The following is a 144,179-nucleotide window of genomic DNA, read 5'->3' on the forward strand; positions in this document are numbered from 1 at the left end:
GGTATGCAGGCAGGGGGCGGTATGCAGGCAGGGGGTGGTATGCAGGCAGGAGGTTGTATGAAGGCAGGGGGCGGTATGCAGGCCGGGGGTGGTATGCAGGCAGGGGGCGGTATGCAGGCAGGGGGCGGTATGCAGGCAGGGGGTGGTATGCAGGCAGGAGGTGGTATTCAGACAGGGTGCTTTGCAGGCAGGTGGTGGTATGCAGGCAGGGGGTGGTATGCAGGCAGGTGGTGGTATGCAGGCAGGAGGTGGTATGCAGGTAGGGAGTGGTATGCAGGCTGAGGGCGGTATGCAGGCAGGGGGCAGTATGAAGTCAGGTGGTGGTATACAGACAGGGTGTATGCAGGTAGGGGTGGTATATAGGCCAGGTGGTATGCAGGCAGGAGGTGGTATGCAGATGGGGTGGTAGGCAGACAGGGGGTGGCATGCAGGCAGTGGGTAGTGTGCAGACAGGGGGTGGTATGCAGGCAAGAGGTGGTATTTTGATGGGGTGTGCTGCCACACAGTGAATAAGAAACCCCTGGCTACAAGCATGTAATACCTGGCAGTGAGCATGTAACTCCTGACAATCAACATTAAACCACTGGCAACAGGCATAGCAGTTTTAGCAAATGCAGGCATGAGGTGGTATGCAGGCAGGGGGTGGTATGCAGGCAGGGGGTTGTATGAAGGCAGGGGGCGGTATGCAGAAAGGGGTGGTATGCAGGCAGGGGGTGGTATGCAGGCAGGGGGTGGTATGCAGGCAGGGGGCGGTATGCAGGCAGGAGGTGGTATGCAGGCAGGGGGTGGTGTGCAGGCAGGGGGTGGTGTGCAGGCAGGGGGTTGTATGAAGGCAGGGGGCGGTATGCAGGCCGGGGGTGGTATGCAGGCAGGGGGCGGTATGCAGGCAGGAGGTGGTATGCAGGCAGGGGGCGGTATGCAGGCAGGGGGTGGTATGCAGGCAGGGGGTGGTATGCAGGCCGGGGGTGGTATGCAGGCAGGGGGCGGTATGCAGAAAGGGGTGGTATGCAGGCAGGGGGTGGTATGCAGGCAGGGGGTGGTATGCAGGCAGGGGGCGGTATGCAGGCAGGAGGTGGTATGCAGGCAGGGGGTGGTGTGCAGGCAGGGGGTGGTATGCAGGCAGGGGGTTGTATGAAGGCAGGGGGCGGTATGCAGGCCGGGGGTGGTATGCAGGCAGGGGGCGGTATGCAGGCAGGAGGTGGTATGCAGGCAGGGGGCGGTATGCAGGCAGGGGGTGGTATGCAGGCAGAGGGTGGTATGCAGGCCGGGGGTGGTATGCAGGCAGGGGGCGGTATGCAGGCCGGGGGTGGTATGCAGGCAGGGGGCGGTATGCAGGCAGGAGGTGGTATGCAGGCAGGGGGCGGTATGCAGGCAGGGGGCGGTATGCAGGCAGGAGGTGGTATGCAGGCAGGGGGCGGTGTGCAGGCAGGGGGCGGTATGCAGGCAGGGGGTGGTATGCAAGCAGGGGGTTGTATGAAGGCAGGGGGCGGTATGCAGGCCGGGGGTGGTATGCAGGCAGGGGGCGTTATGCAGGCCGGGGGCGGTATGCAGGCAGGGGGCGGTATGCAGGCAGGAGGTGGTATGCAGGCAGGGGGTGGTGTGCAGGCAGGGGGTGGTATGCAGGCAGGGGGCGGTATGCAGGCAGGGGGTGGTATGCAGGCAGGAGGTTGTATGAAGGCAGGGGGCGGTATGCAGGCCGGGGGTGGTATGCAGGCAGGGGGCGGTATGCAGGCAGGGGGCGGTATGCAGGCAGGGGGTGGTATGCAGGCAGGAGGTGGTATTCAGACAGGGTGCTTTGCAGGCAGGTGGTGGTATGTAGGCAGGGGGTGGTATGCAGGCAGGTGGTGGTATGCAGGCAGGTGGTGGTATGCAGGCAGGGAGTGGTATGCAGGCTGAGGGCGGTATGCAGGCAGGGGGCAGTATGAAGTCAGGTGGTGGTATACAGACAGGGTGTATGCAGGTAGGGGTGGTATATAGGCCAGGTGGTATGCAGGCAGGAGGTGGTATGCAGATGGGGTGGTAGGCAGACAGGGGGTGGCATGCAGGCAGTGGGTAGTGTGCAGACAGGGGGTGGTATGCAGGCAAGAGGTGGTATTTAGATGGGGTGTGCTGCCACACAGTGAATAAGAAACCCCTGGCTACAAGCATGTAATACCTGGCAGTGAGCATGTAACTCCTGACAATCAACATTAAACCACTGGCAACAGGCATAGCAGTTTTAGCAAATGCAGGCATGAGGTGGTATGCAGGCAGGGGGTGGTATGCAGACAGGAGGTGGTTTGAAGGCAGAGGGTGGTATGCAGGCAGGAAGTGGTATGCAGGCAGGGGGTTGTATGAAGGCAGGGGGCGGTATGCAGAAAGGGGTGGTATGCAGGCAGGGGGTGGTATGCAGGCAGGAAGTGGTATGCAGGCAGGGGGTTGTATGAAGGCAAGGAGCGGTATGCAGGCAGGGGGTGGTATGCAGGCAAGGGGTGGTATGCAGGCAGGAGGTGGTATTCAGATGGGGTGCTTTGCAGGCAGGGGGTGGTATGCAGGCAGGGGGTTGTATGAAGGCAGGGGGCGGTATGCAGAAAGGGGTGGTATGTAGGCAGGGGGCGGTATGCAGGCAGGGGGTGGTATGCAGGCAGGAGGTGGTATTCAGACAGGGTGCTTTGCAGGCAGGAGGTGGTATGCAGGTAGGGAGTGGTATGCAGGCAGAGGGCGGTATGCAGGCAGGGGCAGTATGAAGTCAGGTGGTGGTATACAGACAGGGTGTATGCAGGTAGGGGTGGTATATAGGCCAGGTGGTATACAGGCAGGAGGTGGTATGCAGATGGGGTGGTAGGCAGACAGGGGGTGGCATGCAGGCAGTGGGTAGTGTGCAGACAGGGGGTGGTATGCAGGCAAGAGGTGGTATTTAGATGGGGTGGTATGCGGGCAGGGGTGGTACACTGGCAGGAGGTAGTACACAGGCAGGGGGTGGTGTGCAGGCAGGAGGTGATATGCAGGCAGGGGGTGGTATGCAGGCATGGGGTGGTATGCAAGCAGGGGGTGGTGTGCAGGCAGGAGGTGGAGTACAGGCAAGGGGTGGTGCAGACAGGGGGTGGTACACAGGCAGGGGGTGGTGTGCAGGCAGGGGGTGGTGTGCAGGCAGGAGGGGGTATGCAGGCAGGAGGGGGTATGCAGGAAGGGGGGGTATGCAGGCAGGGGGTGGTGTGCAGGCAGGGGGTGGTAGGCAGGCAGGGGATGGTGTGCAGGCAGGGGATGGTGTGCAGTCAGGAGGTGGTAGGCAGGCAGGGGGTGGTAGGCAGACAGGGGGTGGTGTGCAGGCAGGAGGTGGTGTGCAGGCAGGGGGTGGTGTGCAGACAGGAGGTGGTGTGCAGGCAGGGGGTGGTAGGCAGGCAGGGGGTAGTGTGCAGGCAGGGGGTGGTGGGCAGGCAGGGGATGTTGTGTAGGCAGGAGGTGGTAAGCAAGCAGGGGGTGGTATGTAGCCAGGGGGGTGATATGCAGTCAGTATTTGGGAGCTCGGGTTCTCGGAAGCGTTTGCATACCTCCCAACATGACCCTCTCCAGGAGGGACAGGATGCTCTGTTTCTGGACTTTCCTCTTAATTAATGACTGCCATCACCTGTTTTAAACAGGTTAATGAACAAGAAAGGCATTTCACCACAGGTGATACTAATCATAAATTAAGAGGAAAGTCCAGAAACAGAGCATTGTGTCCCTCCTGGAGAGGGTCATGTTGGGAGTCATGCGTTTGCGTGAGTTCGGGCACGCTCGGGTGTTCGGACGCTTGGGTATTCAATTGCGTTCAAGCGCATTCGAATGCTCGGGTATTTGAGCAATTGGTTGTGTTCAAAAGGGAAATTTCCAGGCATACCACAGAAGGGGTTCAGACCATGGTTGCCTACCTGACCCTCTACATGAGGGAGAAAATGCTCTGCTCCTGGACTGGTGATGGCAATCCTACATTACCAGGGAAGTCCAGGAGCAGAGCATTTTCTCCCTCATGGAGAGGGTCAGGTAGGCAACCCTGTGAAAAGTAAAGAGAGATAAACTACCAACCAATCAGGTCCTAAATCATTTTTCAAGCCTTGGGGAGTGATGAAGTGGAGAGAGATAAAGGGTTGCCGGCAAATCTTTCTAAAGGTGCCCACACACTGGAAACATCAGAAGATTTTGACAAAGATTTAATTTTAGATTTCAGAATATTTTTCACTCTCCAGAGATGAGTACATCTGCTCCTAGATTAGGTTTCCCAGGGTGCACAGGGAAGGGAAGGAAGCTGTAGAGACTTGTGTCAGTATAATACAATGTATCACCCTGAAAGTGAAAGGGCTGCTATATAAAGTGTATCTGTGTCTCCTAAAATGACCTGGATAATATCAGCTGAGTTATCCTGCTCTAGAGCATGCTGGGATATGTAGTTCCACCGCAGCTGGCCAGCCTCTGACAGACACATAAACCCACCCAGCAGGTAGAGCAGGTACACAGCATTCCTCCTGTCTCTGTGCTGCATTCCTGGCTGAACACCTCTGCAGGGCAGCATTACTGCAGCCAGCCAGGTATTTCTCTCTCTGGCAGCCTGGGGGTAACATAGGGGAAGGGCAGAGGGCTGAGGGTGCAGTAGGATTTATTAGTCACACACACAGGACTCCTACTGGTGGAGAGTTTATGCTCCTATACCCGCCCATTCCCTGTGCAGAGCAGGGGAGTGAGAGCTTCCACCCCTCAGTGCTCCAGCAATAGCAAATTAAGCAATTAGCCAGCTCCCAGCATCTGCATGGTCTTATTCCCAAACTGAGGAGGGGAACGGAGCCTGGGACATCACAGGACTGCAGTAAGTTCCCTCTCATTGCACACGTCTGTCTGTCTGTCTGTCTGTCCATGTAGAACTCCAGTGTGATACTGCTGTGGGTTGTAAACTCTGTGTTCTAGAATGGTGATAGTGGGGCCAGATGCACTAAGTTTTGAAAAGTCGAGAGAGAGAAAGTACCAGCCAGCCAGCTAGCACCTAACTGCCACTTTGCAAACATTCTGTGATGTGCCATTTAGAAGCTGATTTCTTCTACTTTATCTCTCTCCACTTTATCACTTTTCAAGGCTTCCTACATCTTGCCCAGTAAGAGGAATGGGCTTCAGACTTTGCATTGGTGTCTTGTTAATTATATGTTTTTATCTTGAAAATAGTTTTTCATTTTGCATTTGATTCTTACATTTGACCCTCAGTGAGATATTGTAAAATGCAATGGAACATGCTGGTGATTTATTATTATTCGGAGACCCCCCTCCCGAAACTGTTCACCCATATATTGCATTGCTCACAAACTGGACAGGCTCCGGGTCCCCACTTGGGAATGTTCCCTGTATAGAAGGGATTGGGGTATAGCCGGTTCTGTGTGTTCCCCTGTGTGGAAGGGATTGGGGGATAGCCGGTACTGTGTTCCCCTGTGTGGAAGGGATTGGGGGGGATAGCCGGTTCTGTGTGGAAGGGATTGGGGGGGATAGCCGGTTCTGTGTGGAAGGGATTGGGGGGGATAGCCGGTTCCGTGTGGAAGGGATTGGGGGGGGATAGCCGGTTCCGTGTGGAAGGGATTGGGGGGGGATAGCCGGTTCCGTGTGGAAGGGATTGGGGGGGGATAGCCGGTTCCGTGTGGAAGGGATTGGGGGGGGGGGATAGCCGGTTCCGTGTGGAAGGGATTGGGGGGGGGGGATAGCCGGTTCCGTGTGGAAGGGATTGGGGGGGGGGATAGCCGGTTCCGTGTGGAAGGGATTGGGGGGGGGGATAGCCGGTTCCGTGTGGAAGGGATTGGGGGGGGGGGATAGCCGGTTCCGTGTGGAAGGGATTGGGGGGGAGGATAGCCGGTTCCGTGTGGAAGGGATTGGGGGGGGGAGGATAGCCGGTTCCGTGTGGAAGGGATTGGGGGGGGGGGGATAGCCGGTTCCGTGTGGAAGGGATTGGGGGGGGGGGGGATAGCCGGTTCCGTGTGGAAGGGATTGGGGGGGGGGGGATAGCCGGTTCCGTGTGGAAGGGATTGGGGGGGGGATAGCCGGTTCCGTGTGGAAGGGATTGGGGGGGGGGGGATAGCCGGTTCCGTGTGGAAGGGATTGGGGGGGGGGGGATAGCCGGTTCCGTGTGGAAGGGATTGGGGGGGGGGATAGCCGGTTCCGTGTGGAAGGGATTGGGGGGGGGGGGATAGCCGGTTCCGTGTGGAAGGGATTGGGGGGGGGGGGGATAGCCGGTTCCGTGTGGAAGGGATTGGGGGGGGGGGGATAGCCGGTTCCGTGTGGAAGGGATTGGGGGGGGGGATAGCCGGTTCCGTGTGGAAGGGATTGGGGGGGGGGGATAGCCGGTTCCGTGTGGAAGGGATTGGGGGGGGGGGATAGCCGGTTCCGTGTGGAAGGGATTGGGGGGGGGGGGGGATAGCCGGTTCCGTGTGGAAGGGATTGGGGGGGGGGGGATAGCCGGTTCCGTGTGGAAGGGATTGGGGGGGGGGGATAGCCGGTTCCGTGTGGAAGGGATTGGGGGGGATAGCCGGTTCCGTGTGGAAGGGATTGGGGGGGGATAGCCGGTTCCGTGTGGAAGGGATTGGGGGGGGATAGCCGGTTCCGTGTAATCAGTAGGGGATCGGGTGATAGCCATGGGTGTGGGTTGTTAGGTCTACACCAACTAGGTTGACAGGTCATTAGGTCGACGGTCAAAAGGTCTTTTTTACCCGAATATCGACATGTGCACCGCATCCCCTCACTTCGCTCGCTATGCTTCAGGCACACTATTTATTCTCCCACCACACCCTAGTGGATGGTAGGGCATGAAATATCACCTGTCAGCAACATGTCGGTTAAAAAAAAAAAAAAAAAAAAAAAAAACAGTGAAAATCCCCTTGTCGACCTAATGCTTACGTTGACCTAATGCCGGTATCCCATAGCCAGACCGGTCGCAGTGGTTTCCTCCGGCCACCTGTGCCGCTGTGGATCTCACTATCTGTGTCCCTGCTCACACAGCGAGACAGATGGATAATGGATCGTTAGGTCGATATAAGCAAACGGTTTGTTGGAACAGGTCGACATGAGGTTTTTTTTGTTTATGTCGACATGGACACTGTATAAGTGTACCCGGTCCCCTGAGCTCACTGCACTTGGCACGCTATTACGTTCTCTCTCTATGCCCAATGTGATGGTAAAGTATCAACACGTCGGTTTTATTTAAAAAAAAAAAAATTGTAATGAAGAACTCATAACGACCTTTTGCTTGTGTCGACCTTTTCCATGTTGGCCTTTTAACCATGTCTCCCTAATGCATGTCGACCTTATTCATGTGTCAGCCTTCTGCCTGTTGACGTAGACACTGCAGACATATTGACCACATACCAGGGAGATGTTCATCCCCCTCCTGACCGACACCTGCTGCACTAGTGCAAAGGTAATTGGAGCAGCGTTGCTGGAATGTTCTGTACCCCGGAATGCCGGACCAGCACCCTACAGCGACTTTTGTTCTGGTGATGGCTGCAGGTGTCTGGTCTGGCGTCTGTGATGGCTGCAGGTGGCCGGTCTGCTCTGGCGTCCGTGATGGCTGCAGGTGGCCGGTCTGCTCTGGCGTCCGTGATGGCTGCAGGTGGCCGGTCTGCTCTGGCGTCTGTGATGGCTGCAGGTGGCCGGTCTGCTCTGGCGTCCGTGATGGCTGCAGGTGGCCGGTCTGCTCTGGCGTCTGTGATGGCTGCAGGTGGTCGGTCTGCTCTGCGTCTGTGATGGCTGCAGGTGGCCGGTCTGCTCTGGCGTCTGTGATGGCTGCAGGTGGCCGGTCTGCTCTGGCGTCCGTGATGGCTGCAGCTGTCTGGTCTGGCGTCCGTGATGGCTGCAGGTGGCCGGTCTGCTCTGGCGCCCCTGATGGCTGCTGGTCTGGTCTGGCATTCCTGGGGTGCATGCGGGAGACTTGCCCACCTACCTGGGGTGCCGGGAGGGGGATCCGATTTTCTGCTTAAGTCAGTGTGTTCTTGTGTACGAATGCTACCTGGGTGCTGCAGTTCCCTTGTGGCGCCACAGTATATAGATAAATGATTATAATAATCCTGTGCTCCAATATTCACATTACTGTTATTGCAGTAATGACACAGATCTTGCATTTCATATTAGATGTATTCTCAGTGAGAAAAAAATGGAATATAGCAGCGCTTTAAACTTGATTAGAATATTTGTAAAAAATACAATGATATAAATAAAGGATTGGACTGATTGTACAATTTAAAAGCAATACATTTTATTAATAAAGTGACCAATGGTGCTGGTACGATAAAAAATGGGGGAAAGGGGAAATGATAAAATCACAATGCAGGACTGTCCATTCCTATTATGCCGGAGACCATATATTGTGCAAGTGCAAAAATAATTGGATGGGGGTTACCGTCCACCTGTAGACACACCGGGGTGTAGCTTGTGCTCCCTGGGACTCGAGGCCCGAGTTGGTAGTAGGGCCGAGTCACCGTTCAGAGTAGGGGGAGACTCCCGGAAGTGGCACTCCCAGGGGTGGTTCTGGGGTCCTTGGTAATGTATAGTGTCCACGGTTAGGTAGGTCCAACAGGGTCCAAAGGCTGGTCTGGAACAGTCCAAAGATGAAAGATAAAAGTGGGGCGACACCTGACGCGTTTCGCCGGCTCAGCGGCTTTATCAAAGGCTGGTCTGTTCCAGACCAGCCTTTGCACTTGCACAATATATGGTCTCCGGCATAATAGGAATGGACAGTCCTGCATTGTGATTTTATCATTTCCCCTTTCCCCCATTTTTTATCGTACCAGCACCATTGGTCACTTTATTAATAAAATGTATTGCTTTTAAATTGTACAATCAGTCCAATCCTTTATTTATATCATTGTATTTTTTACAAATATTCTAATCAAGTTTAAAGCGCTGCTATATTCCATTTTTTTTCTCATTGTCCAGTTCGGGCCTAACTAACCCGACTAATCAGCAGCTGCTAAGTGATACAACTCAGGTCATAGCGCCACCATACTACACACCCCCACTCTGTGGAGGAACTCTTTCTTTCTAGATGTATTCTCAGTCTATGCTGGGCACACTATAGAGGTGTGCAGGATCTGAATGTTCTATTCATGAATTGTTTATGCAATACGGGCTTACTGTAGTCTGTACACCGCTCTGGTATCTGTTCCCTGAATATTTGATATTGGGAATGTAAAGAGAAGTCTGTCACATTTGCCCAGGGTTGCCAACTTTTTTGTAATCTCCTCTCCAGGAGAAGCCCGGGGAGGAAGACTATCTGGTTATTTAACCCCTTCCCGACATTTGACGTACATGTACGTCATGACTTCTAACTGTCACTGCGTCTAGAGACGCAGTGACAGTTAGGTGATGTCTGCTGTCCCTGACAGCAGACATCCCCCCTCGCCGCCCAGGGGGGGCAGGGGTGCCCCCCCCGGTCGGCGATCGCTGTGATTGGCTGTTCAAATCTGAACAGCCATTCACAGCGTTTCCTGTGTTACCGGCGGCTAAGCCGCTCGGTAACACAGGGATCGGTGGTGATCGGTGCTGTCAAGTACAGCACCGATCACCACCGATGTGCAGCTCACCCGGCAGCAGCTCCCCCGGCTCCCCCGGAGCGTCTGGAGCGCACGCAGCGCTGCCCTCCTCCCCCCTCCCCCCCGCAGCAGCATCAAGCTGCAGAAAAAGTAAAAAACGAAATATATGCACTGAAAAATATATTTTTATATACATACACACACACACACACACACACACACACACACACACACACACACACACACACACACACACGTATATGTGTGTGTATATACCGCACCGATTACCACCGATCGCCAGCCCCCCTCCCTCCCACCCACCCGGCTGCCGCAGCGCCAGCACCCCTCCCACCCCCCCGCCAGCCGCAGCGCCAGCCCCCCTCCCAAAGCTGGTGACTAAAATGGGGTCACTTGTGGGGGGGTTCCACTGTATTGGTGCTTCGGGGGTCTTGCTAATGCGACATAGCACCCACCATTCATTCCACCACCAAAAATCACTCCTTCCCTTCTGAGTCCTGCCATGCACCCAACTGGTATTTTTTGGTCACACGTGAGGCATTGCCGTACTCAGGAGAAATTGGGGCACAGATTTTGGGGTGCTTTGTGTCCTTCATTCCTTGTGAAAATAAAAAATTTTGAGCCAGAACTGCATTTTTCTGTAAAAAATTACATTTTTTTACACAAAAATGCAGATCTGGCTCAAAATTTTTCATTTTCACAAGGAATGAAGGAGACAAAGCACCCCAAAATCTGTGCCCCAATTTCTCCCGAGTACGGCAATGCCTCATGTGTGACCAAAAAATACCAGTTGGGTGCATGGCAGGACTCAGAAGGGAAGGAGTGATTTTTGGATTTTGCAGCACAGATTCTGGTTGAATGACCCCCGAAACACCCATACAGTGGAACCCCCCCACAAGTGACCCCATTTTGCAAACTACACCCTTCAGGGAATTCATCAAGGGGTATAGTGTACATTTCAAACCCCCCGGGGTTTCACCAATTTTGATACAACTGAGCTGTGAAAATGAAAAATTAATTTTTTTCATTTTCACTGCCCAGTTGTACCACAATTGGTGAAACCCCTGGGGGTTTGAAATGTACACTATACCCCTAGATGAATTCCCTGAAGGGTGTAGTTTGCAAAATGGGGTCACTTGTGGGGGGGTACCTAACTTTTAGCATCTTATGGTGCCTAGAAACCTACATTGTGCCTAAAAAATAATCTCATAAAAAGGAGGCTCCAAAATCAAGTAGGTGCTCCTTCTATTATGAAGCCTGTGGTTTGGTCACCGTGCACACTAGGGCCACATATAGGATATTTATGAAAACCAAAGAATTGGGGGAATCAATTTTTAGTCACATTTCTCTAGTAAAATCTACTGTGTTCCTTAGAAAAATGTATTAAAATTGCAAATCTGCAAAAAAAATGAAATTTTGAAATTTCACCTACACTTTCTTTTAATTCCTGTGAAACACCTAAAGGGTTAACAAACTTCCATGCTGTTTTGAATACTGTGAGGGGTGCAGTTTTTGAAATGGCATCATTTATGGGGTGTCTCACATACAAGTCACTCAAAGTCACATCATAACTGACCTGGTCCCTAAAAAAATCAGAGTTTGAAATTTCTTGAAAATTTGAGAATTTGCTATTCATATTTGAAGCCTCCTAGTGTCCAAAAAATGAAAAGGAGGTTGAAATAATGATTGCAACATAAAGTAGACATATGGTCTTTGTTAGTTATTAACTATTTTGAGTGGTATGTTTATTTGTCTCACAAGCAGAAAATGTGACATTTTGCAAATTGCAAAATTTTCCATTTTTTCACGACATTTTGGTATTTTTCACAAAAAAACACAGACTGTATCGACCAAAAATTTACCACTAACTTGAAGTACAATGTGTCACGAGAAAACAAATCAAAATCACTGGGATAAGTAAAAGCAAAAAAAAGTTATCCCCACTTAAGTGAAACATGTCAGATTTGAAAAAAATGGCTCTGTCAGGAACGCAAAAACTGGCTCTGTCAGGAAGGGGTTAAACGGCAAGGTGAGGGGGAGGGAGGAAGCCTCGATCAGGGGGAGAGCGGGGGTCCACCAGAAACCGGAAGGGTTGCCCACCTTAACGGGGGGGCTGGGAGGGGTGACCCGATTTTCGGGACCCTCCCGGCCATTCCGGGAGGGTAGGCAACCCTGCATTTGCCCTTGCCTCTGATGCCTGTCCATGCATGAAGCAAGCCCTGAGGGTATTCTTGGATGCACCGATGTGACCATTTGTATGCAGCCCCTCCCCCACCATTGCACACTTCCTGCTGCTGCTCGCGATATACACTCGATTTGCCCACCACGCCGTAGTGGATGGTAGGGTATGAAATACCGCCTGTCGGCACAATTTGGCTAAAAAACCATGAAAAACTGATGTCATCCTATTGATCTTCCCATTGAAGTGGTTGGGCGTCCAATCAGTTGACTTTGCACACATTTCTTTGTACGATAAGAACGTTACCCCCACAGGCCACTTAACAGAGCAACAATTGGATTGCTCCATTTTGCCCCCTCCCCTAGTGGTCCACATGGGGGGGGGAAACAATTGAATCATTCCCCCTATGTCTGTAAATCCAGTTGTCGTTCCTCTTATTTAACTACTTTTCTAATATATAAAATTGAAAACTATTACTGTCCTGACATTGTTATTAAATCTGATTTAATAATCTGTTTCTTTATTGGTTGTGAACAATCAGGTTTGAAAAATGGATTCATGGAGTTTCACGCTAAGGCACAGAGCTCTATATTGTGGACCCCAATCTCCTTTTTTTCTTACAGATTGGGCCTTATTCTGGTGTATACGCTCGGACGCGTGCACGCACCCTTGCAAATGACCCAAACCCCACCTTGCGAATGGTCAGCCGGCACCACCCATTCACGAATTAGTTTGCAATGCTTTCGAATGGGTGTTTTACACTAACATCCATTCGCATGCCAGTGGGAACCTCCCCCATTTTTTCGATGGTCGCAGACCATTGAATGATGGTGAAGGTGCCCACATATGTAATGAAGAAATGCAGGGAATTTGGCGGGCAGCTCACATCTGGTTATGTCAGCTCTCCGCCCCCCTGCACGTGCGTCACAGAAACATTAGCATGTGTACACCCAGCGTTTTCGTGGGAACGCCCATGAAACGCAAGGCGTACACATATGCTAATGCCCCAATCCAGCACTCCACGCCTTCCACCCCCTGCTTGCCAGCCTGGGTGCGTGCACTTGGCGACCAGACTTCTCGCCAAGTTCGCACGCACCCACCGTATACACATGCGCAGAATGCTGCTGCGCATACGCAAAACATCGGTCCCTGTGTGAATTCGCACCCACGTGAATGAACCAGAATAAGGCCCTTGAACGGCCAATATATCGATAGACCATCGCCCAATGTGTACCAGCGATATGTGTATCGTTCACAAACATGTCGACTGTACAAAACAGCCGATGCCAGATCTATCTAAAAGATAATTTAGCGCGTCAATGTGACTAATTAAAATACCAATAGTGTGGATATGGGCTGCTGCTTCTTTTCCCAAGGTGGGATGGGACCCGGATTCACCCCTAGACCGCACAAGGGGATTTGGGGAACTTTCTGGTATGCAGCCAGGTGAGATATGGGGAATATGGAACATGTTTTCCATAGGACAGCTGTATCAGGAGGGAGTCTTACTGAGTTCTACATTCCCAATACATAGTTTTCAGATACTTCCAGTTGAGGCACGCCGGCTCAGCTCAGTTCCACAATGCCCATCCGTGCCTACAGGACTCACTAAGCTTATGTTATCCCTCTGCCCCAGACATTTAATATTTAGCATTTTCACAAATTAATTTGGCAAAGGGTTAAGAGTTGGAGCTGATCTATGCTCTAGAACTGGGGTGGGCAATTATTTTGGCTGGGGGACCACGTAACACTTCCAGTAAATATTCGAGAGCCGCACTCAGGATAAGGGGGTGTGGCCACTTAAATGGGGGGTGTCCTTGAGTGTAGTGTACCACACCATATACCCCTTATACACAATAGTAGACCCCCTCATACTTGCCCCTTACAAATTATGCTACATGGAATAAGCCAAAATCACATTATGCCACACCCAATAAACTAAAATTCACATGGATTGGTCCAAAGTTCACATTCTGCATTATGCCACCCGGATTAAGCCCAAATTCACATTATGCCACACAGACTAAGTCAAAAGTCACATGGTATAATCCAGTAATAAAAAAAAAAAAAAGCAGTGCTGAAAACAAACAGCATCCAGTATCCTACTGTTATCGATCATATTTACAGCTCCTCTCGTTCTCCCCTGGGCACAGATGCCTGTCCCCCCCCCCCCCCCCCCCCCCCGACACCTTTCATGGGGGTTCCCATGGTAATGACCCAGTGATGCTGGGGGTGCATGTGGCTAAATTTGGGCTGCAAATGGGTGGGATGGCAGATGTGAACGGCGGGCAGGCTGAAAATGACACGCAGTGTGTCAACCAGAATCGGCATCCTGACCGTCTGTGGTTACCGCCAACGACGTCATGAAAGCAAAATTTGAAAACAAATTTTAAATTTTTTTTTTTTTTAACCTCAAAGGGGGAAAATTTACTAAAGGAAATTTGTAAAAAAAAATAGGTGTATTTGTATCCAGAAATACACTTATTTTTGACATTTACTATCCCTAAAATATGGCAATTCGTAGTCGTATTGATGTGCTATCAATACGAATACGATTTGCCGTATTTTCGGGATAGAAAATGTCAAAAATAAGTGTGTTTCTGGATACAAATACACCTATTTTTTACAAATTTCCTTTAGTAAATTTCCCCCAAAGTGTATAAGACTGTATATAGGGCTATCTGGTTATAATCCTCTCTTTATAGGCTTCTGAGCAAATACGTGCCGTAAAAATAAATCCGTATCTCAGTTCTTGGAGATGTTGTGGTAAATTTTTATTTTTTAACCTGGCAAATTCTGAACCCAGAACACAAAGCTGACTATACTGTACTGTGGCACTGGCATCCATTGTTCTCCTGTGGTGAATTTTTATTGGCCGCAGCGAGCAATTACCAGCATGTCATGTTTACATTTGTAGAACAGCGTGTACAGGATTAGCGCACTCAAGTCTTTTACCTTCTATGTAACATTTTACAAACAGCTGATGGTAACTTAAAGGGACAGGCACAGCACCATCATGGCCGCCCTCAAAGCCGCGCACACTTGTGATAATGGGGTTCTAATGGGCCTCTTTGTGTGACCCCCATATTACACAGTAGCACTACACGGCACATTCTCCACTGGGCTGTTACTAGGAATTTTGGAGCCCGGGACTGATTTCAAGTCTGCCTCCCCCCCCCCCCCCCCTTCCACTTCCCACTGAGCTGTCAGTGCGCTCCCTCCCCCTACTGCACCCCTGAGCTGTCAGTGTGGTCCCATCTCCTCCCGGGAGCTGTCAGTTCACTCCCATCTCTTCCCCCCCCCCCCCCCCCCCCCCCTTAATTTATCACCAGGCTCGGTCCTCACTCAGCAGGTCCCGAAACACATGCTTTTTTAATGCAGGATGCCGGCGGCCAATTAAAAAGCAGCACTGGCTGGTGAGCCAATCGGAGCTCGTGTACCGGCAGCCGCTCTGATTGGCTAATGGTACACAAGCTCTGATTGGCTCTAGAGTCGGTGCAGCATTTGAATTGGCCGCCGGGTCCTCCTTTGAAGAGGCCTGTGCAGCATACAGCGGAGGGTTGCTGTGAGCAACCTGAGCTGCCCGGACCTTCCAGAGGCCAGGGCCCGGGACAGTACCCACAGCACCCCCCTGTCGGCGGCCCTGATTTTCCATGCTCGGCAGGGCGGGTCCCTCGTTATCTCAAGCCGGTAACTATTCTGTTCCACAACTCATTAGGAGATTATGTGATGGACGTGGAGGATTTATGTGTCACACGCAAGGAGCAGATTGTGGCAGGTAGAAGCCTAAAGACTGTAGGGGAGATAGCTAAGTTTGGAGAGAGAGATAAAGTATAAACCATCCCCATCTAACTGTCATGTAACAGACTGCGATTGAAAATGGATGAGCTGATTGGGCATATGGACATTAACTCGACAAGGCTTAGGTTGACACATGGCTAATGTCGACAGGATTGGAAGGTTCATGTCAATCCAATGTGCAGCAGGCTGCCCCCTGGAGGTGACTCGTATCATACTTTCAAATATCAAGTACAGTACGATCTCCAAGACCACATATTGTTACAGGGGATCTGGTCAATTGGTTGACAGAAATTCGGTCAACCACTATTGGCTGACGGGCATCATGTCGGCACATAGAAAATTTCAACAGGCTTAAGGTTGACATTTACGACCGGTCGACACAAGCAAAATATCGTCATGAAAAGGCTCAATACAGAAAAAGGTCCAGGTGAGTTTATGATTTTATTTTTTTTAAACAGACCTGTTCTTACTTCACGATCCAAGTGGATAATAACAGTGCCTGAAGCATAGCGAGCCAACGCTGTACACTTATACGGTATCCATGTCGGCAGATTTCGTTCGATACCTCCCCCCCAAAAAAGTTAAAACATGTGTCGACCTTTTCTTAGGCGTCGAGGGAGAATGTGTCAACCTAATACTTGTGTCGACCTGTTGACCTTTTATTGTGGTGAATTTTGAGCGTTTATTGATTTATGTGGTCTGCTCTGAAATCCGCTCGCCGTCTGACGACAGAACAACGTCAAGATGACAATTGTTAGGATTACAGGGATTTTCAGCCGTTAAATGATTGGATCCGATACGATTTGCCGGCGGTCGGGATCCCGGCAGTCGGAATCCCGACACTGGAATCCCGACCGCCGAAATCCCGACAAGGGGGGGACATGGATCGCCCCCCCCCTTGCGGGCTCGCTGCGCTCGCCACGCAGCGGGCCCGGTGCCTCGCTACGCTCGGCACGCTATTTTATTCTCCCTCTATGGGTGTCGTGGACACCCACGGAGGGAGAAAGTTTCGGGATTTCGGCGGTCGGGATTCCAATGTCGGGATTCCGACCGCCGGGATCCCGACCGCCGGCAAATTAACTGCATCCCAAATGATTTGCCGTAAACCCTCAACATGGGATTCAGTAACCTCAAGAGCAGTTCTGGGCCTGAACCAAGGGTGGCAGAAATATACAAATCTACTGGGTAATATGGAAACCTGCTGTTGAGGAACTACACATCCCAGCATGCCATGCCACAGTTTTACCACTAGGTAATGTTAAGGACATGTTGTGGTGTGTAGTTCCCCAATAGCTGGAGGGCTGTGTGTTGACCGCAACTTAATTACAGAGTCAGAATGAAGGGCAGATGCATTAAGCCTTGGAGTGAGGTAAAGTCACCCACCATCAAAGGATTTTCCCTCCCTTCCCAGATAAAGTCTATACTTTTATCCTGCACAGAGATGGCAGAAATGGGGGCGGGCGCTGAGGTCATGTGACATCTCTCATCCGCCCCGAGCAGGCAGGGGTACGCCTGCATTGTGATGGGCACGCCCAGCGTTTCCTCGGGCGTGACCCATGAAATGCTGGGCGGGCCCTTTGGAATGCCCCCGGGTCTGTCACTCAGACACCGAGCGCACGGCGAATGAATAATTTGCCGAAGGTACTCATTTGCACATGCGTACCATCAGAATTAAGATTCGCCCCCTTTATCTCTGTCTGCCGTATGTTAGTTTAGTTGTAATGTGTGGAAGATGTACTGACAGGATTACGCCTTGAGGAAATAATCGGGTTTCCGTGTTGTTTTAAGGATATGTTAGAGACCGTGTTCCTGTTGTCATGTGACCCTTTACTCCTCCTCTGTGATTGGTGCAGTGACATCATCCTGTGACAGAAATGTCATTAAAGCCATTGTCCTTCCTTCTTATAGCTTGTGGCAACCAATCGACTTCTACTTATCATACTTAATGAAAGCTAACTAGAAGCTGATTGGATGCCTCTTTCCCAGGCTTGATATGCATTTCCCCCCCCCCCCTCCCACTTTGGCCAGTATTCAATGAAATTTTTCACCATGTGCAGCGAATCCTGTTTAGGATTCGCTGCACATTCGCAGGGGTTCCGGAGGGCTGGAGCATTTACTAACAGCCCTCCCTCTCCCCCTTATTCAACGCGTCATGGGCTCACTGCCCCTGATGGCGAAAATTTTAACCCCCCTGGCGAATGCCACAGGGAGCCGGGGGGACGGCGGAAGGCAGGGCGATGGAAGCGTCCCTGTCTGCACCGGAATGTGTGGGGGAGAAGGAGGGCTGGCGGGGACACAGGCAGCAGAAGCTGCCGACCGGGAGAGCTGTCAGGGGAGGCGTTGGAGGGAGCGCTGCGCTGGTCCCGCTCGCGCATATGTAATGAGCGGGACCAGTGTGCATCATGTGAATCATGGTGAAAGCAGTTCTCCATCCTAGCATTGATCCCAGTGAAAACCCCATTGAAATACACCAGTGAATTGCAGCGAGCAATAAGCGGAGAACTGGCCGGCATTCACTGGTCGCTTTCGGTGAACAGTGAACATTGAATTGGGCGAATCAGATTTTCAGTTAAAAAGATTCGCCGCAGGGAGTGAAAACAGCCCGATTCACCCCAAAAAAAACAACCACAAAAAAACCCCGTTGAATACTCCCCTTTCTCTTACTGGTCTCCCCCACAACAACAACAAACACTGACACGGGAGATAATTATCAGGCTACCTAAGCAGGACAAGCAATAAAGTTACTTGTAGCAACCATCCAGATACTAACGGTAATGTTGTAGAACATACTAGAAACTGGTTGCCATAGGATACACGCCTTTTGTTCATTTTTATGTGGTTCTAAAGGTACTTGTGTATTTGCTTAGTGGGCTATTTAGCGTAGTGAAATCGCATGGCACGTTTTCGTGCCGTGCGATGTGATCTCACTAGTTAATTTATTTACTGCCCCCTGACCGCCGATCGCATCACACACAAAATCGTATGCAATCGCATACGATTTTGCGTGCGATGCGATTTAGCAAAACACCCCCAGTGTACATGTCAATGTGATGCAATGGGATTTAGCACACCCCCACTATCCACGTCATCCCGAAGGGTGGCGAGCAGACGCGGATACGCGTCCTCCCGACCTTTTCATACTCCCACTATCCACGTCGGAGTTGATTTTAGAAAGTGTGGCGAGGGGACGCGGATAACTTTACATGTATTCCGCGTCCCCTTGCTGTGCTCGCCACGCTTCGGGGTGACGTGGATAGTGGGGGTGTGCATGGGTGCTTTTAAAATGAAGTACCATCACATCTCATCGCATGGGTGCTTCTACAATGATCCGCGGGCAGGGGTGCACTAAAAATTGCATGCAATGCGATTTTCGTACGGTGCCTTGCGTATGTAAATTGGGCGTCCTGCAAATGCACAAGTACCGTTCTATAAATCTCCCTCATCATCCTTTCCAGAGATCTCACTCGGTTTCTCGGCACGATATGGCCACCTTCACTTCCTGTACTACTTCTTCTTTTGACCCTGTTCCGGGTAAGTTAAATGTGAGACCATCCCCATAGGCAACAATGTAGTTTGTAAATTGTATTTGCATCAAAAGTTGTCATTGTAGCCTTGTCGGTAAATATTAAACCGTTGACAAATAGAGGTTGCCCATAGAAACCAATTCGGTTCTGTCTAACATTTCTCTTGCTTTTATACAAAATAGAATTTGGCTGCCATAGGCAACGTCACCTCTACCAGCTTCATTGCCCATTATGAAGAAGCCCTTGCTACGCCAGTCACACGCAGACCTAGATAATGGCGGATCTTCGCTACTGTACGGTATCAGTTGTGTCATCTTAAGCAGGCGCTTCTGTGGGCAGACTCCCATAACAGTGTTTTCAATCACTTGTTATCTTTATGCTGCATAACAGGTTTTAAAAGACAATCGGTCAATCAGTAACTCTGCCACCGTCTGCAAGGCCCGATGTGTGTGTGCGGTTCCTGCGGGGCTCGCGGGAGGGGGGGGGGGTGCAGACAATCTAGAAATGGGTCGAAGTCTCATAAGGAGGTTCCCCTTGCTTCGGACACAGGCGACCTATCGTCCTCTTGTCACCCATCTGTCCTGGCACCGAGTGGTTGGGCTTCAGCTATCTGAAGTGAGTCACACATGATTAAATAGGGTGTTAACCCTAATGTAAATAAAACCACCCAGCCATGTCCATAGAGCTAACAGGAATCCTGGGGCCGCTGAGTGATTGTCTATCGAACACCTTACCACAGATAACATCCAAGTAAATGCTGCAGCGGCTCCTGTGCCAATGTACGGGAATTTTCCCATGAAATAGCAGGCCTAGAGGAACTATAGTACTACAAATACCACAATGTCGGAGACCTACAATATTTTTACTATGTGGATGCACACTATAGGGCAGATGTAGAACCAGCCCCTAACTGCCATTTTCCAACCCAGTCTATAGCATGACAGTTGGGAGCTGGTTGGATGCCCCGTCCCCAATAACGATGCCTTTTCGAGTTCACACATGCTCTCCTATGCCCAGCCCTGCCTGCATCCTAGTGGGATCACTAAGATTGGTTGGGCAAAGTCTTCACTTTATATCCCTAATAGTGTGTACACACGGTCGACATGCCTTGCGATGCGAGTCCCGATGCGATCTGATTGCATCGGGACTCGCATCGCACGGCATGAAGGAGAGAAGAGAGGACAGTACCGATACCTGTCACCGCTGCAGGGGCACAGATGGCAGGGTGCCGCGGCACAGCAACAGCTTCCCCCTGCTGCCCACCCATGCATACATCAGAGGCCACACCCCCTGCCCTCCTCTATATGGCGGACTTCCGAGTCACTGCGCATCAGCCCTGCAGCCCCAGGAGAAGCCCCTCTGGCCTCCGGAGCTATGTGAGTATTAGGCACAAAGACTATATAGTGCAGATCTGCACTATGTCTTGCCTGCCCTCACTATGTCGCTGCCGATTTGCACTCACTCGGGAGCGCGCATCGGGCTCGCAAGCCCTAAAAAGTACACAATCGGCATGCGATATTGCTTCCGATGTTCACTATATCGGCAACCTCAGAAGCCATATCGCACCGTGTGTACACAAGCTTTATGGGCTTCTTAACGTGACCCCCCCCCCCCCCTCACCACCGTGCTGTGCTGCCCAGACCAGATTCCATCTAATTGGTTGGATCATCATCCTACTACCCACCAGGTCCGCTCAGTCCTCGACCAACCACCACCCTAGCCATACAAGCAAATATTACTGGATGGATGGTTCCATCCACCAGGGAAAATTTTAAACAAAAAGTGTGCGAGTGAAAGCCCCTGATTGGATAAATCAGGTTTACCTGTCCAATCAGGTTCCTCTTTCACTTGCACACTTCCTGTGTCCGGGAACGGAACCTCCCTGGTGGCAGGAGACCGTCACAATCTTGGCACGTAACCATCCAGTTGTGTATGGGGGCGAATTGACTTGTTAATGTTTTTGTTTGCGCTTTTTATTACATTCTCCCTTCAGCCATAACTAAGTAGTTGTGTTACACAGGACCAAACACATTCCACTTCTAATCCTATGATTGTCTTTACGTCTTCTTTCCAAAACTTTCTAGCAGTCAGGGTGTTGGCCATACCAGCGGGACCTACACGTTGTAGCGCACTTACTTGGCAGATTGAATGCCGTATGTTGTATTGCCCAGTTGTGAGTCACTTTGTATACAGCATGCGGCGATGCGGATGTTATTGTGTAGTGCGAATATGAAGTAAGAAAGTGACTTAACCCTAAGGCGTCTTTGAGTGTATCGGTGATGGTCCATGTGATAAAATGTACAAAGTTGGTAGTTATGTTTAACACTATAGATTGTCTATAGTATAGTCTGTCTTAAACATATTTCAATGATATAAATAAGTGGTCAGGAGAAAGGCTAAACCTACCCAGGGGCCATTTGGCAGTAGTAATCTATGGGTAGATTCCCGGTGGGCCAATGTGCCTACAGGGCCGCCTGTGGCAGGGAGATGGTAACAGACTGATGTGGGTGTGGAAGGGGGTAAAAGTACGGCTGCAAGCCTGCAACTGTGTCCAATTCATAATTGGGTCCTATGAGGAGGGATCCTGCCCCTTCAATAGACTCCGCCTTCATATGGGCTGCTTCCAGAAATTGCCCGGGCTGGTTTTCGGTTACCCGCCCCTATTCCTTTATTGCACCCGTGGGCACCAGATGGAGGTCAGATTCTCCCCTGTCCCGGTTACGGGATACAGTCTTTAGGTCTACAGCATGATTAGGTAGACATGGGTCTAGGTCGACAGTCAAAAGGTCGACATGGCTTTTTTTCACTGTTTTTTGAGCCGACGTGTGCAGACAGTCGGTATTTCATGCCCTACCATCCACTAGGGTGTGGTGGGAGAATAAAATAGTGTGCCGTTCGTAGCAGGGCACCATGCCCGAAGCATGGCGAGCGCAGCAGTGCACTTTAACCTGTGTCCATGTCCAATGTGTCAGCATTCGGGTCAAAAAACAGTGAAAAACCCCATGTCAACCTTGTCGACCTAGACTCGTGTAGACCTTTCCCCATGTCGACCCAATGCTTGTCGACCTACTTGCTGTAGAATTAATGATCCATACCCCCAGTTACAACCCACCAGTGATTGCTGTTGGACAATGATCTTGGTTTAGACCATTCCGGTGCAGCCAGCGACGTGATATGAAATGTAATATAAAGGCTGTAATATCTCTCCCTCCGGCTATCACCTTTATCTGCACCTAACAGTCCTGGCTGAGTAGTCATACATGTTCCGCCTGATCCTCCCTCCCCAGGACCGCAGTCAGAGGTTCTGGCTGTGTGATGGATAATGGGTGTCTGCCGTCACGCGGCTGTGTCGGTGTGTAACACAGGGTGCCGGACGGCTCCCCGACAGTCATTACTCAGACGTCGGAATCCCGGCTGCTCCCTCGTGGGGGTCCACAACCCCCATAGAGGGAGAATAAAAACCGTGCCCGCAGCGACCCCGCAAGGGGCTTCATTGCGCTCCCCACGCTCTGCAGTCGGGATTCTGACGTCTGACTAATGACTGTCGGAATCCCGACCATCGGGTATTTATACCACACCCGTAACACACTGCTCTTGCAGAAATAACTGAACTTTGGAACCATAGTTCAGAATCAGCAGCTGCCCTGTGTATTGGAATCTTTATGGAGATATTGATGTGTACTGTGTGTATGCATTATGTGCAGTGTATTTATATAGAGTGGCAAGCCAGGGTTCTGCCAGGGGAGTGGGTGAGGGGGGAATGCAAATTCCTGCTTTGCCTATGATCAGAATATTTATGTACTCTTACGGTGTCCTGTCCTGCGTTGTAAAAGTTCCTCAATATCCCACAGGCCTGCACAGAACTCTTACGCTGGAACTGGGTTTGGATTTAAAGGGGACCTCAACCTAAAACTAACAGAATTCTGATGCCAGTGTGGGGAAAATAGGGAAAAATGCATCCCTTCCGCCCCCCATTCATTACGCCGAGGTATCGCATGGCGCCTCGCATGTGATACCTCAGCTGGGAGCCTCACGACTATGATCACAGACCTTATGCTAGGACTGTCCAGTATGCAGTCCCTTTGGATATGATGTATCCTATGCTATCCAATGCGCACGGTGCCGCATATCGGATTCTGAGGTTAAACACTTACGTTATGGCACTTTTTACACAATTTATTGGCCTGATCGGTGGTGTTATCAGACCTGGTCTATCCTATGCTGCCTTTTGAATATTTCTAATGTAAAGCCTGCAACCAGACAGTGAAGGCCATCAGCCTGCAGGCTGGAGCTATCCATCAAGAGTGCTGACAGCCATGCACTGTATGGAAGCATGTGTAGACCTGGTAAGGGTCCTGCTGGAGGGCACTCTAATTATTTTCTGCATATAACCTGGGGAGCATATCGGGGGCACAGTGGGGTTGTGTGTCCTAGTGGGCCAGACCAGGCCTCAAGTTCACAATTATTAACCCCCAGAGAGCCTACTTATGGGGCCTACACACATGCCGATTTTGTGTCATTTTCTAAGCGATTTAGCAAGGTCGCTTAGAAACTAAGCATACATCGGTGTGTGTGTGGGGGCTAAACCGATATAGATGCGCGGCCCCGCTCGTCTAAATCGCATTAAGATGAAGAATGAGCATGTCCCATCAATCTAGCAAAATCGTTTAGCAAGACCCTGCATATCGGGCGCCTTTTGTGTGGTGTCAATCTGGCATGCTTAAATCGCTAAGCAGAATCGCTGAGGCATATCGTTGACACATTTTGCACGTTCTAAGCAATATAGATGATTTTGTGCTCAAAGGAAATCTGCTATGCTAAATCTGGCATGCTATATCTCTGGCCAAAATCGGGATGTGTGTAGGCCCTATTACACTTCTGAATTGTTAGGCCCCTCTCTGCTACTACAAAATCACTATTTTTGCACACAGTGGAGGTTCCGTTCTTTCTTGGCATGGGAACCCACAAAGCAAGGAGAAATCTGGGGTATATATATCAGATACATTCCTGTAGCACAGGGCTGGGCAACACCGGCTCTCCAGATGTTAGTGAACTACACATCCCAGCATGCCTTGCATCAGTTTCAGCATGGCCACATAGCAAAACTAATGCAAAGCATCCTGGGATGTGTAGTTCACTAACATCTGGAGGGGCGGTGTTGCCCAGCCCTGCTGTAGCAGTTACAATAGGTGTGGGTTGTTGGGTCTACAGCAACTACAGTAGGTCAACAAGCATTGGGTCGACATGGGCAAGGTCGACCGGCAAAAGGTCGCGATGGGGTTTTTCACTGTTTTTTTACCCGAATGTCGACACAGTCGACATGGAAACAGTTTGAAGTGCACCGCCGGATCCCCTCGCTTCGCTCGCTATGCTTCGGGCACACTGTTATATTCTCCCACCAAGCCCTAGTGGATGGTAGGGCATGAAATACCACCTGTCGGCTTAAAAAACTGTGAAAACCCAATGTCTACCTTTTTAACGGTCGGCCTAATGCTTGTGTCGACCTTGACCCATGTCGACCCAATGCTTGTCGACCTAGTTGGTGTAGACCTAATGACCGTATCCCGTTACAATTCCCCCCAGATGTGTGAGGTCAACAGGAAGAACAATTCTGTACAGTTCCACTGATCTCCTGGCTGTGCCCGGATACAACATCCCATCTTCAAAAGAACTTGCGGTGCAATGTATTGTTCTATTCAATCCTGATTCGATCCCGATTAAATTGCATAACGGGGCGTACACATTCGGTCTAGACTATGTACATACTTGCCTGCCCTCCTGGAATGGCCCGCATTTTCCACTGACCCCTCCAGACCTCCCACCCACTACCCCGCATTGCCCTCCATTTGCGGCAGTTTGTGGGAAGGGGTGGGGTAAAAATTATGCAAATTGCATCACTTTAGCCCCACCCCCACTCCATTGAGCTGCGAATCACAGCATTTGGCTGCAATGGGGGAGGGGGTTAATGATGTCATTGCCCGCTCTGCTGCCCCCCCCCCCCCGATCTGCAGTCCAGTGTCCCGTCCCCTCTCCTCTCCTTAGATCTGTACTATAGCATAACTCCCAACTGTCCCACTTTCTGCTTTTCTTGGGGATGTTCCCACATCTCACCCTTGGGAGGGCAGTTAGGAGTGCATATGCACAGCGTCTATTCATTCCCCGAGAGTGGCGTGGCCTTGCGGGAGCATCGCAAGTATAGACCACGCCCCCAAAATCTTGGGCCGCGCACCGGTGTTGCTCCTCCTCCCTCCTTAAAGTTGGGCGGTATGACTATAGTCTCCCTGCAGTCTATTTTTCTATTAGATTTCGAACGTGGGGCCGCGCATCAGAATTACATTGAAATCGAACGCTTTCGACCTCAATTTTGCTTCTAAAAGCAAAATTAACTACAAAAATAGACAATATATCGAACCGCGTGTACGCGCTATTACCCCTATGTGTCTTATTTCCAGTTAGTCATAGTGTACAGTAAGTAAATCTCTCATACACATGCCAAACCCATTACCCACACAGGTCCTACTCCGCTATTCTCACACACAAACCTCTGGTAATAATTGGGGACTGCAGAGAGTAACGCGTGAGTGTGTGACTTAGTAGGTAAGAATGCCGGAGCCTTACAAGCCCTAAAGCTGACTTTCCCATTATACAAACATAGATACTTATTGAATAAATACGCAGCGATCTCCCTCCGATGACCACGGCTGATACCGCTTCGGGACGGCTTAGTAATACAAGAGGTGGCTTCAGAGTTGATCTGAGGAACATTATTTGTTGACTACTCCCTGATTTGTGGTGACCCTGGCGGTCTATTGTTCGGTGTATGGAGGAGCCGCCCAAGTCATGGAGGACGTCTTCTACAACAGCGGGGGGGTTTAATGGAAATCCACTAAAGTCTAACCTGTCTTGTCTATACCAAACACCGATATACATCCCGCCTGTTCTCTTCTTGTATTTATATCCATCACTGTGCTCGCTATTACATGAAGGCCCTTATTCTGGTTGACTTCCCTGTGTGGACTCGCAGGGGAGCGATTTTTGGCGACTACGCATAGTTATGCGCACGTGCAGCCAATGTGTTCAAGCGGCCATGGCGAATAGATTATTTGCCGGGTGCTCGCCCCCAACAGTGCGGGCGGGAGGCCGGGGGATTCGCCCATGGGAAGGCCCAGGTTTGCGAGTCAACCAGAATACCCTCCAAAGTCCCCCAGATAAAATACGCCACTGTCTCTGCCTAAAGTGAAGCCGATGCCATCTGTGAGACCGCACTGGCTTCAATGTGACTGGCAGGGACTTCCTATTGGAAGTCTGACCTGCCAGTCACCCAAAGCAGACCCAATGGGAGGTGTTCCCTCCGGGATGCCTCTCTGTGCACAAATGCATATGGGGGCTGCTGCAAAGGCAGCCCATGGAGGTTTGGGCCAGCGCATACCCTCCAACATTCCATTAGGTACAAAATGCTCTGTTTCTGGACTTCCTTACCAGTGGCAGTTGCAGAGTTGCAGGGCTGCTGCACAGTCCAATATTCAAATAGGGGAGCCACATATACTGCCACCCCATACATCACTGTCCTGGACTCACTGGCAGTTGAATATTGGACTGTGCTGGAGTCCAGCCTCTGTAACTGCCACTAGCAGGGAAGTCCAGGAACAGAGCATTTTGTACCTAATGGAATGGGTCATGTTGGAGGGTATGCCAGCGCATGCGCAGTATGTATGAAGTTAAAGCGCATGCGCTGGCCCTGTGCAGGGGACCGGCGGCCAGGACCAGAAGGTTCGGGTAGCACGGCAGAGGAGGAGGAGGAGGAGGAGGGGGGGAGGAGGGGGGGACCCGCATTGCGGCAACCCCTCTCATCCAAATGGGTAAGAGTTGCCACTGGTTACAGTGCATTTACAAGCGGCGAGAGCTAGGTCGACCACTAGAGGTAGACAGAGCTTAGGTCGACCTATGAAATAGGTCGACGCAAGTATTAGGTTGACATGAGTTTTTATGTTTTTGTTTAAAAAAAACAGGTGGTATTTCATACCCTACCATCCACTAGGGTGTGGAGAGAGAACAGATGAATGTGCCCGAAGCATGGCGAGTGCGGCGGTACACTGCTATGGTGCCCATGTTGACTTTTGTCGACATTCGGTACAAAAAAATTGAAAACTCGCAATGACCTTTTGACTGTCGAACTAATGCTTCTGTTGACCTTCCGACCCTGTCGATCTTAGTGGTCAGCCGAATCTATGACTACCTTTATAGCATCCACCCTATGACCCATACCCATGATAGCAGGTATTCTCACTGGGGCTCTGTGTTCCACTGTGGCACTCTAGCACATTAGTCATGCTCAGAAGACCAAAGGGCGGCCATCTTGGTTAGGGGTTTGACGCCTCCTTGAAGGAGACTGTGCTCAACCATATGTCACCACTTCATTGTAATGATTGAAGTCTGTAGGGAAATCTCTGCCTGTCTGGATCTAATATAGCGTACATACTATGGAAACTGTGAAGAGAGATAAAGTACCAACCAAGTCAGCTACTGATGTTTTCACACGGTATTTAAAAGATGATTAGCTGGTACTTTGGCTCTCTCCACTTTTTACAAAATTTGATCCCCCCCCCCCCAACTATTCTGTAATGGTTAAACAATATAAATATCTGTCCTTGTAATATGCACGTGATTCCTAGAAATGTTTATCACCGTGCGTCTGAGGAATGTGCTGGGCGCCGCGCACGATACAGCCTCGGGCCGTCGGAGCGGCTTGGCTCGCCCAACTGGCGCTGTGACCTGGATAGCTGTGCGTTTGGCCGGCTGCAGTGGGGAGAATGCCTTCGGAGGGACTATATTTTTTTGATTTGATCTAAAAGATTCTAGACACAAAAATATTTTTGGCTTGTTGAAAAGTAAAGTGTGTTTCGCTTTAATTAGAAATGGATCATCGCACAAGTGGGATCTCAAAGTTTTTTAAAAGGCTGCTTAAATCTCCCATAGCAAAGCATGCATGTTATTACCCTTTCACCCTGGGGTATCCGGTCACGCTCCACCTAGCCGTCATCCATTACTAAGGATCCTGCAAGTGCACAGGCTACAGGTACATCCGCTTGTGCGGATCATTTTCATTAGCACAGGTGCTTTAACTGTTATGGCTGTGACACCGGTATCCAGTCAGTAAGTGCTTAGTTAAACCACTATCAATCGACGTGACAATGGTCGACACCTGAAAAAAGTCGACATGAATTTTTAACTTTTTTTTTTTCACTTGGATATCTTGTTCATACTTCACTCTCCAATTGGGAACAGTCCAGGCCCTGTTTTTGAGTCGACTGTTTTTGCATGTCAACCTTTTGCTTAATGTTGACCTTTTCGCAATCGACCAATAGCGGTCGATTTTAATGACTGTTGACCCAATAATCCACACTCGTGACTCCCAAGCTGTTCAAAGCTAAGAAACTTAACGGAACCTAAAATAATAATAAAAAAAGCCCATCTAAAGTAAAAACAGGTGTCTACTCTTACAAAAGGCCTGAGATGGGGGCCACGTAAGAAACCTCAAATGACATCATAGGCCTGCACATCCTGGGGCCACGGAAGAGTATACTGACAATATAGAGTAGGCTGCGATGTCTGAGTTTCCATATTCCGCTGAGTGTGTCTTCCACCAGAAGTGAGTCCAGAGGCTGCGTTCCCACCACAAACCATAGCCTCTGTCGTTTGTCTGTTGCCTAACACTAGGGTGCAATCCCAGACTTTATGCTGCTCCCAGCATTTTATGCCATGTAACTGTGGTTGCCATGGTAATTGAAGCTTGCATCAAAACTCTAAGGAGAAATGGTACATGCATCATTTCCCAGGTAACCAAAGTGACTGATGACCCTATACAAATTTTTGTGGTTGGTTTGCACTTTTTAAATGGCAACATTCTCCTAAATATTTATTCCGTTTACAAATCCACTCAGGAAACGGGTTATTCTCTAGATCTGCTTAACTTGGGGGCTATATCGTCTGCTCAGAATTGGCTCAAGTCCCCCTGATATATAAATGTGACTGCAAGTCTTCTAGTTTCAGTCGCGCATTGTAATATAGGACCTGGTCACTGGGTTGCAAATCTTTGGAGCCCAGCGACCAGGAGAACACCACCGCCCCGCCAGATTCTCCCCTCGCCCCTGTGCACAGCGGCGAATGCGTTTGTAGCCGCGCCCACAGTCGTAGCCCAGCCATACTGCCTGAATCAAGTCCTTAGTTCTTTCCTGAATTCATCTATTCAATTTTGTTTTAAGTCATTCACTGCCATTTATCTTGCCCAGGATTGCTGGCAATGCCGGCTGGTTACTTCCCTGGTAATTCCATATTTGGAAACCGTATTCCACCGGCTGCTTAGCGTTGTCTATTTTAAGAGGCGGCCTTTGGAATTCAGATCTCTCCATCTTGTCACTTTGCAGCATTAAACTGTTCAGTAAAAACTTAGTTGTGCTGCGGCTGAAGATGTTAATCTCCCGTTTCCTGCTTCTCCGATGTGGCTTTAACTGTCTAGTAACCTCACCCCGGGAGTGTTGGACAGGGCCGTGCTCCGAGCTGCCGTCAGACGTTCTCATGGACCCCAGACTTTTCCCACGGATAGAACCTTTCTTTCCTAGAACTCTTTTGTTGGTCCTGTGGGATTTTGTTTGGAACCATCTTTACTTGTAGGCGTAGCTGAGGCATTTTTCTTACTGAAAGATTTCTAAAGCCTGGTACTGACTGGCATTTGATACGTTCACTAAAAGCTTCTAAAAAGGAAAAGAGGTGCTGTTGCCCGTAGCAACCAGATTCTGTCCATCATATTCTAGGATGGAACAGAGATATGGCAGACAGAATTTGTTATAGGAAATGTCACCTCTTTACAGTTTTTACAGGATTTTTATGCGTTTTCATTATTCGTTATTAACTTTTATTCTTGGCTTTTTTTTATTTGTTGTCGTCGCCTTTTTTGGATGTATTAATTTTTTTTATTATATATTTTTATTAATAATACACAAGCCAATAATAAACGATAACGAATAAAAGATGACGATAATAATAATATATAACATTTATTTTTAAAACCATTTTTTGTTAATCTTGATATGTTTTATAGTAAGGCACCATATAAATTCCTCATTCCCGTAAAGGGCAAATATAAGTAACGGAGAAGTGATGTGTCCTTGGTGTAGTAACTGTAATGGGGCCTACACATGGGGAGATTTTGCTTTGCGTTCTGAGCGATGCGTCAGTGCTGTGTGCTGAGCAATCTGTCAGGGCCGGTCTCCTCAGGTGATGTAATACCAGGGATAATCCCGGAGAGGAGACTGTCGGCAGTACTTCTGGGGGCGGGGCCTGATGTAGATGTCCTCAAACCCCACCCCCCAGTACTGCAAATCCCGCAATTTGTGGGTCTTCGAGGAGAGGGCTAAATGATTTGCATCTATAGCCCCCCCCCCCCCCCCCAAAAGCCGCAGTCCGGAAGATTGGGGGGCAGGGGGTTCCAGCGGTATCTGGGAGGGTTGCCCACCTTTCCGGGGGGCCGGGATAGAGGCCCAATTTTTGGGAGCCTCCTGGCTATTCTGGGAGGGTAGGCAACCCTGGGGTAAAGTCAACAGGGTTGGAAGGTAAGTCGACATGAGTTTTTCACGTTTTTGTGCCGACAGGTGGTATTTCATGCCCTATCATCCATTACGGCGTGGTGCGAGAATAAAATAGCGTGCCCAAAGCATGGTGAGCACAGCGGTACACTTAGACATTGTCCGTGTCGACAGTGTCGACAGTCAGTAAAAAAAAAAAACAGTGAAAATTTAAGTCGACCGTACTCTTTTATTGACCTAAACCCATGTTGACCTATTTCAGGTGTCAACCTAAGGCCTGTCAACCTTCAGTGGTCGACGCAATTCATGTTGACACAAATTTGGTCGACCCATACCCAAATAATTGTACTATCTATGAACAGTGGACATCTGACCATGTTAGATGATGGTAGCCACCTGCGCATACATGGCCATTGATGACCCAACCACTGGGATGTCCTCCTGACGGACATCCCTAATCATCCCTCCAGTGTTCCTGCGATTTCTGTTTCTTGCATCTAAAAATGTGTATGTTTCCTTATTTTGTGCCTATATACAGCTGTGCGGTTACGGCCCTTCCCATGTCGCCATGCCGGAGTTCTATGCTGGTGTTCACCTAGTATAAACCTGGTGTTCACAAAGCATTGTGGGTAGTATAGCGAACATGGCATTGTGCTATTGATCTAGCGTTCCTTTTATGTCCTTTCCATCACTATTATTTGGCAGTTTTCTCATTACAAAGCTTTGCATTCTATCCAATCTTTTCTGCGGGTTCTGTAACGCAGCTGAAGGGGTCCTATCTTACTGTATAAGTAATATGTTTTACATACATTTGTCATCATCAGCAGTAGCGCACGCAGGGGGGGTTTCCGAGTACCCAGAAACCCCCCCAGGAGTCTAAGGGCCCTAGTCTGAAAGCTGAGGGTCCCCTCTTTCCATGAGTACAAGAATTTTTAAAATCGGACCTTGAGAACCGAAGATATCTGACTTCAAAGCAGTGGTCCCCATCCAAGCCTGTTAATTGCTCTTCCCAGTCAGATATTTCAGGTTCTGTCTGACATAGAGTTTTTCTGAGGGTATATTCCAAAAGCTGGGACTCTCCCCCTTTGATGGACACTAGTAGCTTGTCTCTCCTGTTCCCCGAACCAGAGATATCAGCCTTCCAGCAGCTGGTTACTGCTCCAGCTCCACACACCTGGTATGTAATTTTATATACTCATTGGCAGATTGCTCTGCCTCCTGAACTCTGATCCCCTAGTGCCCAATACCACTTGGTAGGTGGGATTCTCTAGTTTCTAATTCCATTAAAATCTAAGAAATCTATTTCCGGAAACTGGAGATATCTGCAGTCAAGCAAGTTGTCCTCCCACCAGAAAATTATGAATAATAAGCCCACTCCACTATACACCCCTCCTCTGCGTATTAAACATCCTCTACCACCCAGGAAGTTACAGTATGTATCAGGGCCCCTTCATTCAGCCCAATGCCCCCTTCTCCCACCTCATCTCCCACCATCTGTGCAGTAAAGGGGTAATTAGTGGAAATTACTGATCCAGGCCCTACATGCTGAGCGGTTGATATAATACCCCCTACCATCCGCGGGACATCAAAGCATATACTGGGTCACCTAAGTGTCCATCTCTGTGCTTTGCTCCGCCCCTCTGGAAACCCCCTTCTGAAAATCCTGCGTTTGCCCCTGATCAACTGCTAAATAGGGGGCCCTTTATAAACTTTTTCTATGGGGCCTATGAATATCTAGTTACACCCCTGGTATACCCTGCACCCATAATCCACCACAGCACCATTCTTGCAAAGCCTGTTTTTTTCTTTATTTTATAGTTTTGGTACTTGTTTCCTAGCACGGCGCCCATCGCATAAGATTGTATGCCTTAATATAGTGTGGCGAGCCACCGAGCCCGAAGCCTGGCGAGCGCACGCGGACTACTTCACATGTATTCCGCGTCCCTTCGCGGGGCTCGCCACACTATATAAAATCAACTCCACGCCGACGTAGATAGTGGGGGTATGAAAAGGTCAGAGGACGCGTACCGCCGCCCCTCGCGGGCTTGCTGCGCTTGCCACGCTTCAGGTTGGCGTCAATAGTGGGGTGGCGTCGACAATGGGGGGGGGGGATTTCACCCATGAGGGGGGTTAGCAATTAAAATTGGGGTTTTGGGGGCTTTTTACATTGGAATCAATGTAAAATTGGGTCTCGGGGACCATTTCACATTGATTCCAATGTAAAAATCTCGTCCATCGCATGCATCTTATGCCGCACAAACACATAAGATGCATGCAATACTTGCGATATCGGCCCGACACATACAATCTAGATCGTGGGCGCCGTGCTAGGAAACAAGTACCATAGTTTTTGTTTTCACATACATACATACATACATACATACATACATACATACATACATACATACATACATACATACATACATACATACATACATACATACATACATACATACATACATACATACATTTAAACTAACGTCAGCTTTTGACATGTTCATGGACCCAAATCCTTTAGGAAACTGTTAATCTAAAAAAAAAATCAAAAACATTTATGAAGTTAAACAGTGTCACTCTCCAACAGTGTCACTTTCCAACCAACCAATCTGTGACCTGTTACGGCCTATCATACTCTGCTCTATATTATGGCACTGCAGGATGGCAATAATCCACACGCAGGGCCTAAATTCCACGTGATCGGATGGGGCCAAATTCGACTCTGTTTACGACGATGGGGGTCTACGCATGTGCAACCACCCCTGTGCTAACGCCTTGGGCGAGTATCACACTCCCTGAGACGTTCACACTGGCACGGGAGGAAAGAGGGCGGCAGCAAGGCATATCATTGCCTGCCAGGAACGGGCGGCTGATGTCAGCACCTTTTCGGCCATCTCCGTCCATACTAAAAGTAAGTATATACTTTTATCCACCAACAGGGGAAAAATCATTTGATGGTCAGCCGCCATGCTAGAGAACCGGTCTGAATCGGGCCTATAGTGACTGACAATTCTACTAGTTGTCCATGGTAAAGGTCTTTATATAAACTTGAGTTTTGGTTTACAGGCTGTAAATTGAACGCTGCAAATGACAATTGCAAGTCCCTAATACTAGTACTGATAAAGCATCAGAACTGTTCTCAGCTGTTCCTCCTGCAATCTGGGCAGGCCAAGTGTAACCTCTACCCCAGGGCTCATTCCAGCCATGGGAAAGGGTAATAAGCCAAGCCTCATTATACGCCAGCAATGTCCCGTGCTGGGAGAATGCAGGCGTCCGAATAACAACCCTGGGCAGGGAGCAACATCTGACTCTGTGCAAGCGGTGCACGTTCTTCACCACTCACCCGATTGGCGCATCTAGTAATCCTCTGTAAAGTGATCTATAAAAGGAATTTCTGTGTGTGCTTTCTGCTCACATTCCAAATCAGCAAAGCAAGACCTGTTCTACCGCGCAGCCGCCGCTGTCCAAATAAGGGCCTCGCCGGACCGCATTCTTTCTGGGTGTTTTTGCTTGTTTACCTATGATAAATGTTTTTTTGTTAACTAATTAAAAATATCAAATAAAAACCTTGTTACATTGTAACCACTGGAGGCCAGCAAGGCACGTTACAGTATGTTGTCAGCTGTCCCTAATAGGCACACTGCCAGTTTTTACAAGTGCCTCTCTGGTTTGGAACACAAGTCTTCCCTTTGTGTTCCAGACAATGTATACAGTGAGCCGTACTCACTGTTGTATGCACACAGATGTTTCCTCATACACCGACCTAGCCTCGGTGCGCCATACAGCGCGAGACACCTGGCAAGACGGAGCCATTTCGAGAGGTACAGTGTTCTGTCTTTCTCTTTACTATTTACATTGCAGATGCAGCAAAACACTGCTTACAGTCCAGGACAGTAAAAAGCGTCAATGGGCCCAGGTATCTTTCAGGGGGTATGGCCAAATTGCAGGAGGCGTGGCCATGCACCCTCAGAATAAAATACAGAAAAAAAACTGTAGCTCTTTAAGCACCTCTCTCTCCCTGCAAGGAGTGGGAGTGTGGGGGGGGGGGGGGGGGGGGCTGCTGTCATAGCCCCACTGGGACATTCCATCAGACCTGAGCCCGGGTAATTAGTAACACCCCCCACCCCTTGGTGCCAATGCTTACAGTGTACTAGAAGCGCTTTCTATACACTCATCTTATTTGTTTGAACTGAGCTGTATGCAGGTGTTATGTAGGCAGACACCAGCACATGACCAACTATGAACGGCCCAGTTACTTAAGCAGCGCTGATGGTTTATTAAAGTATAACAGGCACAGCTGTACTCACTGTTGTATGCACACTGGTAATGGTGGAGCTTGAGCGAAGGGGGGTTCTATACAGCTCACCAGCCTTTCAGTTCTTCTTGCAGGGGAACACAGTCAATTCAACGCCTGCCAAAATACCGACCACTATTGACCGACAGTCAGAATACTGACGCGTTTTTGCAGGGCGGCGTCTACGCAGCCTTGCGAATCAGCCAGAATAATCCCCAAAGTAGGGAGAAAGAAAATGTCAACAATCGGCTCCTGTCCGTTTTCACGCAGTGTTTAATGGCAGACAGGAGCTGGTACTTTATCTCTCTCCACTCTATCTCCAAGCTTTGATTAGGTTTCCCCTAAAGAGTGGTAAGGTATGCTTTAGGCTGTATAAACATGGGGCCATCTCATCTCCAACCCTTCGTATCTTACAGAACAGCCGACTTGCCTACTTATATAACCTTAACGCTTGGCTGCTCAATATCGCAGCCCTGACAGACACCTTCTTGGCTTTGATGTCAGCCACTACAGCAAGTGTATGGGCGGTTGGCGACCCAGCCGTACATGCAGCGAGATGCGCCAATATATCTTCCCATATTTAGGCCATCTGCTGCGCTTCACAGTGTCGATGCGATAGGTCTGCAAAATACGTCATACACACTAGAAGACAATGTAATTGACATAGATCAGAAGGGCCCTTCTGCCCATCGTTGATGACCCACTCCTTTTTGTGGACACCCTGCTCCCCTCCCCACCGTGTGCGCACCCTTGCAATCGGCATGGATTGGCTAGTGCGCATGGGCATTTTAACAGGGGTTCCTACCTTTTTTTTTAAGATGACTTTTAAGGCATTGGCTTGTAAACACCCTCTTTCAACTTTTACTAGAGAATCTGTTTCGTATTTTAAGATTTTTCATTAGCGGGGCAGCACGGACGGTGTAATGGTTAGCATTGCCTCCTCACTGCGCTGAGATCTCAGGTTTGATTCCCACCATGGCCCTAACTGTGCAGAGTTTGTATATTCTCCCCGTGCTTGCGTGGGTTTACTCTGGGTACTCCGGTTTCCTCCCACAATCCAAAAATATACCGGTAGGGTATTTGGCTCCAAACAAAATTAACCCTAGAATGTCTGTGTGCGTGTACATGTGGTAGGGACTATAGATTGTAAGCTCAACTGGGGCAGGGACTGATGTGAATGTTCAAATATTCTCTGTACAGCGCTGCGGAATATGTGTGCGCTATATAAGAAACTGTTAATAAAATAAATTTGTGTTTTTCACCAATGATTTATACTGTACATAGTCATTTAAGCAGAGTTGTTGTCCTTCGTTGCCCTTGGATATAACGCCAAACTGCTGTGGTTTCAAATGGATTCAAATTCCTCCTTGCCCGGCCCATACATTGTACAGAGTAATTAGGGGAAGCTAAGTGTACAGTAAGCGAATAGCCTGCAGCCATGCCAGAACCGCCGCCATATTATAATGAAGGGTGCTGTGAATGCAGGGTATAAATGGTATGTTCCTGAGCGTGGGCATTTGTCTGGTAACATTGGCATTACTGTGGTGTAAGGCAGCGTGGCATTATTCGTGGCTATTCCATAGCGTGTTTTCCACGCTCCATCTGTCCGCCAGCTGTGATTACCCGTCTCTCCTCCTGGCTGTGGATAAAGGTGCTTCCAGTTGCTTGGAGAATTGTGGACAACAAATGCCGACACATCTCTGTAATTGGATATTTCATGCACTGTAACCCGCAGCAGAAGACCGCGTGTTTCCTATTAACTCAAATGTATTTTCTGTGCATCTATAGTCAGGTGGGGGCTGGTAATTCTCCCAAGCATCTGCCACTAACTGCTTACATACATGTACGATTGTCTGTCCTTGTGTTTCCCTCCTATATCCCTATAGATTGTAAGCTTGCAGCAGGGCCCTCCTACCCCCAAGTCTGTCTGTTACCCAGTTTGTTTTATCACTGTCTACTATTGTAAAGCGCAACGGAATCTGCTGCGCTATATAAGACGCTGTAACGGAATCTGCTGCGCTATATAAGACGCTGTAACGGAATCTGCTGCGCTATATAAGACGCTGTAACGAAATCTGCTGCGCTATATAAGACGCTGTAACGAAATCTGCTGCGCTATATAAGACGCTGTAACGGAATCTGCTGCGCTATATAAGCCGCTGTAACGGAATCTGCTGCGCTATATAAGACGCTGTAACGGAATCTGCTGCGCTATATAAGACGCTGTAACGGAATCTGCTGCGCTATATAAGACACTGTAACGGAATCTGCTGCGCTATATAAGACACTGTAACGGAATCTGCTGCGCTATATAAGACACTGTAACGGAATCTGCTGCGCTATATAAGACACTGTAACGGAATCTGCTGCGCTGTATAAGACACTAACGGAATCTGCTGCTCTATATAAGACACTGTAACGGAATCTGCTGCGCTATATAAGACACTGTAACGGAATCTGCTGCGCTATATATAAAGACACTGTAACGGAATCTGCTGCGCTATATAAGACGCTGTAAATAAATAATGTATGATTGTGATGACGGCTACAAAGGAAAGCTCTTCCAGATAATGTAGGGGAGATTGCTAGGTAGGGGCGCTCAGGGGGTTTAGGACCCGGGAGTCCTTACTGCACATGGACAGCCATTGATCTGCACCTGTATGAGCCTAAAGCTGCCCATACATTGGAAAGACCAGATTTCCCTTCAAATCCCTAGCAGAATTGGTGGCTTTTGGACACACAATGTGCACACAACCTGTTGTACAATCCAGCTGCTGCATACAACCTAGGGGTCAGTGCTCATTGCCAAGGGTTAATGCTCATTGCCAGGGGTTAAAAGCAACAAATTAGATACCCGCTTATGGAATTAACTAGACTGATGCTAACTCTGAGTCACCCCTGTCTGTCTACCCCTCCTATTTAGAATGTCTGTTCTGCCGAGCAGGGCCCTCTGCCCTTATGTGCTGGTTCTTTTGGCATTATAACCTCTGATGCAGCAATGATGCTAAACCACGTGCTTGTCCTGCATTGTGTTCTGCAGGTTACTCCTTTTTTGTTTTTTTGTGCTCCTTAAGTCAGGCACGTCCAATCTGTGGCCCTCCATCTGTTGTGAAACTACAAATCCCATCATGCCTTGCCACAGTTTTGTTATTAGGAAATGCTAAAACTATTGCAAGGCATGCTGGGATGCGTAGTTTCACAACAGCTGGAGGGACATGGTTTGGACATGCTTGCCTTAAGTACTTTGTCAGGCGCTGCAGAACCCTTTTGGCGCCACATAAATAAAGGATGATAATAATAATAATTGTGACCGATCTGGGTGACCGTGTAGCCATGGAGAGCTGACCGCCACAGAACCAGCCTCCTGTACATCCCATGCCTGTTGGTAACCACACCGCTAACAAGCATAGACTAATGAATGTGGTAGAACAGGAACTGTCTGAGTCAGATTCCACCACCAGCCCCGGAGTTCCGCAGTACGAACCTCTCATCCCAAATGTTTCACTTCGGAGTTTGATTCCCAACATGACCGTCTTGTGCTGTAAGTCCCGTGGGAAGTTTGTGACATTGGCTCTTGTACATTTGTATTCGCTCTTTGTTTCTGCTGTTTGTTATCATTTTAGTATTGTGGTTTTATTTATTTTTAGAACCTCTATTGACTTGTTTCCTGGTTGAAGGGACCTAAGCCTCCTCCGTGATGTGTTGTGTCTCTTTCAGACAGCTGTGTATGGCATGTCCAGACTTCGCGTTTTACCCTCCAGCTGCTTTATGCCTGTCTAGTGGGTAATAAAGAAATTCAGGCTGCAGTTTACAGATAAAGGGGGAGATGTATCACGTCTTCGGAGATTTATCATTCAATATTTGTGACATATTCCCCCCCCAAACAGCTGTGAATATTTAATATCCCCCAGAAGTACTACATAGATATGGGCGCATCAAGAGCAGGAGGCCTGTTTGTAGTCTCTGCCTGTGCCTCCTTACTCTACCTGGGGTATATGTATGAAGCAGTGATAAGGGAGGAGAAGCAAGTCAGAGGAGACGTTGCCCATGGCAACCAATCGGCGCTGAAGTAACATCTATAGTTTGCATAATATAAAATGATACAGAGCAGCTGTTTGGTTGGCATGGGCCACTTCTCTAGCAAGAGTCTAGTGTGTCTGTGTCGACAAATGACAACAGGGGCACCGTATAAGTGTACCGCTGCGCTCGACTTACTTCGGCACACTATTCTAGTCGTTTTTTTATTTATTTATTTTTAAATCCTGAAGGCCTCATGTTGACCTTTTTTCCACGTCGACCATTTGCTTGGGTCAACCTTTCGAACATCTTGACCTTGTTTTCATGTGCAAAGTGCTGAGGGCAAGTTGTTAAACACTGGGGAAACAGTTTTTTCTGTGTCGGCTGGAATGTTCTCTCATGCAATAAAGTTCTGCAGCTTGTGGCGTGAGATAGTTCCAGAGCAATAACTCTGAGGAGAATTCCGGCCCTGCCTGTTTTACCGAGGTGTCAGAATAAACACACATTTCTGGAATAGTGACTGGACGCTACACAGTCATTCTGTACATTCATAATATTGACCTTCAACCTTTCGACATTGCAAATGTTGACACTGACTTAAAGCACACATTGTCCAAAGTGTTGACCACACATGATAAGGTATAGGCTTGGTACACTATATCTACAGACGGATCTTCATGCACACTTCCTGACATCAAATCGGTCAATCACCGGCGGCTCTCGGCGTGGCTGTACGGGTGGTCGGCGGATCGCCCGCGCACACAGAACGATGTGTTGCACAGCAGACGCAATATATCTGTGAACAATGTGGGTTACAGGTATATCAATCTTCCGATATATCAAACATTGAATCAAATGGACGATATATCGGCTAGTGTGCATGCACCTTTTTTAGACCATGTCGACACATGTTAGGTTTCGAAATAATATACAACACCTTCAGGTGGTAGAATAAGAGACATTACACATGTGCAGCAAGGCTTGGTGACTGGATCGGGCTGATGTGATTTATTATAATACCGTGATACTAATTCTATATTGCTGCAAAATATCCTGAGGCGATGAGCATTTACCTGCTCGTGCATGCGTGTGCCTGTGTCTGTGTATGAGCCAGCCAGTCAAAGCACAGACGCTGGGACGGAGAGGCCAGATGTGATACTTCTTCTGGTAGAATGTTCTAGCTGTAACTACTGTCCTGTATTTCTCGGATGAGTTTGTCGTCTCCTTTACCTGCTAGAGAGATTCTTGTAGTGGTAAAAAATCATAAGTACCAGAAAATGTGTCATAAACTATTAATACATGGAAGAACGAGCATTCCACAACTAATGCTGCCCATACATATGTGAGATATTGCATGCAATCATTCCATTTCGGACACAAGCTGAAAAGGAAATATGATGTAAAGACTGGTATGGATCAGTAGGTCTACAGCAAGAAAGTCGACATGCTGAAAGGTCGACACTATTAGGTTGACATGCTGAAATGTCTATGTCGATTAAAACATTGGGTCGACATGGTCAACAGTCAAAAGGTCGACATGTCGGCACAGTCGACATGGACACAGGTGAAAGCGCACCGCGTCCCCTCGCATGGCTCGCTGTGCTCGGCACTCTGTTATTCTCCCACAATGCCCTAGTGGATGGTAGGGCATGAAATACCGCCTGTCGGCTCAAAAAAAAACTGTGAAAAACCCCATGACCTTGCCCATGTAGACATAATGCTTGCGTTGACCGAATGGAGTCGATCCAATGCTTGTCGACCATCTTGCTGTAGACCGTATCCCGTAAAGACTGCTATAAAACGTTCTGGTTAATCATTTTAGAGAACTTTTAGTTGCTGACCGCATGTTGCCATATAAATGGTGCAGCACGGATGGTGTAATGGTTAGCATTACTGCCTCATAGCGCTGAGGTCATGGGTTCGATTTCCACCATGGCCCTAATTGTGCGGAGTTTGTATGTTCTCCCTGTGCTTGCTTGGGTTTCCTCCGACAATCAAAAATATACAGATAGGTTAATTGGCTTCCAACAAAATTAGCCCTAGAATGTCTGTGTGTGCGTGTACATGTGGTAGGGAATATAGATTGCAAGCTCCACTGGGGCAGGGACTGATGTGAATGGTCAAGTATTCAGCGCTGCGGAATATGTGTGCGCTATATAAGAAACTGTTAATAATTAATATACTGCCCAACAATGCCATCACTGAGCATCTCCCTTTCGCCCTAGGTGATGTTTCCAGGTGTGTCGGTGCCAAGCTGAACAATTATTTCCCTCTGTGATGCCTGTATGCAGACCGTGTTAGCATGTGACCGTCCTAACGGGGAACGAGACGCCTTGCTGACTTTCTGCTGACCAAAAGTAATGCACAGCTGTCCGGCGGGCAAGCCCAAAGTGTGGAAGGCACCGGAACCCAGCCGCGCTGACACATCAGCCCCCCTCCTGTGAGAGCCTGTCTGCCAGAGTGCACTGCCGGGCGACCTTCTCTGGTTTGTACCATCACCGGTATTGATTCTTCTAAACGACAAAATGATTGATCTCGGCTTTTTAACGGAAGCAGAGCAGGAGGCCATCCTGCAAGTCCTGCAGAGAGATGCCGAGCTGAAGAAGTCCGAGGAGGAACGCGTTCGGTAAGAGATGATTTCTATGTATAATATAATTTGTTTCCTTAACCTATTGCTTTTTAAGCTTTACCTTCTAGATGGCTAAATATGATCTTAACCCTTTGCTTGCCAACATCTCTGCGAGAGATGTTCAAAATATTTGCTAAAAATACCGGCGTCTCTCACATTTGTTATATAAATTCAAATAAAAGAAAATGTTGTGTTTAAAAAAAAGATTCTATTTCCTATATAAGGTAACATTACAGGTCATTATGAGGAATAGAAGTGTTTGGTTGGCAATTTTGACCCCTATTTTGACAAACTCACTTGGCACTCAAAGGGTTAAATAAGAAGGTAAATGGCCTGTTGTTTCTAAGGGGCCGGGTTACTTTTTTGTACGGGAGGATGACGGCAAATGAAGGCTTAGTATAAATATGTAGCACAACCTGTTCTGTTTTTACTCTGAGACGCAGGCTGCAGGCTTTCCGGGCGCGGATATTTGTGTACCCAACACTCTCCCGTTAGTTTGATGCCGGCCGTAAGATTTCTGTACGGTCAATGTGGCATATTTGAGTATAAGGTGTTACTTGTGTAGTCTGCGTGCAAGCACCCGGGCGTGCTGGTTTGTAGTAAGGAATAAGGATGAGAGAGTCCGCTGTAGGTAAAACCCTGCTGCCGTATACCGTAATTCAGGTGTATTCTACATGTACTGTATGTGTAGTTTAAGCTCTTGTATTAAGAAACGGACACATACAGTACACAGCACTGATGGTATCTCAACACTCATCACTCATTTAGGGAGGAAGGACATAACCTAGATCCTGTGTACTGCTTAAAGGGGGGAGATATATCAAACTTTGGACATTGCTAGAGTGACAGCCCAGCTGCTATGTTATAGGTGGTGTTTGAAAACAGCAAGAGCTGATTGGTCAGTAAATTACCAACCAACTTTTTTTAAACCCAGCCTATGACATAGTAGCAAGGATCTGATTGGTTCTTTATCTCTCCACTTTATCTTTCTCCAGAGTTTAGTTAATAAATAGACCACTTTGATACATATCTCCCCCATCTTTGTTTGACTCGGGTTGTAGTTATTTTGGGGGGGCTGGAAATGTATAAAATCTTGGAGGGCGATAAAGCAGAGTGTATAACCCAACCAATGAGTTTCTATTGTTTTATCATCTGTGCTACATAAATGGCAGCTGATTGGCTGAACCTAGAAACGCTCTCCCATTAAGAACGGTCCTTAGTGGTCACTGGATTTCTGGGGTTAGAACCGGAGAGTCCTTCTGCCCTGGGAGGTGCTGGGTGGGACCAGGAGATGGGAAGGGAAGACCATATCCCAGGTCTTGGCCTTTGTATATGGGAATGCAGTTAAATGCTCTGAACATGCAGTTTTTAGAGTTTTGCCTGCAATTTCAAGGTTAGTACATGCCAACGTTAGGGACTGATTCAACAAGGATCAGTCCCCAGTGTAGTCGCAATGGGGACCGATTGCGCGGCTACCCACATGCGTATGGGTGAATTTACGCTGCTCACTGAGACCAGCTGAATCAACCCCTTAGTGTAAATGATAGGAGCTTATTGGTTGCTACGGGTAACTTCACTTTATATTAAGATCAAGGGCGAGATTTATCAAATCATGGACAGAGGCAGTGAGGAGTCATAACAACCAATCAGCTTCTGTCATTTTATCTAGACAGCCTATAACGTGAGAGCCAGAAGCTGATTGATGGGAATGGGCAACTCCCCCTCTCCAAGATTTCATAACTTTCCCTATTTGAAGACTCTGTTGCCTAGTGTTACAATCTTGAGCGAACATTGTTATCTTATTTAGGTAATGTTTCAAACATTATTGCATGAGGTACAGAGGTGTATACAGTATATGCTATATACTTTGCGATACAAGCCCCGTTCCACGCAGGTTTGTTGTATACAGTGGCGGAACTTGTGGGTGCTAGTGATCACGGTCAGTGTAAAAATGTGGGTCCCGGGGACCCCTCACTTTATAAAGTTGGGGTTCTACTGCACTGTGTTCTATCACATATTATGCTTTATGCTACCCCCCCCCCCCCCCCTACTGTGACTACAATGCCTAGGGTCAGGGCCGGCAACAGAAATCTTGGGGCTCTGTACACTGATATTTCTCGGGCCCGCTGCCCACCCACATAATCTCAAACCCACATGACAGGGTATTGTCAACTCGCTGTGACCATTTTCCCCCACCCCTTTTCCCTCAAATAAGGCACCAATCCTTCCTGTTGGATGAAATTGGCCACAGCAGTCATCTTTATTAAAACAATAACAATAATAATAACAGTTTTTCCAACCATGATCCCCACATTACCCGCCAAAGGTGATCCTCGAGGCCCAAACCCTAAAACCAGCATACATATCCGAGCACTCTCCCTCACTTTTACCCCCAGCCGATGACGCTGGCTCGAGGCCACCGATCTGCATAGACCCCGTGCTCATTATCTATGTATCTATATAGCCTCACCCCGAGGAGTCCAGCCCCCACCATGGGGCCCTCCCCTCCACAAAGCCAAGCCTCCATGACCACCAACCTCGAGGATCCCCTCCGCCATAGCGCATGGGGTTAACCCCTTAACCCCCTGCGCACCCGCCACAAAGCCACAGCCACTTCTACCCCGTCTTGTATCGCCAAAGCCCATAGATCCATGCCCACCGCGTTCAGGTGGACCCCATCTCCCCTCCAAAATACGCCCGACCCAGATTCCAGCTCCAAGTGACGCACCATAACTCCACCATTCCTAGCCACAAATTTACCAACAGCTCTGTTAACCTTAATCCTGGCTTTATTGATCCTTTCCACTGAACGCGCATCCCTCCAAAATTGCCGGGGCACTATATCAGACCAGACGGTAATCACATCTGGGAATAACGCCCAGAGGCCTAATAAATCGAACTTAATATCGCAAATGAACTCACGGAAAGGCCTAACCCCCAAATCATTACCCCCAACATGTAACACTAAAATCTCGGGAGGCCTGTCCAGCCTAACAAAGCGATGGAACTCCGGCAGTACCCCACTCCACACCATACCACGCTTCCCCAGCCAGCGGACTTCGAATTCCCGACCATCCAACCCCAATCGTCGTCCGTTCAGTCTCATTCCGGCTCGAATGGCGCCCCAAAAAACATACGAGTGTCCCATAATCCAGATGAGGCACGAAGGCTGCCCTAAACAACAAAGAAAACAAAACACGAAGCAAGCTCCCAGTCAGCAGCTCACTAAAAACATTACAACATTCCTACCCTCACATAAGATTTGAACCGAGCCGAATCCCACCTCCCAATCTTCTTAATTAAATCCTCCCCAAAACCCAAGCGTGCCGCTTCTGTCGCTGCCCCAATCCTAAACGAGTGCCCTGCGTATTCCTGTTCTCTCAGGCCCAGCAACCGCAGCCCCTTCCTGAACACGCTAACAAATTGAAAACGAGACAAGAATGACCCATCAGCATGTACTAACAATGGGTCTCTTAGCTGCCCTTCTGTAAACCTACATTCTCTGAACTCTCTGAGGCGTTCCACTGGGCACATAGAAGAACCCCGTACCTCAAATAGTACCACCCGCTTTCCCCTCCCCAACTGGTCTGTTTTTGAACGACTCAACACAAATTCCACCCTATCCGAAAATAAAACAACCTCCTCATCTCTGAGGCCCCCCGGTACCGCAACAGTCGGACTAACCAATTCCCCAAACCTCAATGCCCCAAAAAACGCAAGGGAAAAAGCCAATTGGAACAGCTTGATTTCATAAGCAGACCGACCCCAATTTGTCCCCCAACCCCTGCAACAGTTTGAAAGAAACCGGCCTCCTCTTATCCCGTACTGCATGACCCCTTCTCCATCCCTTAAGTGCCCGTGATACCAAGAAGCTCTTTGTGACATCTGGCTTTGCGCTAGCCCGGAAACCAAATGCCAAACCCGCCATGCACCGCCCAATTTTTGATACAGACCATCCCAGCTCTTTACAATGGCCGATGTATAGCAACACCCTGATCTCATCCTCTCCTTCCGGCAGGCCAACTGATCTGCACCACTCATTCCAGAGCTGCCACTCCTGACAGTATGCCGACCACAAGAGAATCCCTGATGAGCTGATCCGCTATTCTTCCAGCAGCTCCCAAAGGTGCCTCGGGCAGCTCCCTGAAGCGATCCCACTGCCAACGAGACAAGGAGTCCGCTATACAATTAGAAACTCCAGGAACGTGCCATGCCACCACCCAAGCATTCAAGGCTAAACACTCTAACACCAACCGTTGCAATACCTTAACCACAGGAGGAGATGATGCCGACAAATGATTAACTGCTTCAACTACGCTCATATTATCGCAATGGAAACAAATTTTCTTGTTCTGAAACAATGGCCCCCAAATCACCACCGCTACCAGTATGGGAAATAATTCTAACAACGCTAGGTTACGAACCCAGCCCCGACGGACCCATGACTCCGGCCATTTTTCCGCACTCCAGTGGCCCTGACAATAAGCCCCGTACCCAACGCTCCCGGCCGCGTCAGTAAACAGATCTATGTCAAATGCCACCACCGTGTCTGACATCCACATGGCCCTGCCGTTGAATGACTCCAAAAACTCCGCCCACACCTTCAGGTCATTACGCAACTCCCTCCCTAACCTGATAAAATGATGAGGAGACGTAATTCCCGCCATCGCCCCTGCCAAACGTCTGCTGAAAATCCTGCCCATTGGGATGATACGACAGGCAAAGTTTAATTTGCCTAACAAAGACTGCAGTTCCCTCAGCTTAACCTTCTTTAGTCTCACCGCCCTCCCAACTTCTGCCTTGAGCGACGCTAATTTGTCTGCAGGTAAGCGACATTCTATCAACACAGTGTCAATAGTAATTCCCAGAAAACTAATCACTGATGCCGGCCCCTCAGTTTTTTCAGGAGCCAACGGCACCCCAAAATCTGCTGCCACCCGTTCAATGGTGCACAGTAACAGTGCACAGACCTTGCCGTCCTCCGGGCCAATGCACAAAAAATCATCCAAATAATGGATAATCGAACCGCACCCTGACGCGTCCCTAACTACCCATTCCAAAAAAGAACTAAACGCCTCAAAATAGGCACACGACAGGGAGCACCCCATCGGAAGGCAACGATCAACAAAGTAACCCCCATCCCAAAAACAACCTAACAAACAAACACTTGATGGGTGAACCGGCAATAACCGGAAAGCCGCTTCTATGTCAGTCTTTGCCAATAGGGCCCCCTTTCCAAAACGTTTCACCCACTGTACTGCCGCATCAAATGACATATAAACCACTGAACAAATGTCAGGGTCAATACCATCATTGACCGACGCCCCCTTTGGAAATGATAAGTGATGTATGAGGCGAAACTTATTCACATCTTTTTTGGGCACTACCCCCAATGGTGAGACTACCAAATCCGCCATTGGCGGCGATGAAAAAGGACCAGACATTCGCCCCAACTGCACCTCTTTTGCCAACTTTTCCCCCACGACCTCAGGGTGTTCTCTGGCTGATTTTAAATTCCCCTTAAAAACCCATGTAGCCTCAACCTCCGAAGGGATTTTAAACCCATCTCGAAATCCCTCTTCTAAAAGCGCCGCCGCCTGTCTGTTTGGGTATCTATGCAGATACCCCAGCATCCTTTCCAAGCGTATTGGAGTCACCCCCTTTTGAAGTGGACTCCCGCGATTTTCCCCTGAAGCACTTGCTTGCCCCATGAGTACCCCCGCAGGAAGAGCACTCATGCTTAAACTTGCACTTTGCTCCAAAGCGACACGTTCCTTCATTGAATGCGAAACAGAGGCCCTTTTGTATGGCCGTGTTATTGACCCCTTCTCTTGCTCCCCCCTGTCCCCCCGAAAGGGCTGCCCCAACCGATTAGGTGCTGTCACTTTTAACCACAGCCCAATATCCTTATGATCCCACCTAATATTAGGCCGCACCGCCTTCCGTTGCCTAAACTGCTCATCATACCTCAGCCAAGCTTGACCCCCATAAACCCTCTCTGCCTCCGCAATCGCATCCATATAGCAAAACAGGGGTGAGCAATTCTCTGGCGCTTTCTCCCCAATCACACTCGCCAGAATTGCAAAAGCCTGGAGCCAATTGGAAAACGTCCTTGGTATCAGCCGATACCTCCGACGTTCCTCCTCCTCCTTCTCTTCCTTACGCGGCCTGTCCAAATTGAAGCGCTCCAATGGGAGCAAGGAAAAGATGTCCACATACTCCCCTTTCCAAATTTTGTCTTTTACCTCTTGCTTCAGGTGGGCCCCCAGCGGCCCCTCAAAACAAACATAAACTTCGCCCTTAGCAGAATCACTAACCCGCACCGATTCCACCTCAGTGTCCCCACTAGCCTGTACTGTACCTACACTGCCAGTACCCACCGCGCTGTCTGGCGTAACCCACACGCTCCCTGGCGACTGTGCTGCCCCCTGCCGCACCTTAGAAAACCACTCCGCAAAACCAGACACCAATTCCAAAATCCCCTTACTAGCCTCACTCTGCTGACCTACCCCCGCCCCCGCTTGACTAACTGACAGGGGCACAGAAGACATAGATGAGGACTCACCAGGCTGCCTGGGGGCTGTGAACCCAGCAGCCGCAGCTCCTGTTTCCTGATGCGCTCCTTCTCCTCCGGATGACCCTGGTATTTCTTCTGATCTGCTGGGTCTGGAAGCCGGGCGCACCCCTGCCAGAGATCCTGCTGGTGCCGCACTTCGTGTAGGCTCTTCGACGCTGTCCAAGCCAGCCGGCTGCCGCTCGTTCCCAGCGACTCTCCCCTCGCTTGCGCCACTGCCATCTCCCCGGATATCTGTGTGGCCGACATCCTCCGCCGCGCCTGGACCCGACGTCACTCCAGCTGCTTCTTCTTGTGCGGGGAGGCGACCCCTCCCGCGCTGAGAACCCCGCCGTCCTGATGAATTCCTCCCAGACCGAACCTGCTGGGAGGAAGGTGTCCGTCCCGCGGAACAGCCTGGAGGGTCCCGAATGGGGCTCCTAGACCGGCACCGGGTTCTGGGGGTGAAGGAAGGGCTAAGGCGCTCCGGAGGCCGGGACCTCCGAGGCCGGGCGCCAGATGGGCCAGACGTATCTGCGTCTGTCCCCAACCCCCGTATGAGGCCCGCTACCTGCTCCTGTAGCCAGGCCGCTCCCTGCGTACCGGCCGCCTTTCTCAAGGAGGCCAGCGCAGCATCGATACCCGCCATGTTATCCAGACAAGCGTCTGAAGTGTCACAGGATCGTTCAGCTTTTTGATCCCCGACAAAATGTCTGAACAGGGCTACGTGATCCCCTCAATATATACAGCCTCACCACCCTGTTAAGCCCCGCCCCCACATTGTCATTACCCAGGTACCCCTCAACCCCTATTACCCAACTAATCCTAAGCTCCTTCCAACCCCTGTCAAGTGGGCCTCCCCCTAGGCTCCGCCCCAGTCCAGCCCAATACACAACCCTCTTCTGCACCAAGAAATGTATTGCCGAATATAAGACACTGGAATACTAGAAATGTGCAGATAGAGGTAAATGCACAATTTGGGTATAAGTGGCATTACGGAACATGACCGAACATACCTCCCCGCCACACACGGGACTACAGACAGGAAGCCGCAAGTGAAGTACAAACAGCTGCCGAGCTGTGCCACAGCCAGGGTCCCGGAAATTAGGGACATTTATACCCTAACACTCCTTTACGAACTGTACGAACACCTTGGTGAGTTTGCATATTCGCAACATCGGCCAGGGGACTGAATTCGGCCCGCAAGGAGCGGGTCTGAATCAGCCCCTTAGTGCTGCGTCTCAGCCCTTAGGGTGCCGTTTGAGGTAGCCGCCGTGCCTAGCTTGGGGGCACTGACACTTTTAACCTCAATATTATTGCAGCAGGCGGGTGACGGGGGGACGGGGCAGTGGAGTCCCTGTCCTAGGGGTACAGCTACATGCTGCTTTTAACTAGAAGCCCCCCCCCCCCCCACACACCTCTTACAATGGTTTTAGCAGCATTACTTTGCTGCATTAGAATCAGCTCTGTGTTTGGGGGAGGAGCTTTATGCATATGTGCATTATGCATAATTAGACCGTGATAGGAAGGGGAGAAGGGGAATTGGGTTCCCAACAGCCAGACAGACACTGAGTAACACACGCTGGGCACTGCACCACAACACACACCCACCGGGCTTCCTGCTAAGCCCCGCCCCAATGCAGGACACCGCAGTCAGACACCCTGACAGTCGGGAGGCAGGCAGAGGATCCTTCCCAGCCAGTCAGGTGTATGCATACAACGCAGAGGTGGCCCGGTGCTGCATAACGATGCTGGCTGGGCTCTGGGGCCCTTCATATTGCCGGAGCCCGTCACACATGTCCCCCTTGACCCCCCCCCCCCCCCTGTCGCCGGCCCTGCCTAGGGTGGCAGTAGAAAGAGAGGTGTGCGAGACAAAGAGGGTGTCCGATAGAGAAAGGGGGATGAGGGAGGAGTGCAAGCAGGAGTAAGAGAATGTCAGGGAGAGAAAGAAAGGCAGGAGCAATAGAGTAAGTGTCGGTGAAAGAGCTTACAGGTAGAGAAAGGGGTCAGACAGAGGGAGAGGGTGTCAGGGAGAAAGCTAGGGGGACAGCTCCAGGTAGAAGGGGTGGTGTGAAAGAGCAAGGGAGATACTCTCAGAGAGAGGGGAAGCATAGGGAGGAGAGCGCGGTGAGACAAGGAATGAGAGGGTTGGAAGAGAGATGGCGGAATGGGTAGAGACAGCAGGTGAGAGGGTGACCGACTGGGTGGGGGAGAGAGAGCATAGGATAGACGATAGAGAGGAGAGCGAAAAGGAGACTGGGAAAGAGCAAAAAAGATGGTGACGGGGGTCAGACAATGGGATGAGAGAGGGGAGGTGATGGGGAGTAAGTGGGGTGGAGGTGATAGAGCGAGAGGGGGAGAGGTGACGTAGATATTCCATGGGGAGTGGGAGGGGGGTAAGGTGACGGGGGTGAGACAACAGGATGAGAGGGGGTTAGGTGACAGAGACCATGATGGGGGAAGGTGACTAGCAATAGGGTGGGAGATGTTGGGTGATTCCACAGGGAGTAAGAGGTGACTGTGGGTGAGTTGACGGGGCGAGAGGCGACATGTAGTGAATTGATTAGGTGAGAGGGGGAGAGATGGCAGCTCTGCAGCTCCTTGGGCAGAGCTACTGTACTTCTCCTTTTGCTGTTCCCGGCCTCCGTGTCACCTCGTTGTTTCTTGCTGGGTCCTGGGTGGCCATGTGACAGCTCCGCGGGACTGTACACTGCTGTAGAGCGCGTCTCCAGGACCCTCTCAGTTTGTAAAACTGTCCCCGGTTGGAAGTTTCGGGTAGAATAGGTGCTATACCGTGTATTTGCGATCACTGAGTGGCTGGCCCAGGTGTAGAAATCTAATTTGGGCCCTTCTGCTCCACCCTAACCCAAGTTCACAATATGCAGCATTGCAGTGGGTGACAGGGAGAGGCAGGAGCAGTGGGCCCCTTAGTCCTCAAGGGCCCCGTTGCACTGCACCAATGGTAGTTCCGCCTCTGTTTGTATAATCCTTCTGTCATGTGCTCACATACCTCCTCTCCGGAAGGATCGGGAGAATCCAGATTTTTTGAGTAGTCTCACGGACCTCTGGAAAAGTTGGAGGATGTCCCAGGGAGGACTGGGGGTCTGAAATGACCAGTGGCACAGACATGGCTCACCGGTGCCAGATAGCCAGTTCGGCCCTGTATGCCACACAACCTGTCCACTTCCAAGTGACGTCTGCGGGGTGGGAAGATAATAGATGGAATCTGGTTGCTATTGGCAACATCCGATCTTCAATCGAACACCCATCTTAGTAAGGGATACGGGCACTCTAGAACTAGGTCGATTAGACTGAAGGTCGACATGGGGTTGGGTCGACAGTCATTTGTTTGACACAATCATTAGATCGACATGGGGAAGTCAACAGTCAATAGGTTGACATGGGTTTTATCACTTTTTTTTTGCCCTACCATCCACCAGGGTGTGGTGGGGGAATAAAATAGTGTGCCGAGCGCAGTAACCTCATGTCGACCTTCATGCATGTTGACATAGAGGTGTCTACCTAATGCTTGTCGACCTTGTATCCGATGATCCATGCCGATTCGAAAATGCACTGCTTATATTCAGCAACTGTCGACATGGACCCCCAATTAGTGTAACCCATACCCTCACATGGCTCTCACTATTACATTCTTCCTCTATTCCTCTAACATTTTGACCCTGTCGACATTTTGCATGGCCTAAGGTTATATGCCTATATTTCTGTATGTCGGCGGCCGAACGCCAGGAGGCGGGGCACATTAACACATTTTGTGGTTTCGGCGAACAAGCTGAGGAATATCTTATGACAGACTCGGCACTCAGTGGTCTAAAATAATCATCATTGTTAATGGATCGGTCTCCTGAGGTCAACAGACTTCAGAGCCGCAATATGGAGGCAAAAGCTTGTCGCACTGCAGAGTACACCTTTATACCACTTCCGTGTGTGTCTCCTCCGTCCTCTATTCGCCCTTCCTGCACTGCAAACTGATCTGGACATCTATAATTGCACCTTTTTATTCATCTCCCCGATGTGTAATAATAACCATAATCTGTCCTATAACAAAAGCTTGCAGACTACTGGGAAAACAACAATGGTTAGAACAGAGCATTTTAAATGGCTCTTACTTTAATGAAAGCATATTATGGTGCCTAGGGCGACTTCTCCTGAGGGGAGAAACGTAATGCGGCTTCCTGTGAACTGCCCAGCGGCTTCCCGGGCAGCAGGATACATCGTACGCAGACCGTTTGCATACGATGCGATCCCAGCCAAGTCTGCTGGACGCCTGACTTATTGCAGCCCTACAAGCTTTGATCCGATGCTTAAGGCACCGCGCATCGGATCAGGTGCGATTTTTGACACTTTTTTTATCGAATTTCTCAGCCGATCCGGCAGAATCGGATGGAAAAGGCCAAATTAGCCCTAGTGTATGAACAGGATTACTGCTTCTCTACAGCAGAATGTACATGACTTCTCTACATGATGTGCATTGCGTTTTATTGAGTGTTAATGCTTCTGGCGTGATTCATGAATTCTGACCAGTCTGTATATTTGGGTGTCCTCAAGGTGCTTCCCTTTCAGGCACTGTACAAACCCCACACAGGTGAGGTAGTGCTCTGGTTAGATTTCAACCCATGGACCCGGTTATTGTGAGTCCGCAATGCGAAACATTGTACCAACGCGTCACATTATTAGTAGTATTTCATTTTATTTACAAGGCACCAAAAGCAGTTGGCCGCGCCGTACAGACAGCACACATTAGAACAATACGGATAACACAGAACTTTACAGTAACTGAAAAACTACAACAGAGCCCAGCGAACAATTGGCAGCACAATGGTCAGTACACAATACAACGGAGGAGCTGTCCGCATGCTACCAGCGGCGGGTAGTCATGGGTAGAGATGAACGGTTACAAGTGAGACGAGAAGCGGGTATAGATGGTAGCTGAGTCAGACTGGTGTGGGTCATTATGTCGGCCACAGAAGATCAACATGGCTTAAGTTGACACATGAAATAGGCCGACACGGCTAAGGGCGACAAGCTTGTAAGTAAGGTCGACGCAAGCATTTGGTCAACATGAGTTCTTCACTTTTTTTTTTCCCTGAATGTCAACATGGACACCGTCAAAGTGTACCGCGTCCCCTCGCTGCTCCCGCCATGCTTCGGGCACGGTGCCTCGCTGCACACTATTCTATTCTCCCTCCAAGCCCTAGTGAATGCTAGGGCACGAAATACCGCATGTCGGCAAAACAAAATACGTTAAAAACTCATGTTGACTGTTGACCTAGCCTTTGTTGACGTACTGCTTGTGACCACCCTCCAACCCTGTCGACTTAATGTATGTCGACCTAATGTGGAGGAACCCAATGACCATATACCAGTAAGACTGGGCTAAGTGTTAGAGATGCGGTCTGTGAGCACAGGAGGAAAGAGGGACCTGCTCCAAGGAGCTTCCAGTCTAGACTCAGAGGGTGTGGGGCACAGGCAGAGGTGGCAAGGGCATGAAGCAGGGGGTAGGAAGAGACGTAATGTACTTACCACTTAGTTATGGCGATAACGGAACCGGTAATAGACACCACTTCATTGTCTGAGAGCTCTACGTGATCTTCGCTGGGTTACTACTAACTGGCGTATATAGGAGTGGTGCTCCTTAGCAGTTACTAGGCAGAAGATCGCCGTGCGCTGTTAGACCAAGGATCTGTTGTAAAGGTAATAGATGGTACAAGTGCAGCTGTTCTACTTATTCCATAGGCGTACCCATACAAACACCCTGGGGCACACGTCATTGGCCCCTATGCAAAGTTTTTATGTACCTACAGTATTTACATCACTATTGACCTAAAAAAAAACGTACTTATGTAATAGCCGGGCGCCCACTAAGCAAATACTTGGTGGGCGATTCTGCGTAAGAAAATCGCATCGCATGCAATTTATTCACTGCTCTCTGCCTTTGCTAGTGCGATAAAATCGCATGCAATTGCATGAGATTTTATAGGGTGCGATGCCATTTAATGTAGTATACACTTGTATGACATACAATGGGATTTTGGCAACCCCCCACTATCCACGCCGCCCCAAAGTGTGGCGGAACGCGTCCTCCCGACCTTTTCATACCCCCACTATCCACGTCTGCGTGGAGTTGATCTTATATAGTGGCCCTTATTCAGATCTGATCGTAGTACAAATTTGTTCTCAAAATGTGCAAAATCATGTGCGCACTACAGGTGGGGCAGATGGAACATGTGCAGAGAGAGTTAAATTTGGGTGGGGTGTGTTGAAACTGAAATCTAAATTGCAGTGTAAAAATAATGCAGCCATTATTTACCCTGCACAGAAAAAAAATAACTCACACAAATCTAACTCTATCTGCACATGTTACATCTGCCCCACCTGCAGTGCACATGGTTTTGCCCATTTTGAGAACAAATTGTACTGCGATCAGATCTGAATAAGAGCCAGTGTGGCGAGCAACGCAAATTACGTTACATGTATTCCGCGGGGCTCACCACGCATTGGGCTCGGCTCGCTGCGAACGCCACACTGGATGTGGAAAAGGTCGGGAGGACGCGTTCCGCCACCCCTCGCGGGGCTAGCCATGCTTCGGGGTGGGGTGCCTAAATCCCATTATATGCCATACAAGTGTATAGTACATTAAATGGCATCGCACCCTATAAAATCGTCGTATGTATGTAAATTGGGCGCTCGGCTATTACATAAGTACCAAAAAAACACCTAAATCGGAACCGTTTCCCCGTAGTGCCACAGTCATGCTGGGACTTGCAGTTCCACAGCTACCGAAGCATGTACCTATTTCAGTAATACGGGCTGAAGAGGGTGTACGGTCCATGGGCAAGATGTACTAAGACTAGAAAAGTGATAAAAAGGAAAGGGTACTTATCTATTATCTGGGCTCCCATGTTAAATGCACCCAATGTTTTCATACCCCCACTATCCAACTGGAATCGGGACATCTGTCAGAATGAACTTAGGTCTACAGTCATTAGGTCGACCCCACTAGGTCGACTGGCAGGAAGGTCGACCTGACTTAAGGTCGACATGGGCCAAGGTCGACATGACTTAAGGTCGAATTTGCATAAAGGTCGACATGAGGAAGGTCGACTGGTCATAAGGTCGACATGGGTTTTTCACTGTTTTTTTATCCGAATGTCGACACAGTCGACATGGACACAGTTGGCAATGAGAATCGGACCCTCGCATCGCTCGCTTCGCTCGCGATGCTTCGGGCACGGTGCCTCGCTGCGCTTGGCACACTATTTTATTCTCCCACCACGCCCTAGTGGATGGTAGGGCATGAAATACCGCCTGTCGGCTCAAAAAACAGTGAAAAACCCATGTCGACCTTATGACCAGTCGACCTTCCTCATGTTGACCTTTATGCAAATTCGACCTTAAGTCATGTCGACCTTGGCCCATGTCGACCTTAAGTCAGGTCGACCTTCCTGCCAGTCGACCTAGTGGGGTCGACCTAATGACTGTAGACCTAAGTTCATTCTAATAGATGACCGCATCCCATCCAACTACGCATGGAGTTGATTTTATATAGTGTGGCGAGCGCAACGAGACGAGGGAATGCGGTCTCATAAGAAAAACGGGAGCCCAGATATTACATAAGTACCAAGGAAAGTGATAAACAACCAGCCAATCAGCTCCTACCTGACATTTTTCAAACCCAGCTTGTCAGCCAATCAGACAGGAGCTGATTGGCTGGTTGTTGATCGCTCTCCATTTTATCACTTTTCAAGCTTTGTACATCTGACTCTACAGTATGTGCCATTGTCCTCAGGTAAACGTCTCCTCAGGTGTCGCCCAGGCGTTAGCGCCACAGCAGGCGTCCTGGCGGTTTAATGTAAACCCCCCCACTTTATTCTGTCTCCTAATCGCTTAATTCTCACGGCTACTTAAACCTACCAGCGCATTCCTCCGTCTTAGTGCATCATGTGAGCTAATAAGTCACTTGACATGCAGATTGCCTCGGCTGAGCCACTGAAATCTGCTTATCCCTGGTATTTGCCTTCAGTCGTCCACATTTCGGAACATACGAGGCACAGGTTCAGCCTTGTGATTACAATACGATGTAACGTTAATCCCTCCCTGGGCTCGGACAGTGTGTGACTAAAGAGCTGACTGCTCAGTGGTATGTATGGCATGGGGGTTATATTTTTTTTCTGTTCCCCTGATATTACAGTGAGTCTTTTTTTCTGGAACATTCCAGTCGTTAATAGAATCATTTTAGTTTCCTTTTATGGTTGAACGACTTTATGCTGTCGTCACCCCCGAATGTTCTTAATTTATTTATTTAATTTTTTTAAATTTTCGAGCTTTCTCCCACTGTCAGATGACTGGTGTAAATGGTTCTCTTTGTTTCGTAAATGTAGTTTTTTTTTTTTTGTTTTGTAACCTATAGATCATCCTATGTACTCATGTGATACAGTGGGCTAATTCAGCATGGCTCGCTGCGAGCAGGAAGCTGTCAGTCAGAAATAATAAACGCCCCTTGCGAAATTGCTAATGCACCACTAATCGCTGCGCGTTGGCCAGATCCATTCGTAGTTCTGGGAACATCGAAGAGAAAGCCAGATGCACTAAGCTTCAAAAGTGATAAAATGGAGAGTGATAAACAGCCAGCAGCCAATCAGCTCCTACCTGCCATGTCACAGTTTGTGTTTGTTTGAAAAATGTCAGGCAGGAGCTGAATGGTTGGTTGTTTATCACTCTCCATTGTATCACTTTTGAAGCTTAGTGCATCTGGCCTAGAGTCTGCCGTCTGTGCAAATGTGAGTAAGCCTGAGACTGCCGCTAGCCGGCGGCTGAGACGGGCTGGACGCGCTCAGCAACGGTGTCAGAGACTCGCCGTAGAAACGCCTGGGCACACCGGCATGTTTTCAGAAACACCCAGAAAATTGGGACATCACCCGCCCACCCCGAGCAGACATAGGCACGCCCATTGCGGGACTCCTCCTGGTTTGGTGCAACTTATTGGATTGGTAAATGCTAATTTGCAGACAAATTGGCACCTCGCACCTAATTCACAACTAATTAGATTGCCTCCCCCCCCCCCCCCCCCCCCTATGTTTCAGGAGGTTGTAAAAGATCTAAAAACTCCATTAAGAGCAACAACAAACTCAAAAATCTTGTCTGCGACTTAACAGGCATTTATGTGTGGCGTAGTCCTAAACAATGGACTTTCTCCGAAATATGGTAGTATGTACCATCAGGATGGTCTAATGTGATCAATTCAAAACCATTCCATCACTCTGCTTTTTGAATAGAATATTGGGCCTTATTCGGACCTGATTGCAAGCTGCTTTTTTTTTTGTTTTTTAAAGCAAACTAACAAAACCATGCTGCACTGAGTTAGGTTTGGGTGGGGTGTGTTCAAACTGAAATCTAAATTGCAGTGTAAAGGCCTCTCCACACGGGGTAACAAATGTCCCGTGCTGAGCAATGTGCTCAAGTACAGTTCGCTCAGCACACACGTGATTCACCAATGTGTTGAGCGATCTGTGCGGACCAGTATGCTCTGGTGAGAACACTGGTGATCTGGGGGGTATACACCTGGGGAAGATGTGTGCTTTATTTATTTTATTAAGAATACAACAGACCATATTTACCCTGCACAGAAACAAAATAACTCTAACTCTCATGTTACATCTGCCCCACCTGCAGTGCAGCATTTTTGTCCATTTGTTAACAAAGAAGCTTTTTTTTTTAATCAGGTCGGATTTAAAAAAAGCTTCTTTGTTATCAGGTCGGATTGGCCCATTGTCTGATACAGCTATTATGTTGTAGTGCAGGCATGTCCCAACCTGCGGCCCTCCAGCTGTTGTGAAACTACACATCCCAGCATGCCTTGCCATAGATATAGCATTGCCTAATAGCAATACTATTGCAAGGCATGCTGGGATGTGTAGTTTCACAACATCTGGAGGGCCGCAGGTTGGACATGCCTACTGTAGTGCATAAACCGTTGGCGGAGGACTTTAACATTTTACTATTTGGAATAATATTGAGATCAACAGCTTTGTTTTCTGCTCCTGTGTATAACCATCCTGGTCTTGTGATGTTTGGGGAGCAAACACAGAGAAGAAAACACAATCGCTCCCTGCGATCAATACAGTCTGGGTTTGCATTAGATGGGAACGAAGCTGGGATTTAGGGTTAGGGAGAAGGGAGAGTGCGTCTTCTAACAAGATATCTGCGCTCGGTCACCCGGTGATAACAGCTGGCAGCGGTAAGCAAGGCCGTTAAGGCATAGGATGGGCACGGGTGACACTGTACTATGGTAGTTTGACATTACCGTTATGATGATCTGAAATTTTTTATGTTCTGGTAACCAGGTTACAATAAACCTGCATTCCATATATTACATTATATTTGTGTTATTAAATGCTTAGGAGACATATTTATCAAGTAATATTTGCGGCTAAGGGGCGCATTTATCAATATAGAGCGATGCCGGCGCGATTACAACGCCGGACATCGCATTGTGGTGTCGAGTTGTAACGCCGGGATGTATCATTATAAGGGCACAGGGACAGGGCTACGAAAGGAGCGCATCTCTGCGAAGCCCTGACCCGAAGCTGGGGGGTCTGCACATGCGCGGTAATGCGCTGACCCCCCCCCCCCCCCCGCGTGCTGACCGCACTGCCGCTCGGGCAGTGCGATGTGTAGCCATAGGCTACAATGGGCTATATGGGGATGCGGCCGGCGGTGCTGCAGGGGGGATCGCAGCACGGATCGGAGATTCCTGCTGCGTTCCCCCTTTTAATACATTTAGGAAATAGTTAATATTTGCGGCTAAACCCCCGAAAACGGGTGTTCGGGGATTTAGCCGCAAATATTGATAAATGTGCCCCATAATCCCCGAAAACACCAGTTTTCGGGGTTTAGCTGCAAATATTAAATATCTCCTAAATGTATTAAAGGGGGACCGCAGCAGGAATCTGAGATCCCTGCTGCGATCTCCCCTGCAGCAACGCCGGCCGCATCCCCCGTATGTTTCTATGGGGGATGTGAAGCTGCCCGATGTATCAACATCAGCAGGCAGCCCGGCTTTGCACCCCTGGGCTATCGCCATTCTGATATGGCGATAGCCCAATGTAGCCTATGGCTACACACCGCACTGCCCGAGCGGCAGTGCGGTCAGCGGGGTTGCGGGGGGTCAGCGCGTAACCGCATGCGCAGACCCCCCCGGCTTCCGCGTCAGGGCTGTCCCTGCACCCTTATAATGATACATCCCGGCGGTATAGCTCGACACCGCAATGCGATATAATTGCGCCGGCATCGCTTTACATTGATAAATGCGCCCCTAGATCTGGAACACATCCCATCTGGCAGCGTAGGCGCAGACGTTTGTGACTTTGTTTTCTTTATATACCTTTCCTGAAACCCATCAGACGGTTTCAACCATGGTTTAGTTTCCGCTAGATGGATCAATGTATACGTCTGCTTGCTATGGATTATTGCAGGACTACAGACACCGTTTAACGCTTTAATACAGAAAAACAGCCGCAATTGCCAATCAAAGATAACATTAGAATGTTAGTGTAATCCTCCAAAAATTTCTGTGGACAGAAAATAAATGGAACGATCGTTACATTTTTTCCAGGGACCTTTTGGACCTCCAGCTGTTCTTGAAATAAATATCCCAGCATGCACTGTTGCAGTTTTGCTATTTAGCCATGCTAATACCGTTACAGGGCATGCTGGGATGTGCAGTTCAACAACAGCTAGCGGGTCAAAGGTTCCCATTCCCTGAATTATACCAACGTCTTTCTGAAAGTTATGGTTACTAGATTAAGAAGGGTCTAACCCGACCCCCAGACATGTCATTTCTGGGTCAATTAACATAATTACTAACTGATGGATCAAAGAGGTCAATAAAAAAAAAAAAAAGTTGGCGTAAATCTGGTAGTACATGTTCTACGGGCGGAGAAAACATATAACACACATCTTGTTCCGTTTGCTTTCCAGGCACCTACAAGATGTGGTCAGCGATGAGAATGAGCTGAAGTACAAAAGCGGTCAGTGGTTTTACGAAGCAAAGTCCAAGCGGCACAACGATAAGATCCATGGGGCAGACCTAGTTAGAGCGTCCATCAGGAAACGCAAGAAGCCGCCCACAATAGGTAGGTTACAAGTCTCAGATTTGTTGCGTGTGTTTATTCCCTTCAGGTCTTCTAAATGCTGGTTTAAAATGACGTTTGAAGATGTATGTTGCAACGTTGGTGACCAATGCATCACAAATTTTGTGGTGACATCTGGTTGTTCACTGGTGTTTTGCCGGCTTTGTGACAGTCAACCGGTGCTGCTCCACTGACGTCAATGTCAACATTCTTGGAACCCTCCACACTCTAGCAGCGAATGGTTGTAAGGAAATCTGAAACGAGGGTCACATTTCTCTTACTCGCTAGTTACATCGGCGCATTTGGGTCAATATGAGGTCACCTCGGGATTGTATTCAAGAGGAGTCTAGGTTAACAAAAAAAAATCTGTTGCCCCTTTATTTTTAGAGTCAAATATTCTTCCTGTTCCCGTATCTTTTTGTGATCGTTTATTTCACCCTTTCACTCATTGTGTTTAGCGATTTGTGTTGTCTGTTTTTGCTTTTTTTTGTACATGGAGTATTGTGTGGATTGTATTGCAGATGTGATCGCAGGGGATGTATTTGAATAAACACTACACAGTCTTCGAAAGTGAAATTTAAACCATAGTAAAAATTTGTTAGGATTTAAATTTAAGTACTTTAATGTTAAATGTTTTTCTTTAATTGGTAATTGTATTGTTTTTATATTTTAGAAAATTAAACACAGTATTTGGTTGTATCACTAACTTTTTGGGGAAATTGGTGTTCTGGTGTTCATTGGGAGGGGGGTTATATTGCTAATAAACAAAACAAATAAACGTCATAGAACTATAAAAAAAATTGACTACAGTCTCTGTAATGGTTACTGGGTAAACTGAACTGGAAGGGGCTCAGGATGATGGCAGGTTTTGTAGAGGAACAGATTCTCTCTGGGGATACAGTATGTGGGAGTCAATTCCCAAAAAGGGGTAAGTTCTCACTTTTTTTTTCTGTAATTGGATCTCTAAAGATGAATAATGAAATCACTTGTACATCTATAAACAATATCTTTATGGATATGCAAATTAGGAATATGTCTGGGGCTGGTCTGTGCGGTAACATTTTTGGTGTAGTGTTTTTTTTTCGGTTTTCACATATTCTCACAGTAGAACGCCAATTATCTGAACAAGTATGTATGGCAATCTAAATCCATATTTGATTCAATAGAAGAGCCCATAAAAACGAAACTTTTTAATGTGTCTACCTAATTACTATCGACCGGATCCCATCTGAAATATCTCTGTCCCAATCAATAAAGATAATCGGCGCCCTACTGTTTTTGGAATTGGGCTGATCTGATATGTAATCCATCAATTCACTTGGTATTGGTGATTTTTATATATGTCTATTTTGTTTGTCTCGTTGGCACGATAACCGAAATACTTCCCTCCCCAGCAGCTTCTGGAGGAACCCAAGATTAACGTCAACTTTTTGTGTTTTAGCCGAGCTAAATGAGATGAGTAGGAACAAGTCAAAGAGGCGCTCCGTGAACAGTATCAACAAAGACCTTTTTATTCCTCCAGAGCAATACGGTGTCATGGAAGCGCCGGATGAAGCCGACGAGGAGATAAAGCCAAACAAGGGCGAAACTAATCAGAGGTACCAAATGTCCATTCAGAACTTTGCAGCGCTTTAATTATAAATGTTCAGTTGGCAAAATGCCATTTCTTTGTGCACTTTATGTACCTACATGGTATCTGCTGATAGTATCTTGATTTATGAATGAGTTAAGGTGGCGGGTGGTGAGTTTTTTTTTTTTCTCCAGTTCTTGCCCGTACAGATAAAAATGCTGCTTCTGCCAACGGTAACCCATTGATGGGTTTATCTGTACCCACACAGTACCTTTCTTGGTACTGCTCGGCTAGGGGAACCAATATCTAAACCTAATTGTTGCGCTCACATCCTTTCGTGATGTGTATCCTACCATCGTATTGAAGGTATCTCTGTACAAACTTGGGCTTTTGCAAACTCTAAGCACACCAGACCCATCTCTTTATTCTACACCTGGTAGAAGGCTCTGAATTCACCCTGAGTTTTCCATAGTGATGAATCTCTGTATATGTCCTTCAAGATGCTTCTCCCCATGGTCATCTTAAACACAGACCATAGAACCCAATATCTGATGTTTTGGCACCTCCCCATGCCCATGCATCACATGTGCCCAGAATTGATGGGCCACCTGTCCGACGTATATGTGCCAAACATTCAGGCTGTTTGGGGAAAACCAAATTAGGGGCCACATGGGGAGGCCAGGCTGTTCCAGAGTATCTCCAATGTGATTGGACTTGAGGAAGAAGATAGGGGTGGCGACAGTCTTGCTAACCATGAATCTTGATTCCCCTGTTGTCCTGACTTGGATTATTGACGCCATCTCATTAGTAAATGAGATGTCCTTCTGTAGATAAAGCCCTCACACCAAGTACAGTTTAAGCAAGGGGTTCAATGCACTCTAGAGGTTAAATTTGTAAAAAAATGTTTATACAAAAATGTGTTATATTTGTTTAGACCTCTCTACATGCTCCGTCCTCTAGCCCTCATGCCACCCAGCTCCAAATCAATCTTTAGATGGCAAAATAAGGATTTACAGACTTTGCTGTTTTAACAATTGACCATTTGTTTAAAAGCCTTTTATCAGCTTCTCTCTTTATAGCTGGAAAGCAATCAATGATGCTATTACCAGAGTGGGTAGACCGCATCAAGTGCTTAAGCTCTCCGTAATGCTAGGAGGACACAAAATACAGAGATCTAGATAGATAGGTTCCTGGAGCAGGAAGTCCTTTACCTCTGTCATTGCAGGTTTAGTCTTTGTTCTTACCGCCTAATATGTTTTCATGTACAATTTATTGTCTCAATTAGTTCAAAAAGAGTGAGCTTCATCCCGAACGATAAAGACAAGGACATCTTGAAGAATGGCCTGTCTTCTTCACCTGCCAAGGTAAGCGGGTTGGCTACAGGCTCATCTGCTCTGATTTCCGGTGTTTTTACAGTTTAGCTTTTTTTTATTTTTTACCACTTTTTTTTTTTTTTTTTTTTTATTGCTTGACCTTGCCAACATTGGCTGATACCCAAGACCCCTCAAAACTTGTTTCAAATTATTTCTAGAAGTTAGGGCATCTGACTAATAATAAGAGAAGTGGCAAAACATTAATACTTTTTTATTTATTTATTTACTTTTAGCAAAGAAAAAATCCTTTCAATTCAGAAGGCTTAGAAGAGGTGACCAACCTTGGCGACGACCCAACAGATTCGAAGTCCAAAGATGTCCAAGTGAACGGGCAACCGGAAACGAAGCCTGGTAGGAAAACCTTTCAGGTCTTAACTTCATTTAAAAAAAAAAAAAAAAAAGTGTTTGGTTTTGCTTAAAGGGAAAACAAAAAAGTCTGCTCTAACATGTAGGATCTTCGCTTCAGTACATTACTGCTTTTAGGGAGAGATTTATCAAGGCTTGGAGAAAGATAGAGTGGAGAGAGATAAATTACCAGCCAAACGGCTCCTAACTGCCATGTGTATGAAAAATGACCACTATGAGCTTGTTGGCTGGTACTTTTCTCTTAGGCTTAGTACATCTCCTCTTGTAATGTCTCTTCAAGGTTGAGAAGTATCTCCCATTAGCTGTATGTGAAATCTCCTCAGATTGATGTAATGGTTGGGTGAGGTACAGAAGAGGTCCACCAGCCCTCTATAGTGCTTGAGCTACAACTCCTCACAGCAATCATGGAACCTTTATTGCTGACAAATATGCGGACACAACCAATGGCTACTCAGGGAAGCACATATGCTGAACTCTTGTAGCTTCACAGCGACTGACGGTGGGACCAAGGAAGATACGAAAAAGGGGACAACGGTAATTGCAAGGATCTTCCCTATAAGCTTCTTTAATTCCAGTGTCTGCTTCATTGTCTAATAGTCTGCCAGAGAACAGTATGTATGACCATGTTCTTCCACCACAGTTATTACCTAGGGAAAGCCCCTGTGTCTTCTCGGTCACCCCAAATGTCACCAAAGATGAGGTTATCACCAGCCATGGGGGTATTCTAACTTTACTACTATACTTTTAGTGTTCATTCTTGCCCCCTGCTCCTTTTGAAACCCACACAGTACCTCTTACCTTTGTGGGTTGTTGCTCTCTGTTGTGGTGCATAACGCACAGCCTGGTATTTCTTTCAGTGCTGAAATATAGACCAGTGTGTGCTAGAACTACCCCAGCAGTGAGCAACACCCCGGACATTAAAGGGGAACTCCACGGAGTTTGCGGGGGGCTAGAATAAATACTACTTCATATGTGGCATGCATTATTAAGAATGACAAGATGGGCAACACCCCCACCATAGGACTGATCTGGAATGTTCCATTGTCAGCCAGAGGGGAGCACTACATCTGGCTGTAGCACATGGTGGCCCGCGTGAACAGGGTACATGGAGGGGCAGGCAAATTTGTACAAATTCTAAACTGTTATGGCTGTGGGTGAAGAAGAATACTTCGGATGAAAGCTAGCCTATTTTTCCATGACCTAGCCAATTAGAGGTTTGTTTGTTGGACAGGTATTTAAATTTACCATGAAGACCAACCAACCAGCTCTAAACCCAGACTGTAACAGAAATGATTGGATGGTACTTCTCCATCCACTTTATATCTCTTGAGCAGTTGTTCTCAACCTTGGTCCTCAGGACCCCCACACAGTGCATGTTTTCCAGGTCACCAGCAGCTGCCCTCTGTATCACCAGTTGTCACATTCTAAAAATGTGCAGGTGACCTGGAAAAAATGAACTGTGCGGGGGTCCTGAGGACCGAGGTTAAGAACCACTGCTCTAGAGCTTAGTCCAGAGACCCCATAGAACTTTATGGTTGGCTACAATTCCGTTCTAGCCCCACCTAGACAACTTATCATGTACACACACTGGCAAAGAATACGTAATCTAGGTTGTACCAAATAGGTTGACATGGAGGTGGTGGATCCACATGGTAGACCTGCTTTTCTACGTGCTGCAAAATGGTTTCCAAGCACGACTTTATTTTATATTTGGTTCATCAAGTGTGTTCTGGTTGGGTGGTTTGGCCAATGGGGGCGTGTCTTGGTTTGCACTGATAAGATTTTATTTATTATTTAATATGTTTTGAAACGGTCTAAAAAATTGTTAAAATTTTCATGAGTGCCAAAACGCGTTCTATATATGGTACCTCAGTGTAACCTTCTTTTTAAGCCAGTCAGTGGAAGTACTTTCTACTAGTCCCATCATGCCTTGCCACAGTTTTACTATTCGGGAATGCTAAAACTATGGCAAAGCATGCTGGGATGTGTAGTTTCTCACAACAGCTGGAGGGCTGCAGTTTGGCCATGCCTGTACTAGTAAATCTGTCATGTAGATTGTTTTAGTTACAAGTAATCTACGTTCAGCACAATTGAGTGTTAAAGGCAATCATCGTGTCCCGGTTTTTGAAACTTAAATACGGAATGTGGAATAAGATGACTTTTGTATCACACTTCTCTTGAATAAGGCAAAAAAAAAACCTTAAACAAGATGGCAACTGCTCCGCTCAACGTGTCACACCAATGCAAATTAAAAAAATGGAACCTGCGTGCCTAATTGGGAGTAACTAAAATCACAATAATCGTCCTTAATCTTTATATTGTCTTTACTGTCTAACGTGTTCACGTCAGGCTTCGCCCTGGTCCAGAGATGGACCTCTCCTAGGCCTGGATCAATCCCGCGTCAGTAAAAAGTGGTAAAATTCTGATGATTTCTCTTCAGAGTATCTCCTTATTTGTGTATATTTCTATAGTTTATATTTCCCCAAAAATAAGATTAAAAAACACTCATAGTGTTTTGCCAATGTATATTATTTTGTACATGGAAACAACCCAAATAAGTGTAACTGCGCACCGGAAGGGGGCCTCTCCTAGGCCTGGCTTGATCAAGTTCTTTTTAGATGAGAAACTGGCAGGAACTCCGTCCTTATTCCGTATGGGGCCTTATATGATAAGGCGTTTGTGATCATATTTATGGGCGTTTGATGTTAATACCCAGGTAACACCATCCAAATACTGGTCAGCAAGCACATCAAATATCCGGGATCCCGCGCGGCCATAAAAGCAAACCACCTGTCACTGAGGAAGTCTCTGAGATAGCCGAAAACGTGTTTGTGGTACGGGAGTTTGCTTTTATGACCGCGTGGGATCCCGGATATTTGATGTGCTTACTGACCAGGAGTGATATCACACGCAACTGCTGCAGTCCGAAACATGGTGGCTGTGCGCCTTGCTTTGCAGCTAGGCTGCCCAGCCAGGGGGCTGCGAGTGCTTTGCTGGGGTTACATCGTGAAGCCATCCCCAGCGAGCAGGGTGACCTTTGCCTTGCAACCGGCTCTGAATAACTAGCATTTTTGTGGTAGTACAACAGTTTTGTTATACAGTAGGTGTTTAAATCCAGCTCTGAAATTCAATCAGGAGAATTGGGATCTGCCATTTTGTTGTAGTCCTTCAGCATATGGCAATAAAATGGCTTCCTGACTTCCTTTTAGGCTCTGCCGGTGCCTTTCATACGTTAGACAAGTGGTTCCCAAACTGTGTGCCGTGGCTCCCTGGGGTGCCTCGGGACACTTGCAGGGGTGCCCTGGGTTGGTGGTCCAGGACCAATTAAAATTATTAATGGCTAATTATTTATGAGCAAAACAAGTGCTGGTGGCTGGCAATTATAAAATGTGTATAAACAGAAGCAAATCCTGCCCTTTACCACATAACTGATCCTAAGAATCACATATAAACCCAATCTAATAAAAAAAAATTTGACCTAGGGGTGCCGTGAATTTTTTTTTTATACTCTAGGGTGCCGTGAATCAAAAAAGATTGGGAACCCCTGCGTTAGACTACTCATGAGAGCATTTTGTGGTGGTTATGATCTAAAATACAATTCAATTGTTGACACACTGAAACTTTAAACTGTATGTGCAATGCTTTGTTTCTGTCTCTGTAATGTGTTTTCCATCTGTCCGCCATTTTACGTTGCTGCTCTTTTTTTTTTCCAAATTGTAATCTGTATGATCACTACTTCTCGAAACCAATAAAAATAAAAAATAAAAATTCTGTCTGCTTTTTATTTTTCTTTCTTTTTTTAAATATTTGCAAATCCGCTTTTACTCTTCTATACTTTTATCAATGCATTGCTTTTTAGTCATGCATGAGGCCTTTTATTTCATCCTTGCCCTTTTTATTTACATGTCTCTTTCAGACATCATGTCATCAGTAATTAAATACGGTGTGAAATTACCTTACCCAGAACTAACAGGAGGCAGGCGCATTTCGCAGAAGTCCACGGATGACAGTCCACCAAAACCTGACCCACCACATCCGGTGCCAAAGCCAAGAACATTTTATACCAATGGCCAGGTCCCACAACCATCTGAGTCTCCAATCAAAAGGGAGGACTCCATCAATGGTACGAGCAGACGAGGTATATTAAAACGCAGGTCGAGTTCCAGCTCCACAGACTCCGAAAGCATAAGAATACCTCATAGTGTGGAGACCAACAAAATAGTTCTGCCAGTTTCTCCTATTCCCGAAGCCAGTCAGAATTATTTATTTGACGGACAATTTGCAACCTCCGAAGGCTCGCCGGACAGACAAAAACAAGTGAGGTTCTCTGAGAAGGTTCTCCAGAAACCACCTTCCCCAATGCCAGAGCCCTACAGCTTGAGAGAGACTGATGAATTTGGTATCCTAGAACCAGGAGTATATTCCGGTGACTTAGACAGCGAGTCCATACCAGTTCAATATCCTCATTATGACGTGGATTATAATAACTCGATTGAGATTCTTGGACAAAATGACTATCTGGAAAGACCAATATTTCCAGTAGGTATAGAGACACCACCTACCACAGCCTCTTCTTTGGATTCTGAAGGGCTTCTTTATCACCCAGATGAAGAAATCAGCAATCACAAAAAAAAGAACATTTTGGAAGAAAGCCATCCTGACCGAAGCGTTGAATACAATGGTAAGGGATCAAGAATGCTACGCATCGCAAATCGGTATGCAACATTTGTGCATGCTGGCATTCTCTGCAGACTATTTTGGGAAGTTCCCTGCTGCGGCTACTTGTGGTGAGGAAACTGGTGGGATACGGTATGGTTACCAGCACGCTTTGGTTTCTCAGTGGGCAAAATCAGAATCCGCCTGTGTGAAAGGCATTGTAGGGTGGTACGTTCTTGGTCCATACTAGGCATTTTACAGTGTACGTTCAACCTGATTCAAGGGTTAAAAACAATTGTGATATTGCTACAGGAGGAGCCAGTGATTATTTATATTAGCAGGTATATGCTGTGGGTAGGATTTTTGCATGTACTTACATATTTGTGTATATAATGCATATTGTTTGCTGATTTGAAGCTGATAATTCAAACATGGCCCTGATTTCAGGTTGACTTGGTAAGCTGCGAAACATCGTAGCTGACCAGGAGCCTGAGACTCCACCTGGCCGAATAACCCCCCCCCTCCTCCCCGCCGCTGAATCCCCTCGGTACCATGCGTGGGGATGTGTATGAGAACACCTCCCCTTGCAACCCTCCGCTAGCAGGAGAATTCATTTGATGGTCATCAACCATCGAATGATTTCTCCTCCCTTCGCAAATTGAAAACTGACTTATTTACGAGCTCAACGATGAAGACGAGATGGGCGGCTGAAGTCTTGTATTGTCCCACAGTAATTGGCCTTCCCACATACCCATGGGGATGCACCATGGTCCATCGCCGTTGCCGTCTCCGGCCCTCCCTCCCCGCGATGTCCTAGCTCGCGAAAGCTATTCATGGGCAAATACGTGCCTGCGCATGGGCAGACCCCCAAAAATCTGCCTCATTCTGAGTGATCGTGAATCAGGGCCAATAGGTATTGGGAAGATGGGACGGTACCTTTTTGATGAGTATTTAACTGGACTATATTTGTCCATTGGTAAATGATTTTATAGCTCTTGTGGTTTTCTGTCTTTCTGTTTGTAAACATTCAGATTTTACAATAAAAAAACGTTTAATAAAACTATATCCATACATCACCTACCTATTCAATGCTGTCATTAACAAGCGCATTGAAGGCTGTCGGATCCAACCTCCTTTTTTTTTTTGTCAAATGGCCTTGAATAGTCGGATTCACGGTCTTTCCAACACTCGTCAGTCAGAACATTTGAATTCTGACTGTCAAGTTACTGTCGGGTCAGACGAAAACGTCCCAGGATTCTGACTGTCGGGACGTTTCGACATTTGGAATTCTGGATTAATTTGAGTGTACTATCCAGAAAGGCTGCCATGATAATTTGTAGAGCGTATAAAGTACAGTATAAAGTACAGTATGTTACAGGCATGGTCCTAATGTCAGCTCAGCATATAGAAAAAAAGAGCCAAAGCAAATGAGATATTTATCGACATTTTATATCTAGATCTATTTTTTTTATTTAGCGAAACGTGAGTCTGTGCATACAAACCGCACATTAATAGCAGCATTCAGAAATCCAGGCATGCACTACTGTTTAGTACAGTCTCAAATCCAAATGATGTGTGTCCTTTCCATAATAGACAAATAATGACTGCTTGTGTGTGTTTCCGTTCACTGATGTCTAACCTGTATCTTGCCCATAATAATGTTTGGATAGTGCATGCAGCACTTATTACAGCCGCACTTGTGTGTTTTTTTGAAGATGCCTTTTCCGTTTGTTTACCAGGTACAGAGCCCTTGTACGCCGTTGTGGACAAGTCTCCGAAGTCCTTCTCGGGGGATCAAGCGCAAGGTAAAACCCTACTATCCTGTGAATGTGTGACTGCAATTGGAAATACGTAGTTGTTAATGGAAAATGGGTCAGGCAGTACAGCAAAGTGGGGGTAGACAGTTTTGATGTGGCAGGTGCACTTCATATAATTTATCGGATGCATATTTGGGGTCTATGTACTAATTTGTGTGGGAAGATAAAGTACCAGACAATTAGCCCCTAACTGTCATACCACAGGTTGTGTGTGAACAATAGCAGTTAGGAACTGGTTGTCTGGAATTTCTTTATTTTTTTGCATCCACTTTATCTCTTGCTCTCCAAGGCTTAGTACATAGACCTATGGACCCCAAAGTGCTGGCTGACAGCTTTTAACCGCGTTAGTGCAGATTAGTTGTGTTCATTTTACCTCAGGGAAACATGGCTTCTTGGGGAGGCAGCTTAGGTGGGCAATTTTTTAGTTTGTAGCGGGAACAGAACCCCCATTAGGTGTAGGAAGATCTCATACAAATAATAGCGCAAAGGCCTACCCAGCCCTAGGTGTGCTAGGCAAAACATTCTTACGTTTATTTATATAGTGCACACACATTCAGCGGTGCTTTAAAACACGAACACACACACACAGTACTGATAGGCAAATAACCTGCCAAGACGTTTTTGGAGTGTGTGGCACAAAAATCAAAATACCAGGAGGAAACCCGGAGAAGCATGGGGAGAATGTACAATCTCCACACAGTTATGACTGTGGTGGGAATCGAACCCAAGACCTCCGTTCTATAAGGCAGCTAACCTTTAAACGAACCGTGCAGAAAAAGTGAAGCTCAATACAAATATTCTGCCTTACGAATGAGCATGGCAACAAACCCAGGGGATCCATCTCTTGGTGCATACCAACATTTCAGTCATTCTTGACACGTTGCCCATAGCGGCACACCAATTAAACCTGCTCGTCTGTGCTCAAAACGGGGTCTCTGCGCTGTGCAGAATCACAAACTGCCATGAATCAACAAGCAAGCGGAAAAGGAAACTGCGCAGCTGAACTCCAGCCAATGAAATTGTGAAGACAAAAACTCAGCCTTACAGAGCCAATAACCTTTGGGGTGCCTGGTAGCCTCCCCCTTATGTTGTAGCGCCATTCAGTGCCTGAAGAAATTAAACTTTGTGGTAAAGGGGCCCACAAAGCCTTAAATACAAGATGAACATACATGTAACAATGTGCGGAAAAGTTCCCAAACCATGAGGGGACATAAATGATTGCTTGCATCCGAGGATTAAGTATTCCCATGAATTTACAGGATTTTAGAGGTTTTCATTTATTTATTTATTTATTTATAGGAATTACTTGCAGGAAGTCTGTTGTGCAGAAGAGAATAGCTTCCCCCGCCATTTTACCTCAGACCTCTTCTGTTCAGATTCATGTTGTAAAGAAAAATAATCTATTTTTTGTAACATAACCTTTTATTTAGTATTGCTTTACTGTATGTTGTCTTGTTAGTTAGTGTAAGCTGTTAACTGGAATACTGCTGACTTGCTAAATTATTGCCCGGTATACGCTTCCATTGAGATACAGTCACTAGCTGACACCTGGCATAGGTTGATGTGAGTAAGGTCGACACACAAGTATTAGGTTGACAATGGGAAGGTCAACAGTGAAAAGGTTGACATGAGTTTTTCACGTGTTTATTTATTTTTTTAGCCGACTTGTGCCGACAGGCATTATTTCATACCCTAATATCGATTACGGTATGGTTGGAGAATATAATTGTGTGTCAAGCGCAGCAAGCCATCTGATGGGACGCGGTACACTTACAGTGTCCACGTCACTATTCGGGACAAAAACGCAAAAAACCCTCCAAACTTTCCAATGTCGGCATAATGCTTGTGTCCACCTAACCCCTGTCGATATTTAGTGGTCAACCTAATGTGTGTCGACCTTCATTGCGTCTACCCCATTACCCATACCCCTTCCATCATACGTTTCTGACAGTGTTCTCCAGTACAGCTGCAAATTTTGAAGTTTAATATGGAGAAAACTGTACTTCGTGCGTGATCATATGTGTCTGATATTTTTAGTTCTAGGACGGTTTTGTAAAGTTAAATCTAGAAAATATTGTGTGGGGTGCCTCCTGTGATGTCACTGGTTCCTAGGGGGCGGAGCTACTGTGTGCAGGAAATGAGGGGGTTCTAACCCAGCAACACCCAAAATCTGAATTCCATGGATGACATGGTTGGGTCGACACTCGGGGTGATTTTTTTTTTTTTGGCACCCCTCCCCCCCCCCCCCCAAAAAAAAAGAAAGAACACATCACGAAAAACTTGTTGACCATAACCATGTCACCTTTTTGCTGTCGATCTATACTTTTAACTCCAAATCTAAAGTAATTTCAGTATAAAATGATCTCCTTTCCCATTAGGGAGCGTGACCCCTCTTTTTAAGGAGGACTTAAGGGAATGGCTATAGGTCAAACAGCTGAAATTTCAGTTTGGTGCTTTGTTCTACCATAGTAAATGAATGGACCAATTCAAACTGGCTTACAGACTGCAGCACTGGGGTAAAAAACAAATGTGCACACACTTGTAGACCTATATAAATCACACACATGCAGCCGTTCTACCACCGCCACCATAGACTACATGACGCGAACAAAACTGTCTGGTCGGGGGGGGGCTCATTATAAACTCCCTTTTATTACAAATAGCTAACCATAGCCTCAATCAATCAGTAGTGTCCAAAAGTATATCAACCACCCAAAATCTAATTAGGGGTTTTATTATGGTATACAATACATGAAATTAGTCAACATGTCTAATGTCTATTGTTCACCGGCTTGCTAGGTCGACTGTCAAAAGGTCAACATGCGTTGTTCACGTTTTTTTTTTTCTCGAGCCGTCCTGTGCCGACAGTGGGTATTTCACTCCCTATTATCCAGTAAGGCGTTGAGGGAGAATGGTGTAGTGTGCTGAGTGCACCTCGATGGTGTTCATGTTGACTGTCGACATTTGGGACAAAAAAAAACAATGAAAAACTCATGTCAACCTTTTGACCGTCAACCGTCCAACCCTCTCGACATGCCATGCATGTCGACCTATTTCAACTAAACCATGTCGACCCAATGCAGATGCCTGGTGTTTCACATATATAAACTTCAATAGTTACAGTTCTCCATAAGGCAATTTCATCTGTAGAATAATTCACAGCAAATCCACAACTGCACAATGTCCCAGGAATGTTCAGAAGCGTTCATCTAGATGGCTGTACGGAGAATGTTGTTAGCGGGGAGGGCACATATGCGGTGAGCTAGCGACCCCTACTGGGATCAAGTTGCAAGCTCCTTTTTTATAACTTCTATCCACTTGCTGTTGTTTTTACAACTGAGAGATTAGGATGTTTTTATGTAGAGAGCTAGGGTGATATTATAGGGCATTTTTGGCAGAGAATTATTTAAAAAAAAATACTCCAAAAAATGGGACTTAGCTTGGGATGGGATAAATCTTGGTTATGTATGTAAAGTGAGTGAATGTTTTTGCTTGGGAATATCTCAATTTGCAATTTAATTTTCTTTTCTTGGACTGTGCAATACCGCTGTTTTTCTGTACAATGACTTGGGGGGGGGAATTTACTAATGTGCTGTTTTGCAAAGCCAACCATTTTTGGGGGCAATTTAATGTGGGGTCTGGAAATTGCCAGATTTGGAACCACACACGAAAGAGCATGTTATAAAACCACACAATCGGATATCGCTGTTTCAGCTTTTTCTTCCAAATGGCAATTATACAAATTTGTCTAATCTAAGTCAAGCTATCCAGTCCTCCAGTTCCAGACATAGGTGCTGATTTATGTTTTTGCTGGTGGGTGCTCAAAAATATAGAATGGCTTCATGGAGAAGGGGTGTGGCCACAAAATAATACCAATTTTTATTAAGGAGCACAGTTGTCTCTAATATTCAAATTACAGCAACAGAGTTCCACATACATAAATGCCCCCACAGTGCAGGTACATAAATGCCCCCACAATGCAGGTACATAAATGCCCCCACAGTGCAGGTACTCCACGGACAGAATACACTCTTCCTGGCATACTGTTTCCCAGGTGGCGGGTCCGGCAATGTGGGTGCTGCAGCCGCAAATTATCAAGTACATATGCCGGGCCAGCAGCGGGACACGGGCCCGTGGGTGCTCATCCATTTCTGTGGGTGCTCGGGCCCTTGAGCACCCACAGAATCGGCACCTATGGTTCCAGCGGCAGATCATGTTTTGTGGATGTCTTTAAAAATGCAAATGGTGAGTTAATTTATTTTGCTGGGTCAGTAATATTATCCCACCTACTTCCACAAACCTTGACCTGTTAAGAATCGCACAAATCACACAATTCTGTTCTATTTGTTTTTGTTTTGTCCTATAAAAGAAATAGATAAAAGGAAGCCATTATCTATAAAAAAAAAAAATCCTTCTACTTCCGGTCCAGTTCAACTCCACATGGGCTGGTCTTTTGGGGCAGCAAAAATACTTGTGTCTCTCACCTAGAAAGGCCTGGCCCAGTACATAATCATGGAGGGTAGTCGGGTAAATTTTCAACTAGTACCTACACTTGTAATTACATCTATCTTGTGCTCTTCTATTTATTTATTTTTAATGCCTCCATCTGGTAATATAATAAAAATAGTCACTTAATGACAAAAAAAAATTAAATTAGTTCCCCATTTAAAAAAAATTAATATAGAATCTTCTTTCCATCTCAGCCCATTGTAATACAATCAGAATCTTGCAAAACAAAACAAAAATACCTATTGAATGCATAGACAAGCAATCGGGAGTGGGACTTATACCACTCAGCCAATCGGATAACCTGTTATATCGGATATATGCAATTGGCTGTCTGGCTACCAGAATCTTGTCCACAAAGGTGTTGTGTTTTTTTTTTTTATATATATAAAGGACATCGCTCATTGGAGAGCAGAACTAATGTATGCTATCAGAGGAAGGGGCACTACTTTAATTATATTTGAACAGATGCCACAAAATTAATTTAATTCTAAAATAGGGCTCATTAAAATTGTTAATCCTGCATCTGCCGACTATACGGCACTGGACTGGAAGGACTGTATTTGGAAAAGCCAGATGTTTACTATCCGACTTCACCAATGTTTTTAGCTTGATTTGGTTGAGTGTTTTTCAAACCTCTACACACTGCCGATGCTTTCACTTCTAACCCTCCAAGTCTGCTAAATCTAAAACCTGAAAGTTGTACCTGTGGTGGTTTGCAAAATGCCCCCGAAAAATCGGATTAGTAAATTTACCCCCTGTTGCATACTAATGTTAAATAAAATGCTTAAGGGGAGATGTACCAAGCCTCTGAGGGTGATAAACTGTCATATTACAGGGTATATTAAAAAAAAAAAAAAAAAAAAATGACTGGAGTTTACTGGTAGTTTATCTCTCTTCACTTTATCACACTCTAAGGCTTAGAACATCTGCCCCACTATGCGTTGTATTAGAAATGTCGCATCTGGAAATACAGTTAATGTTGGTTTTCCCACAGTGCTTGCTAATGAAGATGATCTCTTGGAACCAAGGTTCCCTGGCCAAAGGAAGAAGACTTCAAATGCACACCAGCATGAAAAACCACTGGTGTTTGGACAGAGCTATGGTGGAGGTGGTAAAATAAACTTTGAACCCCGCTACCCAACTAGGAAACCTGAAGAGAACCAGAAATTTACCAGAGAACAGGTTTTGGCTCCAGAAAGAGTAGCAAATGTTGAGTCTCCTTACTATGACCATGAAAATAAGACAATGGCAGAGTCTCAATATGACGATGACTATACAATGTCTGTAGCAACATGGAGACGACCATTTATCTTGGAAAACAAAGAAACTATTGGTGACCCTGAGCAACAAAAAACATCTAGAGATGCAGTGCAAAAAGTACCCAAAGTTGATGTCAGGGAGGAACACAGGCTATCAAATACATATCCAGAAAATGAGGTCAATTCAAAATATTTCCCTGGAGAGAACAAAAGAGAAGCTAAGTACGAGTCTCTCTTACTCAAAAATACACGCAATGCTAATGATAGGCCAGCTGGGCCAACTTTAAAGTCGGCCAACTTTAAAGTAATGTCTTTGAACGAGAGGATGAATGAATTGCCAAGGCAACAGATGTCCGACCCTGAGCAATTCCAAAGCTTAAAGCATTTCTGGAATGTAGAAGAGAGAAATTTGCAGAGAGCAGATGTTGGTACATCGCCAAATAAACGCCCCACAGACAACTTAATCAGGAACAAGCCCACCAAAGCTGATCTCAAGCAAAGAAACTCCAAAGAGATCCTAGCAGATGACATCATACTCCCTAACACATTTGACAGCCTTTCTGAGGAGGAACAAAACTCTCAGAAAGTAGCCTCCTGGTTAGCTCAAACCCCCACAGTTTATGGAGTCGATCAAGTGGATCACAGCAAAGAAAAGTTTGATCCTAGTGAAGAAGTGACTGAAAATGTAAAGATCTCATCAGCCAATAAAAACAACACTGAGCATTTTGCTACTACACGTCAGAAGCTCCAAATTGAAGCTTTGGAATCTCCCAGGATTACAGAGCCAGAAAAGTTGCGGAACAAGGAAATTTCTGCGGTTTCCCTGAATTCCATGGAAAATACATCTCCTGCTGTCAATATTAATCCTACAGATAGAAGTTTTTTTGAACAAGTTCTAAAAAGAAGTAAAATGCCTTCTGCTGGGAAAGTAACAGAACCTATAGTTTGGGACATACCAGCGATGCGTAATGTACAGTCTGAGCACAATGTAGGAGAACCAGTTGAAGAAACTATCACCAAAACCGTGGCACCAGCAAAGGCGGAAAGTGCATTCAATATCAGTTTTGAGAAACTCCAGGCAGAATATGCCATGCCTCATGAATACCAAACAGGAGAACCAAGTCTGCCCAATAGAGACCTATCTGAGGAAGATGCAAATGAGCCTGAAGAGTTCATCCAGAAGTCAACTGCCCCCAAACATCAGGACGAAAAGGAGTTTATTTTGTCTCTAAATAAGCTAGAAATTGAAGCCTCTGAACCACCTTTCCTTCCCGCTAAAAATCAGGATGACCTTCCTGATGATGAAGAAATCACACTGAACAACGTAAGTCCTGTTAAGTCCGCTTATAAAATTGGTTTTGAGCGCATAAGCTCAAATGAAGGTAATGGCCAGTTCAATTCCCCGATAGAACACCAAACAGATGAATCCAATCTGCCTAATATAGACCTATCTGAGGAAGATGCAAATGAACCAGAGGAGGTCATCAAGAAGTCTACTGTCCCCAAAAGTTCAGACCAACAGGAGTTTATTTTGTCTCTGAATAAGCTAGAAATGGAAGCATCTAAACCACCTCTCCTTCCCACAGAAAATCAGGACCTTCATGATGAAGAAATCGCACTAAACTCCATAAGCCCTGTTAAGTCATCTTATAAAATTGGTTTTGAGCACATTGGCTCAACTGAAGATAATGGCCAGTTCAAGTCACCCATAGAACAGTCTTTAACCTATCAAGCTCCAAGGTACTTTCCACCCGGCAATGACAATATTGCCGAAGTGCCAAATGAGGTTGAAGAAACTATAGAAAACACCAAAGTGACAAATGTTGAAAGTGACCTCAGTTCTGCACTAAAGAAACTAGAACTTGAAGCACAATCCATCAATGAAATAGTGGAGCAAAAGCCAAACATTAAACCAACTTTGCAGGCCAACAAGCCTACAGAACAAAACATTTATATTAAATCTTCTACAGATCTGTCTCCTACAGAGGAGGAACCACCTCATCTGCAGTTGCCATATTCAAACAGAGCTGTAACATCTGTAGCAGAAGTTGAGGAGTCTCCAATGAAGGGCTCTTACAAGGAACCAATACCTGTATTTCAAATAGAACTGCCAAAACACAATGTTAACACTCCGAAAAACCTACAACTGGAACAAGAGGAAACCATAGAGAGGACCATTGTTGAAACCCAAGAAAATAGTGACTTTCAAAATCAGTTAAAGCGTCTGCAAGACGAAGCAGACACGGTTTCAGAAGACCCGGAAGATGTATCAATCGGTGACACCGTTGTAGTTCCACAGTTTCCAAACAGAAAAATAATTTCTAAAACAGTATTCCCTAGCATTGAATCAATACCTAGGTATAGTTATGACCCACACGATGCTGAGAAAACAAATGAGGTTGCAATGAACAAGTCTTCTCCATGGAGTAACCAGAAGGATTCCAATGAACAAATGCCCCCGGTCTATTCTCGGGTTGAGGAGCTGCCAAAATATCCTGCTGATAAATCTGGCTTTTACCAAGGAAGTGCAAGAAATGCGCTATGTGAGAATTTTTATTTTTATTTTGTTCGGGTTATGTTTGGGATATCATTAAGTAGGGCGCTTAGATAAGGAACAAAACATTAATGGTTCGTTATAAGAAAATAGGAAATAGACACCATGCCACAGACTGTATTAATAATGATGATTATTATTATTATTATCATTCTCATCATCATCATCTTCTTATGCCCGCCAAATCTATGTAATACAGTACCTGGCAGTGTTTTCTTGTCAGTACTTAGGCTTTAAGTATTGAAAATAGTGTTCATCTCAAAAAAGCATATTTTTGTCCTCAAAAATAGATGTCCACCGTCTTCCATTTTCCTCTCCTACATTAGTGCACTCACCCTGGTTCTCATAGAACAGGGTATCTCGCACTGAAAATCCCTGTTTCAGCTTTGTAGAGATCTCGCTATTCAGTGTTTCACCCTAGAAAATCTGATGTCTTGGTGGCCCACTAGTGTAGTAGACAGTTGTCTCGCCCCCCTGCAAAAATCCTCAAGCGGCTGTTTCTACAGTTGTGTCTGAATATTTTAGACCAGTCAATCCGAGATATCTCAGTCTCTTGTTATTGGTTAGATCTGTTGGGGGGTATTCCTTAAGGAAAATGTATATAATTTTTTATTTGTATGTGTTTTTGCTGTTGTTGTTTGAAAGCTATAATCCCAAAATTTTGTTTCTACAGGTTGCTGCGCTATTTAATCAATGTTAGACCTTTTTTTTTTTTTTTAACCCAATAGCCATTAATTCTGGGATAGTGGCACCTAAAGTTTTTTCATTTTAAAACTTCTTTTAAATTATTTTCTGTGTTCTTGATTATATAATGAATATTTCCAATCTGGCGTATGCCAGTTTTTTGTTATAAAGAAAGGAAATTATTTGGCCGTTCTGCATTAGCCTAACTTTTATTGGTCAGTTTATTCACATTAACCTGTATAACTGTTGCTTGCACATTATTGTGTATAATTAAGCCAAGTAGTTCATTTGAATTTTAACACCTTATAACATATTACAGAATTACATAATATATAAACATAACCTATCTGGCATTTTAGTACGTATTTTAATTGTTGCTTATATTCTCTCTAATGATTTTTAGATGGCTTTCATGTTAGCTGTGTTTGTGGCATACATTAAACCTTTTATATTTGGCCCTTTAATATTGACACCAGAACTTTAGTAATATTTCTAATTTGCCACAGTACAAAACCGGTCTCTACTCCCCGTATTAATCATTGTTAAATATTTTTATATGCTGATTCATGTACACTTATACTGAACCTTGTTCCAGTTAATTTATTGCCACAACAAGGTAGTATTAGATATACATTGTTGTGTTCTTTTGTGTCTCCTTTTAATCACAGGTAATTTTAATTTCTTGGATTGCAACATGGGTTGGGGTCCTATACTATGTACGAGATTTACATGTTTTTTTTTTTTTATGTTTTTTTTTTTTTAACTACTGTGTGCTAACTTTACATAAATAACTACACTTACTAATTATTGTAGTATTGTATTCTATTCATTGATAAGCACAACTTGCTAACAATACAATTAATTGAGCTAGTTTAATATTAAAGCAAATCAATAACTTAATACAGATCCATTGGTCCTTATCACTGTCTCGAACACACTTTTTAAAGGGTATTCAGATGACTGACCATGTTATAGCCGAAACCCAAAGTTCGATATTGGCAAAGGTCGACAAATGGTCATAGGTTGCCATGAGTTTTTCAGGGTTTTTTTTTTTTCCAATTTTTGGAATATTTAATACTTACGCATCCACGTGTACTCCGATTTGGGAACATTAAAGTTCGGCAAGTGTAGCCTGGCCAGACAAGTGGTATACTAATTGGGTGTCCATGTTCTAAGGTATTGACCCTAACGGTGCATACACACTACTACTGTACAATTTTTTTTGACCAATTTGGTTGAAAGACATTTCCATTGAACCCAGTGTCCTGGATGAAAGATGTTGATGAAAGATATTGACGACAGACGAAAGATCTAGCTACACTTTATATATAGGCTCTTTTTGAAAGATATTCAAATTGAGCTGCATGCACAGTTGACCAACAATCTTGATGAACAACTGGCGGGTATACGCATCATCATTCCTCGTTTGTTTGTTGTCAGTATCTTTTGTCAACATCTTTCGTCCAGGACACTGGGTTCAAAGGAAATGTCTTTCAACCAAATTGGTCAAAAAAAATTGTACAGTGTGTATGCACCTTAACACCCCAAAAAATCTTGAGAAGCTCTTGTCGACCTAATGACTGTCTGCCTAGGCATTTTTGTAAGCTATACCTAACCCTTGATACCTACATAGCCCAGAGTTACCAGGAAGAGCCAGAGCAGTAGGAATGTTGACCTGAGGAAGGTGTACACGTTTACTATGAAAACACCCCCCCCCACCCCGTACACAATGAGAGGTCTGGGCCCAATGCACAGGCCTATGGTGGATTTTACACTTTTTAAATTTTATTTTTTTAGCTCCCACTATCAGCACACTACACATCACCCGCAGTTTCTGTTGTGCCCTTTTCCAAATTGCTGGGTTTTGAGTTTGGCATTTTTGGCGACAGTCACTGCTATATCATCTTCCGTCTACTCAATCTTAACCATTGCAAGCCAGGAACACAGAATAGGACTATACTTTGCTCACAATAATAACTTAATTTGATTTTGCTTTCTAGTTTAATGCTCAGCTGGCTCAAGTTTTTGTACAGGACCTATAGCGGTTTTTTTATTTATTTTTTATTTAACAAGACAGCGATTTTAAGCAGAAACCCTTCTTTTACATAATACTTCTAGAAAGGCATTTATTTCTTTTTTTATTTCAGATAAGATGCCAGAAAGTTCTACTGGAGTATCAAACTCTGAGCCAGGTAAGCCAGCTCTGGCAATTAGCCCAAGCGACTCCGCATCATCCAGCCATGATAAATATACATTTGAGGTTATGAAGGCGCAGGATGAATCCATAAGTAAAGTTCTAGATTGGTTTAGTCGAAGTTCTGACACTGGTGATGAACAGTCACCATCGGTAGGTTTGACCGAGGAAGCAAAAAATAGTCCACAACAAATACTTGTTGGTACAAGTGAAGATGAATCTGGAGCTGGTGTTGAGAATGTAGTAAGTGGTTGTTTAACAGCAGAGGAATCTGTGCTTCCTAAAATGGTTGAGGACCCTCATTCAAAATTAATAGGCAACATTGAGAATATCGGTACTGATCAATCAACTATACCGAATGCTGAATTTATGATGCCAGTCACCCCAAAGGAAGAGGACTCCATTCCACTTAAACAGGTCGATTCTCATTCAAAGGCTGAAGATCTCTTGGAATTTGGAAAGAGTGGGGGTGGCTGTGGAAAGATTAGTAGCCACGTTGGCAATGATGCTTTTGTGGGAAAAGATCTACAGATGGAAAAAAAGCCAGATGTGTTTGAAAACCGCGATGAGGGTATAAATGTTGAACTGGAAGCCAGCACGTTAAAGTCTCAAATACTTGTTCAGGCCGAGGCAGGAGAAACTCCAATTGATAGTAAGGATGAAATGCAGAAAGAGGTTGAGGTAACTTTATCAGGACCTACTATTTTAGAACCAAATTATCCTCTCCAAAATTCTGAAAATCAGGAGTTAGAACAACTTAACATTCCACAAAAGAAAGTCTCTGATATTAAACAATTCTGGGAAGGGGAAAAGCCATCTCCGCCTGTAACAAAAAATGTAGTCTTAAAGCGTACTTTTAGTACAAATGAACAGCCAATTATTCCAAATAGCAGTTCTTTTGACAGTGATGATCAGGATGGTTCAAGCATTGTGACTTTTAAAAAAGTTATGTTGGAAGAGGACGATGGCCCGTTATCCCCTATCGAGCAACTGAAATCATTCTGGGAAAATGAGAAAAGTAAAGAAGTGGTAAAAGGTCATCCAGGTGGATCATCAATGAAGAACCGAAGCTTGGAGGATGAAAACATTTCCTCTGTAGCAGATCCCAGACCAGACTTTAGGACGAGGCCCACGTTTAATTTTTATTCTGAAAACAAACTGTTCACAGGTCCGGAGGGCAATGCTCCCCAGAGAAGCATTTCACTTGGGCAGAAAACAAATGAATTTGGAAATGACCATCAAAAACCTTTCAACTTCCAAAGCTTAAGAAGCTTCTGGAGTGTGGATGGTACTTCAAAGGGTATCAACCCACGAATTCAAGCATTGTCCGGAACCTCAAATAGGCAGTTTAAGTCCAGTCCTGATATAAGAAGCAAGGATTCATTAATAGCAAAAATTAAAACTAAGCTAGCTTCAAAAAGTTTAGAGGACATTCGAGACGATACGACCGATAGTTCTCAGTTTGAATTATATGACCCTATACATGACAGTAAAGATAAAGTATCTATCCCTAATCAATTTAATGTTGAAGGAATTAATACGACAGATCCAAATGAATCATTGCAAGAAACTAAAATAAATGCTCTAAATGAAGAGGTGTCAGTAGATAGGTCCCCTTCTGTAGAATGTGAATTTGGGAATGCTACTCCTGGTTTGCCTTTTAGTACTTCTAGCACACCATTAGAAATAAAGCAAGATACACCTGTTCCTACACAGGCAGTGGACATTTTAAATGATGAAGAAAAATCTAACACTAGCAGTGAAGATGATAGAGAAGAGTTTACTAAAGAGCCTGATCTGGTTACTTCACTACCACCCAAAAACCTAAAAGACCTAGATCCTAGTTTGGAAGAAAAAAGTGTTGAAATTCCAGAAGCTATAGAAAATCCTTTGATCGATCCAAACCTAAATAAATTCAACAATAGATATTCTAGACCCGACGAATGCAATGGAACTGAAATTACACCATGTAACCAGAATAGATGTGAGAGCAAGGTTCAAGAATCCAAACCTGAGGATGGTCTTAAAACTTATGGTGCAGCCTCTGATGAGATTCCATCCATAACTGATCAGGAAATGCCGTCTGAGCAGTTGACAGAGGTTTCAGAAGTTGTATTGAAATCCTTTGCCCCAGAAAGGGTTGAAGTTAAATTGAATTTACAAAAATTAAGTCAACTGGAGTGCCAAGATGAAGAAAATGGAGAGCATATGTATTCTAATGTAACAAATGATGGCATTCCACCCAAAATTCTTGTAAAACAGGGTGGGTTTGACAGTAGTCTGAAGTCGCCTGTAGATTCTGATGTATCTCAATATCCACCAAACTCTGCTGAGAAAGATCAATCAGAAAGTGTCTATGCTATATGGAAAGATAAGTCGTTTGATTCCAGTGAAGAACCTATTAATGAGAATGTCGAAGAAACTGTAGTTCCACCCAAAAAGAGTTTCAGTGACTTCGATAGAGGATTGCAAAATCTTTACAATGAATCTTTGGATGCACTTATTACCCCAAATAATAATCTGTCCAAGGATAAATTGATCGAGATACAGGAACCTGTCCAGCACATTGGTGAAGGCTTAACAGTCTCTTCCAATGAAAATGGCAGTCCATTTTCATTGCAAGTCCAAAGAAGTTTAAGTACAGATAAAAAATACACATCCTACAAGCCGATAATACTGAATATTTCATCAAAAAAGATAGATAACCTAAAATTGTCTTCAGTCGCACAACGTTCTGCTGATCTTCCACATGCTTCCATGCCTGGTCAATCAGTTGAGGAAAACCCGAGAAATGTATCCTTTGAATCCTCAAACCTACTTTCTGAAGAGCCTACGTCTGAACTAAATGTTTCTTTAGCCAAGGAAACAGAAGTTTCTGACCCATTGGCCAGATTAAATGATAACAATGGAAAGATTGCTCCACAAGTAGTGCAGAGTAAAAAAGAAATTGTAGAAAGAATTCAGAGTCCGATTATTCTATCCAGAACTCCGTTTTTTCACTTTGACGAGCGGCTGAAAAAGCTTTATGAGGAGGCATTGGATGTAAAGCCTACTCTTACGGACACCGAGGACATGGACAATGTAACACAGAAAATTCAAGGTGGGCAAGAATCAGGTGTTTGTTTATATACTAATGAACCAAAGACCACCATCTTTAAATCTTTTAACTCAACTTTGGATTCTCCTGAGACCATGCCAGCTGAACGAGAGGCTCCGGATATCTTGGTACAGGAAGTAGAAGAAACAATTGAGAAAGCTCATGCAGCAAAGAGAATTCCATCAATTGCTAAAAGCTTAGAAAAACTTCAGAAGGAGACCCTGGAGGAGGAGGAAGGAAGATTGGTAGGAAACGAGTCTCCTAATCACGTGACTGCAAGTGAGTCTCAGCCCAAACTGAATGAAGATGTTTTTGTAGTAAATAAGGTTTCAGCAATTCCTCCTAAGGAAACGTACGTTTCTGTCCAAGAAAAAATGGAGCCTGCTGAATTTGAGGAAATTCAGGAATCTACTTCAGAACCGCAGATGGCCTTCACATCCTTGAAACAGAGCACACCTGTGAAAGAAAAAAGCAGTTTTTTACGGAGGAGTACGCTGGAACTTTATCTCGAGGCACCATATAGAAGGGAAATGTCCAAAAGTATTGATTTTAATCGCTTCGGATATATTACTTCAGGAGTCGACGAAGAAAGATGTAGGTTTTTATTTTTTTTTCACCGTTTTTAAATGCTCACTGTATAATAATGTTATGTTATCTCTTGTCCACATCACAAAGTCCTTACTCAAATTTCTATGGAATTTAATGATTTTCTAGGAAATCTAACATTTTTATTTTACCGTTTTTCATATGTTCTATTGCAACTTTTGCTAAAAAAAAGCATCCCATTTACTATTTTCAGTGGCTTTCTTCTATGTTTTTTTAAGTAAAGCTTTAAATTTATCATGCCCATTGGATAGGACATAGAAGTGCTCTGCTCATAATTGTACCCATTGCGCTGAACAGAGTTGAACTATGTAGTATCAAAGGTCTTTTTAAAATCCAGGCCTTGACAAAAAAATAAGGAAAAAAGAGGACGTAATGATTTTATCAAAGGTTGCATGAGGGTGTGTACAATATCGTTGTAGTAGACATTCTCTATATATTTATGGAAATCTCATTTGTTGTAGTCTTTAGAAATAAGTGTTCGAACTGATTTGTCGCTGTGTTTAGAAGTGTATCAGGCCTGAATTCCTTTCGTAGCGCGCTCACCGGCTTTGTTTTATGACAGGTATGGAAGACTCAAACCCTGTTTTAAGGGCATTGAAAAGGAGCGCAACTAAATCTATACGGGAGGTTTCCCCCACAAGTACAAGTGAGGATGTAGCATGTGTGCTGTCATAAGGCCATACTAAACCAGCTAACATGCATTGTCTTAGCTCCACTAACAACTCCTGTAGCTGACCAGGCTTCTAGCGGGTTCTAGCGCCCAGTCTCCTGACGCTACCCATATTGATGGCACCAGAGACGTTTCGTTACGAGCCTTTATTACAAAACGTCAATTGTTTACTTGTTTGGGAGTCCATTAGGCTGCAGAGGCTGATGACTCTGGTCACATCAACTGGTACTCTCGCATGTTACAAAGTTATGTTTATACCTAAGCCTATGACATTTTCTCAGTTATTCTACTACACAAAACGGATAAATAACGACCAGTTCTGTAGTTATCTATATATTAGATTTGGTTTGACACCTGCCGAGGGGATTTCTCCGCTTAGGAGGGACCCACCCTTTTAATTTCTTTCACAACCAATAATAACTTGCACTCCCCTTTTTGTTACATTCATAGCCCCACCCACATTTATTACATCTTTGTTTACTTAAAAAAAAAAAAAAAAAGATAATTATTCTATAGGCTGGCACATCTCTGGGCGGATTGTCATCTGCCTTTTTATAATTCTGAATTTAGAATTTTAAGAATTTTTTTTTTTTTCCTGATTTTGTTAGAGAACTATGCACCGCATCTTTGAGCGCCATCCAAGCAAACGTTTGCTCTTCTATTCCTTTAGTGCCTAAGAGTAGTATGTGTAGTAATGGTAATTGAGAAAATGTCATAATTTTAAAATGCATGGCAACATATTTAAAATAAACATTACTTGGGTTTTTGTATTTTTTTTTTTATTCTTTTAAGTGTTTTTTTTTTCTATAAATAGGTTCATTTTAATGTGACCGTTCTGTATATTCAATGATGATAACATCCTTTTTATCTCCTTTGAAATATCGGCCCCTAAATTTTCTGGGAAATCAAAATTGTAACAGAGTTCTAAAGATTTTGCTAAATCTATTGGTTGCTAGGGGAAAAAATAATAATACTATACTTCAGTAAGGGGATGGGACATGGGGTCGAAATATATTGGGTTGACACACAGGAAATAGGTCAACACAAGAATTAGGATGACCGTGTCTAGGTCGACAGTCAAAAGGTCGAAATGTTTTTTTTTTTACATAGTCAACACGGACAACGTATCGGTGTACCACGTCCCCTCGTATGGCTCACTGCGTTCGCCATGCTTCAGGCACACTATTCTATTCTCCCTCCACATCCTAATGGATGGGGGGGGGGCATGAAATACCGCCTGTTGTCAACCTTTTTACCTAATGCTTGTGTTGACCGTCCAACCCTGTCAACTATGACCATGCCGACCTATTTCATGCATTGACCTCTAGTGGTGGACCCCAATGTATGTTGACCTTTAGCATGTTTAACCCAATGACCGGATACCCTTCTGTAAGTATTACGCCAACATACACATTAGGCAATATTGTTCACAATATCGCATAGAAAGGAGCTAGTGTGTACACTCCTGCGCATCGTTAACGTCCCCTTTTCCTCATCCAGCATGTCCGGACGAGGGAGGTCATCGTTAATGACAGCTGTGCTGCAGCGGCAGCTTGCCCATCACTCCCTCGGCCATCGCTCACCTCGGAGCTGGCATCGCCAAGTGTGTATGCACTTGCCAATGCTTGCCCCCTCAAAAGGTTACAATTTAAGCATGCAACTTAATCGGTCTCTCACCAGTTCAGTTTGTTGTGGTAGGAACAGAGAAAAGAGAGGTCAATGCTGAGGTCAATGTTCACTATATGGGGAGATGACCTGGGGGTCTATTCCTAAAGCAGTGAAAAGAGTGGAGAAGTTGCAACCAATCAGCTGCAACTTTAATCTTATAGAATTCACTTGATAAATGTTACTTCGAAGGTGATTGGTTAATGGTCAACGTCACCACCGGCTCACTTCACTCTTGCCGCTGCTTCAGAAAAGGCCACATGGTACATAAAAGAGCTTTGCTACAATAGGAAGGATTGGGTCAATTTGAGCATGCTATGTTTTACCGTATAGCCGCTCTGGTAAAACACCTATGTGCATTTCTGTGACTTCTCTAGTGATCACAGCTGGCTAAGATAAAGTGGATCAATATGGTGGACACAGCTATATTCATGAGGGTGAGATTGGCTGGGTTACTGGCATGAGAGAAGATGTGAATGGTTTGGCTACTGGGAGTATAAAAAGGCGAAACTGGCTGGATAATAGTGGTAAGAGACTGGTTACAGGGGCAGAGAGAAGTGAGGCCGACTGGCTTAATGGGTCTAGAGACAGATGGTACTGGCTAGCTACTGGGCAGCAACAAAGGCTGGTTGGCTGTTAAGTGTGTGGGAAGAAGGGAGGCTGTTAGGCTACCGGGGCTGGGCTACTACTGTCTAAGAAAGGAGAAAGTGGCCATCTAGTGGTGGAAAGAGTGGCGAGACTGGCTACCTAGTGGTGGATGAAAGACTGAAGAGATATGTGAGCCTGACTGGCTAGTATGGTGGGGAAGGTGTTGGGCTGCCTACTGTGGCAGAGAGGTGTGATACAAGCCAGTTACTAGGTTGAAAGACTGGATGACTACTGGGACAAGAGAGGTTTGAGGTTGGAATAGGTTAGGGCGGGAGGGACATGAGCATCTGACAGTCAACTGACAGATCCGAGGCCACCTACTGGAAAATTTGTGTGCAACTTGCTAACTACTGGGACAAGGATGAGAAAAAAGCTAGTTGAATACTGGGTCAATAGAGGATTGAGGCTACATGACAACTAGGGCAGGTTGCCATTGAGACTGGTTGGCCTCCAAGGGTAAGAGAAAGGTGTGAGTCTGTCTGGCAACTGGGGTGGGCTAGAGAGCGAGGGGGGTGAGACTGGTTGAGTACTGGAGAGGAGAGAGGGGGTGAGGCAGGTCACTGTGGCGAGATAAAGAAGGCTGGTTACTGGCAGGTCCGTCTTACCAGCATTGTCCTGCAAAGCAATGTTCTGGGGCCCCTACACAACCATTTGCATGAGCCAAGCTTCTTTGTAGTAAATGTCTGTCGGCACTCTGATTGGTTGATGGCTATGCACCAATCAGCATGCTGAGAGCCGTTCACTGTCTGGCTGGAAGGCAAGTTGATAATCCTGCTGGGCCGTTTGGCTTGTATGATCACCACCCGTCGTTGCTTGAAGGACCCTAGAATTGTGGGGCCCTAGGCAATTTCCCAGTGTGCCTATATGTTAACATGGCCCTGGTTACTAGGGTAAGTAATGATAAAGCTGTCTGACTACTTTCTCATTGGGATACATAATGTGCACTGTATGTAACCTGTACTAGGTTTGTCATTAACCCCTTTCCACTAGTATGTGCTGCACTTTTATCGGTACTTGTTTCCTAGCATGGCGCCCATCGCATTCCATACTTAGTGGTATGCGATGCGATATTCCTGTTAAATTAACAGGAGTGCTTGTACAATGAAATATCGCATGCCAGCAAATGACATGCGATGCGATTTTTAATTGTACAAGCACCCTGATGGGTGCTTACAATGTTAAATGCACCCCCATTGTCAACAACACCCCCACTATCAACGCCAACCCAAAGTGTGGCGAGCGCAGCGGTACGTGTCCTCCGACCTTTTCTTACCCCCACTATCCATGTCGGCGTGGAGTTGATTTTAGATAGTGTGGCGAGCCACCGAGCCCGAAGCTGAATACGAGCCCGAAGCATGGCGAGCGGACGAGGAATACATGTGAAGTAATCCGTGTCCCCTCGCAGGGCTCGCTGCGCTCGCCACGCTTTGGGCTGCGCTCGCCACACTATCTAAAATCAACTCCACACCGACGTGGATAGTGGGGGTATGAAAAGTTTGGAGGACGCGTACCGTCGCCGCTTGCCACGATCTGGGGTGGCGTTGACAATGGGGGTGCATTTAACATTGTAAGCACCCATTAGGGTGCTTGTACAATTAAAATCGCATCGCATGCCGCTATATTGCATGCGAAGCGATTGCATAAGATGCACTACGATCAAAATCGGTGGCGCCGTGCTAGGAAACAAGTACCCTTTTTTCATATTCTAACCTGGGTACTGGAGTCTTACATGTTTTCCTACCCGGATTGCACTAACTACTTACAATGTAATGACCTCTTATTACAGCACCGGGTAAGGTAAGTTCGTGTATACATGTCAACACTGATATCGTAGTGGAATACTCCCTAATAATTGTGTAATGTTAAATTTAAACAATATGAATAAACACTTGTATTGATGCATACAAATAGATAGTGACTTCACTTGCGCTAATAGAACTATAACGTCCATTTCCATCACTTCTGTGATGTCACCCGAATGCCACGAACACCGAGCAAACTCTTACATCCATGTATACTTCACGATTGGGGGGAAAAGCTCGTAAAGATCTATTCACTTCATCTGTGATCTGCTCCAGAGCTGGACCTGTGATGGCGCACTTCAGTGGCGCTTCCAGAGGGGGAGGGGCTGCAGCACAATTCCCAATCCAAATAGGGGAGGAACACCAACTGCCAGTAAGTCAGCTTGGAACGGCAGTTGGTGGCAGTGGGTGTGGCTTCCCTATTTAAGCTTTTGAACTGTGCTGCAGCTCCTCCCTCTGGAGCCTCCCCTGGCGTAATAACGCTGATGGAAATATAGAAAACAGAATAAAAAAATATAACCGCGCACTCCACGTTTTCTAGTGGGACACTTACGGGGTGTTATCCCTTTCCACCGTCTTACACTATTTGTGTGGGTTTTTTTTTTTCATCAATATCTGAAAAAAGCGTCAAACGCGACCATTGAAAATTCGAAACGCTGCAGATAAGAATGTTACCACCTGGAACAATCATTAGCGCAAGTGATGTCACTGAATCTGCTTGTATTTGTGAGTTGGTGATGTGTTTGTCCCACACTGCTTTGGCGTGCCATGCAGTAATTTCGATTTGACTTCTTCTAGGTGCGTTCATACAGTGGGCTGACCATCAGTAGTAGCATGTGATGTGTACACTCTGTGTAACGCTATATAACTTGTCCTAACACTGATGGATGTATTTTTCCCCTATGTACGTTAACCGAATTCTCCCTTCACTTTTTCTGAGCAGCTATGGAATAAATGTAACTGTTGTTGGCCATATCTTTATTATCATCTTGCTCTTTCCCGGACAGATGAAGTGAATTTGGAGACCCCAAACCAAGATACGTTGGGTAACTATTTGTACTTTTTCTATACTGTAGATTTATTTAATGCATTTTTGTACATGTAGATACACGCTCCTATAGAAATAGAGCACAGATCAATTACCGGGATGCACTCACAAACATATTTACTGTTATTTCCTCCGACCTTACATTGGGGAGATGTTTCAAGCCTTACGGAGCGATAAAATGGAGATGTTGGGCAAAGCAGCCAATCCGCTTTTAGCTGTCATTTATCAATCACAGCCTATGAAATGACATAGAAGCTGTTTGTTTCTCTATTTTATCTCTGATTTTCATGTAGAGGCTCTTTAAACTCTACAATCCTCCCGTCATAGTGTGTTTGGAGGTGGAGCCTCAGGTCCATTACTATGTGCTGACAGAGGACCCTGCTCATTTCTACGGTCATTGATATTTAAAACCTTGTCCATATTTTATATACCCCATGCAATTGAAGACACGTGCCAGTGACGGGGCTCCACTCCTTTATTGAGTAGTTTGGGAGGTGCATCAGCTGTCTGTAATGAAATGGTTAGTAAGAAATCTACTAATTGACGCATCTGCAGTGGAATTTGGGGGTTGCACCTAGAAGTGTATTTTACATTCAAATTATATGAAAACTTCAGTCAGGGCCGTAGCTGGGGGGTCACGCGCACCGAGTGCTTGGGGGGGGGGGGCGCTGTCAGGTCCGGGGACAGCCAGCGGAGGTCCGGTGACAGGCAGCGTGGTTCTGGGGATTGGTGTAGCCCCTGTAGCGGCAGCTTACTTTGACTCCGTCCGTCTCCTACTAGCGCGGCGGCGGGAATCCAGCCATTCAGCGTCCGGCAAGTCTTTTCAAAGTAATCAGCGCTTCCCGCCGCCGCGCTAGTAGGAGACGGATGGAGTCAAGCTGCTGCTACACGGCTACACCAGTCCCCTGGTGCCTGTCCCCGGACCCCCGCTGGCTGCACACAGGTATGTATGTTGTCAGCGGGGAGGGGGGGGGTCTCTGGCGCCAGCGGCAAGGCGGTCATTTGGTGTCCGCCCCCCCCGGTCAGCGGAAGAGGGGGGGGGGGCACCAAATTGACTGCCTTGCCCCAGGCGCCGGAAACCCTAGTTTCGGCCCTTCTTCAGTTTAAGGCAGTGGTTCTCAAAGAGGAGCTGTGATACCCCAGGGTGCCACAAGCCAGTGTTTCGGTACCAAATAAATTCATAGGCAAAGCCAGTTCTGCTGGTACCAATCATAAAATATGTAGTCAATGAGCAGCAACTCTGTCCGCTCTAGAAGAAAGGTTTGGCCTAGGGGTGCGGTGGGAAAATGCTGATACTCCTATGGGCACCATCAAAATGTTTGGGAACCACTGGTTTGGGGCTTTTGTGGTCCTTTGAGGAAATAGTCATTTATGGCTGTATACTATGTGTGTACAGACTGTGGTAGAGTCACTACACTTAACACGTTGCACTGTGCGAGACCCATCAAAGAGGAACCTTTTTGTGTTTTTAGCGCCTACAACAAATTCGTTTCCAGAAAATGCGGAAAAATTTAAGCGGATGAGTCAGTCTGTGCCCACCATGCTGCAAGACGACGTAAGTGCAGATTCGGGTTATATTTTTCACTCTTTTATACGTGTAAAATATATAAAAATATAAAAAATGGGTACTTGTGTACTAGCACGGCGCCCACGATATTTGGTCGCACACCATATAATCGCATCGCATGCCATACACCCGATGCACTGCGATGCGATTTAAAATTGTATAAGCCCTCTATACGATGTTTAATTGTATAAGCACCCTAATGGGGGCTTACAATGTTAAATGCACCCCCACGCCACCCCCACTATGAACGTGAACCTGAAGCGTGGCGAGCGCAGCGGTACGCGTCCTCCAACCTTTTCATACCCCCACTATCCATGTCGGCGTGGAGTTGATGTTATATAGTGTGGCGAGCCACCGAGCCCGAAGCGTGGCGAGCGCACGCTTATTACTTTACATGTATTCCACGCTTCGTGGATAGTGGGGGTACGAAAAGGTCGGAGGACGCGTACCGCCGCACCTCATGGGCTCGCCACGCTTCAGGTTCACGTTCATAGTGGGGGTGCATTTAACATTGTAAGCCCCCATTAGGGTGCTTATACAATTTAAAATCGCATCGCATTGCAATGTATGCCATATACAATGCTATACATAGAAACATAGAATGTGACGGCAGATAAGAACCACTTGGCCCATCTAGTCTGCCCCTTTTTTTAAACATGTTACCTCAAACCATATTTGATCCTTATTTTTTTGTAAGGATATCAATATGCTTATCCCAAGCATGTTTTAACATTGTATGACATCGGGGGATATCTCGTCGCATCGCATGCCTTATGGTCTGCTATGCGATGGGCGCCGTGATAGTACACAAGTACCAAAAATGTTACTTTAAATGCAAATTTAGACATTCCGAAGGGGGGTTTTGAAGGATTTGTTATATTCTTCAAAGGCACTATTACCTCAAATTAATTTGGGGATCCGATTCGCTTCGCTGATCCAAAGCCGCACATCTGTCTTGGCTTAGCCTGGAGATCAAGGGTTATACCCACCAACACACACGTGGCCTAGACAGTACAAGTGGGAGGGGCATCGACCCCCACACCGCCTACCATAAAGCAGTCAGAAAAGAATGGAGCGCTGCAATGAAATGTTAAATGCATCAGCAACCTCAATCAATTGAAATAAAAATTAGAAATCGATTTTTCGTAGTCATCCTTTTTATATAGATGATATGGATTATTTATTCAGCTTATCATATGAACATTACCCAGTAATGCTCATGCCTGAGTGTATCCTGCGTGCGTCTGTCTGCTTCCGTTCCAAATCCACAGTTCTATCCTTTGTGTATGTGAATGTGTTTGTGTTACCCGGTAACATCATGCGGGGCTTCCTAACACGCGTGTAGAAGCCCTTCTGTTTTTGTATTTACTCTACATGTCTGTTTATGCATGTACGTACTGCATGCTTTGTGGAGAACATGGCTGTTTTTTTTAAAAAACCTTTATATTTTAACAGACTCAAAACAAACCTCTAACTAAATGTCACTAAGGGCCGTATACAGGTGGGCCAGTAAACGCCGCCCACCAGGTTAGCGGATGCCCGCCCCCCACAGCAGAGTGAATGGCCGCATTTGCACGTGAATAGCTGTGTTCACTTACACATACATATGCATGCGGCCGTAAGGGTGAACAATTATTCGATTGGTCTCTGACCGAATGCGGGGTGGGCGCCGACATCGAGTGACATCAGCACACCTGCACCTTCCCCTCCCCCCAAATATCCTAATATTGTACACTTATACATATTTTTTTTTTTTATTATTCCTCAGTGCTGTTGATGCAATTAATTCTGAGGCAGATGTATTAAGCCTGGTGTTAAAACGGAAGGCGATAACACATCAGCCAATCAACGCCTAACTTTCATTTTTTTTAAACCTAGCCTGTAACTTGACAGTTGGGAGCAGATTGGTTGCTGCATTATCACCATCTACTTTATCACTTCTTCAAGCGGTAGTAAATCTGCCACTGCGTCAGTCTTGCATAATGGTAGAGTCTTGAGCAGGGCTGGGCAATTGCGGCCCTCCAGATGTTGATGAACTACACATCCCAGGAGGCTTTGCATTAGTTTTGCTATGTGGCCATGCTGAAACTGATGCAAGGCATGCTGGGATGGTTAGTTTATCAACATCTGGAGGGCCGCAATTGCCCAGCCCTGGTCTTGAGGGTATTCGGATGGCTGACAGACATGTCTAACTTTTTCCAGTGTCGACCATGTCCTATCTAAAGGTCAGCCACGCCCCTGTTGTAGTTGGGCCACACCCCCTCATTAAGCTGGCCATGCCTCCAAGCATGGGCATCTACCACTGAATTCCCTTAGTGGATGCTTCATTCCCCAGCCCAACCCAAATTTGGCCGTGCCCTGCTGTAGGGTGATGGAAATTCCATTATCCACCAGGTTATGGATGTAACAATTCACCTATTACCCATAAACCATCATGGGCTGAATCAATGTGCTTAATAATACAGTTTAATAATAGGTAATGAGGATTTCGTGAGCTGCACCAATCTCAGAAGGCGGCCATTTTTATTACACCTCACAAAATGGCCGCCTCCACGACACGCCTAGGTGATGTCTTCTGGCCTCCTTTTCATTTGCAGGCTGCAAAATCATCTCACAGAGTTGATACATCTGCCTCCTGTTGAGTTGACAAGATTGTATTGGGTTCAGCTTACAACATGGATGCACATCACCATTTCCTTCCATCTATGGGGTTTTAGGGGTAAATTTACTAAGATGGGAGTTCTATTGAAGATGGGATGTTGCCCGTAGCAACCAATCGGATTCTACTTATTTATTTAGCACCTTCTAGAACAGGGCTGGGCAACAGCGGCCCTCCAGATGTTGATGAACTACACATCCCAGCATGCCTTGCATCAGTTTCAGCATGGCCACATAGTAAAACTAATGCAAAGCATCCTGGGATGTGTAGTTCATCAACATCTGGAGGGCCACTGTTGCCCAGCCCTGATCTAGAAGATAATAGAATCTGATTGGTTGCTCTGGGCATCACCCTATCTTCAATAGAACGCCCATCTTAGTACATTTACCCCTTAGAGTGTTAATGGAGACTGCTTAAGCATGCAATGGAGAAGTTGGGGGTCCATGAATGATCACTGGGTTTTGTCTTGAGGGTTAGGAAATGTCTCTCTCCGATGATGGGATTTGCCTTGACGTCTATCCCAGAGCCTGATTTATGCATACCCTCCAACATGACCCATTCTATTAGGTACTAAATGCTCTGTTCCTGGACTAACCTGACAGTGGCAGTTACAGAGGTTGGACTCCAGAACAGTCCAAAATTCAAAGAGGGGGTGGGGGGGGGGGGGTCACATCAACTGCCAGTGAGTCCAGGACAGTGATGTTTGGGGTGGCAGTAGGTGTGGCTCCCATTTTTGAATATTGGACTGTGCTGCAGGCTCACATCTGTAACTGCCACTGGCAGGGAAGTCCAGAAACAGAGCATTTTGTACCTAATGAAATGGGTCATGTTGAGGGTATGTTTATGTCCCGATGAGGCCTTAGACAAGGTACCAATTTGGGCCCCATTCTGGAGCTCTCCTAGTTACACAGAAACAAGTCTGGCTGGAGTAGTCTGGGGTCCTCTGTGACCACTTGGCATGACGCTCGGTGGTCCGGCGCTGATCGGTCTCTGGTCTATGCACAAATGAGCGAGTCCTTCGCTCTAGGTTATTCAGTCGGTATCTAACACACAAGATAACGTTTGTACTCTGTTGTTGATCATGTACAGTAACGCTTTATGTGATGTCTTCTAGACTGATGGCAGAGATACTGACTCCGCATCAGAAAGCAGCTTTCAGATTGGCAGGCACAAGAAGAGCCCCAGTTCTCTAACCAATCTTAGTGGCTCCTCTGGCATGGCGTCGATGTCCTCTGTATGTAACTCTCTGCTTCCACTAATCATGTATCTGTGCTTCTGTTGTGTGTAACAGTGTAAGTCTGTATTAATGCTTTACTATGCAGGATGAAGGTAACACAATCAGTAACGCATGGGGACAGCTATGGGATTGTTCTGGGCATGTATTGGGCTTGTTTGTTGCTGACCCATTCCAGAAGGGACAAAATGCTCTGTTCCTGGACTTCCTTGCCAATGGCAGCTTACAGAGGTGGGACTGCACCACTGTCCAAAATTCAAATAGGGGAGCCACACCTACCAGTGAGTCCCAGGCTGTGGTGTTTGGGGTGGCAGTTGGTGGGGCACCCCTATCTGAATTCTGGACGGTGCTGCAACTGCCACTGGCATGGAAGTCCAGGAACAGAGCAACTTGTCCCTCCTGGAATGGGAGGTATCCCAGACATATTTTATTCTCTGTATGTAATAAGGGATGGATTTACACAATAGTAATTGACCTATGAATCTCTGGGGAACATAGACTTCTACAAATAAAAAAAAGGATACCTATGTAATATAGGTTGAGTATTCCTTATCCGAAATGCTCAGGACCACAAGCATTTTGGATAAGGGATTTCTTTTTACACTTATTTACTTGGTCCCCTGGTGGTGCCCCAATGCCCCCCCCCCCCCCCCACCCCCCGACGTCTACAGTGTCCCCCGGCGTTACAGGTCAAATCTCCCTTATACGTTTTCAAAAACCGAAAAATACCAAAAATCAGGTTGGGGTTTTTTTGTTTCTAATATTTCCGGTTTTTTTTTCATGCTTACCTTCTCCCCCGATTGTCCACGGTGACCTTCAGGATCCTCTGCAGCGGCATCTCCGGTCCCTGGGGTAACATCACCAGCGCACTCGCGTAATGCACCCCTGGGACTAGTGATTCCGCTGCAGAGCATCCCAGGGGGGCAACATGGACATCGGGGGGGACAAGGTAAGCATGAAAAAAACACGGTTTTCGGAAACTGATAAGGGAGACCTGACCTGTAATAAAATATGGGGTACTTGTGTATTATCACGGTGCCCCCAATTTCCATCGCAGGGCATTGTACAACCACAAAATCGCGTTGCATCGCATGCCATATGTTCGCATGCGATGAGACGCTATGTTAAATGCCCCCCAGACCCGATTTTACATTGTACACCCACCCTGATAGGTAATGACTATGTTCAAATGCCCCCCCCCCCCATTCTTAACGCCACCCCGCTATCAAAGCCAACCTGAAGCGTGGCGAGTGGCGGCGGTACGCGTCCTCCGACCTTTTCATACCCCACTATCCACGCCGGCCCGAAGCGTGGCGAGCACAGCGTAATACACTACACTATATAACATCAACTCCACGCCGTCATGGATAGTGGGGGTATGAAAAGGTCGGAGGACACGTACCTCCGACCATCGCGGGCTCGCTGCGCTCGCCACGCTTCGGGTTGGTGTTGATAGTGGCGTGGCGTTAACAATGGGGGGGCATTTAACATTGTCATTACACATTAGGGTGGGGATACAATTAAAAATCGGGTCTGGGTGGGCATTTAACATTGAAATCGCATCGCATGCCATTATAATGGCATGCGATACGACGCAATATTAAAATTGTACACTCATCCCGGGAAAAGCCTCAAATAGGGTCCATCGCATACCTTAATTAGTGGTATGCGATGCGACGGGCGCCGGGATAATACACAAGTACCAAATATGGAGTTCTCACTTTAGGAGCAGGCTACTGAGCGGTGAGGGAGGCGTGTTAAAAGGCAAAATTTTACACGTAGCTGATGCGTTATACCGGGTCTAAAATTTTGTATTCCAAAATTAAGAATTTTTCCCTCACTGATCAGCCCCTGTACCTAGAATGAACCATACATATGGATTGTCTTATTGAATGTAATGTCTGCATCCGGATGGTCTGTTGGAAGGAGGGTCGGTGAGGGTAACATGATTGGTCAGTCAACATCTCTACGCGCTCAGTGCTGTTTCTCCTAACAGATGGGCATTGCCAGGATCAGTCTACACTGCGTTTTTCTTCTAGGCCGGATCCGCCTGTTGACAGCCTTAATATTAACCGAGGCCGTCTCATGGGGATTCAGGGGTACCTTCGGATAATGGCGCAGCTTGGGGGCGGGAGGCAAATTTTATGAGACCCCATTCTATTTGGCAATGTATTTCTTTCATGCCTTCGGTATACTAATTGTTCTGTACTTCCAGGTAAGTGGGAGTGTAATGAGTATGTACAGCGGTGACTTTGGGAACGTTGATGTGAAAGGCAGCATCGAGTTTTCCCTTGATTACGTGGATCAGCTGAATGAACTCGAAATCTATATCTACCAGTGCAAAGAGCTGTCGGCAGCCGACGCAAAGAAGCAGCGCTCTGACCCGTGAGTACACTGTCTGTCTGCTGGCGTATCGATAATGGGGCTAGGGGGAACCCACTCAACTCACCCTGCACCCACTCAATATACTTACCCTCTGCGTCTGCCTCGGATACAATATACAGGAAAATGGGGCCAAAGTCAACACTCCGCACATGCCAACAGTCCTGTCATTTTCAATCCGGTCCTTGAGATCTACCAACAGTCCACATTTCCCAGACTCCCTAGCTGGTGTACAGGTGCAGTCATTACTAACTGTCACATTTCCCAGACCCCCTAGCTGGTGCACACATGCAGTCATTTTTACATTTCCCAGAACACCTAGCTGGTGCACAGGTGCAGTCATTACTGTCACATTCCCCAGACCACCTAGCTGGTGCACAGGTGCAGTCATTACTAACTGTCACATTCCCCAGACCACCTAGCTGGTGCACAGGTGCAGTCATTACTAACTGCCATTTCCAAAACTACCTAACTGGGGCACAGGTCTGGTTTATTACTGTCACATTTCCCAGACCACCTGTCTGGGTGCACAACTGTCGTCATTACTAACTGTCACATTCCCCAGGCCACCTAGCTGGTGCAGTCATTACTAACTGTCCCATTACCCAGACCACCTAGCTGGTGCACAGGTTCAGTCGTTACTAACTGTCCCATTACCCAGACCACCTAGCTGGTGCACAGGTTCAGTCGTTACTAACTGTCCCATTACCCAGACCACCTAGCTGGTGCACAGGTGCAGTCGTTACTAACTGTCCCATTCCCCAGGCCACCTAGCTGGTGCACAGGTGCAGTCATTACTAACTGTCCCATTACCCAGACCACCTAGCTGGTGCACAGGTGCAGTCATTACTAACTGTCACATTCCCCAGACCACCTAGCTGGTGCACAGGTGCAGTCATTACTAACTGTCACATTCCCCAGACCACCTAGCTGGTGCACAGGTGCAGTCATTACTAACTGTCCCATTACCCAGACCACCTAGCTGGTGCACAGGTGCAGTCGTTACTAACTGTCCCATTCCCCAGGCCACCTAGCTGGTGCACAGGTGCAGTCATTACTAACTGTCCCATTACCCAGACCACCTAGCTGGTGCACAGGTGCAGTCATTACTAACTGTCACATTCCCCAGACCACCTAGCTGGTGCACAGGTGCAGTCATTACTAACTGTCACATTCCCCAGACCACCTAGCTGGTGCACAGGTGTAGTCATTACTGTCAACCCTTCAGGGAAATCAGCTATGCTTGGAGTGTGATCCAATAGCCATAATCAGATGACTTACAGTATTTCATTTTTATTTTAAGGTACGTGAAAGCCTATTTGCTTCCAGAGAAAGCAAAGATGGGTAAAAGGAAAACTCATGTGAAGAAAAAGACCCTAAGTCCGGTGTTCAATGATATTTTAAAGGTGAGAGACCGATGAATAACCAAGTTTACCACAGATCATGTAATAGTACTGTGACAAGGAATCACATCATACACTGCATCAGATGAGGGCTTGGTCTTTATTTTGTAGCAGGTAAACCGCTTACTTAGGTGATCGGCATAGGCAAGCACGGTTACAGCATTGCAGCATACAGGTGTCACAGCATAGTACGAACACTTCAGAATGCTCCAGTGGTCCCTACTGTAGCCCACACCCCGGTCTATCACCTGGGCAGCTGTTCCACCATCAGGAGCCCTGACCCTCTGCCCTGGAAACACTTATATCAGAAGAGCACAGCTGCTGCTAATCAGCCCAACCCTGGTCACATGAGTGTCGCTGCTGCTGCTGTTCTAAAACCTGGCCCGGATCCTCCACATTACTTCCTGTTGTGTGAAGATGCTGTCCCTGCCACAGTACATGTTCCTTGCAGGGGTTTTTTTACACCCTTTTTATAGAACCTTTGGGAAGCACTTGGTGGAAACGCATATTGATGCATGTGTTCAAGTAATGCGTCATTGGTGCAAGTTGGTATGTCCCCTTCTATTGCATGCCACATTCTAGTCCGTGCATGCGTTTCTATGTGCTGATGGTTACTTTTCTTTTATTTATTTTCTTAGTATAAGATACCCAAAGAATCCCTTCTGAAACAGACGCTGAACCTGTCTGTCTGGCATCATGATGTACTTGGCAGGAACAGTTTTCTTGGAGAGGTCAACGCCAATTTGGAGACATGGGACTGGAAAAATAAAGAGAAGAGTTGGCATGCGCTGGAGCCACGGGTAAGTAACTCGTTCTATGTTTTCAAGCATGTTCCTGCCCAACGCATTTCACAATGGCAGCAAACTGGCTTAAAGACATCACTCTTGTTCATAAAACTACTGCTTTTTTTTTTTTTTAAATAAAGCTTTTGACAAATGTAAAGGCCCCCATACACTTGTACGAGGATTCGCATGCAATACCCAGGCAAGTGACCCGGTGGCTGGATCACATTCGCTGTATCGTAAGCCATCCATTTGCATACGATATATTGCATGCGATCCCAGCAAGGGCTGCGAATTACAGGCCATAGGATCTCCGGCTCTGGTCCGATGTGCAGAGGATCGCGCATCAGATTGGATCCAGAGGTAAACCACATGCGATTTGACCGTTTTCAAATATTTTGAGTAATGTAGAGGTGGGTTTCAAGCAAGAACTTGAAGGATTTAAGGGTGAGAGAGTCTGGTTGGGATGGGTAAGTGATTCTCTTAGAGGGCAGCAGTCTCAGATGATGAGAAAGTAAGAGGTGATTACCAGAGAAGAGTGTATCCTGTGAGCCAGAGACTTATGGAAGCAGTGGCGTATCTATACATTTTGATCCCCCCTCTCCATAATGCCTCTTGCACATTACGCCAAACACCATAATGCCCATTACATATTACGCCACACAATGTAATGTCACTTACACTACTTGCTATGCTACTTACACATTATGCCATACACCGTAATGGCCCTTACACATTATACCACACACAACAAATACCAGGGGCGATTCAATGGCTATTTCTTAGCGAGCTTAGTAGATCGCTTAGAACTTGTGTGTGTGTGTGTGTGTGTGTGTGTGTGTATATATATATATATATATATATATATATATATATATATATCTATCTGAGTGACGGTGATACCCGGTCCCACCATGTGTGCTGAGCAATCTATGCTAACCTACATCGCTTAGCATGGGGCTGAAGTAGCCCCGTGTGTATGCCCCATAAGCCTCAGGCTGAATGTGCCCTCTGCCTGGCATGTCTCTCTCCATTTTATTATAACTAGGGGCCCCTGCGTTGTCATCCACTCCCTCTTTCACCTGTGTGAAGTTTCCCCCCTTCCCCCTGTGTAAACCATGCCCCCTCACCCTTTCCCTAGTGCGTTTTTTTTCTTGTGTATTTTCTGCTTCTGAAATACTGATGACTGATCTCCTTGTCTTTGCGTAGACCCCAGCAGCTGGCATTGGATTAGAGAACAGAGGACAGATTATACTGTCTCTAAAATATAATCCAGTGTCACCCACGGGTATGTACAAGCTATTACTTATTATGTTATATTCCACCTACCAATTGTTCCGTGTGACCGGTGGTATTGCTTTGTATAGTAATGGTTGGTTTCGCTTTGAATCCAGGAACCGGTACCAAGGCGGTTACAACGGGGGAAGTGCACATCTGGATCAAGGAGTGCCTCCAACTCCCCATGCTTCGTGAGAACAAAATAAACTCTTTTGTAAAATGGTAATTCTTCTTCTATATCTATCTTCTACACCGTGCCGTAACTACACATTTTGGTGCCCTGTGCCAGAAAAGGAATTGGTCCCACCCCTCCCCCACCTACTGAAAACAAACTGTGTGTACCAAACATTTAGTAGGGGTGTAGCTTCATGGAGAAGAGGTAACACTGCAATGCCCCTTACACATTATGCAGCACAATGTAATGCCCCTTACACATTGTGCCGCATACCTTAATGTCATGTCACATTACACCCACAGTGTCCAGAGTAGTACCCCTTACACAACTGCCCCAGTACCTCTGCCCACTGTGTATCCTGGCGCTGCTGCTGCTATTGAAGCCTGGGAGGAGAGCAGAGCTGGCAGATATTTTGCATATGGGCACCAGCTCTTGAGCCAATTGGAACTCGCGGTCCAACCGCCAATTGCTAACTGAGACTCTGATAGGCTGATGGCCGGCACCACATTTGAAACATCCACAGGAATGAAGCTGAGCAGCGGGGACCAGTGGCAGCGGTGCAGATACGCTGTGGGCAAGGCACCACTGGCACACACCTAGTTACGGCCCTGATCTTACTTTTTTATTATGTCCCGTAGTTTTGTGGTTTTTCAGACTCTGGCCACAGGACCCGGGTCCAACCAGTTCATGTTTTCCAGGTCTCCTCACGGAATCACAAGTGGCATAATTAGCTCCACCTGTGGTTCTTATAAAATGTCTCAGTGAGTAATGACTCCACCTGTGCACCTGCTGGGTGACCTGGAAAATGGGAATTGTTTGGGGTCCTGAGGACCGAGTTCGAAAACCATTGCTGTAGTAATGTAATATAATGTAACCTATGTATAATGCTAAAACACCTAATGGTGATCCCGGCTATACAGACGTGTCGCCATACATCATTGCTGCAGTGGAGCCACCAGAAGATGATAAATAATAGATGATACTTTTAGATCTATACGTAACAGAGTCTCGTCATTTCTACACAAAGGACCTTATTCTAGTTCACTCTTTCTGACAAAATCCTTCTTAGATGGACAAAACCATGTGTTTTGCAGGTGGGGCAGATGTAACTTGTGCAGAGAGAATTAGATTTGGGTGGGGTTTTACTTCAAAGCGAGATCTATATTGCAGTGTAAAAAATAAAGCAGCCAGTATTTACCCTGCACAGAAACAAAATAACTCACCCAAATCTAACTCTCTCTGCACATTTTACATCTAAGAAGGATTTTGTCAGAGAGTGAACTAGAATAAGGCCCAAAGTGCGACAATGTAGCGACCATCTTTTTTTTTTTCCAATGCAACCAAATGTCAACATATAATCAACATGGACACAGTCTAAGTGTGTACTCGGCACACTATTATGGTCTCCCGCCATGCCGTAGTGGATGGTATGGCATGAAATACTGCCTGTCGGCACATGTCTGTTAAAAAACCATGAAAAACTCATGTCGACATTTGACTGTTAACATAATGCTTGTGTCGACATTTTGACCCTGTCGACCTTAGGCATGTCTACCTATTTCAGGTGTCAACCTAAACCCTGTCAACCTTCATTGGCCCTATACCAGTGGTCAGGGAACTTGGCCCTCATTACCCCACACAGTGCATGTTTTGCTGGTAACCCAGCAGGTGCACAGGTGTACTAATTACTCACAGACACATTTGATAAGGTCCGCAGGTGGAGCTAATTATTTCACTTGTGATTCTGTGAGGAGACCTGCAAAACGTGCACTGCGTGGGGTAATGAGAACCGAGTTCCCTGACCACTGCCCTATACCCTTGAAAATGATTGGCAGAATCTAACTGGTTGCCATGAGCAACACCAAAGGATGTACCCACCTTCTTTTTTTTTTTCTTTTTTCTTAATTTGTTATCCCTTTCGTCCATAGTACGATACTTCCTGACACCAGCCGGAAAAGTCGCCAGAAAACGCGGACTATGGACAAAACCGCCAATCCTATTTTTAACCACACAATGGTTTATGACGGCTTCAAAGAAGAAGACTTGAGAGAGGCTTGCGTGGAGCTCACCGTGTGGGATCATAACAGACTATCAAATCACTTCATAGGCGGTCTGCGATTAGGCCTTGGAACAGGTAAAATCAATCAGATCGGTTATCGATGCATCACACCTGAAACTTATAACTATTCAAAACAGCGCCGCGCAATGCTGTGTGCAATAATTCTGCAAAGAAAGGATTAGTTCCGTGCTTGCAAAGTTCAGTCCCCCAGGCATCCCAGTCCAGGTATTAAGGCTATCACTGTTTACGCACAAGTGACAATTTAGTACCGCAAACAGTTTGCTTATATCATGTGTGCACAGACAGGGATAGTCCTTAAACCTGGGGCCAAATACATTAGCCTCCGGTCGCCGGCTGAACGTGGAGGTTTGTTTAAAGGGGCAGTGATTTTACAAGGCATGGTTTTATCCACTGGACTATGGAGGTGCCTTGAGGACTGCATTCAGCTAACCCCCCCCCCCCCCCCCCCCCCCCCCAAAAAAAAGGCCTTTTCCTATTCAGTTGCGGATGTTTTTTTCCCTTTGGTGAAAAGCCAACACTGTATCGGCGGAAAATTTGCTAGAGCTTCTAATATTTGAAAAAAATATATATGATGTTGCCCACTGCAACCAATAAGATTCTGTGTATTATTTGTGTGTTGCATCCTAGAAAATAATAGACAATCTGATTGGTTGCTATGATAAACATCACCTCTCTATTTTTTTGTAGCTTTAGTAAAGTTATAGTAACACACTTATAGAGGGTACACAGTGAGAGATGCTCTATTTTTCTATTCGATTTTGCTTATAGAAGCAAAAATGAATAGAAATCAATTCTATGCCAATGCACGCTCCTGTGTAGTAGAAATCGAATAGAAGAAAATCAAAAGGAGAAGTAAAACCTTCAGAATAGGTAGAATAGGCCAAATCTAATCGAATTGAAAATGGAATCGAACTGTGTGTACCCACTATAAGATTTCACAAGCAACATATTTTATTACCAGTTATTTTCATGGCGCACACATACTCTGTAGCGCTTTACAGAAAATATTTGAACACTCACCTCAGTCCCCGCCCCAGTGGAGCTTACACTCTATATTCCCTACCACATGTACACGCACACACAGACATTCTAGGGTTCATTTGTTGGGAGCCAATTAGCCTACCAGTATATTTTTGGATTGTGGGAGGAAATCTGAGGAAACCCATGCAAGCACGGGGAGAATATACAAACTCCGCACCGTTAGATCCATGGTGGGAATCAAACCCATGACCTCAGCGCTGTGAGGCAGTAATGCTAACCATTACACCTTCCGTACTGCCCCGTATATATAACACATGGTGGGGCAGTAATGCTAACCATTACACCTTCCGTACTGCCCCGTATATATAACACATGGTGGGGATAGAACCCATGACCTCAGCGCTGTGAGGCGGTAATGCTAACCATTACACCATCCGTATATATAACACATGGTGGGGATAGAACCCATGACCTCAGCGCTGTGAGGCAGTAATGCTAACCATTACACCATCCATACTGCCCGTATATATAACACATGGTGGGGATAGAACCCATGACCTCAGCGCTGTGAGGCAGTAATGCTAACCATTACACCGTCCGTACTGCCCTGTATATATAACACATAGTGGGAATAGAACCCATGACCTCAGCGCTGTGAGGCAGTAATGCTAACCATAACACCATCCGTACTGCCCCGTATATATAACACATGGTGGGGATAGAACCCATGACCTCAGTGCTGTGAGGCAGTAATGCTAACCATTACACTGTCCGTACTGCCCCGTATATATAACACATGGTGGGAATAAAACCCATGACTTCAGCGCTGTGAGGCAGTAATGCTAACCACTACACCGTCCGTGCTGCCCCGTATATATAACACATGGTGGGAATCAAACCCCTGACCTCAGCGCTGTGAGGCAGTAATGCTAACCTTTACACTGTCCACGATGCCACTCTGCCACTGTTTAACTTGCCCGTTCTTCTCATTTAGGAAAGAGTTACGGAACAGTTGTAGACTGGATGGACTCGAGCCATGAAGAAACGACAATGTGGGAAAGGATGATTACCTCTCCCAACACCTGGGTTGAAGGCTTACTGCCACTGCGGATGTTTAAGATGGCCAAAATAGCCAAATAATTTGGAAAATAGCCTATCCCTTCCATCGTAACCCAGCACTGCGATCACCTTTACACTATAAACCTCACTTGCTTCTTGTGAATGTAAACAGATGATGTCTTCACTCTGTATCATCTCCTCTACTGTGTTACATCATGGGTGGCAGTCCCGGCTGGAAGACCGCCATAAGGAGCAGCCTCTGCAAATATGGAACCGCGTAATGTTCTGTTGTGTTTTTTGTTTTTTTACTGTGGTACAATGGGAACTCGATTCGAAAGAGATAATGAAGTCTTTAACTATTACTCAATGTGGGAAAAAGTTGTATTTTATCCCCCGCTGCTATTTTTTAGAAAACTATCGGAATGGGTGATGATTCCTTTTCCATTTTCATCCTGTTCCGCATTCCCCCCCCCCCCTGCCTCATTAAGGCACACACAAAATGGAAGCTACCTTTCCCCTAGCTGGTTTCTGTGCCATATTGGGAACTTCCTATAGAAAATGGGTCGAAAGGTGTAAAATATGGTAAATATGGATCTCTATAAATATATTTAATTTTTATTGCATCCTGGCTTACGTGATTTTCAAGCCTGCGGGGTAACCTGGTTTTTGAGCAATATTCAAAATGTCTGATTTTCACTTTGGCGTATGTTCGTTCTTTCTGTGCTTTAAATGTGACTCTTAAGCTTCTGATAAATATGTACTTGTGTAATGGGTTTTGTACAAAATGAAAGTGTCAATATTTGGGAAAAATTAAATTTGAAATAGAGATGTGTATATATGTAATTATATCAATAAAATGATTGTAAAACAGTTGTTTTTCTGACTTTATCCTGTTCAAGTAGCTTTCCGTATCTTTGTATATTCAATTAACGTAACGCTATTGAAATATTGGTTTTAACTAGTCTTAAGGCCCATCTCATGGACGGGAGAAAGTTTGCTTTTGCAATTCCACCTTCCCTTCCCAACCACAGCAGGGCAGAAGCTGCTGCAGCAGGTCTCCAACCATCCACCTTCCCTTGCCAATCACAGCAGGGCAGGAGGACAGGGGATTAATTTGGATCTGTGTGAACCGGTCTCTGTCTCATTTTCCCCCAAAAATTGGGATGTTCCAGTGTCCCTTGTGAGCTCGGTTGGGAGTCCCCCGTGAATAGCGTCTATTCAGGCCCCCACAGCGGCAAGAACGGGGCCTGGCCTTGCGGGAGCGGTGCAAGTATAGGCCACGCCCCCTCATGCTAGGTCATGCCCCCAAAATTTCTGGGCGTGCATGATCGTCCCCCCTCCTCAAAGTTGGTAGGTAGGGTGTAGTTTCACAACAGCTGGAGGGCCACAGTTTGGCCCTGTCTGACCTATGAGGACCGCCACCTTACACATGAACACAATAGTTGCAGGTGCGGCACAGGATCCTATAAATCTTTCATCCCTGGCATTAAGAATATGGCCAAGCAGATGGACATAGCGGGGAAGGACATTAGTGGACGTATAGGGAAGTAAGGAGAACAAGGCAAGTCCAGTAGGCTTGCAGACAACTCATTATCAGAGACATCATTTGCAAATCGTTCCCCAGTTCTCTGTGTGAAGAGAATCTAGAATGTTATCCCTCTTCTTTTGGTCCTTGAGCTGTTCTATAATTCTAGGGTGTGATACAATGTAGAGGTGAGGCATCTGGAGGCTTTCTCACAAAGACATCAAGTGCAGTGGGACTTGACCCAGAAGGAGAAGAGTCATTTAATGAATCCGTTAATGGTAACAAATGCTTAATTTGTAAATCATTGTAAAAGCAAGAAGGAATTCTGAAACGTGGTTGAAGTCCACTGAGATCCGGATAAACGCATCCCAAATCAGGTAGGAGCTTGATGTTGCATGAGGTCCAGAGTTCAAATGTCATTTATGTAAGACCTGTAGGGAAGGATGAATTAGTTCAGAGAGGCCTCTTTCGGGTGGAGTTGAGGCTAAGGGCCCCACTGTCACTTGAGTATACTCTGCATCACTCAATACTCAGTGGCCTCCTATTAATTTGTATGTTTTTTTTTTTTTTTTTTTATTGGACCGGCTCTCTCCCCCCTCAAAAGCGTTAAATCGTGGGTTCTGAAAAGCACCCATAATGTGCTGCTAACGTACGATCTCCGGCTCCGATCAATGCACACCGGACCATGCATCGGATTGGATGTCATACACATGCGATTTGGGTAATTTCAGCCAATTTCTCGGCCATATCGCCAGAAACAGGTGAAATCTTGGCCTAATCGCATAGTGTATGGGCCGGGGGGCATAACACTTGATGCTGAACCCTGATAAGTTCACTGCTTCCACCCTTAAAACTCCAGTCATGTTCCTCCTCACGGACTTGACCCTTTCCACAAAATGCCTGTTGAAGGAGTTGACTGCTATGTTCTAAGGCAGGGATGGGGAACCTTTGGCCCTCCAGCTCTTGTTGAACTGCACATCCCAGCATGCTCTGCTACAGCCTAGCATGCATCCCTGACTATATTGTCAGATTCGACTGCATGTTAAAACAATTGGGCGTAGCATTAATGATCCGCGGGTGTGCATCCTTAACAATATACTATGTACACGCTGAACGATATGCACGATGATATCCTTATCCTGTATATCTGTCAGAAAAATCATATAGTGTGTATCCAGCTTTAGACAGATGGTAGATCGGGCAGTAACATTGGTGGCCAATAAAAGACCAAATGTAATCTAATTTCCATCAAATGCAAGAATCGCTAGATTGTCCGTTGAAGCCATTGAGCCACCTGGTTGACAGACATAACATTATTTATTACCAGTTATTTGTATAGCGCACACATATTCCGCAGCGCTGTACAGATAACATTTGACCATTCACAACAGTCCCTGCCCCAGAGGAGCTTACTATCTGTATTCCCTACCACATGTTCACACATTTACACTAGGCCTACATTATGTTGGGTGCCAATTTCCATACTAGTATGTTTTTGGATTGTGGGAAAACCCAGCTGAAATGGCGGCGCCGGCTGTCATGCGTATCTGAATGAAGCTACATTTGAATAGCTCGGTTGGGGCGGGGGTGCCGGAATGGCTGTGGCGGTGGCCATCATACGCGCCCGAACAGAGCTACATTTGAATAATTCCATTAGGCTCTGCTGGCGTGTAATAATTTGACTACAACCCCCAGGATATTTTATATTAAAGTGCACTAGGATTTATTTTTATTTTGCAGTAAAAATAAACTTCTATTATACACCAATCGATGAAACCTGATGATATCAACATCCCTTGCACTGTATAATTATCCCGTCTGTGTGTGTGTATAGTTTTACACATAAACATAGGCCCCACAATGATGCTCTCTGTGGAAAAAAAAAACCAAAATGCACCAAAAATGGTCAAATATCATTTTACCACAGTAACCCCCCAGTGTATGTACATTCTACACTACACTAGTGACTTTGTCAACCATGTTCCCTAATCACTGATGGTTTATGACTGATGTCAAATGCTATTGGTATTAATAGGGGAGACCCAGCATAACTTTCGTGACACCTACAAAGCCCTGCCCCCAGGTTCTGATTGGTTAAAGAAGAGGGATGAACATTGGCAAGTGAAACAATAGATGATCAGCATGACAGCAGAAACCATCAATGGTGACTTGCCATATCCGCAACAAGGATAACCACAATGGTGGCCATTCCCACTCGCGTCTAGGGATTGTCATTTGGTGCAGTTGCCTTCGACGGCTATATGGCAAGTGGCCATCAATGGTGCAATGGATAACCATTGGCGATTTCACCAAACAATGGTCAATCCTGTACTAACTGGTCCATGGAACAATCAGAATGTTGGTACGGAGCATTGTCACGACAAAAACTATATATGGTACTTGTTTCTTATTTATTTCTTTATTTGCTTAGTGGGCTATTCTGCATACTGGAATCGCATGGCTTTTTGTGCCTTGCGATGCGATTTTCCCGCTCCCTGTCATTCCCGCCCCCTGTAAATTAGTTATTAGTTAATAATAATACACATGCTATCATTACTGTGTCAGCTGTATGACTTTGCAGGTGTGAATGTGTTCCTAAAACACCCCCACTATCCACGCCACCCCGAAGTGCGGCGAGCGGCAGCGGAACCCGTCCTCCGACCTTTTCATACCCCCACTATCCACGTCGGCGTAGAGTAGATTTTATATAGTGTGGCGACTGCAGCGGATTACTTTACATGTATTCCGCGTGCGCCCGCCACACTGTATAAAATCAACTGCACACCGACGTGGATAGTGGGGGTATGAAAAGGTTGGGAGGACACGTAACGCGTACGCTCTCCATGCTTCGGGGTGACGTGGATAGTGGTGGTGTTTTACCATATTAACTACTGAAATCACATCGCGCATCGCACACCACAAAAAAAAAGAGCCATGTGATGCGATTTCAATCAGGATGCAGTGAATAAATGAACTACTAAAATCGCATCGCACAGCACAAAAGGGCCATGCGATGCGATTTCACTACGCTACCGTACGTATGCAAATTGGGCGCCCTGCTAGGAAACAAGTACCCTATATGTGTATTCTGCATTGCCAGAGATGGTGGGAAATCACCTGATTTTCCTTATCGATAGCAAAAGTAGGGATGACCATCGGCCTTCGATAATACAATATCATCGATGGTCCGATTTATTTATTTTATTTATTTACAGTTTCTTATATAGCCCAGCATATTCTGTTGCGCTTTACAATTGGGCGCTTTACAATTGGATGTAGAATACTTTTACCATTGATTGGACAAAAGCACATCCCCCCTCCCATATATCAATGATCTGATGCAAAACTATATATCAATGAACTGATTGGCCTGTAGTCATGTGTATAGGAAAGCAGGGGCATCCATACAGGCATGTCCAAACTGTGGCCCTCCAGCTGTTGTGAAACTACTTATCCCAGCATGCCTTGCCATAGTTTTAGCATTCCCTAATAGCAAAACTGTGGCAAGGCATGGTGGGACTTGTAGTTCCACAACAGCTGGAAGGCCACAGTATCGATCGTTCCCATGTGAACAGATAGTCATCATCGGTGCTGTCAATTAATGTTAGTAACGATGGTAACACCACCGAAGGGCAGTTTTGCGTAGGGATGTTGCAATGCAATGAGTGACAGGGGGAGGGACGATCACGTGACCACGGCAGTCAGTGCCGGAAACAGGAAGTTGTCGTGTCTCTCCCAGAGTCAGACGCCATCGCAGCTCCGACACGTCCGCCATGAGGCACCGTCTGAGAGAGCGGCCACAGCTGACAGCAGCGGCGACCGGCAGCAGTAGCAGCAATGCCCGCAGGAAGACGAGGAGGAGGACCCGAGCCGCTGCGGCCGAGGAAGAGCTCCCCGCTAGCCCGGCCAGCATGCCCAGAGACTGTGCCGCCCCCTGCTTTGATGGGACTCCGCTACCGGGGCTGGACGACCTGCTGACCGTGGATGAGGCCTGCGGCGGCTGGTGGGCGGAGGACGCCGAGGAGCCAGCACTGGCAGACCTCCTGCAGCAACTAGTCGGCTGCGGGGACCCGCGGCCTAGTAGCGCTTACGCCACACCTAACATGGCCGCCGCTGCCACCACACCCAACATGGCCGCCGCAAACCAAACCAGCTGCCAACGCCGCCGCGGCCCACCCAACAACCGGAACGCCCTGGCCGCCCGCCTGAACCGCCTGCGCCGGAAGGAGTACGTCAGCGGGCTGGAGGGCCGGGTCGCCCGTCTGGCCGGCGAGAACGCGCGCCTAGAGCGCGAGCGGGAGGAACTGGGCGCGCGGGTGCTCGCGCTGGAGGAGGAGTCGCGCTACCTGAGGGCGGTGCTGGCCAATGACACCGCCCTGTGCAAGCTGCTGGGGCGCCTGACCGGCCTGGGCGGGGTCCGCCTGTCCACGTCACTCTTCCTGGAGCCCCGCCCACCGCGACCTGCTGACCACGACTACGCGCTGCCCAGAGTAGAGGAGGAGCCCGAGGAGGGAGCGGCGCCCCCTGCGGGAGGAGGAGTCTGTCTGCACGTGGACCAGGAGAAGGTTTCGGTGGAGTTCTGCCCTGCTTGTGCCAGGAGGGCATCGTCTGCAGCCAAAATGTAGGGTCAAGTAAACTGCTCTGACTTATGTGCTGGACATCTGAGGACAGAAGCCCTCCCCCAGTGATAGACACTGAGAATAGGGTGCCCTGTGGGACCCAGCTATGTGGGCGATTGAGGCCTTTGCTGCTGTGGGACTACAAGTCCCAGCATGTCACCTGAGTCTATCTTGTAGTTCTGTAGCAGCTGTAGAGCCACAGATTGCATGAGACTGCTGTAAATGAACATCCTGTGATATGACCTGTTCCTTGGTGACAGGTGCCATGTTCTGATCCGTGTCATTGTGGGTGGTGGGCTTGGCTAGGGGGGAAGGGGGGATATTGTTATGATGGCGAAACCGATTATAGCTGTGTATGGCTATGTCTGGCGCTGCATGAAGCCTGTGTGCTATAGTACAATACTAGTAAACCTCTCTTGACAGTTTCTTTTTTAGGTGAATTGTCGGCTTGCTCCCTTGCTGAGTTACAGAGCAGTCCCATTTCGCCTCGCAACCTGGTAAGGATCTAAGTCACTACCTAATGCTGACCTAGCTGTTATACATAAGGCGGACAGGCAGCTGTTCACCGCCAGTTCATCCCATCTGTAAATACTGAAGAGTCAATGCTGATAGTGCTCATTGTATGTTACTTTATGTTGTGTATCGGGTGCGTTTTCCCAACCTGAAAAGTGTAACCCCTTCCCCGTTATACTTTCCTTAGTGCAGTTTATTCTGCCATAGTTTTCTTTCTAGCACCCTGCATCTTCCAAAACCCATGCAGTTCCTCCTCCCTGCCTGCTGTGTCGCTTTCTGCTGTGGTGCTCCTAGCACAGGTCTGGTCTGTATTGCAGCACTGATGATATACAGACCATACCTGTGCTAGCTGCACCACAGCAGAGGGGTACTGCACAGGTTTTGGAATGTGCAGGGTGCTACAATGAACACACGTTCATGGAATTGCCAAAAAGCTGCTTCATACGTAGGTGGCCTTTATGTCTGCACTCTACCTGCTACCGTACAACAGTGGCGTCTCTTGTCTACTTAATGGCACCTTGTAAAAAAAGCTTTATCCAGCTAATGTCTGGGCTCAGGTGCTGTGATAGAAGCCCAAAGTGTGTGCTCACAACACAGTTACGGGGTGTCTGTAAATCGCATTACTCACAGATAGCGTGAACAATAAACTAGTCCTGCCACTATAGTGGGTGGCTACATGTGGCCATACACACGCAGATTTATCTTCAGATCTGGCTGGTTGGAACAAAAACATGCTTATGGATGAGAGCAAATGACAGTTGACCACTTGCTTGGAAATGCTGGAAAACTGACAAACTGTCACTCATCCATTACCATGTTTTTGTTCCAACCAGCCAGATCTGAAGATAAATCTTACTAGTGTATGGGCACCTTAAGGGTATATTGTAGGACACTAATATGAAACATTGCAATTGCTTGTAAAGTGAGATTTCAAAAGGACGGATGTCCGCAGCCATTTGTATGCAGTAATTCACTAGATTTCCGCTGTTCCTAGAACCGCCAATCACATCTATAGCTGCTGCTTACGAATACTTGTGTTGCGGAGCTTAATGAGTTACCGTACCCCCTCAGCAGCGTATAGCTGCGTGTTGTGGCCCAAGGATCGCAACGCACACTGCATAACGTCCCCTGCACTATTGCAGTGGCACATTGATTTATAATGGCTCGCCTACAGAAAGTCTTTAACGTGAATCTGTAGAATAAAGTCCTTTTGAAATCTCGCTTCTCTACGATGAGTATATGTATTTAGCATCCTTGTTTTTCTTTATGCTAAAGTGGATTCACCTGTATGGCAGAAGATTCGGGAGCTGCTGCTGGCCACATATCCTGCTTTGTATTAAAAGGTAGTATGGTACAAGAGGAGAACGGAGGTAATGCCGGGCCTTTTTTTTATATCTTACCCTGTGTGTGCACATGTGAAGCTGGGAGGTTTGGAGGGTGGTGCAGTGTATGAGACGGAAGGTCCAGGTCTTTTTTTCTGTGTGGCTTAAGCATAAAAACAGATTTCTTGCATGGCCGTTGAAAGAATCGGCCCCAAACTACCCATAAAGTCTAAAAAATTTTTTTTTAAATAGTTTAAAGGTCAAATGAACATATCAGCAATACATATATATAATTCTATACACAATGCAGTTTACAAGGAGACTTCCAAAGGATTTACAACAATATATATATTTTGGGTAGTTGATTACACAGGATTTTTTTTTTTTTTTTTTTTGGGTGTAGCCAAGTGGGTAGAGAATATATCAGTAGGGAGATAGTGGGTTAAAATGTTGAATGGGTTATAGAGAGAGGATACAGTTGGTGAATTACTAATACTTGCCTCCTGCATTCCATGTACAGCTGTGATGGGAAGGTTCCAGGCAGCTGCTTAGACAGATGGCTGTTCCAAGTTGGAGTTTTAATTTTTTTTACCTCCGATCAGGAAGGTGTGAATTCATTTGTGTTGTAAGGGATGTTATTGATTTGAACATGCCCCACAGAACTGTGCTTTTAAGTCCAGGAACTGCAGCACATTGCAGTTTGATGTCAGTCGGACAGATGGGGGGGGGGAGACACCGACACACCCACACACCCACTGATAGGCATGCAATATATTGGTGTTTCATTCACACGGCTGATATATCGAATAGTGTGTTCCCAGCTTGCAGCAAATGCTGCTGCTATAATGGTCAATGTTATTTGGCAACAACCGAACGGGAATTGGTACCCTGCCAGGTAATGGCTCAGAATGTAGTTTCCAGAAATGTGTTGCGCCCATATGGTTGGTGTTGGCCACAGATTAGTCTCTTTTAAAAAAAAATTCAGTGAATTGGGAAGATTAGATGAAAAATAAAGATATAGAATATTTCTGTATTGATTATTAAGCGACATCCTGCTTTTAAACTTAAGCCCTGCACAGTATAAAACTCACGCACAGATTTTTTTTCACTGGTTCTTAGAAAATGAAAGCACGCTTCTGATTTGCTGTTATGGGAGGAAGAACATTTTTTTTCCCTTCGTTAGTTTTGAATAAACCTGTCTTCATCCTCAAGTCTTCCCAGCTGGTCAGGCTTTCGCCATTTCTCTGTTAAGTAGGAGAGATCCTCTATTTCCCTGCATCAGTCATTATAAGTCACCTTTGCAAAGCATTACCTGCTGGGGGCACTTGGGTGGAATTGAGACTCCCTGGTCTGAAATAGATCTCTGTATTGTTTGTTCCTGGGGGATTCAGTGTATTGAGTTTGTGCAGTTAACACGTCAATATGTTGCTTTCTGTATGTAACAGACTTTAATTTTGTAATACTTGAATCATTGCAGCACTATTATAAAACTAGTTCCAGAATGTTAGATAACAATTGTTCAGATCGTTTCCACTATGTCTGTGGATGACAGAAAATCCTGTATCCTTGTAGTATGAGCAGGTTCTGTAATAAACTGATTGCTGCAAATTGTGTGGTACTTTTTCATACTAAGGCTTGTGGGGTTATTTGACGCTCATGAAGTTTGAGATCATAATACATTTAATCTTTCCCCTTTTCTTTAAACAGCTTCAACCGCAGCGCCCGTGTCTTGTACTCAAGGTGGTATCAGTAGGTTGTGTGAGAGTGATGGACTGATGTGTCACATCTACAACTTAGAAAAGTTTTAAATATTGTGGTAATGGGATATGGAAGAAGATGGGGCTCCACACCCTGATTTTTCAAATATGTGACTAGGTGCTACCCTGCTGTGTCTGGTGACATATAAAACAAAGTGGTACTTATATGTTAGTTGGGCTATTCTGCGTAGGGAAATTGCATCGCATTGGCCATTTTAAGGGGTATGCGATGCGGTTTTCCTATGTAATCTATTCACTGCACTCTTAGCCCCGGGGGTATCGCATCGCACCTCCCGCAAAATCGCAGGTGATGCTATTTTATAGGGTGTACAATGCCATGACATTGGGTATACAATAATAGCATTGTCTGACATACAATAAGGTTTTAGGCACCCCCCCCCCCACTATCCACGCCACCCCAAAGCGTGAAGTGTGGCGGCGGAACACGTCCTCTGACCTTTTTCATACCCCCACTATCCAAGTCGAGTTGATTTTATATAGTGTGGCGAGCGGACGCGGAATAAATGTAAAGAAATCCGCGTCCCCTTGCTGCGCTCGCCATGCTTCGGGCTCGGTGGCTCCCTGCGCTCGCCACACTATAAAATCAACTCCACGCCGACGTGGATAGTGGGGGTATGAAAAGGTCGGAGGACACGTAACGCGTGCGCTCGCCACGCTTCGGGCTCGGTGGCTCCCTGCGCTCGCCACACTGTATAAAATCAACTCCACACCGACGTGGTTAGTGGTGGCATGAAAAGGTCGAAGGATGCGTTCCGCCGCCCCTCGCGGGGCTCGCCACGCTTCGTGGCAGGGTGCCTAAAACCTCATTGTATGTCATACAATGCTATTATTGTATACCTAATGTCATGCATTGTACACCCTATAAAATAGCATTGCATGCGGTTTTGCGGGAGGTGCGATGCGATCCCCAGGGGCTAAGAGAGCAGTGAATGAATTACATAGGAAAACCGCATTGCATGCCCCTTTAAAATGGCCCATGCGATGCAATGCGATTTTCCTAAGTAACCGTACGTATGCTAATTTGGCGCCCAACTGACATATAAATACCAACAAAGCATAGGTACACATTTTGGGGTATTGCACCTGTGCTCCAATCACAGTTAACGTAACATGTACATACTGATTTAACCACTTTGGTGGTATGCCTAGAACAGGGGTCCTCAAACTATTTTGCTCTGGGACCCCATCCGACAATAAAAATAATTAAAGTACCCCAGTAAGTTGATGCAGAAGGTCATCACATCACATGTGTAGTCAGCAGACAGCACATACATGGCAGCATTGTGGGGGCACAGAGTGATGGGAGGAGTCTAATATACCATAACCCATCACATCACACGTGTAGTCAGCAGACAGCACATACATGTGGAGGCACAGTGATGGGAGGAGTGTAAAATAACAGACAATTCAACAGATTTTTCAGACTCCTTGCATCACTGACTGAGATTAGAGAAGTCATCAGCCTGATGGTCAGCAACATGGAGTTGCGACCCCAAATTGAGAAGGTCGGGACCCACTTTGGGATCAGGACCCTCAGTTTGAGAACCGCTGGCCTAGAAACACCTTGGGCTGCATTGCAGGAGCGAGCTCTCCCGATAAGTTTCCCGGTGTGCGCCAGTGGTATTATCAGCGGTGCACCACTATTCACAGCAGCTCCAGCTAGATCAGTGGTCAGGGAACTCTGTCCTCATTACCCCACACAGTGCATGTTTTCCAGGTCTCCTCTCAGAATCACAAGTGAAATAATTAACTCCACCTGCGGACTTTATAAAATGTGTCTGTGAGTAATTAGTACACCTGTGCACCTGCTGGGTTACCAGCAAAACATGCACTGTGTGGGGTAATGAGGACCGAGTTCCCTGACTACTGAGCTATATGATCTGGAAATCGCGCTGTTGGGGTTCCACGAAGAATGAGTTTGAGAAACACTGCTTTGGTTTTCTGCCACTTCTCCTATAAAGCTGTGTACACTCGGTGCGATTTTCGCTTACAATTTTGACTATATAGTCAAAATTTTATAGAAAATCTCAGCTTTCCCTGCTGGCCATACTGATGCGGCCTTGTGAGGTCGGTATCGCATGGATAAATAGACTGCAGGCAAGGCAAATTTTACTGTGGCAAGGCATGATGGGACTTGTAGTTTCACAACAGCTGGAGGGCCATAGTTTGGACATGCCTGCATTATACCATCCGTACAGCCCTGAATATGGATTCGGCATGAAAAGCCGGCGGTCGGGATCCCGGCGTTCAAAATCCCGACGCCGGAATCCCGAACGCCGAAATCCCGACAATGGGGGGACGTGGATCGCCCCCCCCCCCCCCCCCCCCCCCCTTGCGGGCTCGCCACGCAGCGAAAGCCGGGATCCCGACCGCCGGGATTTAAACTGCATCCCCTGAAAATACCCTTATTTTGGATAGAGAAGAGGATGCATCAATGTAATTGATTAACAGACTGACTACTTGGAGAAAAAAATGAATGAAATTGAAATTAAGCCTTTGAGAAGAGGGTTTCAACTATTTAGACAAGGCATGTCCAACCTGCAGCCCTCCAGCTGTTGTGAAACTACACATCCCAGCATGCCTTGCAAAACTGTGGAAAGGAATGCTGGGATGTGTAGTTTCACAAGTCCTTACAAGACCTGCAAATTCTTTTAGAATGCTGGCCACACATCAGACCAACTTTCCTCCAACCATCCAACTAGTTGCTTGGATGGAATAAAAATATGGTAGTGTATGGGAGCAAATGACAGAAATGTGCTCACAAAAACTTTCAGTCAAATTATTTAAATCAAACAGGTTCAACTACAGTACCGGGTCTGAGTGACAGTGTTTGTCCTTTTACAGATTTTGGGAACAAATTCCTGAAGTAAATATTACATTTGCTCCCATCCAGTACCATATTTTTATTCCATCCAATCAACTAGTTGGATGGTTGGAGGAAAGTTGGTCTGATGTGTGGCCAGCATTAGACTAGAATAAAGTCATGGAAGCCATCCCCCACTCAGACCGGGATCTCTGCTGTGTCTGAACAGACCTGACACGGGTCCACGAGCCTAGATAAACCATCTAGTCATTACCTGACCCGACCTGCTGTAGCATTGTCTGTGATATGAAAGGTATTACCTGGCTGGGGTTAACGTCTGAAGGGATTATTGGTTTAGCTACTGAAGTGAGCGAATAAATCAGCTATGCAGTGTAGAAAGCAGCCCACTCCTTACCTGTGTACACACTGATGGGTATAATACACCTTCCAGTGTCTGGGCGACATAGCTGTAGGTCATTGGTTGGTGTGTACACCCAATATGCCTGTGCAACACAGCCAGTATATGTGCTTGTCTGGCTGTATGTAATCCTGGCCTGCCGATTGGTCCATGCACTGACCATACAGCTGGCCTGCCGATTGGTCCATGCACTTACAGTAAAGCTGGCCCGACGTTGAGTTGGTCACTTTTTGATGTGCCTGATGTATATATTAAGTGTGCACCTGCGCTGACGAGCCTGTTACACAACTCTAAGGGAATCTTATCACAGCCTCAAATCCAGAAGAGAACTTGGATGAGAAAAGTGCTTGGGAGAGATTTCTATATTGTACTAACTGAAGTTACAAACCTATCACCTCACGCCGATGTGCAATATTATACAAAATCTCATACATCGATGCACCACAATCCCTACAGTCCTCTGGCGTAAGGAGATCTCTGACCAGGGCCTTGTGTGTGGTGTCTGTATGTCACGCTTCGAGCAGATCTCGTGAATACCACTCTGGGCAACCAACCATTGCTGAAAAAAGGGAGGCATCACTTACGGTGGAATGATTTTTCTGCACCATTTATTTAACAAGAGGTCATAATGGAGAAGAACGTTGCCAGGCGAAAGCCCCATACACACTGGGCAACTTTGGGATGAAAGTCACTCCGTTTACTCAATCTGCCCAGTGTGTACGGGGCAGCGGTGAGCACTGATACCCGTTCCCACATAATCTCTGGCCCGGCCGCTTATCTGGTATTACCAGCAGATGAGCAATAAGGTGGGCGGCTTTGCATTGCATCCTATGGAAAGCCATCCACCCTGGGGGAAAATGGTCTAAAACATCCGAAAACCGCTTAGTCTATACGCACCTTACGCGTTTATACAGTGCCATTTGCCGTTGAAGCAAAAAGTATGCGGATATATGACATGTAATAATTGTAATCTTTTGAATCCCAGCAGAGCACTAGAACAGGTGGCTCCAGCCATTGTGAAACTACATAACCCAGCAGGCCATGCAATAGTTTTAACACTCTCTAATAGCAAAGCTGTGGCATGCTGGGATTTGTAGTTTTAAGACAGCCGAGGAGCCACAGGTTAGGTGGGCCTGTACTAGAAGATAACACGTGTTTGATATAAGTGTTCAGGATATGGTCCTTAGGTCAACAGTCAAAAGGTTGACATAAGTCTCTTGGAGCCAACAGGCGATATTTTTTGCCCTACCATCCACTATGGCGTGGTCTGAGAATGAAATTGTGCGTGAGGCACTGTGCCCGAAGCATGGCGAGCACAGCGGTACTTATACAGTGTCCATGTCGACATTCATGAAAACTCATGTCAACCTTTTTGACTGTCAACATGATTGTCTAACTAATGCTTGTGTCGACTTTCTAACCCTGTCGATAATAGCCATGTTGGCCTACAGTGGTCCACCCCATGACCCATATGTAAGATGTTCTGTAAGATCAGTGGGGTACATTGAAGCATCTGCAGACGCTGCTGCTGCCTGATACTGGGAACACCTGGGTCCTAGAGGGACTAGAATGCTTCTGTAATACAAGACATACTTTATAGTATATGTATTGATAAAGTACGGGCATGCAAAGAGTGTATTGCAAAACTGCTGTTCAACACAAGCTTTAAGCCAACCCTTATTTCAGTTCTTAAGTTTGAACCGTTATGTTAAATGCAGCCAGACATGCTCCCAATGTGTCAGTGTGCAGCTAATGCAATGTTAGAAACACCCATTACATGTACATCACAAGCACCGGGCAAGTAGAGTTCCCGGTAGATAAGTGCTTGTATTGTCTTAGTGACAGTTGTCCATTTTCCGATTTGGGAAACAAATGACTTAATTACAAATTACATTTGCTCCCATCCAGTACCAGAATTTTATTCCATCCAAAGTTGGTCTGATATGTGGTCAGCATAAGATGTCAGAACATCCTGCCTGCCGGAGGTGGGGTGGTCCAGGCCCCTCACAGTGCACCAGTTTAGTGCTGATGTGCTATTCTCTACCCCAACTTGTCACTAGGCCGGCAGAGCTTCGTGTTGATACAGATAGACACCCTTATCATTTGCCGGTAATTACTATGGTCCTACATGGGGAGAAGCGGTATCAAGGCACATAACGGGCACGGCGGATACTTCCCTATAACAAATGGTCATACAGCCAAGCGCCTACTTCTACAGTAAGTATACACCAAACCGGTTGGTAGGTTTTTTTTTTTTTTATTAACATTCGGAAACTAAATCGAACCACATGAAAATAAAGGTGATAATGCACCAACCAATCAGCTGCAAACTTAATTTGCATATCGGATTTGATTGGCTGGAGCATTATCACCTTCAACATAACATTCTTTATTGGACTAGATACCACTTCATCCATTTACCCCAATGAGATGTGCAGGAGTTGTACACACCGTGCATCTTATCACGCAGAAGCCCAGCACGCCATCATTTCTACCATTCCTCTGTATGTATCTCGTGGGGCGGCAGCAGAAGCATCTTTTCATATATGGCACAATGTGTATAGCAGACCGCCAGGCTGAACGCAGCTTGGAACAGGAACAGATATTTCATCTTCGGCAGCACCGGTTTGAAAATCCTGACTGTGAACTGGTAGACGCTGTCCAGCAAAGGCTTTGTGTCATACCTGCCAGAGGGAATAAGATGACATTAGTTGGGGGAAGTACTGTAAGGGGCTTAGCATTGCTGGGCGCTGATAATGTAGAGGAGCGCGCATATGCGGTATAAAGTGCAGCTAGAACTTCCCATGCTCAGATATACCAGCGAGAACCTCCCGTGCCTGATAACGCTGCAGTGGAGAGTGAAGGTGTTCTAGACGTTTGGTAATTATGACACTTACTTGACGAAGTAACCCGTGTTGATGGCAGCAGCCAGTGTAACCGCAGTCATACTACTCATGGTTGTCCCAAACAACACACCCACTGTGTTGTATAAGGGAGACTTTGGCTTACCTGGGGAAACACATAACATAAGTAAGGTGTAACACAGCACACACTGAGTGCATGGAAATTGCCGTCATGACAGTCTTATGGGAAACAACACACAATATTACCTCTATGCAGAAATGGGTATGGATCATTTTGTCTACAAGTTGTTCGATATGGGTCATTAGGTCGACTGAAAAAGTTGACATGGTTCTCTTTTTTTTTTTTTATAAAAAAATTTTTTTTACCCTTATGTCGACACAGTCAACATAAACACGAAAACATACCACTGCGTCCCCTCGCATGGCAAGGTGCCTCGCTACGCTCAGCACACTTTTCTATTCTCCCACCACGCCCTAATAAATGGGCATAAAACACCGCCTGTCAGCACATGGCATGTTAACATGGACATGAAACGTACCACCACGTCCCCTCACATGGCTCGCTACACTAGGCACACTGTTTTATTCTCCCACCACGCCCTAGTGCATGAAATACCGCCTGTCGGCTCAAAAAACAGTAAATAAACCCCATGTCGACATATTGACCCTGTTGACCTAAAGTCGTGTCAACCTAATGCTTGCCGACCTACTTGCCGGTGACCCAATGACCGTATCCTGCAGAAATCAGACGCCTTACCGATATGTGCGCAGTCACCTCATGGTCTCTGTACTAAGCATATACCCAGATTGCCCCATATCTTTAGCCATCATCTCATGGGAAGGCAGACAAGCTTTACCCTGGGCATTTGACATTCTCCCATCGGGTGGACCAGTGGTTCCCAACCCTGGTCCTCAAGTACCCCTCACCCAGCAGGTGCACTCATTATTCAGACACATTTTAAAAGATCACTGGTGGAGCTAATTAGGTCACTTGTGATTCTGTGTGGAGATCTGGAAAACGTGCACTGTTGGGGGTCCTTGAGGAACCACTGGGGTAAAAGCTTCAGGTCGATCCCTGCCAAGTCCTCCAGAACAGCAAGAAGCTTATATTCGATAGCTATCCATCAATTGAACAATTCACTACAAACTACTGCTAATCCCGATTTGTCTAACTAGGCTTACTGTAATTACATGATCTGACCGCAGAATATACTTGTCTAACTATGCTTACCGTTAAATATCCAATGTATGTATACGTGCACCAGTTGTAATGTCTTCGTATGTCACGCCTTCCCTTGCCTGTAGCTGCACCGAAATCCGCAAAAAATTCATAGCATACGCGGGTATACATGGGCAATAAATTTGATTCTGATTTAAATGTATTGCACTCACTGATACTAAGAGCAATGCCTGGCAGCTCAATACCAGACCCCACAGCTAGAGGTGGGGCTACCATATCTAGGTGATAGAGGTCCCTGTTCCATTTGCTAGACTGGAAACAAGCTCTTGAAAATTAATGTAAGCACGCTCCCACAGGCATACAGCCAGGCGCGGCAGAACGCGCCCAAAGGCGTACAGCCAGGCGCGGCAGAACGCGCCCAAAGGCATACAGCTAGGCGCGGCAGAACGCGCCCAAAGGCGTACAGCCAGGCGCGGCAGAACGCGCCCAAAGGCGTACAGCCAGGCGCGGCAGAACGCGCCCAAAGGCGTACAGCCAGGCGCGCCAGAACGCGCCCAAAGGCGTACAGCCAGGCGCAGCAGAACGCGCCCAAAGGCGTACAGCCAGGCGCAGCAGAACGCGCCCAAAGGCGTACAGCCAGGCGCGGCAGAACGCGCCCAAAGGCGTACAGCCAGGCGCGGCAGAACGCGCCCAAAGGCGTACAGCCAGGCGTGGCAGAACGTGCCCAAAGGCGTACAGCCAGGCGCGGTAGAACGCACCCTAAGGCGTACAGCCAGGCATGGCAGAACGCGCCCAAAGGCGTACAGGCATGGCAGAACGCGCCCAAAGGCATACAGCCAGGCGTGGCAGAACGGCGCCCAAAGGCATACAGCCAGGCCCGGCAGAACGCGCCCAAAGGCATACAGCCAGGTGCAGAGGAACGTGCCCACAGATGTACAGCCAGGAGCAGAGGAATGCACCCAAAGGCATACCCTAATTCTGTATACCTAGTACTCAGAAAGCAGAGGGACCTCCGAACGGCAACTGCAGGAAGATCCTGGTGTCGTTGCATCTACAGTGACGATAACAGACAAGTGGTAAAAGACCTTCCCTTATGTCTCTAGAAGTCCCAGTAATACAGGGGATACGGTCATTTGGTCTACAACAACTAATTCAACAAGCATTGGGTCGACACCACTAGGTTGACATGGGTCTAGGTTGACATGGGGTTTTTCACTTTTTTGAGCCGACAGGCGGTATTTCATGCCCTACCATCCACTAGGGCCTGGTGGGAGAATAAAAGTGTTCTGAGCGTAGAGAGGCACCGTGCCCGAAGCATTGCAAGCGATGCGGTGCACTTGAAACTGTCCATGTCGACAGTCGGATAAAAAACAGTGAAAAACCCCATGTCGACCTAATGACCCTGTCCACTTAGACCCATGTCGCCCTAGTTGTTGAAGATCAAATGATCCACACCTAATACAGATAGGCGAGTCCTTAGGTGCCACCATTGGTCCTCCCACCCATACTTTCACCTACCCTATGCCAGGTGCATATTTATCATTAGAGAAGAAAAAAGAGTGTGTCCCTAGGGGCACCTAGGAGCGCGGGGGGTACTGTGTCAGGTGATGTGTAACACAAATTTAAAGATAAGGCAAGGCTGCTGCTTCTTTATTAAAGAGGATGTGTGGCCTCTTAGAAGTGGAAAAAACAGACAGGGAGTGACTTAGTCCCAGAATATGGGACGCTGTCACTTTAAGAAGCGCAGGTCTGCCCTATTTTTCAATATTGATATACACAATGGTTATAATAATAAATTTGTATTTATTAAAAAATATACATGTTATTATGAAGTGCACTTCAACATATCAATCAATAATACATATAATCCACATACATGACAGACAACATATAACATAAATGGCTGGCTGGGTGTTTTGAGGCAATTTGGCAGGCTTTATGGCATGATAATAATTCTTTGCTTAAGATTTGTAATCCTTGGTATAGTTACCAGTCCTGGTCACAGTCAGTGTTCTCCAGCAGTATGTTTGTGCATGGGGATGCCTCCTGAAGCAGGTGTAATTCAATAGGTGGCACGTCACTGGTCCTCCTTTACCAGTAAGTAAACTGGATAGCAGCTGTCCACTGTGGATGTGACTCGGCTGGAAGAACTTAAGATGTATGATGCAGCAATGGAGCTCAAAAACGCGTTTCTCCGCCTTGCGTATCTATCGGCGGCTTCCTCAGTCTGAGGAAGCCGCCGATAGATACGCAAGGCGGAGAAACGCGTTTTTGAGCTCCATTGCTGCATCATACATCTTAAGTTCTTCCAGCCGAGTCACATCCACAGTGGACAGCTGCTATCCAGTTTACTTACTGGTAAAGGAGGACCAGTGACGTGCCACCTATTGAATTACACCTGCTTCAGGAGGCATCCCCATGCACAAACATACTGCTGGAGAACACTGACTGTGACCAGGACTGGTAACTATACCAAGGATTACAAATCTTAAGCAAAGAATTATTATCATGCCATAAAGCCTGCCAAATTGCCTCATAACACCCAGCCAGCCATTTATGTTATATGTTGTCTGTCATGTATGTGGATTATATGTATTATTGATTGATATGTTGAAGTGCACTTCATAATAACATGTATATTTTTTAATAAATACAAATTTATTATTATAACCATTGTGTATATCAATATTGAAAAATAGGGCAGACCTGCGCTTCTTAAAGTGACAGCGTCCCATATTCTGGGACTAAGTCACTCCCTGTCTGTTTTATCATTAGAGAATTGTCCTCTTGTGTAAACGGCTAAGGGGGTCTGGGCTCACACCCATAATTGGCCTGTAAGGCGAACCATCTCTGTGCATGCACTAAGGTATCTCCCACTCAGTGCCATGGAGCACCCATTACATGGTCATCACACCTCACTGCATGCGCCTGAGTTACTAATGCCACTCTGCATGGAGACAATCTGGAGGCATGCCCACCTTCAGCAGTACACCCTACCCTGACCCTACCCGGATTCAGGCCCTATATGGAGGCAATGACATCAACGTGGGTAAAAGGTGTAAAGCTCGTAAATCACTGTGGATATCTCACACCAATGGGTGCAGAAAGGACGAGAACACATCTCTAATGAATGATCATCTGAGTACAAAACAATCTATAGATTCTTACATTAAATATGAAGGGAGAACATAAAGCTACTGTCCCTCAAACAACTGCAATAATGAATGTTCTGTACCTGCCATGAGAGAATTGGGTATAAGTAGGTCATAGAAAATCTTGCCCTGGAAGAAAGGGATGCAGGCCACCACCAATGAGGGCACGAGGAGGCTTGGTCTGACTTTCAGCACTTTTCCAAACAATCGGTGAGCCACCAAACCACTGGCCGCCATATTTGCGCCAATAAAGATGCTTCCATAGCTGAACCACTTCCTGTGGAACACAAGAAGGTCAGATAGGTTAAAGCGGACCCACCACACCTCAGAAGTAGGGGAAATGTATGAAGCAGTGAAAAGAGTGGACTGGTGGAGGAGTTGGCTGTGGCAACCAATCAGCTGCTACCTATAATTTTATAGAATGCTTTTGATACATGTTACCTCAAAGCTGATTGGTTACCAAGGGCAACTTTGCCACACTTTTCACTGCTTTATGCATCTCCACCAGAGACTCTTCTCTGAATATTCCAAGTAGCTCTAACTCAGATCTTATTCTTGTACTGTATATGTCCCCCCCCCCCCCCCCAAAGAACACTTATCGGGCCTACACAAGGGGCGATAGGGCATTTTCTAAGCGATCTTAGTAGATCGCTTCAAAATTGCCCCTACATCGCTCCGTGTTTAGGGGAAATAGCGATGCCAGTCAGGGCAAAAGATCGCTCAGCACCTCTCCCTGTATGTAGGCCCCATTAGACATTAATACATAAAGACATTGTCCCTTCTCCCAAGCAAACCTCTGCTCACCAGCTGCAGAGCAAGTCACTTACTGGTCCAATCCCGGAAGCTGTTCAAATCTCGCCTGCATGAGACTGGCATTACTTCTGGGCGACGTTGTTGCTGCCTCCACGGCTTGTTTCTGAACAACCAGCGCGGACATGTTTCTGCCCTGTGACACAGAAATGACATTGGAGAATGAACATGAATACTGTGGTTTGTCCATAAAGGGGCTAATTCGAACCTGATCGCAGGGTGATTATCGATAGACTGCGCCTGCGTATGGCCTGTAGTACGTATAAGGGAGGCCGTCCTGCAATAAAATCTACATTTTTGATCGCTGTCTGTTTGCAGGGTGATTGATAGGAAGCCGGTGTTTGGGGGTGGTAAACGGATGTTTTCTGGGAGAGTCAGGGAAAACTTAGGTGTGTCCAAGCTTTTCAGGAGAAGTCATGTGACTTCAGCTCTGGCCCCAAATAGGCCTGATTCTATTGCAGCCGCTGAGTAAGTCCTGGGCTAAGCACAGACTGCACACACTGGGGAATCATTATATGGTGAGGGGCGTGGCCAGGCGTGTGAGGGGAAGTCATGTGATGTCAGCTCTGCCCCCGATCAGCCTGATTCTATCACAGCCGCTGAGTAAGTCCTGGGCTACACACACACTGTACACACTGGGGAATCATTATATGGTGAGGGGCGTGGCCAGGTGTGTGAGGGGAAGTCATGTGTCATCAGCTCCGCCCCCGATCAGCCTGATTCTATCACAGCCGCTGAGTAAGTCCTGGGCTACACACAGACTGCACACACTGGGGAATCATTACATGGTGAGGGGCGTGGCCAGGTGTGTGAGGGCAAGTCATGTGATGTCAGCTCTGGCCCCAAATAGGCCTGATTCTATCACAGCCGCTGAGTAAGTCCTGGGCAAAGCACAGACTGCACACACTGAGAAATCATTAGTGAATAGATTTGCAGCTAATCGCAACACAGCAATAATTTCACAAGCCGTGCTAAGCCAATCAAATCCGTGCACAGTACAGGATTCACTTAGGCGGTGATGTGCATACCTGACGCTGGGGTCCACAAATTAGCAGCTGTGCAACCAGGTCAGAATTAAACCCAAAGTACCCGCCAGCCAGCTCCTGTCATTATACAAACACAGCCTGATTGGTTGGTGCTTTATCCCCATCCAATTTAATCCCGGCACTGGCCGCAAGGGGACAGATAAGACCCCCCAACACCACCTCCACACATCCATTCCCATCTAGCCTGATGGAATATGGACCATTAGGTCGTCAGTCCCTGGGCTGGTTGACGTGTAAAGGTTGACTTATTTTTGGGTGTCATTTTCTATGTTAAAAGCCAGATTAGTGGAAGTGTCTATGCACGATAGTCCAAGGTGACTCGTCCCGTCCCCCAATCACAGTCCACGTGGATAGTAATGTATGAAATAGTTGAAGGAAAAAAAATCTTGTTTCGGGTTTTCATGTGTCAACATTTTGTACCCATTCACCATATGGGGTTGACCTATTGAATGGATACCAGCCTTATGGTGGGAACACTTCCAGCCACCAAATATCCTCATGGAGGCACATGTATGGTTATAATTAGTCCTACAATACCCAACGTCAGGTAAGTCTCCCCGGAGCAGGTATAACAGGTTACGGTATCGATCCACAATTTCCCAGGTTTGCCTTCTTTAAAAAGCTGACCACAATTGCGGCTGGGGACTTCTTATTATTAAGTATTATTTCACGATTTTATTTTTCTGAACTGCTATGTCCAGCTGCCGTGGCTGGAATCCGGAACACTGCTGCTTAGAAAGAGGTTCAATTTTCAGGTTTCCATAGTAACAATTTGTTTCTTCCGATAAACGACTGTCGGATTTTAACTCAATATCCAGGCTTTCAGCTTCTCGGTAAGAGAGAGAATCATCTTCCTCCTATTAGCCTGAAGCGTATCCGGTCCGAGGATCGCTGATGTCTAGACTGACCATGTTATGGCCGGCCACCCTTAGTCGGAACCACTGTTAGACGGGTAAAAATAGTTGACAGCGTCAAGATCGGCAGTAACTGAAGTCAGACGCAAGTGTTAGGTCAGATTTTTTCGACTTGGTTCATACTTTACTATCCAAGTAGACATAGAGAGTAAGATTATAAGTGTCTTCAGAGCGTAGCATAGTGAGCGGACATTGGGTCTTATTCAGACATGTTTGACGTGCGAATTTCGCAGCTTTGTGAGTCAACCAGAATGTCTTACATAATACATTGGATGTGATACAGCTAAACCTAGCCCATGCACTAATGTATGAGGGCCCAAAGATAAGAGGAAATAAAAAAAGGTTTACTGCTTTCACCCCATATTTGTGCAACTGTAAAACCATGAAGAAGTAGAAGGGAACAGATCATCAGTTACAATTAATTATGGTCAACATGATTATACACATATCAAAATATAAGTATCAGAGAAATAAATAAAGGGTTACATATTAAGCCTTTACATCAGGACACACCAGGGACATGGGGAAGGGGAGATAGCTGCCTCCCCGTGTGATCCAGACTGTTCCGTTTTTTTTTGCTACATGCCCGGGCCATACAGGGAGGCTTTATTCTCTCCCTGGTGACAGTTGTCACAGGCAGCCCCCCCACCATGGACTGGACACTACAAGCTCCGGAATGCAGAGTTGATGTCCGATCCATACCCTTTACCCCGGGACACACACACCTCCCAACTTCTTGAGCTGTGAAATAAGTACACAGGCGTGGCGGAGCTGTGCGCCCAAAAAGGGGTGTGGTCTACGCTAATGAGGGTGTGGTGTATGCAAATGAGCTGCAATTGCCCCTCCCCCATTTATCACCCTCTGCGACGCTGAATAGACGCTGTGCGCATGCTATTCACTTCAGGCGGGGGGACTCCCAACTGCCCCCCCGCGCCACAGGACCATCCCAAAAAAAAAAACGAGACGTACCGTGAAAAACGGTACAGTTGGCAGGTATGCACACGTGTCTGACTGACTTCACAGATGTGTGGCAGCCACAGAACCTGTGTAATCCATCATACCCTCCAACATGACCCATTGCATTCGGTACACAATGCTCTGCTCCTGGACGTCCTTGGTAATGTATGATTGTCATCACCTGTGTTGAAACAACCTTCTCGTCAATTACCTAGTTCCACACAGGTGCTGGCAATCATACATTACCAGGGAAGTCCAGGAGCAGAGCATTGTGTAACGAATGCAATGGATCATGTTGGAGGGTATGCCCTCCAACATCACCCATTCCATTAGGCATACCTCCCAACGTCATGTGGGAGGAGGGACACAATGCTCTGTTTCTGGACTTCCCTCTTAATTTATGATTGCCGCACCTTTCTTATCCATTTACCTGTTTAAAACAGGTAAATGGACATCATACATTGGGGCAGATGTATTAAGCCTTAACAAGAGATAAATCCAAGGGTGATAAAGAGAGATAAATGTCCAGCCAATCACATCCTAACTGCCATGTTACAGGCTGAGTTTGTAAAAAGTCAGTAAGGAGCTGATTGGCTGGACGTTTATCTCTCTTTATCACACTTGAATTTATCTCTTGTTAAGGCTTAATACATCTGCCCCAGAAAGTCCAGAAACAGAGCAAAGTGTCCCTCCTGGAGAGGGTCATTTATTTATTATTTATTAACAGTTTCTTATATAGCGCATACATATTCCGCAGCGCTTTACAGAGAATATTTGAACATTCACATCAGTCCCTGCCCCAGTGGAGCTTACAATCTATATTCCCTACCACATGTACACGCACACACAGACATTCTAGGGTTAATTTTTGTTGGAAGCCAATTAACCTATCTGTATATTTTTGGATTGTGGGCGGAAACCGGAGTACCCGGAGGAAACCCACGCAAGCACAGGGAGAATATACAAACTCCACACAGTTGGGCCATGGTGGGGATCGAGCCCATGACCTCAGCGCTGTGAGGCAGTAATGCTAACCACTACACTGTCCGTGCTGCCCATGAGGTACAAAATGCTCTGCTTCTGGACTTCTTCGTTAATTTAGGATTGTCTTCACCTTTGCTGGAACACCGTTATCATCACCGAACTACTTCAACACAGGTGACTGTAATTATCAATTAAGAGGAAAGTCCAGAAACAGTGCATTTTGTACCTAATGAAATGGGTCATGTTGGAGGGAATGAATCCATGAGCGCCACGGTTTCAAGTGATAGCATGGTAAGCCTGATTGCTATAGTATTACAGGAGAGTTATATACACCATACCACCCCTTTAAAGCTGGACACGTGATTTTTGGCAGTATGACACCAGCATGCCACATTCCCAATGCAACTCTCGTCCGGTATGTGCATTATACTGTACAACAGGCCCCAGAGGTAGTCCTACTGTCACCCTGCACTGACCTGCACCCTCCTACATAGGGCTATACGAGTTAGCAGTGCCACGCCGTTCTCTTCTCTACCGCTTCACCTTCATCCCCTGGCCGCCCTGGGCGCAGCCATGTTGCCCGTCACATGACCCGCTCCGGGGAGACACGTGACCGCTGCGCCGCCTGAGCTCTGTCTGAGTGTGTGCAGCAGCGGCTGCTCCTCTGACACTGTGAGCCCCTTCCCTTCCTCCTCTATGTGTGATGACGGGAGGGAGATTAGCACCAGCCATGCCTGACCCTGCCCACTGCCCTGGCATGGCTTCCCGCAGCAGGGATTGGCTCCCCTGCCCCCTAATCCCTTCTCTGCCCTGGTGCCTGCTGCTGCTGAGACCCTTCTGAAAACCAAACTGCATTGGCATCAGTTGGCAGTGGCACACACACACACTCACTCTCACAGAAAAGGAGGATGAGCTGGTGACTGGCACCTCTGGGATCTGCACACCTACAGAGCAATAGTCCAGAAGCAGGGAATGTGCCAACCTGTGCCCTCTGCTGCCACTCAGCCTGTGCCCCAGCTGATTGCAGCCCTTCAGTTTGTGCCCCAGCTGATTGCAGCCCCTCACCTTTTGCCCGTTGACTGCAGCCTCCCTCAGCCTGTCCCCCCTAAGCCTGTGCCCGCTGACTGCTGCCTGGCAACTTCTGGAGCTATGCTTTTACCCACATGGCATGATCTAGGCACATTGTGACTGGCACAACTCTGATCTAGTAAAAAAAAGCCAAATAAATGTGATGGTCTGTTTCTACATCTCTTCTGTTTTGATGGATCTATAAATGTGGCATTAATACCCCATCGCCCCTCATGCCAGTCTTATTTTTTATGTGGAGAATTAAATCTAGCACTGGACTCTGGTCTCTGTAACACTTGCAATACCTGGACCACATCCTTTTTTTCTGTGTGTTCTCTTAATAAAAGCCAGTGAGAGAGTGTGAGGAGTTGAACCCAAGAATGCCAGTGAAGAAGAAAGGTGGGCACTCGCTTTCCTCTCCATTATATGTTTTTTTATATATATATATATTTTTTCAATGAACGATTGGAAAAAAAAAGTTATTTAAAGTTCCTTCCTCCATGAAACTTACACCATTCCCATTTCATTATATTATTGATGGTTTGTAAATTCTGTGCTTTGGAATACAAATACTGTCATGTAAGTGTGCTGCAAGTCCATCTTTATTCATCGCCCAACCTGTCATTGTCATCTTATGTATTTTATAATATAAGTGATTAGAAATGTGAATAATGTACGGGTGGGAGTCCAAAATGCATCACTTAATAATGACCTGTTTGTTCGATTATAAGAGTATGATTTTTATTTAATATTTTAACAAAGAGCACTATTCTGAAATAGGAAAAATGACACTTTAATCACAATAGAACTTATATAATATTTGAGCATAAATTGCTTAACCCTTTGAGGGCCAACGTTGCTGTGAGAGGTGTGCAAAATATACGCTAAAAAATGCCAGCGTTGCTCCCATTGACTTTTTTTATTGGGGGGGGGGGGGGCGCAATGTTTAACAAAACTTTAATTAATTGACTTCAGATCATTTGCCGGCGATAACTAGAGTGATTCGTATCACAGGCGCCGATTCCGTGGGTGCTCCCAGCCCTGACCACCCACGGCAAATTGTATTATTCTGTGGCCACGCCCCTTCCTCATGAAGCCACTCCCCTATCTTTTTGGCTTGAGCACCCACCAGCAAAAACATAAATCGGCACCTAAGATTCATATTCCTCAACTACGGCCCTGGCATTTTTAGGGGATATTTTGCACATCTCTAACCGTAACGTTAGTGCTCGAAGGGTTAAGGAAGTTTGTTATACTCTGTGAAGAACAAGATTATTGTTTTGGGAGCAGCTCGCTTTGGGTAAATACTGTCTGCTTTTGCATGTAGTTTATCAGCTTAAAGTTTAACCTGTGATTTGAGTTTGGGACATCCAACCCAAATTCAGTGGTATCAACCCCTTCAGTGGCAATCCCGAGAATTTTCCGGGCTGTGCTTCAGTGCCCAGTCTTGCAAGCCTGGAAAATTCTCGGGATTGCCACTGTTTACAGCCGGGCAGCGCTGCTGAGTTCAATCACTGAACCGGCTCCCTCCCCTCTGCGGCGCCTCCGGCAGCCTCCTCCTCCCCCCTCCCCTCTGGCTTTTGTATTGAAGTCCCCGGCGCAGGCTTATGACAAGCCGGCTGCCGGGGACAGGTACGCAGTGCGGGGGCGCAGGTCCGGGCAGCCGCTGATTGACAGTGCAGCGGCGCTGCTCAGACCCAGGGAGGTAGTGGTGGTTTTTTTTAAGGAAGCGCTCCCCATAAAAAACTCACCCAGTGGGGAGCGCTCCCAAAAAAAACCCACCACTAAAGGGGTTAAAGGCCCCCTCCAAAAAAAAGCAAAAAAAATGCTTTTGATAAAACTACATCTTACAGACTTATGAGGTGTTTTAAGCAGATTTCAACTTTTAATTTGAGTTAACCGTGGGTATCTATTCTTTTTAGGGTTGGCTACCGAACCGTCTATTGATATCAACCACTGATGGTCTATGTGTTTTCACCATCGATGGTCAGCCATTTAGTAATATGGATGGCTGACCCGATGGGGAAACATATCACAATGGTTTTGTGAGTCACGGGTAACACTCATTCCACCATGATGATACTCTGAAGAAATCTGGACCCCATAACGGAGAACCCAGTACCCGTGTTGGCTCTTGACTACTATATCTTGTTGCTACAGCGGCGTTGGTGCGACCAATGTGTCTGTAGCCCAAAATGTCTTGATGACAACAAATAGGAAGAACTTGATTTTGGTACCAGCTTAGCTGAGTCTAGATTTCTTTATGGACCCTTTATTAGGGATGGCCATCGAGGAATCAAACCTATCAATGGTTTATGGCTGATGGTGAATTCTTTTGCCACTGATATGGGAGAACCAGATGGTTTCCCTCCATTGATGGCACAGCAAAACCAATGTTTTGCGTTTTTTGTTTTTTTCAAAATTACTGGACACGGAGTATAGCTCCACCCCAGACACTCATGAAGCCCCACCCCCATGTTCTGATTGGCCAAGGGGCCAGTCAAATAGAATGGATGACCATTGATATGTAAAACTATTGATAGTCATCCATCACATAGTTTATTATTATCGATGGTTGGTTGCAGTTTCGCCATCGATGGTGACTGCACCAATGGACTACCCTTTATGGGTTAAAAGGCAGGCAAAAAGAGAACATATTAGCGCTACTACACCAATGAACATTTAAAGTATACCATTTAATAACATATAAAACATATATATAAAACAATTTTGCAGTTTGACAAAGCTGCACTTAGATGCAGGGAAACGCGTCAGGAGCATACCCTGGACACTTTACCCAGCACTTTTATAATACCACCTTTTGAATCCAGCCGCCCCCAGTGACTTTTTTGCCACCCATTCCATCCTCCTTTCTACCTCTGGACCACATCACCCATGTTTGGAGAATCTCATGCTGCAATGCAATCCGATTGGAACAAAATCTCCAGGTGACAACAACTGTGGTAACTATAAAATTCTACCACCCTCATATGGCATACCTCCTAACTTTGGAAGTTCAGAAATTTTCGGGGGGCGTGGTCTATACTTGCAGCTCTGCCACGAGGCCACGCCCCCATTTTGCCGCTATGGGGGGCATGACCCAGAGGCTCTGTGAGCCTCTAGCCATGCCCCCAGCCCCCTGGCTGCGGGAATAGACGCTGTGCGCATGCTTAGCAGCTGACAGGGGGGACTCCCAACAGCCCCCCCACACCGCGGGACACTGCCGCCCGCGGGTGGGACAGCGGGACAGGCCCTGACAATCGGGACTGTCCCGATAAAATCGGGACTGTTGGGAGGTATGCTATGGCGACTGTGTTACTTCATCTATCCAGAGTCTAATTTGGAATATTGGAGCTTATGTAGACACAATTGGCGGTATATATAGGAACGGATCCTCCACACTTTAATTGAAGTGTTTTAAATTGTTTTATATGTTATTAAATGGTATACTTTAAATGTTCATTGGTGTAGTAGCGCTACTGTATTCTCTTTTTTTCTTCATCTTTCTGTTGAGGGATTACTCACCCCTCTCAAGTAGCTGCTTCGCAACACACCCCTAGCCAGCGCCCGGTTTTTTGTTGCTCTGCAACTTGTCCTAAAAGGCCGGCAATATAGAGTTGGTAAAATACATCCACTCCAGGTTTGTACTTTACCACCCTGAGTGGTGAATAGTGTTCTGAGTGGGTGTCGGAGTGTGAGGTCTATACAGAAGTGCCTGTCTTCCCCTTCCAGCCTAGTGTACTTGGGGTCAGTCAGTGGGGATGCCAGTGGTCAAAATTCCGACCTGGCATCCCGATACAAAGAATCCTGATTGTGGCTCTGTATGTACCCTAACCTTCTTCCATTAACCCCCTAACCCTCCAATGCACAGTCTAACCTTAATCCCCCCCTGCAGCCTCACCCTATCCCCCGCTAGTGCCTAACCCCCATAGCCTGCCGCCTAAATCTACCCCATGCCCCCCCCCCCCCCCCCCATTCCCCACACAGCCTAATTCTAAGGCTACATCAGTTCCAGGGCTTAAAGTGGTCCTGGAGAGGTGATGGAACTCCTTTTCCGTAACACCGACACCCCCCCCCCCTCATTAGGCAGAGCCTAGACTTGTGCTAGGGAATTTGTGCCCTACCCTCAGGGGCCAATTGGCCCTCCGGGAAACCGGGCCATTTTCCCGAAACTCCTTAAAAACGGGCCGGCCGTGCTCCCCCCTGGGCTGGCTGGGCCACGGCACTTTTCCCACATCCAAAATGGCCATGGGAGGGCTGCTGCACAGCACCTCCCATCGGCTTACAAGTGCGGTGGCAGTGGGCTCCCAACTTCCTGGCAGAAAGCAGCAGGTGAGCACCCCACCCCCGGCATTACAGACACCAAGCCCCCCTGCATTACATTACATCCATGGCCGCCCCCCGCCGCATTACATACACTGCGGCCCCTGGTCCCCCCCCCCCCCCCCCGCGGATTACATCTGCGATCTCAATCCGCCCCTGCCTACCTCCCATAAAGGGATAATGGTCCCATAAGGAAGGGGTGTGGTCACACAATAGTAACTCCAATTAAAATGACAACACACAATAGCACAATCATATAGTGCCCTTGATTCATATTAAATCACACAGTATTTCCCCTTATGCACATAATGTCTACAGTTGTGCTGCTTATAAACATCTGTCTCTGTCACTCCAGCATCTTACTGTCCATGTCCCTCAGCAGCTCCATGCTCTGTGTCCCTCCAGCAGCTTCCCACCTCTGAGTCCCTCCAGCCCCCTCTCACCCTGTTGTCTGCAAGCACAGAGTCTGCTCCTCTTAGTGGCTCTTCTTCACTTCAGCTTCGGTGATGGCATGACATCACATACGCTGTGCCAGAAGAAGAAGCAGCCACTGAGACAGGCTTTTTTGAAATGACTGTTCAGGGCTGTGGAAGAGGTGAAACTCAGTTCCCCCTACCATTAGAGGTGGTGGAACTCAGTTCCACCCCGTTCCCCCTCACTTTAACCCCTGATCAGTTCTGTTATGTCAACGCATTGTACATTTTCAAAAAATGTATATATTAACAGGTAAAACAGTCCAGATCTGGTAGCACCATATATTTATTAACAGGGCAATGTATACATTGTTGTATGTCAGTGACTCAGGATTTTAGATAAGCTTTTGCAGAAATATGGCAATGCACGGTGAATAACATGCAAACAGTTCCCTGGGCAAACAGCTGTTGTGCCAGTCATGGGAAAAAGAGGTGCCATTAGTGCTGGATTACGGTCTATATAGTCCTGGGGCTGAAAATGTTCAAGGGTCTATAGTTAGAAGGGGAGGAGCTGTGACCATTGATGTGGGGGTGTGGCCAGAGCCATGTGGGTGTGTACTCTACCTATACCATGCGTGACACTCTCTCCTTCAATATATAAAAATAAAATATTTGCATAATTTTGCATTACGGAATTACAATTGAAATACACACATATTCATATTTTACCTACCTATCACATTATACATTTTTGTTGGTCTGAAATATTAACGATAATTAAGGATGATCTTGAAAGTTTATGCACAGTATGTGAAAATAAAATCAGAGCACATTAATGGTAATCTGGGTTTACTTAGGAATTCAAAGGATTATTTCATGTTTCGCGACTATAGATGTCTGTATGAACTAGTATTATCGATACATACGTGCACAGGTTCAAACACTCAGTCCTCAGGACCCCGCACAGATCATGTTTTCCAGGTAACCTGTGGATTTTTAAAATGTGACTGTTGGTCCAACTTGCCCAAAGCTTGGACAGACTTCTTCCCTCAACACGAGAGGGTTAGGGCACATTGGGACAGATGTATTAAGCCTCAACAAGAGATAAATCCAAGGGTGATAAGGCGAGATTAACGTCCAGCCAATCAGCTCCTTACTGACATTTTTAAAACACAGCTAGTAACATGGCAGTTAGCAGGTGATTGGCTGGACGTTTATCTCTCCTTATCACCCTTGGATTTATCTCTTGTTAAAGCTTAATACATCTGCCCCAATGGTCCTTCTCGCTGAAGCCCCATCCCTCCACCACCGAAAGGGCTACAGTCGGTAGGGTTCCCTCTGTCTTGCAGCTTGGGGTCGCCGGAACGTACCCAAGGAGGATCCTGTCCAATCCATACTTGCCTACACGTAACAATTTTCTTTCCGTGTAATGCCCAGAAGGAAAAGCAGGTGGGTGGCAACAGTGGTGGGGTGGGGCTAATTGCATCATTAGGTCCCACCCCCTTGGGGCTAAAATGATGCAATTAGCATAGAGTTGCGTCATTAGGCCCCACCATCTCCACAGGGACAGGGGATTTACTTGATTTATTTCCCATTCTGCCCTCTTCACTAGGAAGTGGGTCGAATACAGGAAGGGTCTGGGGGGGCTGCTTTCCCCACCGCGCCCTTGTCATCGGGCTTTGCGTTCCCATGGGCACAGCCCTATCGCTGCTGCCCCATTCCCCCCACCTGCACAGTAGGGCTTAATTTAGACATGATCGCTGATGTGCGAATTCGCACAGTTGCCGTTTATGTATAGCCAGCGCATATATATGGGCTGCAATGCGCGTGCGCAACACCTGCTAGCAAAGGAATCCTGCTGCTTTTTTCCTTCGCTAGCCTTTCGCACAGTGATTGATATGAACAGAATATTGTCTAGTGTGTACGCACCTTTAGACGCTATGAGTAAATGTAAGTGAAGCAGTTTCTCCTGAACACAAATCTGCAGATTAACACTGGACAAAGTAATGACGATACAATGCAGTGGTGCATTGCTGACTGACGGGAGAAGGAATTGGTTACCAACAGAGGGGATAAGCTGGCTAATTGTATCCACATTTAGGCTGTAAATCCATGTACAGTGTTCGCTGGTAATCTCTCTGATCATTACATAACCCTTCATCTGGTGCCTGCATCTAAAATTATATCAATCACTGTAGTAGAGAACCCGGGCCCTTATTCTGATCGGTGCGGATATATCCGCGTGCGTTCGGCCCGCCGATGTTTTGTGTCTGCGCATGTGCAGAGGCGTCTCTGCGCATGTGCGAGCGGGGCGTACGGCCAAATTCCGCATGATATGTGAACACTCCGAACAGGGGGTGGAGAGGGGCGTGAAGGGCTATTTGGGCTCATTACCATATGCATATGCCCCGCGTTTCATGGGAGTTCCCATGAAAACGCTGGGCGTACGTATGGTAATGCGGCCGTGACGCACGTGTAGGGGGCGGACATATGACATCGCCGGATGTCAGCTGCTGCCCAGATCTGCGACCATCGAATGATGGGGGAGGTTCCCTTAGATGGAGGAGGCGTATTCCGTGAAAAATACATGTGCGGTCCGTTCGGCCAGCTTCTTACCGCATACGGACGGAGTTGGCGATCCGTATGGAAGGCAGGGTTTCGCACGCACGGTCCTGGCCGCATAATCGGCTCCGGCCGCACCGATCAGAATAAGGGCCCCGGTAACAGCGCTGAAAAGCACAGCGGGGGATTAGAGCGGCCTTGGGGGTTTATGCGCGTTTGCTGGCTCTGAAAACCAAGCCATCGTTCTGTCTATTTGGTTTAATTTTAAACTTTGTTGTCGATTTTGTTTCAATTTTGCCCTGGTGATCATAAAATACGAGGGTGGATCAATAAGTACCTGTGTCAAGAATCAAGACGAAAACTTTTCACAAAAAGTTGTATTTATTTTTTCACCATAATCTCCGTTCACGGCAATACGCTCTTCCCCAACGTCCCTGTATGTGTGTCTGATGGTGCATGCATGAGAGGCCGCAGGACTACGCCGCACAGACACACAGCTGCCATTGGACACACATACAGCCGCAGCGCAGCCGCCGTGCATTGGCGGCTGCGCTGCGGCTGTATGTGTGTCGCCTGCCCTGTCGCCTGCCCTGGTGTCAGCCTTGAAAAATAGCCCTGTGACTGCATGGGGATGCAATCAGGGCTATTTTTCAAGGCTGACACCAGGGCAGGCGACAGGGGGGGGTCAAGTGGGACGGGTCCCAGAGATCTGAAGGGCCCCAGAGTTTCCATACCCCGGCACAGCCACTGCCGGTACTAGCTGGCCTGTCAGTGACCCTTGCAGCCCGGCCATCTACTGTGCACCATCTGTCTGTGGCTGAGTCTGACTGACTCACTGTGTGCCACTGCCGTCTACTGTGTGTGCGTCCTGCAGCTTGGCGCTCAGAGCCATCTACTCTGTGTGTGCGCACGGCCTGGGGCCGCAGGCGCACAGCCGTACCCACCACTGGTGCTGTGGCCTCAGTCTCTGGCTTCTGTACTTTTACTGCGCATGTGCAGGTCGTCTGTTCCGCACTCTGTGAAAGACCTGCCCTGCCTGATTGTAGTGCTCAGCGTTCTTTTGTGAAAGTGACAGATCAGCAGCAGGAGCCAGGAGCCAGCAGGAAGCAGCAGCCAGGAACCAGGCCAGCAGGACTGAGAACGAGAGAAGTCCGCACCTGAAAGCAGGATCTGGAGCAGCAAAAGGTTAAATGAGGCTCATGCAGAAGAGCGTTGTGTGGATTTGGGATTAGGTGGGGGGCCCCAGAAATATCATTGTACAGGGCCCCAAGATTTCTGCTGCCGGCCCTGGCTGACACACAGGTGTTTGGAAAAACTAAAGAGGGGCAGGTGTGTGGAATTACTAATGTAAAGGTGCATACACAATGTACAATTTTTTTTGACCAATTTCGTTGAAAGACGTTTCCATTGAACCCAGTGTCCTGGATGAAATATGTTGATGAAAGATGTTGATGACAGACGAACGACGAATGATAATGCGCATACCCACCAGTTGTTCATCAAGATTGTTCGTCAACTGTGCATGCAGCTCAATTTGGATATCTTTCAAAAAGAGCCTATAAACTGTAGCTAGATCTTTCGTCTGTCGTCAATATCTTTCGTCAACGAAATTGGTAAAAAAATTTGTACAGTGCTTATGCACAAGTATAAGGGGCCTACTATTGTGTTGCATTATGTGTGAAATGGGTATATGGTGTGCTACAATACAAAGAACCCCCCCCCCCCCTTTGAGTGACCACACCCCCTTTTTCTGGAGTGCGGCCCTCGAATATCTTCTGGAAGTATTAAATGGCCCCTCAGCTGAAATAATTGCTCACCCCTGCTGCTTTAAACCCTTTAAAAAATACTATTAATCAAACTCACTTAGGCTTCTGTACTGACGATGACCTCCTCGTTTGAGCTGAAAATTTTCCCCACGAACCACATTTTCAGATTAGGGAACAGATAGAAGTCGCAGGGAGCCAAGTCAAGCGAGTACGGTGGATGCGGCAACAATTCATGGCGCAATTCATGCAGTTTGGTCGCAACAATTCCGGATGAGGGAGCTGGTGCATTGTCGTGGTGGAAAAAAAAAACCCTATGGATCAATCTGAAATTTGGTATGGTGGTGTTTGAGAGATGGTAGTACACGATAGTAATATCAACTGTCCTCAGCAACGCCGCCTGTCTTCACACACAGGTACTTATTGATCCACCCTCGTATATCTGCAAACACGAAAATCTTCTGACCCTTAGGCTGATAAAATCTACAATGAAACGTTACCTATCCGCTCAGTCTGTCTCCGCTGCCGGCAGTTGGAATTTGCGGAGCATGTGCATGCATTGTCATTCAGTAATCTCTCTGCCTGCGAACTCGCATCCAAGCGCTCAGGTCCCGCATCGGACCATTCGTTCTTTTTAGGTCATACTGTGTATACAGAACTCGGGCCAATTCAGACCTGCTCGTTGAGCCGGGCATTCTCCTGCCTTCTCGTAGCAGGCAGCTAACATCACATGACGTCAGTGTCCTCCCACCAAATCGCCGATGACCATGCACCCGAAAAGTAAGTCCTGGGCTACCTTTCGGCTGCGTTCAAAGGAAAAATGATTCGATGGTGAGCAAACATTAAATCACCAGGGCCAGATGGGATTCATCCGAGGGTATTAATGGAATTAAGGGATGAACTAGCTACCCCCCTACATTATATCTTTAGCAAGTCACTATCGTCAGGTATAGTACCAAAATATTGGAGAATAGCAGAGGTAGTGCCAATATTCAAATAAGGAAGATCCCGCTAATTACAGACCCGTTAGTTTAACATCAATTGTGGGTAAACTATTTGAAGGATTTTTAAGGGATGGTATCCAGGAATATTTAGGTCATCACCGTCTACTCAGTACTAACCAACATGGGTTCGTGAAAAATCGTTCATGCCAAACTAATCTACTAGGGTTCTATGAAGAGGTTAGCAAAAACCTCAATAATGGAAATGCTGTAGATGTGATTTTCCTAGATTTCGCTAAAGCATTTATCCATCTTTGCGGACGATACAAAACTTAGCAAAGTCATCAAATCATCAGAAGATATCACTATGCTTCAAAATGATCTTGCAATTCTAGATGAGTGGGCAGAAAAATGGAAGATGAGGTTCAATGTAGATAAATGTAAGGTTATGCACCTTGGGAGACACAACCAGTGTGCAAGTTACAACCTTAGCGGAGAGGAATTGGGTAATTCCATACTTGAAAAGGACCTAGGAGTCCAAATAGACAGCAAACTAGGATGTAGTGCCCATTGTAATGTAGCTACAAAAAAGGCCAACAAAATTCTGGCATGTATTAAGAGGGGAATGGAAACTAGGGACTCAAGGGTAATTATGCCACTATATAAAGCATTGGTGAGACCTCACCTAGAGTACGGAGTACAGTTCTGGGCCCCACACTATAAAAAGGACATCATAGAATTAGAAAAAGTCCAAAGGCGAGCAACAAAGCTTATTAGGGGAATGGAGAATTTAAGCTACGTGGAGAGATTAAGCAATTTGGGACTATTTACATTAGAAAAGAGACGTTTAAGGGGGGACATGCTCAACATGTACAAGTATATCAAGGGCCAATATAAGGAACTGTCACACACCCTCTTTTCTACTAGAAAGGAATCTAGGACACGAGGGCATGAGTATAGATTAGAAGAAAAAAGATTTCATTCAGCTAGTAGAAAGAATGTCTTTATGGTCAGAACAGTCAAACTCTGGAACTCTCTTCCCAGAGAGGTGGTAATGGCTGGCTCATTAAATGCGTTCAAGGCAAAGTTGGACAAACATTTACTGGAGAAAAACATCCATGGGTACAAATAAGAAATATAATTTGTCTGTAAAATACCAGAACCTACCAAATCAGCAATGGATATCTATACCAGGTTGAACTAGATGGTAAATCGGGTGTGCATTCTAAGATCCCCCCCCCCTCCATGAACTAGATGGATGCAAGTCTTTTTTCAGCCTTACCTACTATGTAACTATGTAACTATGAAGGGGTTTTCCGCTGTGCAGGTGCTTGTGAGAGAATGTCTAAGCGCACACATCTCCTTGCAGCGTAGCGAAAGGATTCAGGTAGTGGGAAGAGGGGGGGGCGTGCTTTTGTTGGGGTGCAGCCTAGCGAGCAGGACTGAATTAGTCCCTTAGTTATCTATGTCTTACTGTAGGTACAGAACCAGGCAGACTGTACAACTCTACAACAGAACAACAGTAAATGGCAGTTATTTTTCAGCCTTATGGCTAAATTGGGAAAAATCTCTAAAATCCGGGCAGTTGGAAGACCCTCCCTGTGCGCACCTGCGGAGGAGCGCGGCCTTGGGATATCCCTGAGACACGAGGCACCTATTGTGCTGCCTCTATTGTGGTTCATTGCAAAGGGCAAGCCGGAGGAGGCACAGCTCAGAATGCCTCGTGTTGGTCCTGACTGCGCGCGGGAAGGGAGTCATAGACCGGATGTTTGGAGAATTTGGGGACAGTGGTGCACTTAGGGCCCGATTCAGACTCATTCACTAAGCTGTATATGTGCGCAGCCTAGCGAA

The 144,179-nt window shown here is 46.6% G+C and overlaps 4 protein-coding genes across 23 annotated transcripts in view; 3 read left to right on the plus strand and 1 right to left on the minus strand.

The window, feature by feature from the left end:
* Positions 1 to 4,470: 4,470 nt before the first annotated feature.
* Positions 4,471 to 107,243, plus strand: SYTL2 (synaptotagmin like 2). Of its 15 annotated transcripts, XM_083170293.1 has the most exons (21): positions 4,592 to 4,819; positions 41,150 to 41,550; positions 60,104 to 60,258; positions 61,697 to 61,853; positions 63,111 to 63,189; positions 63,432 to 63,549; positions 67,481 to 68,245; positions 69,960 to 70,025; positions 75,541 to 78,348; positions 81,191 to 81,235; positions 85,503 to 85,586; positions 90,733 to 90,771; positions 92,246 to 92,328; positions 96,114 to 96,233; positions 98,449 to 98,618; positions 99,919 to 100,021; positions 100,657 to 100,818; positions 102,010 to 102,088; positions 102,195 to 102,300; positions 104,182 to 104,387; positions 106,309 to 107,243. In XM_083170293.1, the coding sequence occupies exons 2-21, from the start codon at positions 41,450 to 41,452 to the stop codon at positions 106,452 to 106,454; spliced, it is 5,592 nt and encodes a 1,863-aa protein (XP_083026419.1). In that variant the 5' UTR covers positions 4,592 to 4,819; positions 41,150 to 41,449; the 3' UTR covers positions 106,455 to 107,243. The 15 variants fall into 15 exon arrangements, with proteins under 15 accessions (XP_083026411.1, XP_083026414.1, XP_083026415.1 ...); XM_083170285.1 differs by lacking the exons at positions 4,592 to 4,819; positions 85,503 to 85,586 and adding an exon at positions 4,471 to 4,544 and having other exon boundaries at positions 81,191 to 84,928; XM_083170288.1 differs by lacking the exon at positions 85,503 to 85,586 and having other exon boundaries at positions 4,580 to 4,819; positions 61,778 to 61,853; positions 81,191 to 84,928.
* A 4,365-nt stretch (positions 107,244 to 111,608) lies between these two features.
* Positions 111,609 to 115,960, plus strand: CREBZF (CREB/ATF bZIP transcription factor). Its single transcript, XM_083170301.1, has 3 exons — positions 111,609 to 112,519; positions 112,941 to 113,014; positions 114,306 to 115,960. The coding sequence occupies exons 1-2, from the start codon at positions 111,672 to 111,674 to the stop codon at positions 112,954 to 112,956; spliced, it is 864 nt and encodes a 287-aa protein (XP_083026427.1). The 5' UTR covers positions 111,609 to 111,671; the 3' UTR covers positions 112,957 to 113,014; positions 114,306 to 115,960.
* Positions 115,961 to 121,628: 5,668 nt separating this feature from the next.
* On the minus strand, positions 121,629 to 131,920 carry TMEM126A (transmembrane protein 126A). Its single transcript, XM_083170317.1, has 5 exons — positions 131,735 to 131,920; positions 127,375 to 127,493; positions 126,631 to 126,824; positions 122,249 to 122,360; positions 121,629 to 122,035 (listed from the first exon to the last, which is right to left on the minus strand). Exons 2-5 carry the CDS (start codon positions 127,482 to 127,484, stop codon positions 121,843 to 121,845), a joined length of 609 nt encoding a protein of 202 aa, XP_083026443.1. The 5' UTR covers positions 127,485 to 127,493; positions 131,735 to 131,920; the 3' UTR covers positions 121,629 to 121,842.
* The window catches only part of DLG2 (discs large MAGUK scaffold protein 2), an 895,737-nt gene continuing 883,448 nt past the window's right edge, over positions 131,891 to 144,179 (plus strand). For 2 of the 6 annotated variants that reach the window (XR_014469832.1, XM_083170304.1), the window contains exon 1: positions 131,892 to 132,725. Coding sequence is in view for 4 of the 6 variants with exons in the window: in XM_083170304.1 (XP_083026430.1) it covers positions 132,707 to 132,725 (19 nt within the window). In the remaining 2 variants the exon portion in view is untranslated. Of the gene's footprint in view, positions 132,726 to 144,179 lie in introns of all 6 variants that reach the window. The other 4 variants (XM_083170303.1, XM_083170305.1, XR_014469831.1 and 1 more) reach the window with 3 other exon arrangements.

The sequence above is a fragment of the Crinia signifera genome, chromosome 2 (genome assembly GCF_055691185.1).
Source record: "Crinia signifera chromosome 2, ASM5569118v1, whole genome shotgun sequence".
Taxonomy (NCBI): Eukaryota; Metazoa; Chordata; class Amphibia; order Anura; family Myobatrachidae; genus Crinia; species Crinia signifera.

Excerpts from the sequence above, each read along its gene's own strand:
- SYTL2 (XM_083170285.1), top strand. The coding sequence starts at position 41,450 with ATGATTGATCTCGGCTTTTTAACGGAAGCAGAGCAGGAGGCCATCCTG. Across the intron at positions 61,854-63,110 it reads AAGGGCGAAACTAATCAGAG|TTCAAAAAGAGTGAGCTTCA; the intron begins GTACCAAATGTC and ends TGTCTCAATTAG. Across the intron at positions 70,026-75,540 it reads CTCGGGGGATCAAGCGCAAG|TGCTTGCTAATGAAGATGAT; the intron begins GTAAAACCCTAC and ends GTTTTCCCACAG.
- TMEM126A (XM_083170317.1), bottom strand. The coding sequence starts at position 127,484 with ATGTCCGCGCTGGTTGTTCAGAAACAAGCCGTGGAGGCAGCAACAACG. Across the intron at positions 126,825-127,374 it reads CAGCTTCCGGGATTGGACCA|GAAGTGGTTCAGCTATGGAA; the intron begins GTAAGTGACTTG and ends TGTGTTCCACAG. Across the intron at positions 122,361-126,630 it reads ACCCAATTCTCTCATGGCAG|GTAAGCCAAAGTCTCCCTTA; the intron begins GTACAGAACATT and ends GTGTTTCCCCAG.
- CREBZF (XM_083170301.1), top strand. The coding sequence starts at position 111,672 with ATGAGGCACCGTCTGAGAGAGCGGCCACAGCTGACAGCAGCGGCGACC.